The sequence below is a fragment of the Epinephelus lanceolatus genome, chromosome 10 (assembly GCF_041903045.1).
Source record: "Epinephelus lanceolatus isolate andai-2023 chromosome 10, ASM4190304v1, whole genome shotgun sequence".
In the NCBI taxonomy this organism is placed as follows: domain Eukaryota; kingdom Metazoa; phylum Chordata; class Actinopteri; order Perciformes; family Serranidae; genus Epinephelus; species Epinephelus lanceolatus.
Genome location: NC_135743.1, coordinates 32,833,347 through 32,977,525, shown reverse-complemented (window position 1 = coordinate 32,977,525; position 144,179 = coordinate 32,833,347). Strand labels below are relative to the sequence as shown.

The window sequence follows — 144,179 nt, the reverse complement described above, 5'->3', positions numbered from 1 at the left end:
GTGTGCATCCATGCTCACATGTTAATGATGAATATGTGTCTGCCATGTCCTCAGACTCCCCGAGCAGAGGAAGGGACCCTCAGACAGAATACACAACAGGGACAGACACAGCTTATTCCCAGACAATGTCAATAGCTCAAGGGTAAAATCATTTGTCACCGCAGCGAAATCCCTCTAAATGTATACATTTATTATTGTCGCGCTTTAATTGATCGCAGGGCGCCAAGAGAAATACCAAGGGTCTGTAATACTCGCCTATCTCATTTACAAATCACACTTTGCAAAGCTTCAAGGACATGCGGGGCTCCTCTAAGAGAAAAGGGGAAGAAATATCTGTTTCTGGCCCTCAATATCGTCAAGTTACGCATTAATCTGGCTGCCCTATGTTAAGCAGAAAGATGCACTGTAGAGCATGTGGATGAAAGTTTAATAAGTCATAACAATATTTGTAATGCTACATATGTTTCATTAAAATGTTGGTGATAAATGACAGGTTTGTTAAATGAAAATATCAAAGTGGCACCTGAGAAGATGTTAGTTTATGACATGATTATATTAAATATGTTTACTGTACATGTGCAACATATTTATTTTACCTTTACTTTTATTCTATACAGAGATTTTTATGTGTGTCAGTCATATCAATCTCATGTTACTTTCTAGTGATTTATAAGGCTCTCTTCCAGTGAGAGTGGAGGCTTGCCAGTACAAATGGTAAAAAGTGTAGTGAATATGGGATGTAGTTTAGTGAAGAGAACCAGTCACATGCGATTTTACAGTGTTAGTTCTGAACCAACCTGTAAAATAAGTTTCAAACAGATAACAGACACTAGGTGCATGAATTGAAAGTTTCTGACTTTGACAACTCCCAAATTCAATTAAACAAAATTGCACCATTTTTTCAGTTTGGCTGAAGTGAAATATTCGGCATATCAAAAAAGAAAAGACGCAATAAAGGGTGTTTTTTTTTTAATTCAAATTGTCCCTGCTTTTGCTTCATCTGCAGTAGGTAAAGTTTTTATGTCATGCAGAAACTCAGAGGTTTATGCCTCCACTATAATAGAAAGCCCTCAAAAACAGCGGAAAAACAAAAAGAGTGGAGGTGTCAGGGGTGTGCGTAGCTGCAGTCCCAAATTAAGACTTGAATGGGTGCCTTGCTACATCACCTCCCCAACCTGATCTCATAGAAATATGTGAAATGACCACAGCCTTTTAACACAGCATTAAGTGGTGGTGGCACTTGATTTGTTAAGATTACATGCCAGCACCAGCAAAAACAATGCCAATGGAATGTCAATTACTATGTTTTGGAGTTTAAAACACAAGGTCAATGCTGTGAAACAGTCACAGTTCAGTTCGGTTTAGGGAAAAAAACTTGGCTAGGTTTGTTCTGTACGGGACATAAGAACATTGTAATGTGACGTCATTACATCACATAATATCACATAATTATGTGATGCTTTATGATGCAACTATGTAAACTATGTAAGTACATTAAGTTGAAATAACGCAATGTTGACATTTAGTTTCACACAGGACATAAACAGCAGTCTCCTTGGTGAAAGTCGTGTGCTTGTTTGACCCATCCATTACCCAACCTGCTCCCCACATGGACTTTCTCACTCTTTATACTACCTATTGAGGGACACTGTTGAGTAGCACATTGCGTGCACTACCACGTAAGGCAGTGTTAAGAGGTCGTGGTCATTTTATGTATTTCTGTGAGACTAAGCTGCACCTCTATCTCTGTTGCCACCTAATGTAACCCCTGATTATGGAGGGAGGCAGCAATGAAATGCCATGATGTATCAGAGTTTGTGGTGATCAAATAATACCATAATGACTGTTGCAAACCTTGATAACAATGCAGCACACTCTTCTGAAATATTTTACACATAATGGCTTTAAACACTCTCCATCATTGTGTACACAAATAATGACAAAAGCAACTAATATCATACTTAGATTGCAGTAATAACAGAAATAATAACCTTAATGTAAATCAAGTCACTTTGTGATGTATAAACATGCTACAGGGAAATAAAAACAACTAATGTCACAATAAATAATCACTTAGTGTGTTTGACTTTTCATCTCTGGTTCTCACAGTCATCAACACAACTTCCTGCCTTGCATAAGGGCCCCATTGTAGGAGGCTTCCATTAATCCACCCAGCGCTGCAGGGGTTAACTGCTCTAATTTTATATTATCAGACAACTGCACTGCCTTTGCTGTTACTTTATCTGTCCACATAGGAAGCTATCAATTGTAATAGGCCAGTAACAACCCTACACATACCAATGCAAGCACACACACACACACACACACACACACACACACAGATCAGGCACTCTATTCTCACAGGGACCACCCAGGTACAAGAGGTAATTACTTCAACATCTTTGGGTTACAGCAACACTCTTAACCCCCAGCTATACATCATCTTCATAGCTGGCTTATTAAAGCCTGAGCGTCATATGCAACCTCCGGGGCTGAAAAATGAAGCCAACACAGGGGTGCCAAAAACTGCAGTTCCTCTAATGGCCACTTGAGGCTGGCTCTAGAAGGGAGTTAGTCCCCAGAGACCCCTGTGTTAAAATGTCTAACTTTACAGCAGAAATAAACATGTTTACAGCCTGGTACAAAAAATGGTTTTGGTACTGGAGCTAATTTCCCCCCTTATGACAACTGTACGGGCAGTGAATTTTTATATAACACACTTGCTAACATTTTAAATAGGCTTAAAGTTATGTCTGTGAAGTTTCAACACAGAAGTCAGATCCACCCCTTGCTCCTCCACAGCTCCACCCTTTTGTCCAAATATGGTCACTTCTCTTCTTGGCAAAATGCTGAACTCAAGGCTTCAGAATTGAAGGCCACAAACCATTTGGTGATGTCACAGCAGCTACATCCACGGCTTTTACAGTGTATGGTCATTTGGTAATCTCCATCAAATAATATGTTATCCACTTATCTGCATTTTCAGTTCAGGTTGTTCACACAGAAATAAGTGAAATGCACAACCTCTTCAAGACTGCGTTATGCGGTGGTAACAAGTAATGTGTTACAACTACTGACGGCACCACAAAAGCAATGCCAATGGAAAATAAATAAGGATCTTTTGTCATGGTGGACACACAAATGCCCTGGTTCAACAACGTTATGCAGTGGATGGTGGTTAATGTTACAACCCCATAGGTAGTAGAAAGAGCAACAAAGTCCACATAAGGAGGAGGTTGTGGTGTTGGATGGGCCAAACAAACACAGGACTTTTACCCTTTTGTGTCCTGTGTGAAACCAAAACCAATGTTGTCTCATTTAGAGTGTATGTACTTACAAATTTTACCTACTTGAGGCATGAAACATGACAAACTGTATTTACATGATGTTACATACTTACTTCCTAAATCTTAAACATAACCACACGTGTTTTAAACTTCAACCATTCCGGCATGTAATTTTAATTTCAACACATTACGTGCCACCAGTTCATAATGTATTGATAAAAGGTTGTTGTCATTTCACATATTTCTATGAGACCAGGATGTACTGATGATGTATGATTGGCAGACTTGACTTGTAGTGTGTCCCTTCCTTAGCTGTACTTAACAACCAACCTGTCCATGTATTTGGAGTGACTTCAGCTCGCTCTTTTTCCTCTCTCGCATTCCAAGAAATTATTGTCATATCTAAACATCGCTGTAATTATCTCTCCCATTTGGCTGCGCTGGTAATGTCTGTATAAAGCAATAATGTGTCTGACATGCAGCGTCTAGTCCGACATCTGTTCATGAGCCACGCAGCGTTCCCCTCCGATATTCACTTTCTATTGTGATCATTTTCAATTGATTCTTTATGAGTCATTTCAAAGCTAATGGCTTGTGAGTGGCGCGGTGAAGAGAGGACCTTTGGGAGAAGGTACCCAGACTGACAGAGGGATCAGAGATGAGTCGTGTACACAGCGAGACCAAAGGGGGCGACGACAGAACAAAGTGATCAACAATCTGCTAAAATTTGTGCATAAAAGACCACAATCACACAGCTCTCATCCATGATTATATTCTAAAGTGCCAATTATGTCGCGTCAGAAAACTACAGTGAGAGGTTGACACTCTACAATAAAGCAAATAATTTCCAGTTGGAGGAACAGAAAAACGTTAATATGAGGGGTGGAAGATGGGGTGAGGAGGATCTCAGTTAAAGGAAGTAGCTAATAAGGTTTAATGGTGCGTGTCAGGAAGCCACAGTATGCAGGGGAAACACAGCTGGCTTCATTTTGTAAACTATTTGATATACACATCTATCCCGCTCACAATTATCAGCTGCTCTCAGGCCACTGGGGACAGTTTAGAACTCCAATCAGGGACATTTTCTTCCCGCTCTTCAATTGTCATGGAAAAAGCATTAATGTAATTCTGTAAGAGTAGACAGGTCGAGTCGCACCCAGTGCTGCTTTGGAAGCTTGGAAGCAGTCAAGTGTGTGAAATATGATGAAACCTTGCAGCATTAAGGTGATGACACACACCTTAAGGAGACAAAACAACAGGTATCATTGGAAAGCCTTTATTTCCAAACACCTGCATTAAAGGTCCAGCTGAAATGTTTGCGTAAAAGTAATATTCTTGGTGTTTGCTTCAACATGTGCACTTATTTGGTCAAATTTGTAATACACAAAAAGAAGAATGGTTTGATTTGTTTTCTACCAAGATAGTGTCACCTACATTAATGTTCTGTGTGTGAACTTCTGGTTCTGACTAACAATGTCCTGGCAATTTTGATTAAATGGGATTTCATTAGATAAAAATATGTTTGTAATATCACTTCAGTTTCAATGATCAAAAAGGCCTACGGAGGGCAGTAATCTACTTGGTCAGCCATTGTTTGATCCCATTTGTGATTTGATCCCTCTTGATTTGAACCTATTATTAGGTATTAGGTTATTTGCAGCGTATCCTCATACGGTTTGTATAGCATCTCACGGATGATGTAACATAGACCTACTTAACGTAAGGTGAGGCAACTAATGTAGAGCTTTGTAGGTTAGGTTTAGGAAACCACATTGCACCTTAAAAATGAGTCAAAGTTCACTTGGTTTCACTTGTTCTCCATCACTGGTCTCCTGGGGGAAAGTCCTGTGTTTTGTGACCCATCCACCACCCCAGCCTGCCTCATAATTATATGGGATTTTTACAAATTTTGGTGCATTACTTTTCGTAGGTATACATACAAACAGTGCATGAGAACAGCCTGTTGTCACCACAACTGGACCCACAAAATAGAGACTACTAATGCTAGCTAGCTTTCCTCCATTGTGTAATACAAAATTAACACAACAGTGTGAGAGCTGTCAGTGATGCAGCAGGGGTTGAAATAACATGAACAGAAAGTAACCTTTGGTAGGATTCGATGCTAATGTTAGCAAGCTGGGCTAACTGGCTTTCACTTTCTGAGTAGCATACGTCAATCTGTCCGAGCAAGCATGGAGCTCACAGCGTAGCTAACTGCACTCTCTGAGAAGATATTATCACATTTTTGGAAAAATGAAACTTTTCAATGTTTGTTTTTTGGTTTTGGTACAGGGAAGAAACTTAAATCTTCTTCCAGCCTCTCCAGGTAACAAGTATCAGTAATACACATGCTCCAGACACAACGTTTAGCTTGAAATCCACAAGACCAGTCTGAAAATGGAAGAAATCTGAAATGATATGCGCAATATGTCTATGCAGCACAGCTGTGTTGTTGTCGGACCTTTGTCGGAGATAGCTGATGCTACACTATGATTGGCAATTTTCAGTTCCAGGGGTGGGACTTAGCAAAGGGTCAATTGCAGTATAACCAACACCACGTGGGCTTCATGAAAAAGTGGAAAAAACATTTTGCATTAACATTCATATTTACTGAGCTATGACAAGCTCTAGTACGTAACTCACTACAGAAGTTGACAGTACGTCACCTAGCAACGCAGGCTGTCAAATGTCAGTCCACCCAAAGAATTGAAGCTTAGACGCTTTTTCCACAAATGTATCCAAAAGCTGTTTTCATCATTTTTGTGCAATACAAAAATACATACAACAGCTGTATTATCATTAATTACAAAAAAAGTGTATTTGAATGTGACCTTATGAAAAACAATGAACATTATTGATATGTATTCTTCGGGAAATAGACATAATGCTCTATAATACCCCTCAAAAATACACAAAAATAATAGAAATCAGCCATTTGAAGACATGTACCACTCAACTTCTTTTTATTTTAATAAAGAAAAAATATTACATGTACAGATACAGATAAACTGTGTTGTAAAACAATGAAACATCAAGGTTTAAACAGAAGAATATAACATAACATGTTTGGTTAGGCATAACAGACATCACGTCATTGTTTGACAAAATGAGAATGCCCTTACACACAGAATCTTTTTTTAGACCTAAAGGAAGTCTGCACATGTATTTAAAGCATAAAACATAATTGCTTTACATCCAAACTTCTAAACCTTTGTGTTTTTAGCGGTTGAGTGTTCAACTTCCTCACAAGGGTCAAATAATTGTCAGTGTCACCGGCAGATTTAGAGGCTGAAGCACCGGAGGATAAACCACCAGAGGGGACAAAGCTATATTCCCTGGCTGGTAGGATTTACACTGTACTGCAGCGAGGATAAGCCCATCATTAAATCATTATGATTGCAACCCTTGACTCCTGAGGTTTTTTCTTTTTTCTTTTCTTCTTTTTTCTGTCTCTCTCTCTTTTTTTCTTACCCACCACAGCGTGTGAAAAGAGTGTCCTGAACTTCAAAAATTGGATGTTGTCTAACAAGCCACTTGCATTTGATGGGCCTAATTTAAACTATTATGTTCTTGTGGTTTCCTGATCCTATTATAAATATTTGAAGGGAAGTATTTATCACTAAGATACTGTATATCAGCACAGATGGATTTCCTGTGCAAGCAAAGGTCAGTGAATTAGATGTATAAACATGTGAGTAGGAAACCCTCTGTGCCTTGATCTGACAGTCATGGCCTTAATGGCAAACAGGGGATATGGCAAAGTTAGCGTAGCATTAAATCCTGTAAGTCATGGTTGGTCTGAACCCTAAAACAGGTAAAGTCTTTTCACCTGGTGATGCTGGAGATTTGTGAAAAGGCACATCATACTGCAATTAATCCCTTGTGTGTTGCATTGAGACTTTCTCTCCCTTCTCTCCCCCACCAGCCTTTAGGCAGCCTAAACAAGCGTTGCGGTGCCACGGCTCGCCACTGGTAACGCCAAGTGTTTATCGCACTGCGCAATGTGCAGGTGACAGTAATTATCAGCAGATGACAGTGGCAGTCCCCAATGTGGACCAGATGGCGATACAAGGCGTCATGCGTGTACAGCTGCGGGGGAGGTCAGTGCGAGGAGGAGGGTAGAAAAGACCAAGATAAAGACGAGGAAAGGAGAAAGTAAAGATACATCAGGGACAAAGCGTGCTCCCTGTGTCGCAGGGTCAAACCACAAAAAGGAAAGCCTCATTTTGAGAAACCTAAAGAGGCTACAGGTGATGGTTGGAGCAGCGTGATGCAGATCACACTGGTTGGTGTAAAATTGCATCCTGTGGATCCTGCACGCCCTGTTGGGGACAAATGCCCTGCACGCCACGTTAGCTCTCAAAACCTGCGCACACAGTGTGTAAACTCTATTCTGGGGGTAAACGCTTGTATATTCGATCACATATGCAAAGCACAGCAGTGACAGTCACGGCCACTCAGGCAGATACGTGATCAAAAACACACAGTGGCAATCACCGTTTAAAGTCAATGGAGGGTGTAAGTCCGTGTAAGGAACATTAACAGTCGCTGATATTATAGTGAAGTCACAGATAACAGGATGTGGATTTGCTGTTGCTTTCTGTGTGGAGTTTATGTGTTTGCCTTCAGCTCTCTGGAGCTTACTCTACAGCCAGGTTGACTCCAAATTTCCATAAATATGAACTTTTGTTTGGTCTATGTTTGTTAGCCTTGTAAGAGACAGGGTGTCTCACTGAGTTTCCTCCTAGTGCATGCTGGGATAGACTCAAGCCACAGGTTGGGAAAATAAAGGAATTATTTTGGAACATTTTAGTCATTTATTAAGACAAAACTTGAACTTTGGTTTGCTGTATTATCATGACTCTTAAACTCACGATGAGAGATAGAACATCAAAAACAAAATGCTGTATTCTACTCTTCAAAGTCACTTTACCAGAGACACACTGACTGAGCCTCACAGGCCACCTGTAGCCAAAAGGTTTCCCCCACAACACCACTGCTCACACCTTAACCTTCTGTCAGACAGTAAAACTAGTCAGCCCTCACAGCAGGAGGCACTAATGATCAAGATATCATCTACTGTGATCTCAGAGGTGAGAAAACTAAAGGTGCACCGTTTTAATCCATGCAGTAAACCCAGAGGTAAACACAGAATCAATCTGTTAAAACAACAATACCACATAAATATTGTGACTCTACGTGTGTAACTCCAAAACCGAATGTATGCCATTACCGCACGTGGAACTGTACACCAAATAAAAAACGTGATACTGTGACTGTATTTTCCATGGGATTAGGTGTCTGGTTAAATGCCACTCGAAAAGCCCCATTAGTTCATTTCCCTCTTGGTTAATTAACATCTGCCCCTGACCTTTCCAACAGATAGGGACAACTTTATCTTGAAAGTCAAGGTTACGAAACTATGTATCAAAGCAGATTGATTACTGATCACTGGACTGAAGGAGAGAGGCTCTGGCTAACTGCTCCAACTCCAGTCACCCAGGTGACGGTCAGCAGAATATGAGGAAACTAATGAGGGAAAATGGAAGACAACACAGAAAGAAAAGCATTGGCAGCCTGTATGCTCTCAATTTAATGATTAAAGTGGAACAGGGGTGGACAGAATATTTAAAACAATAATTCCATATATATTTCCTTAATTATTTAAGCATAATTTTAGTAAAGCCTCAGTAAAGACTTGAGTAAAGAAAAAAACAGTACAGCTTAAATACCCTACCATTATGTTATGACCACTTAGTGTTTAAAATGTAGACTTTTAAAAACATATTTCATATATTCATACATATAAATACAATGCTAAACAACATGCATGGAATATATTTTTGTTTTTATTAAAATCAGAGTGCTAGGAGCAAAGCTAGACACTAAAATCTTCAGTATCAGGACTTCACACTTTTATACACCTATGTATTGGCATCACATTTAAATCCTTTTTTTGTAGCGTATGCCACAGTATGTAAGGGCATTATCATCTAGCAAAATGGGCAAATCATGGGGAAACACTGGTTGCACCCTAGGGTGCTCTTGGTCCTGTAGAATGGACTTGTACTCCTCTGCCATTATACAGCCATTACGATACAGACGAGCACTCATCAGACCTAATGAACACCAGTTGATCATTTGGTTACATATCCGCTTCTATGCTAAATAGGTAGAGACAGAAAAGTTGAGAGAGCTTTGTGTCCGGTGACGCTGGTCAGATTGTTTTGTAACTATTAAGATATTACTGTTCTGTTGTAAAACTTGCTGTTTGGTAGAGCATATTTTGAGTCATTGTTAAACTTAACTCAACCTGACTGAGCTATCCCTACCATTCGGTTTAGATATGTTATGCTAAAAAAATAATCCACTAGATGTCGCTGTGTCTTTCAATACTATTCCCTTTAAGTTCACATCCTACAATTTGAGTGATCGTACTGAACAGAATCATGTAACCTAGCACAAAAAATAAAAGTCTAATCAGGGTCAAATAATTTGATGAAAACAAGCCCTACCCATAGATTCATTTGTTGTCTTATGGTAAAGCTAATAAAGCCATGCTAATGCAACTAAAAGTGACTATTTGTATACTATATATTTATACTAATATATTTTAGATATTTTTTTTAAATGAAATTAAAAAAGGGATAACTATTCACTGTTGATAATACCATATATTAAATGTTATTCCATTATTTGATGAAAAGAATTACATCAGTGTAATTTTTCACCTTTTCTGAGATGTTGTAATGGTAAATATCTAGAATACATATATGGGAATAATACTGGTACTGGTAATACTACTAATTCCATGGTAACAAATTGATATTTGGTGATATACTAATATATTACAAGCATAATAACAGTACATAATATATCATTCTGATTTTTCTTTCAGTTTTACATATACCATGAACTGACCTCTCAAATGTTTTGTAGATGCCTGTATTTAACAAAATTACAGGGGCCTGTTAAAAAACAAAACACTGATTTTTGTTATCTTTGCCCCAAGGAAATAAAATATGCAAAGAAAACAAATTTACATTGTATTGTGATTAGTGAGGACATTAAAGGGAGGGGCACTCCACTGATTTTATATGCAAAGATGAGCTTACAAAAAAGGAAAAAAAAGCAATCAAGCTTGTGAAAACAGCTGTACAGTATATTATCTTCTGTGGCAGTAGATAATGATGAAGTCATCACATGACTTGTTATTCCATGGGGGTTACCCCTGCTGTTAGCCTTTTAGCCACATCACTGGATTAACCTAAATCATCTCTGTTTGCAGATTCTAACAAACTGTGTATAGACTCTGTTAAATTACCTGTCAGTGTTAATACTGGATTTTATTTATTGTAGTTATGCCAGCAGATGCCAGTGATGGTGGCTCTGAAACAGTTTTGCTCTTGGTTTGTTGACACTTCCTTTTGTTCTTTTCAAGTTAGAGATGCTGTCGCTGTCAGAAAATCCTGATATTTCAGACTCTGAGTTACAACTAGTAGGCTGATGTAAACATTTAAAACTATATAAAGTGAAACAATATAAAATGTAAGGCATAGTGTTTTTGGCATTAAAAATCTCATTCTTTGCAGCGCTGATTTTGTCCATTTTGGTTTTAATCTTTCTTTTGCAAGTCCCACAACTCTATGGAAGTGAAATGCATAATTTATAGAATGCCCCTTTAATGTTGGTAATGTCAAAGTGATCTTTTTAAGGTAATAGACACACCTCTATTAGTATTCAGCTTTATATGGCTCAATATGTTGCTGTTTTTTTAATTTAAGTCAAGGTCCACTTACTAGCTATTTCAGGAGCTTTCAACCATATCTCATGGTCTTCATCAGTGAAGGAAATTTGCTCAGTTGTCATGGTGATGCTGTGTTTTTTTGTCACATTTTTACTCTAAATTCATTGCGTTATCATGTGGTGTTTCCGTTATTTTGTCCAGCCCTTACACACTTCCTCGGGAAGCCTCACAACTTTTCACCCCTCTCCCTCTGTCTCTCTCTGACCTGGAATAGCCCTCCCCTCCACACGCTCAACATAAGAATAAACAGTGATGTATGAAGCACGCCATGTCTCCATTATCCATACAAGTCACTTTTAAAGCAGGACTCTGATCCCTATTCATTACGTCAAAGTGTGTAAGAGACGTTTCTATTACCACACCAGATGTCCAAATCAGCCATGTTGTTTCAGCGCTTACTGTGCCCAGCCTCCCCCGTCCCACCGTTTATTTACGTAGGGGAGCTCTGGCGGCCGGGGGGGAGTCCTGGCTAATTGTGAGCAGCTGTAATATCACAGGGCCATCATTAAGAGGGCAACGGCTTTGCACACAGATTCATAATCCAGCCTGAAATGGAATAGCAGCAACGTCCGCCGACCGCTACTGAATTACCAGATTGTTAGTGTGGCCTAATTTTTACACTTTGTTTATGAAAGACTAAACCGCTCAACATGATTAGCACCCACAACTGTGTGATATTCTTCCAGAGAGGTGGTCGTGGGCTGGAGGAGGCCCAAACTCCACCAACAGAGGGATGCTCATACTATGGACTGAAGTAGTACGGACTGTGTGTGCAGTGCTTAGTTGTGATGCAGCCTCCAACAGGTGGTTGAAATCTGAATATAAAACTCAACTCAACTCAACTTAGCTCAATCTAATTTAGTCATTTCTTGTCCAAAATCAAGAAATTATACCTTTAAGGGACAGTTCACCCACAAATTACAAATGTATATTTGTGATTTGTAGTGCTATTTATCAGTCTAGATTGTTTTAGAGTAAGTTGGGTGGTGTTAAGGATATCGGCCTTAGAAATGTCTGATTTCTCTCCAGTATAATGGAACTAGATTGCACTTGGCTCAAGGTGTTCAAAACAACAACAAAAAACAAACATTTAAAACATTTAAAAAACTCAATAGCAATGTCTCTGTCTAGAAATCAGGACCTGGTTACTCAAGATAATCCACAGACCTTGGTGTGGGCTGTTTCATTTAGGAACTGTTTTCTTTCTACCAAACTACACCCACCAACCGTATCAACATGCAGAGGGAAGCCTGCATCTACTGCTAGCTTACCTGGCACCACTTAGCTAGCTAACGTTATAGTACAGTTGAGGAGGACGACACATGTTATGCTGTCACTGTGGCAAATCTTGGTGTTTTGGCAGCATACTGGTGGCTGGCCGCTGAGGACAGCGCAGTCACTAGTCTCGCCACCAGACAATCAGAGATCTCCGCCTTCTGATAGTCTGGGGACACTCCTTTCTAAAGTGTGTTTAACACACCGGAGAAAACGGCCGGCAACAAAGCAACGCCTCTTGCATTTTTGAAAAGGACACGCCCTCCCGGAAATGTGCGCTCCTCCTTTTCTCGTCCGCAAGGGCACAAACACACAGAGAGCTTGAAAATGGATGCCGAGAGATTTAACTCCGTTTTATCAGACGTGTGCTCAGTCCACAAGATTGTGGCAATGAAAGACTTACAGCGACTTTGTTTAAAACTTTTAATGCAGTCGGACTATGTTTACGAGAGAGTTCAGCGAGCCACCAAAAGACCGTCCTGCAGATTTACTATTGGTTCTGCAATGTAGGGAGTTTTTTTTAAACTCTGAAATTGTATCTGCCCATCTAAACACAAAATCAGGGAGAAAGACGTCAGTCTTTAGTTAAGCAAAGCGTCTAAAGACTGACTTGTGAGTCTACGCAGTCACTGTCACCAAAGGATGATGGTTTCACCCATCGAAGGACAGTAACTTACTCCAGGTAAGGGAGTTTTACTGAACTGGTTTAATGAGACATGTTAAGACATTTCAATTATTCTTATAGTTGTCTTTTATTGGTTATTTTAAGTAATGAATATTTTAATCGCACCCTCAGCTGTGTGGTTTTTTTTTTGCTCACCCCTGATTTTTATAACAACCTGTGTAGCCTTGTTAGGAGTCCTAGGGCTCCTTTAACCCTAGGTGGCGTTAATGTTACCTTCATTTTTTAACATCTTTCATGTTTATATTTTAGTTTTTAATCCGAGCTATTGATTTTTATTGGGACGGCCACATCACAAGCACAAGCCTCTCGTCCATGATTAGATGCATGCCTCCTTCTCCATGGTGATAAGAATGGTGAGTATAGTTAGGTAGAAGGAAAATAATTCCTACATGAAACTACTCACAACAAGGTCTGTGGATTTTCTTAAGTAACAAGGTCGTGATTTCTGGAAAGAGACATCGCTGTTGAGTTTTTCAAATGTATTTTGATGTTGCTTTGAGGACCACAAGCTGAGTGCCATTTAGTTCCATTGTATCGAAGAGAGGGCAGACATCTCTAAAGCTGATATCTCCAACACTCTGCAACTCACACCAAAACAATTTAGATTAATAAACAGCGCTCCAGGTAAGAGGAAACATATGCATTTTTGATTTTGAGTTGAACTGTCCCTTTAAGACTGAATCAAAAACAGCTATTTATATAATTTACCTGTGATCTGTGGATAAAACTTAATTGTAAAACTATAAGATATCTAGAGCTGATGATGTACACTACAGGAGCATGAAGACACTAGAATAACCTGGAAACCCCCACCTTGGTTCAATCCCTGGAATTCCAGCTGTTTATAGAACAAACCTGAAAATAGAATGATGAAATATAGACAAATAATGTCACAATAGCTTTCGATTCATTTACTAATGGTGTTTACATGAGCATTGGCAGAGTGCTTTGGGTGCCCTTTTTGTCATATCTCCTTGTTGACATTTGAATTTGTCAGTGCATGTCGAGACTCCAAAATGTTTTCATAATCTGGTTTTATTATAAGCAACACTGGCCAATGTTGAAAAATGAAGTCAAAAAGACAACAACGTGGCCACCGCGGCCATCCGCTCGGCAGACCGGACCGAAGTGGACCACACACAGTGTTTCAGTAAAGCTTTGCATAAAGGAGATATTAGAATACAAGCAAACTGCAAACAAGCCCCCTCCAGCTACTCAGCATGCTTTCTTTGCGTGTTTCCATTTTTATAAACAACAACGTCATTGCAAACTCTTCTTTTGAATATGGGCTTTTTGGTATTGCATGCAGACAAAAACAAACTTTGGTTTGCAGAACATCTAGACTCTCACATCCTGCATTTCAAAATGTGATTTGTGAATGCTGTCTGTGTTTGTGTGTGTGTGAGACAGAAAACAGGGGAAAAAAGAGACGGAGACATAAAAGGTTTCGATTTCAAACTGTAATTGTTTAGAGGGACCTATTTTAATATGTTTTGTAACTGATAAAATCTCCAAAAATGTAACTGGTGAAAATTTTATTTCTAGAATCATTCTCTCTTCATTATTCCGACACTGACAAATGACCCCTGAGTCAGGTTTATATTGAGGAATCACCTCACTTTTCCACTAACACTTAAGATATCTGCTTCTTGTCTGTTTATGCTGAAGGTTTATGCAGCCAGACAAACAGGGTTATTTCAAGAGGGGCCCTTCTCCATTTTCATGAGAGCATATGCAGATTATCATCTCTATCAGCGTCCTGATCCCAAATCAGCCCCTCATTACCGGAGCTTAGCTAAGAAGATACAGCATCAATATTAGATGACAATGATGGGAAAAGGTGCAGGGCCACTCATAAGCCTATAGGCTGCCACCCTCCCTCCCTCCTCACGGCACATTGTTCACGGCAGGGCCATGAGATCCACGCAACATGAGAAGGTATGAGTCAACACAGGTGACCTGTACAATCTGTACATTTATTGCAGTAATTGTGGTATTTTCTTGAAATTAAAGTATTGTGGCCTTGGTAAAATATAGTAAAAGTCAACACTGAATTGAAGCACTGAGGCATGCTTGGACTCGATGTTTAACCAAACTTTTAATCTTTTTATGAGTGTTTTAGTCGTCCAAAGCTAACAACATGTGAGACAAAGGAACCAAATCTTCAAATCATATATTATCCACCTTGACTTTCACCCTGTGATGACTGTGCAGTATAAGAACGCCGGACTTCCCCCAAACTGAGAAAAAAAGTGAACGAGGCAGCAATTACAGTACGTTTCCTCCAATTAGTCTTATATCAACACATTTTTGAAATTGGAAATTGGGTCAGATTTTGCTATATTTTCTTTGTTAACACCAGTCTAATGGCTAATCTCCACATTGCTTGCAGCTAATTGCTAAGTGCTGGCCACCATGGCTGATAAAAACTCAAACTTAATAGAAAATGTAGCAAGACTAAAACAGGATTTACACTTCTGCGTCAAATCGAAGGTATACTTACGGCATAGCCTATGCCATAACCAATGCTGTAGCCTGACGTGCACTTTCCCAGAAATGTAACTACACGCCACAGCGATGCAGACCTCTTGTCTATTTTTGTAAGCTGAAACCATTTCCCTCAGTTGAAATGAAACTTTATTTAGTTTTATATCACAGCTAAGAAACAATACATTGTGAAGACAATAAAGCCCCCACAAAATAGCATTTTAAGTCTTGTGTGTAATTTATCCTGGCTTCATATGAGCAGAGGAAATCTCTGCTAGTTGCTAGGTTCATTTATACAGTGTAAAATGCCATAGGCCTTTGCTTATAATGTTAGCATGTTGTATGTATTTGGAAAATGTGTCAAGTATAAGACAGGTTTGGGAGTTGCAATGGAACCGAATTTATAATGTTACCTTTGTTAAATGTTGCTGTTGTCCCTGGCTTTATATGAGTAAAGGAAAAGTCCATTAGTTGCTAATCTAATCAATACAGTGTAAAATGCAATAGGCTTGTGCTATCATTAGCATGTTGTATTTGTGGGAAAATGTGTCCAGCAAAAGACAAGTGTTTGTCTGTGAATGCTGTGACTTATATTGAAGCCAATGTGTGTACTTGTGTTTGGTTTTGTCACTATTAAGCCATGTTTAATGTGTGTTTTGGGTGTGTTTTGAATCAACTAAACTTTACAATACTTAAGAGAAATCCCACTGCCAACTAGTGTTCTGGAGGTGTAACTGCAGGGCAACACAGACACAACACAGCACAAGTATAAATGCTCACACGGCACACAGCACACACCACGTATGTAGGTTATGGTGTAGGCTCTGCATAAAGCTGACACACAAGTATAAAACTGCCTCAAAAGAGCCACGCTAGCAGCACTGTGAGGCTGTAAGGAAGAATGGGTTGATTATTGCATCTTTTACTTTCATTTCAGTCCCTCAAAAACAGTATTAATAAAAGATAAACTGATTGCCTTTCAATGTTTAATGGAAGCCTTAAGTGTCAGGTACTTTCCGTAAGCTTATTAAGCTAATTCTCTTCAAAACATATGCACTGTCACATACATATTGTGCATTTCTGACAACCATTCCTATTGTAGGATTGATAGCTACAGACTAATTATTTTAGTGGAGAAAAAAAACGGAAGAAATCTTAAAAATGAATTTCAAAAGGTTAATTTCATTGGAATTTTTCAGTGTATATGCAACAACCTCAAACATCTCCTGCATCGAGAAAAAAAAAATCATTCCTATAGGTACATATTTTTTATCTTTACATAACACTAAAAAGAACAATACTTGTGACAATCAACCCTGAGAAGAATGTGACAAACATCCCCAACTGGGATGTTTTGCTTGGGAGTAAACTAACAACCACATGTTGTAGCCTAGCTGAGAAATAAACTATCTAATCTATAGCTCTCCCTTCATACTTTTTGTTTGTTATAGTTGTTTTATTATAAACCCATTGTGTAAAAGTCTAGAGAAGAAAAACACAAGGGCTGTATATTTACATATTGACATGGCGAAACACTTAAAGTCAATGTGAAGTGTCTTACTCCTGAAATAACTCTTTGGATGACCTCTGACCCCAATTCTGAAAATTCTAACACCAACATTTTTTAACAGCACCCTCTAAGGAAGTGACAACCAACCCCGTTCTCCCCTACCTAGGCACAGCAGTGATTTCAACTGAATGCTAAGTATGGCAACATGCTTACAATGACAGTGCTAAAATGCTGGTGTTTAGCAGGTAAAATGGTGACCATGTTCACCATCCTCAGCTAGCCTGTTAGCATGCTAATATTTACTAATCTGCACTAAACAGAAAGTACAGATGGGGCAGATGGAAATGTGATTAGTTTTGCACCACAGTATACAATATTGGACAAATCAGTTGTTGACCTGAAGATGATGTGAAGGTAAAAGTCATTACAGGATGTCCTTTGGAGGACATGAGTTTCTATAGAAACTGTCATGGTATTTCATCCAATAGTCGTCAAGATATTTCACCCAAAATATTTATGTCACACAAGTATGAACCTCATATAACTGAGGGTAAACTAACTTTTTACCTGTATTTTAATATTTACAATGTAAAATATGTAATGTACTTTTATCAGCTATATTAGATCGTGTTCATTGCTGTGGTTGTTTGCCTAAACTGACCGTCAGTGTTTTGTTTCATCACTGTGTTACCAGTTGCAGTATACACCTTCCTGCAGGCTTTTCAGTGGCAGTGAATGATCTTTAGCATGACTTTGAAATGAATGTGGCTCTTGTCTCTTCTTTTTTCATCAGAGTAGTTACGCCTCTGTCTGTGTATTCACAATGCAGCTACAAAGTGCTCCTGCTGGGTTCTCCAGAGGCAGATCAAGGTCAGGCCAGGAGTTGCAGGGGCAGTGGGACAGTGTACTATGAGGGTGTATGTGTGTGCGTGTATGTGTGTTGGGACTGGGGGAGGTAGACGGTGAGAGGGACGCCTCAGGACCCTGACAGCTCCGGTTGCCTGAGCCATGATCGCCGGGGTGGAGGAGGCTAGCCACAGATCGATCGTCGTGGAGCTGGATCCCTGCGATGGGGGGCGATTGGATGCAGCGCGCTGGGACTGAATGACATAAGCCCAGACGTCTAAGTGTCCCATTAGCAAGACAGCCGCCCATGTCCTGGTGCTCTCCTCTCCCCCCCTCGCCGATGCTGGCATCATATGGAAAACGGCTCAGGTGTTCCCCTCAATTGCTTGAGGACGACTGCAACACAGAGGGCAGAAGCTGACACCGGGCCAGCTACAACTCTCTGCATGTGGCACTTCTGATCCTCCATATGTAACCAAAGCAATTATATCTTTATGGCCTTCATAAATCAGCGGAGGAAGCGGCAACCCAGAGTGCATGTGCGTACGCGTGTGTGTTTACATACATGTGCATCTTCGTATTTGTGTGTTTGCATATGTTTACAGCTAAACGGAGCAGGGGACACCCAAGCCACGTGTGCCCTTTCTCCACATTCAGCTCACACGATGACACACTGCGGTCAGATTGTTGCGGACCATTCCTAAACACATAAGAAATGATGACAAAACAAGGGGGCCACACACAGAGAGGCTGCTGTGACACACTGCCTGCTGGGCCCAAACACAGAGGCAGAGCCAAGCTTAACTAGGCTCTGGTGAAGGAACGGCCCGCATGTTTTATTACTCTTCCACCCTCTGCAAATGAGCATATTTACATGCCCTCAAAATGTGCTTCAGGGCTAGGATATCCTGCCCACAGTGTCCATCAAACTTTCTGGCATCCCCTGATTATAACATAGTCACCAATACGGCGTCAAGCAGGGGATTTGTAACTAGCAATATAATCTGTCAAAGCCATAAAAAGCTGTCTGTCTTCATGAAAATAGATCTTTTGCTGAGGAGGAGCCTGTTAAAATGAGTAAAAATAATACTTTCAAAATGGCAAAAAGTGAATTCAAGGGGCTCCAAATGCACTTAAGATATTGTCTGGGTGCTTTGATGCTATTCATTTTATATTAAAAGCCACTGGGTCTCAGGATCAACCTTTTTTGAGGAGAATGCTGAACCTCTGTCATCTTCTAAATTACCTCATAAAACTAACACACATTCACACTTTATTTTTCAAAACTGTTCAACAAAAGGTGTAGCTCTCAACATGGCCAAATGATCAACTTTAGGGGCCTCAAGGTCAAGGTCAAGGTCAAATTTATTTATATAGCACATTTAAAACAACCGAGGTTTGCCAAAGTGCTGTACAATCTAGAAAGCACTAAAGTATTAAAATACAACTATAGAAATAGAAAAATACAGTATTAGAGCACACAGTACATATAAATATTAAGAGTAACAATAGAAAACAAAATAAAGTGCACAATAGGCACAAAATTCGATAAAAACAGTCCATACATCGGCAATGTTCGGCTCAACATGCGTCAAATGCTAACGAGAAAAGATGGGTCTTCAGCAACGACTTAAATATCTCAAGAGTCTGGGCAGATCTAATATACAGTGGTAAGCTGTTCCACAATTTTGGGGCAGCCACCGCGAAGGCTCGGTCGCCTTTAGTTTTGAGCCTAGATATCGGGACATCTAGAAGCAACTCAGGGAAACATACTACTGCAGGGGCTTTTATTAACCCCCCACCTACCACCTGCGGGGTGCACTGTCTCCTCCAAGAACAGTGCAAACGGCAGACCACACGTTCTATCTTCATCATATGCCCAGACACGCACAGATCAAACAGTACGTCTATGCTGGAGCTCTGTACTAGGTTTAGAAATACATACTGTGTATCACAATGTAAACTGAGATAAGACAATAAAGCTCTCAAAATGATATTTTGACACAGGGCCCTTTTACAGAATAGGGCCTCAGTATTAGCTAACACACCAGGCTGCTCTCATGCACTGTTTGTATGTTTACCTGCAAAAAGTAATGCACCACAATTCACCCATGTGATTATGACCCAGTAATTTGTGTATATCCCATGTAATCTGGAAGGTTGCGATCACATGACCAGTCCACTTTATCAGAGTTTGACTTAATAATACATGAAATAAAGAATGCTGTCACTTCCATGCAGGTATGTCTGTGCACTGCATGGGAAGTACATGCTACAATTAGAAAGAAGTATTATAAAAACTGGAAGTGCATGTAAGGATTAGGTTGGGTCTGGTGGACGAGTCAAACAATACAGGTGACCAGTGTTCACGTCTCGTGTGAAACTAAGTGAACATTGAATTATTTTAAGGTACGTAGTGACCATTTTACTCCACAGGCGGGATGATTTTACTTTACTTTCCTAAACTTAACCTCTGTAACTTTGCGTTAAGTTTACAACGTCAAGATAATTTGTTAGGTATCAGACAAAGACAAAGAGGATATGTTGAACATGCAGGACCAGTACTACTGAAGATGACACTACTATTACCAGCCAGCACCAAACCCATGTGAATAGCAATGTGTGTTTTGTATGTATGTAAATTAGATTGTGTGATCCCTGTGTGAGATTGACCCTAATGTAGATAAGTCTCAAGTTTTACTGACTTTTAATTTGTATTATTGTTAAGGTCAATGCTTAACTACCTAGGAGCAGTGCTAGGTCCGTCCCAATACTCAGACTTCCCCTCAAAATTGGCCCTAGCCCTTGTTTTTTTCGCGTTCCCACGAAGGGCTAGGGTGTCCCAAACTTTAGGGAAGTGCTTCTCAGCCCTTAAAATCCCCACTTAATTTGAAGGGCTGTGCGATGCACACTTACGAACCCATCTCAACTGAGGGTAAGATTGAATTTCCCAGGATGCATTGCTAAACTATCCAGCCAGGCGAGTTTTCCAGGAAGATGGCAGCCTCCATGAGAAAGCCATCGCACAATTGTAGTACTATTTTTGCAAATAAGCATGCAAAAATTCCAAAATATGTCGGAATTATTATCTGTAAGCATTTAGTTAGAATATGAATGCTTGAAAATCGCTAATTCACAATGTAGCCGACATGAATATCTACAGAGCTCTCCATGCAAGAAGCCTACGTCGACAATATGCGTGACGTAGGTGAACACGTCTGTTACACTACCCCTTCGTCGTTGAGGGGAATCTATCTGGCGAGTGCACTTGAAACCAAGGGGTAAGGTTAAGGGAAGAGAATTGGGATTGGCAGTTTTCAGGATATGTACCTACCCCTTCACACAAAAATGTGTTTGTATAAAAACACTTGGAGCAGGGATGTAGCTTTAAAAAAAATTTAAAACAGAAAGACCGTTGTAAAACTCAGAGTTAGAAGTCCTCTTTAGGTTATATAGATTTTTTTTAATTTAAGCAGCACCCATGGGCCCCTTTTCCTTCCCTTCCTAAATCCAAATGACATGATGTGTACCTGGGTCATGTAGGGCCCCTGGGGGGGGTCTGGGGTCCCACAGTAGTTGGCTGCTCTACCCAGCTGGTAACTCAGGCTTGCTTATCAACCTGGACGATTGAGGCTGTGTGGTACTAGTGACTCATACAGCCAGACAGGCTACCACACTAATCTTGCAACATGATAATGTCAGTGAAAAATAATGCACGCATGCAGCCACAGACGTCTTTGATTTCTTTTGTTAACAGAGATGTGAGTTCCACAATTGATGGAGTGGAGAATGAATCAGTACAGGAAATGCTCTCTTGCTAAGCCCTGCGTGTGGCCAAGAGAGACGGCCATAAACAAAGCTCCTCTTTGTGACTCCTCTTCACTCTCTAGTGCTCTCTCTCTCTTTCTCTCTCCTTCTCTCATCTAATACCCAACTGTTGGTCTGATCCTAACAAGTCTCTCTCTTATCTTCAAAGTCTGACTAACTTCAACGAATTGCATTAAAATCACTTCATGTATTTCTTAAAAAGCCACTTTCAAAGTCCAGTGTCACACAGCATTGGAAGAGGAACCATGTGCCAGGACAGAAATTTGAGGGAACAAAGTGAAAATAAATACTGTCTGCATCTGAATTATGTAAATAATAAATACGCCACGGAGCATGAACTCCAAAACCTCTGAGCAACTGCAAACACCAAAATAGTCTCAGGGAGCTCTGATCTTGGGAGCAGATGTTCAGGAAGTGACTCTTTTAGTCTTTTGGAGGTCCGCAGATGACTGTGAAGACAAATTCTTTTTGGAAGGCTGCCATGCTTACTGTATGAAACGAGATATTAATAAATTTTAGGATAAGAGGAGCTAGTTCTGCAAGGGCGTAGGTTTCGTTTTAACATTCAGGGGGACACATGAAATGGCCAGTTGGGGTGTCCTCTTTTAGAACACATCCAAACCTAAAGCAAAACATACTGTTTTTCCACACCTGAATTTCACATAGAAAAGTCAGTCCATTATTTCTGAGAGGCTTTGGAGGACAGGCAGTTTAAAGACATTCAATATTTCTTGGGTGAAAATTAATATTTGAATATTCATGCATCAATATTCACACACTAAAACTATAAACCTCTAAAACATATATTAAACATCCTGCATTGATGTTGGTACTCCTTAAAATCAAAGGCAGGAGAAAGACAGAGATGGGCCGGGAGGTGGAGAGATAACACTGCCTCGGTCCTCTTCCCACCGTGCTTGCCTAATGCATTCTCCCTCTCACTCACTGTAATTGCAATGCAATGATGTCAGCATGACAGGTGAGACTGAACGCGAGACAGCGTTGAATAAGCTGCCGCCACAGTATCAAGAGCACAAAAACGTATCTGAGACACTCTATGGGGTGTCAATTTAATCATGCTTAAACCAGGTATCACCTTCCTCCATGATTCCACCATTGACAAAGAATCCCACGTACTGCGTTGCACTGAGCGGAGCTACGGCCTCCTGCTTGATAAGGTATCTGTGACTGACACGCTCGCTGACACACACATACACACACAACACTTTGCAGTAAGCATCTGAGGGACATGGAGGATGTGGCTGAGCTTTACGTCACCCCAAACCAGCACATAAAAAATATTTCTGAACGCTGTTTCAAGCACCAAATTTAACAAAATAATACAACTGAGTGATAAAGCATGAAAAGAATTCGGTCCGAAGTATTAAGTAACTGCTATGACTCACAGATGTAATCTTGGATGTGCTTTGTGCTCCACCCACCCTACCTGTAAAGTCAAACTGAGTCATAGCATTGACACCCCCCCACCCCACACTGGCCCCTCAACCCCCATAGACAGTCTGCGGGCAAACAAGAAATAATTCATACGGCTTCCCACACAGGAGTGGGTGTCCTGTATCAGCCTGTGCGCTCCGCTGCTTGTCTGTTATCACCTGCAATTGAGGTAATCCACAAGACTATTATACTGCAGCTTATTGCACAGGAGAATATAGCTACCTGCTGCACCAGGAGCAGCACCTCCTCCACCACAAGAACCCCCCACCTCCTCCGTCACAGCCAAATCATACCTGTGGAGAGTTAACACCTACCAGACCGACAAACTCTCAGCACAAGTTTGCACCTATACTGTGGCTGTATCTAGCTAAACTAAAAGTTGTGTTACATTCATGTTCCATGCTTGTTATAAAAAGATTTTATCGCATAGAACGGGTAGGCAACCTGTTGCTCCAGAGCCACATATGGCTCTCTAACCCCTCTGCAGTGGCTCCCTATGTCTTTGACAAAAAGTTATATATATTTTTTATTGTTGTAAGCCTTGAGTGATTCTTACATTCTCAAGTGTAAAAGTTTTTAGTGTAACTTAATGTGCGTCATGTTCCCTATCACCTTCTCCATTAAATTTTGCTGAAGCTCAGTAGCAGTGGTTTGTCTCATGATCTCCCTAGCTAAGCTATCTATGGATTCCTGATCAAAAAAAGTCTTGGAGGACAATAGAGATTTTTACAGTGCGTGGACAGTGTATTTGCTGTTACTGCCAAACCTACAGAGTTAAAGCACCTAACAATCATAGCCCACTGCAGAGTAGCCACCATGTGGTAAAACATATTAATAAATGGTCATTTAGACCTATATGCTGATGGGCGACTATAGACGGTTACCTCCATTAATGGACTCAAATATGTTTTGCGGCTCCAGGCGGATTATTTAAGAGCGTTTTTGGCCCCAAATGGCTCTTTTGACAGTAAAGGCTGCTGACCACAGGCGAAGAAAATTGTTCTCTTTGAAAAGTAAATGTTACATGATGGTTGTGAAAGAAGTATCCATCCATCCATTTTCTAACCGCTTATCCTCTTGGGGGTCGCAGGGTGGCTGGAGCCTATCCCAGCTGACATTGGGCTGACATGTAGAGACAGACAACCATTCACACTCACATTCACACCTACGGACAATTTAGAGTCACCAGTTAACCTATCCCCAATCTGCATGTCTTTGGACTGTGGGAGGAAGCCGGAGTACCTGGAGAAAACCCATGCTGACACGGGGAGAACATGCAAACTCCACACAGAAGGGCTCCCACACCTGGGATCGAACCAGGAACCCTCTTGACAGTCCAGACCACAAGACCACCGTGCCGCCCTACTAAAGTACAGCTATTAAAATAATAGCAGCAAAATGTACATAGAGTAGGCTAAAAGTATAAGGTTGCATAAAATAGAGATACTCCGGTATAGGGCAAGCACATTAAAATGCCCGGTCTATTTAGGCTAAGCTTACTGTCTTAATATATGTATACATCACACAGTTTATCTTACTGAAAACAAGAGTTGTACAAAACTAAATTTGTATTAGTTTTTTTTTCTTTTTAATATTTTTTTTTCGTATTCTAAGCAATATAATAAAATTGTAAAGTCAGAAACATACACAGAATTCTGTATAGCCAAATCTTGTTTTTTCTAATCCCCATCACAGGAATTGTCATATTAACCTCAATCTGCATCTCGTGACCCCCTGTGGGAGCCCGGACCCCCCAGGTTGGGAACCACTACCTTATTTTATTAATACTCCATCATTAGTAAAAGTTCTGAATTCATAATTTACTTTAACAGATTTACAAAGTTACTATCAGCAAAATGTACTCACAAGGCAGCAGGTCATCTTCTTTCAGAGGGTTACATAATTTTATTATAATATTAATATTGAGTTAGCATTTTAATATTGCTGCTAGTTCACATGATGTTGATCGGTTTAATCGATCACAATAAAAGTATGCCTTTGTCACTAGTTATTAAATAAATGTAATGCAGTGGAAATTACACAGGTGGCTGTGGAATTTGAGGTAGATATATAAGAAAATACAAAATTAAAAGCTCAAGTAAAGTACAGGTACCTTAGAATATTTTAGAGTATACCATGAATGTATTTAGGTACTTTCTACAACTGCACGGTTGCCTTTACCAATCTAGAGTCAGCAAAATATGCTTAACTTATGGACAATTTCTAAATGCATGAGCTACAAGGCAATGAGCAACATGTTTTAGATAAAAATATGGATTTGCTTTCTTCTTTGATCAAAATGTTTCTTGCACTGCACTGGCAAACTTCTTTGAATCAAATATGTCTTTACTGTACATCCAATTATCAGCTGACAATAATACAATATGATCGGCTGCAGAGAAAAAGGCCCCTAAATTTATTTTGTGCCTGGAGAGAAAAAGCAATTGACATGCTCTCACTCTACAATAAAACAGTATTTGGGGGGTTTAATAATTCAGCATACTAAGTTGCAAACTCACACAAATATCCATGCTCCCACAGCCTCTCATGTTGCCACGGGGCCAGAGAGTGCATTGTACAGGGAATTGTCAACATTCCCATGATGAGCCTGCAGGCCCTGTGGTCCGAGGAGGTGTCGAGATGAGGTGGGGGCCAAAATTGATTGTAAATGCTGAATTATTCAACCGAGCCCTCCGCCATTTGAGTGAGTTTCTTCGGTTACGTTGAGAAGAGCTTTCATAGCAAAACAGGAGAAGATTATCTTCCACAGGCCCCCGTGGAGGCCCTGAACGCCTCTCATTAATGAGACAAAGCATCTACAGCCCAGGCACACGGATACAGACACACTGACACAAATTTACACACACACACACAGAAATTCTGACACACACGCAGACACACATGCCAAAGTGCTGCTGACATCGATATCTCATAGCTGTACACAAATGCTGGCTAACTTCCAAATCATACAGAGCCACTGAACAGGATTAAAAAGGGGGAAAAATTAAATGAGCTGCTAAATTATCCCATTTTTGAGTTGTTTTTGAGCATTACAAGTCTCTCAACACTAATCCCTTGAAATACATAAAAAGCTCATCAAAGTGTTGCTACTTTGATATACTCCATTCATTCAAGTGTAACTGAGAAGCCCTTCGCTCACTTGAACAGCAGATAAATTTTCAAAGAACAAAAAGAAAAAAGAAAGAAAGGGAGAAAAAAGGCGAGTGGGAGATGCCAGCTAATCCTTCGCCTTAAGCTTTTAAAATATCCTCGAAAAAATGTCCTTGTAATGTCTGTATTTACATATTTACAAGATTCCCAGGGCGCTCTCTGCATCTTTATAGATAAAAAGACGTAAAAAGAGATATCATGAACCCAACCTGTCAGTTCAAGGGCAACATTTGTTCTTCTTGTTTAAATATGGCTTCAATCTGCCGTCAATCACAGCACGCGCTTCATTACAAATAAAATGAGCAGGGGCTCAATAAAAGTAATTAAATGTAAATGCTTCTGCTTTACAGTGTTGTGGACCTGTTAATACAATTCAGCCTGACTCCAATTACAGAAAATCCCAATGACCTCATGGCCCATAATAAATCTATCTGATCACATTAAACAGGGACAGGGAGCGAGTGAGGCATTCACTGTAATGCACTCAGCATGGACAAAATGAGAGGGCTCGGGATGCCAGAGATATGAGCGCAGAACCGCAGGAAACTCTAGCTTGGCGTTGCAGGCCCTTTGGCCCGGGCTATCATTAAATGACTCGTTGAAATTTTAATTCTCTGATCACATTAAGTGCTGCGGGAAGACAACAAACTCTGCGGCGCAGATCTTGGCGGTGTCATCTCTTAGCGAAGAGGGATATAAAGGTTCTTTGGTATTAGGATGCTCGTTGCTTTTTCAGTGCTGGTGTCCTTATTAAGGCTTGGGTTACACCTTTGCATGAGATGATGGGTGTGTGTGTGACAGCTCGTTTCACCACCCGGACATCCTCACTGTCCCACGCATCTCTTAGCAGCATGAAATCAAACAGGTGACAGGTCACCACATGGAGGTGCACACACGAGTGTATCGCAATACATCTGAGGACCATCATTACATTTGTTCTCTAACCTAAGGTCTGAATCAAACCCTCAGGACTACATGCCTTAATGCTTATAAAACACTTAAATTAACACTGAACCAAAGTCTTTAACTTTCACCCCATACAGGCCTAAAATCTGTTTCCTACAGTGTGGTAAACGAACAAGGTGCCTTATCTGTTTTTATTCAAAAGAAGTAATGCTGAAAGTCATGTGGAAAATCTGTCATTTTTGTTTTTTCTTCAATCTAAGGTCTAGTCTCTCGTCACTTAATGAAGTTATAATAACTAAGGTTCACAAAGAAAACCCTAATTCAGTCACCTGTACAGACCTATACAAGTATGTTTAACCCCTTCCTTTCCTGTTTGTCTCTGTTTGTCTCTGTTCTCATGACCGTCCTCTCCAAACCCTGTTCTTCTTCTTCTCTCTCCCCAGTAGGATGGCACAGTACCTCACCTTTACCTTACAACACGAAGATCCTGCATGTTAACCCCAGGGCAGGATGATGAAGCAGGAGGCTGATCGAGATGTGCCCCCACCCTGAGTCTCAACCCCCAGACTCCCAGATGCTCCAGCCACACCCAGAGACTCTATAAAGTAATGGACATAGATACCATGAAGACACCCATTGGTTTGTGGAGTACCGTTTTGAAGCCTCGAGTTCTGCATTTTGGCCGTTGTTATTTTGTTTTTTTAGAGCCAGAGGTGACCATATTTGGACAGTAGGATGGAGCTGTGGAGGAGTGAGGGGTGGATATGACTCATAGACTGTGGAAACACCTCACAGACAGCCTGTCAAGTGTGTAAACTCTTAAATATACGTAACTTAAAGCCTTTATAAAATATAAAAGGGTGAGTATAAAAATTCACCCCCCGAACAGTTGTCATGAATGCTGAATTTAGTTATACCAAAAGAGTTTTTTTTGGTACCAGGCTGTAAACATGTTTATTTCTGCTGTTAAAGTGGGCATTGTACCATGGGTGTCTATAGGGATTGATTGTTTTCTGGAGCCAGCCTCAAGTGGCCATTCAAAGAACTGCAGTTTTTGGCACGTCCACATTGGCACCATTTTCCAGCCCACACCACATCTCTGTTTGGCCCTGCCGGCCACAGCAAGCAACTGTTTTCAGTGAAAAAGCTCTGATGAACCCATAGTACACTACTAGAGGAGTAAGGATCCATTGATCTGGAACGATACATCGATTCAATTATCAATGATCCAGTATCATTGATGCAGAGCCAAAACATTGATCAATATCGTCATCTTTAGGGTACGCTCTTATTTTAAAAGTCTGTGTCACTGTCAAACAGGGCAGGTAGATAGCAAGTAGCCAAGAGAAAGACAATGAGGATAACATCATTTACTTGGGAATAAATCATCGGAGAAAATACAGGTCAACAAACAAAGCACATGCCAGATATAAACAATGCCATTATGAGATAAAACATGACATAACATGACCTGCCTGGAGGGGCATCTCACCCTGCTAACTTCTCACTACAACATTAGCTGCTCTGTTCCAACAATGTCAACAAAACATGCATACAGCCTGAAATTCAAAGGTGCTGTTCTGCAGTGACCAATGGTGAGAAGGAAAAATAATAACATTACCTGTTAAGCTATGAGTAGAGGACAAAATGTCAGTTAGCCACTTAGATAAGCTTATAATAGGTGACCTGAATCACCTGTTAGCCTCGGTTTCACTACAGGCAGATTCACTCGCTACAGGGTGAGGAAATAAAACCTGAACAGCCAATCAGAGTGATCTCTCTCACCAACAAGCTCTGCCGCCGATTCAACATGCTCAGTTGGCCGAAAAGCCGCCGACGCCAAAGTGCCGATGGTGCTGGACGCACCACAAAAACTAGGGCGACAGATGTTCACCAACGGCCTGACTTTGGTCGACGGCTGACCGTCAGCTTGGTGTGTCAGGGCCTTTAAATGGCATCAAAGTTCCACAGTTAAAATAGCTGATTAAAAGACTAAGAGACACAGTAATATCCTAAGTTCAAAAGTGTTTCTTCATCTTTCTATCTCTGTGATGACATGTGGTCCCTCTAAACATAGCTATTTAAGAACACACACACACATTTGCTCAGTGGATTTGAAGATAATTACACAACAATTACCCGCAAAACAGCATGACACAGTTAGAGGCAGCCATAGAGATATTTTAGGAGGAATATATTTAGTATTTTTTTCTTAACACAGTTGTGACTTCCTAAACTATTCAAACAGCATACTCTAAACAAGAAATCAAACACCTCTTTTTATTCACACTAATAAACGCAATACATGGGATTACTAGTTCAGGTCATGCAGATACACAGCCCTTTTAACGTCCACTCTGACATCAGGTCATGCATTATGGAAATTGGTTTGTGTGTGTTTGACAAGGTCAATTTTCTGTCAATATTTTTTATGTTTTATCATTCAAGGTTTTGCTGTAGTTCTCTATACCCACATCATAAAGGGAAGCTAAAATCACTGCATCAGACCAGTTAAATAAAAAGGGAAGGTACACTCCTCATTGTCCCCATATTCTGCTGACAACAAATAATGCTCAGCGATGGCTGCCAAATCAAACATAAACAAATGAAGACCTCTTTACCCTCTGGCAACCCGATGAAAGCGAGACCCACTGAGGCCTGAAGTTTTGGATACTTGGTTTGTAGGAAGAGTTTTTTCTCGGCCTAATTGATACTAGTTTTATCCTGTTTCAACCCTCTGGGAAGCCAAAGGTGATGTTTTCATAGGGAGATCATGTAAATAAAGGCTACACAAGGAGAGGACCCCTACCAGCAGAGCATCATGGGAAGGGGCTACAGGCAGAGCCCACACAAGACGCCGATCATGACACCAAAAGGTTAAACATGGACATCATGCTTGTGCTAGATTTCCCTCTGACCCTCTGACTACAGTTTGATTAGAGAAAGCATGTTTTGGAAATGTGCAATGCTGGTTCCTTAAACTAATAACAGTGTTGTTGCTTTTGAGGGAGATAAAATGAGTGACACAGATTGTGTGTTGGGGACATCATGAATTATGTAAAAATGACTTTCCTCCATTAAAAAGAGATGATGTTATGGGTGTGTTGTGAGAGGCGAGGGCTGCAGCAGCACACAGGTTGTTTCAATGGCTGAGCAACAACTGAACAAAATACTGACTACAGACTGCCACCAGGTAGAAGCTTCTGTTACAGCACATGGTGCTTGAGGTTTGCAAGTGTACACTTTATTTCCTTTATGCAGGACCTCTGTCTCTGGACTGTGCATGAAGTGTTACAGTACAAACAACCCAAGGATCTTACTATTTAATCTAAAGACATTATAAGGACCACAGCAGAAACAGACAGTGATATCATAAGATCTGTTTTTTTTAAATATTTGTTTATACTGATTTAACTATTTTCACACATTGAGAGAAGCAATACTAGGAGTCTCAAGCCATCCTAGCAGCTCTAAATGAGTGCACTTAGGGCACTGCAGTGCTTTAGGCTAAATGCTAACTTCAGTTCACAAATATTCTTTTTGCATCACATTTAGCATGTGTATGCAGGATTTTTACATGTGAGAAGACCTGCTTTCCCCATAGCCAACAGACTAGAGCCTAGTAGACTGCTCTGCTGTAAACTAATAAACCTTGTTGTTTTTTCTTTTTTTTCTGGTGTGTCACATTCGAGAACACCCGCACACTGTTTGCACTTGCAGAGTATTTGCAAGTGCAAACAGTGTGCGGGTGTTCTCCTTTTTGATTCATTGTTTGCCCCACCTACGCACCTGTTTAAGTGTGCACAGGACTTTTTTGACTGGTGTGTCACATTCAACATCATGAATGGGCCAGAAAACAGGTTAGTAAATAGTAGAAAACAGCATGGGGGCAAGTGAAAATGCTATTGTAGTTAGGATACTTAGGATAGTTTTTTTACTCTAAAAATTTGTTGCTAACTTAATTTTGAACAGTGTTTGAATGTTGCTTGGACAGAGACAGACAGTATTTTATGGCAGGGACTAAAATTTGTGTGCCCTTCCATGTATTATATTTTTATCATTGCCAATCACAGCAAATTAGAGCTGGAGCCAATAATAACCCGTGACTACTACATAGTCATTCATCCTGGGAGTGAATGCCAATTGTAACCTGTAACCAAGTACAAAAACTAGATGTTAATGGGGTTTTTTTTTGTCTGTGGTAAAAGGTCTAAAGATAGTGCCAACATGCTTATGTTTCGCATTTTACCATGGTCAGCGTCATAGTTTAGCTGTTAGCATGCTTGAAGTTAGGCTAAAGCTGATGGGAATTAAAAACCACATGGTGGCCCTGCATAAACAATGGAACCATATTTTTTGAAAATATTTAAATGTTTTCATGACCAACAGTTATCCTGACAGTTAACTAAAAATAAAATTGAACAAAAATATGCTGCGATCTAATAAGCCCAAAGTGAGATACTTTTTGACTGCTGTAACAATGTGACTGCTTTTTTCTGCAGGAATAGTGGGAGTCTTTCCTTCTCTAAAGAACTTAAATTCTGTTTATTTGACATAGTTTTACATAGAAAATGACTGTTTAAACAAATTTATGCTCAACAACAAAGTTAGGTTGACCTTCGGTAGTTGAAATGCCATCTCAACTCACAACTTAAACTCGTGAACAAATGCTAAAACCACAGACAAACAATTACTCTGATGCATAGCATTGACAAGGCGACTATTCTGTGAAAGCTACCTCATGGTGGTACTCAAAGACTGAAGTTAAGTTAGGGGATCACCCAAGTCAGTCCTCAGGGGACCATGAATGTCTGTACAAAAGTCATGGCTGTCAAAAGTTGCTGAGATATTCCAGTTTGGACCCAAGTAGTGAACCAAACAACAGGCTGACTTTGCCATCCAGAGTACTATGATCATGTGAGTAAAAAAATGCATGTGCCTAGATTTGGTTACCACAGTAAATCGTACAGTAACTGTGTGGTATATATTTTTAAAGTTCACTTATTTTGTACCCACAGCTGGGCACAGATACTTTTTGATACAGTTCTTTTGGTTGTTTTTGTAAAAGGTGACAGAAATCTGAAGCTAAATCTTGCAGTGCTTTTGACCTCTCAGTGGTATTATCTGATTACACTGCTGGCAGCCAAACAATACTACACCACAGAGGAGCCAGGACAGGAGCTAGACATACTGTACACACATTCACTAAGCTCAGCTGGTGAATGCCTTTCTTCTCTGTGAAATGCAGCATGTCCAGAGAAACACAAACTGAGAGAGCCAGCCCTTTGTGGAAATAGATATGAAAATACAGACTCAAGAAACAGACAAACTACAATGACAAGGCTGCAAATGGAAAAAAGTAAATTGTTGATTTATATTTTTTATTGATACAGAACAGTCCACATTTTAATCAGGAGTAGGGACTACACAAAAGTACTGGGGAGGAGGGGTTGGGAAAGGGAGGGTATTGTAAAAATATTTTTGCTGAAGGGAGGGTAATCTGACTATTTTGGGAGAGTAGGTGAGGGTCTTTTTTTCCTTTCCCTATATTCATGCTTTAATGAGATTACTGATATAGTCTAGCTGTACGCAGGAACATGGCCAAAATGATCTGTCCTGCAGGACCATTTTCAGTCCATGGGCAATTTGACTTTATTGTCCGCTCTTCCACAGTTAACAAAACTGCAACCAAACACACTTAAAGCTTTCTTAATATATTTCACTTTGCACTTAAAACCAGATTAGCTCATGCATGAAACAAGAGTTTACTGGTAGTGTAGCAGTTAGTAGCTGCTGCTTGAAACAAAGAAGAATATTTGGTGAATATCGTGTGTCACTTGTTCGCCATATGGCAACTGGTGATTTAATTTGTAATGTCTGTATTGGTTATGCACATTCTGAAAATTCACTTTTTATTAAGATATTACGTGTTTAAATCAGAATACATTTCATAATTTTTTTATACTTTTCCTCCTTTAGAGATGTTTCATTAAAGGAGTTTCACCAACTTAATATTTTATTTTTATTATGTCATACTGTTGTAAAATAATAGTGGGAAGCTTTTGGATTTTTTTGCTTAAGTCAAGGGGAAGGTCCAATGAAAATATTAATATCACAGAGGAGTGTCTTGCTTTTTTAATACAGGTCACATAAGCTTCAACACACCAGCTACCCAAATAATTTGTATACAGTCCCTTAATATTGCCTATTCACTATTAACACTAGTGGCCTCACAGTTCTTTCATTTACTCAGTGGTATTGACATAATGTAGCTATTTTAAGCAAACAGGACAAAAATTATTGCTTTTATAAAACTATAAATATTTGTATCCTCATTTTTTTATTTAGCCTTTATTATTTTCCACTTCATAACCTGTCATATCTGTTATAAAGAGATGGCATGCCCCTGGGGAAAAAAAAGAAAGTGCTTTCTGCCTTTTTGCCTTTTCGAGATTGAGCTAATCGTCACAAAGTTGGCAGCTGAATAGAGCCAGTGAGTTTAATCTGACCACAATGACATGTTTGATTGGTCAGAGCTGGGGTGGGTGGGTGGCGGGTGGGTAGCCCTCTCCTGTGGCAGTGGAGAACAAACATAAATCTTCTTCAACAATCTATTTTCCATCATACTTATTCACAGGGGACATCTCAAAGTGGTCTTTACCCTTTCTGTCAATGGCTGCCCTCATCCATCAATTTCATAGAGAATTATACCCCAGATCGATGTAGTTCACGACCACTGAGCATTTGTCGAGGGGTGGTGGAGGTGGTGGTGGGGCTGCGGGGGAGGTGGGGTGGGGTGGGGAGGGTGGTCGGGTGTATGCGCCTGCTGCTTGTTCTCAGAGCCCTGATAGCTACTTTTGGTTGGCCACCCGCTGCAGTTGAGAATGAGAAATGAAGCAAAGAGGCCGAGCAAACACAGACACACTCACAGATAAATGGACTGAATGAATGAATGAATGAATGGAGCCATTCTCACAAAAAATGTTTTCATTTTGCTCCGATTTTGTGCGCAGGAATTTATTTTTAATTAGACGGAAACACTTTGGTTGCCATTATTCCACTATGAGCAAATTAAAATGCAATGTGAAATTATACATACTCACTGCAGCCCATACACCAGCAGGCACAGGCCACAAGGCTTTTAGTTTGGCAAATGGCATATTTGTTAACATGGAACAAAAGATCAGGAAAAAAAGCCGTCTAAGTCCTTCAGTGCACAGCCTCTTAAACTTCACCCGTGTCCTTGTTATCCGCTGTTGTCAAAAGCTATTATTCAAACAAAAAAAAAGAAGTTCAATTTAAGGAGAAGGACACACTAATAATGGGTGTGAGGGACAAGGCCCCGTCTAGCCATTATGGAATATGTAGCAATACCATTACACACCCTCTGACAAAGATATTCAGGCTGGATAATGGAGCTATGAAGAGCTGTAGCACAATGCATAATTGCTCCTTCTGAAACATTGATGAATTAAATTAGGGGGTGGGTGGGATCAAATTCATAAATCAAATTACAGTACCTTTGCTTCTGCATGCTTAAACAGTCGAGGACTCTTTAGAAGTCGCTTTTAAATTGCAGGGGGCCTAAAGTAAATGAAGTAGGCATAATTATGTGTATCTTCTCACTCCAGCATTGTCTTCAATGAATTTTTAACAAAGGCGACCATTAGCTACAAACTAATACCAGTTAAGCCTCAGCAAAACTGAATTATTAAATCTGTCAGCCAATATCCTATTACAGGCTACTTATGAATAGTTGATTTTATTTTGTATAATTGACAAGGCTTATCGTACAGTGGGGCCTTCCGTGGCAGCTTGGGTTTTGAGATGCGGCGATATGTATAAGCCTGCGGTACAAAAGGCCGGCTCACGTCAGGTTCATTTAATCCGGTTGGTTGGTTTCCTTACAGGTGGGATCTTATGACCTGTCATAACCGCCTTATGGAGTGGTGGAATATCAGAGCATTACAGTACAGCCTGTGCATATGCCTGCTGACAGGTTGAGTGAGTTTTATCATGATATACATAGAAAAAAAAGATGACTAAAGACACTGTGTGTGAAGCAGAATGTGTTAAAAAATATTCAAATTCAGTCTTGTGTTATAGTCTCACAAACTTAATGTTGGCAGAAGATAACTATAAAGTAAAATAATCAAAATGAATAAGCTTGCACAAATAAGTAGCCCTATTTTTCTTCCTTACATTCCATTCCTAATATGCAAATCCCTCTCCTACACACACACTCGCACATACACACACTTAAGACATTAAGTCCTCAACCTGGACCAGGCTTGTGAGGGATATTGGCATGTACACGAGATTGATGAAAATTACTTCCAGAGCATTTATTTCTTCTAATACCACTGAAAGAAGAGTGTGCACTCAGGAGATATTTGATCTGAATTAGGGAAACTGATGAAGCAATTGATTAATTGGAATTTAAGCCATCAGTCACCGGAGCCATCAGCAGCATCATTTACATTCCAAACAATCAGCTGAAGGCCCGATAGGACACTAAGTATTAATACGCAGGAGTCAATGTGATACTGCCACGTCGCCACCAACCCTTATTGACAAGCACAATGACAGTTTTAATCCCCACCTGATCAAATTGCATATATTTTGGGATTCCCATACAAATTCAATATATCTTATGAATTTTTAATCTGGTAGGAGGAGCAGGGACTTTAAGCAATACAGATTTATCTTTTTCCTTTCTTTAAGGTGAAACACACTAAAGACAGGAGGGGACAGCAAGATACATGATTAATTACTGCCCTCCATCTTTTGTTTTGTTGTTGCCAGATATAGTGTGACATGCACGTTTTTTTTTCATATGTTCCATGCCATGCAGTCGTCTAAGTGCCCCACAGACCTGCCAGATAAGAAGTATAGGCTACCTGTCATGCTCCAGTTGTGTTCATTTGAATTGACATTAAGCTGGATGTTATTTGCCACTATTAAAGGGGCAAAAAGTGAAATTGTTTCACCGCTAGGTTCGCTGTTGTGCACTGCCTGTAGACCAAAACAAAGTGTGTCATGAGCCACTCCTCCCTCTACCTCTGCTCTCCACCCCCCCACTCGCCTCGTCTAAACTTAGTTTAGCAGTTAGCGTTGTCTTTCACTCACTCTCGGTCTCTGCTGTGTTTAGCTATTCCCCTGCCTACTTCAATGATCATGGTACCTGTAATAAATGTAATATACTTGCTGAGATGGAGGTGAGGCTCAGTGACTAGAGGAGATGGTAGAAGCGCTCCATAGCTGTAAGTTACTCCAATAGCCGGTGGCAGCCGACTCGGCTGGAGCCATCACTGGATCCCGGCTAGTGCTAACACCGGGAGCTAACGTTAACATTCCTACTCTTCTCCGTGAGTGAGAGCGATGTTTTAGCCTGGCTACATTTTACAATGCTAATTGCAAATGTTAGCTGGGCTGCTGGGCTACTCACCTAACACAACCGAAACGCCTGACCCATTGCTGGGACCGAGCCGCTAATAACTCAAGCTCTGGACATTAACCCATGCTACGATTGTAACATTAAATTTAATTGAATCGACATAGCGACATGTGCCTAACGTTACTGTAACACTAATTAAAACAGACATTTGACTTTATGTTGTACCTGTCCAGGAGAAGAAGAGCTAGCTCTGAGTCAGATTGTAGTCCCTTTAGCTCTCGCAGTGCTTTCCACCTTGGAAATGCAAGGCCAATGTTAATCCGGGTTCTGTCCCTTTCTTTATCCGACAACTTCCTCGCCAACGACCGTTGTTTCTTTAGAGGTAATGTCAGATTCTGGTCGTCTTCAGGCGAACGTTTCGTTCCGCTCTCTACCATTTCACTTTGAAAATACACGCTGCCATTGCTCACTGGCTGTAGCCTTTTATAGGGAGGGAGGGCCAAGGGCTCCGAGAGGAGGAGGGGGGGGTTCACATGAACGTACATGAACGCGCAGCCGGACCGGCTTGTAAACAAGGGGCTGGAGATCAACACAGAGAGAAGGTGTGTGAGGTCATGCTATACTCCAGATGAAATTACACCTCTAGTTCTTCACATAACGATTTTTTAATTCCTTCAATCTAGAAATGATGAATTTCCGCTTATTGCCCATAAAGCAATGGTGATTTTAAACAACATTTTTCTAGGTAGGTTTGATCATGATTGCATTTGTACTACAACTAACACTTGGGAATCACTGTTCTGTGATATGCCACTCAATTATCTTGTAAAGAAAATGTGTCACTGAATGCACGCAATACTGAAATGCATAATTCAAAGTTCACACTTTACACAAAAGAAAAATAAGGAAATGTAACATACTTTGGAGGATGTAAAATCTAATTTGGCTCACTGTTGATCACAGTTGCTGGCCTCTGATCCAACCCAAGTGCAAGAAAAATGTTCATATTGTACGTTTCTCTGTTTGTGTCTCTTCTCTGTATGTTTTCAATACATCATATTTGTGTTATGTAGCGGTTACAATGCAACTCCACATTTCAATGTGTTTCAATGGTGCTTGGTTAATGTGGGGTCAGGTTTAGGCACAGGCACCACTTGGTTTAGGGTTGGGAAATGATCATGTCTTGGCTTAAAATAGCCAGTTTTGAAGGCACAATCCCAGCTGGAAGCACAGCAATGACTGTAAAAAACAATCACTTTTCATATCACTATTCAGGCAGGACATCCAGCAATGTCTCTGCAAAAAACAATAGCATTTTGTGACACTATTCTGATGGAAAAACAGCAATGGATTGCTTAGAAACACCCAGGTTTGGGGTCTAAATAGCCACTGGAAACACCCGGTCTCATTATGGAGACACCGACGAAGAAAGCCGTCCTTTAACGTCGGCATGATGCGCGGCTGGTCACTGTTATAGTTTAATGGCACCCGGCGGTGTCAGAGGGCAACGCAGCGGGACAAAAACGAAAGTTAAGGTGGCAAAAGTCCAAGCAGGGCGGGCGGAAGGGTAAATTTCCTGAGAAAACAGAAGTGTATTTTGAAAGACAATGTACTGTATGTAATGGGCAGAACTACAAGGTACCATGCACATCGTATCTAGAAGTGGAAAGTCCACAACCTAATGCCGATATGTGACGAGGTCGGAGTGAGAGTTTGTTGGGAAACACAGCAGTGGAAACACCCATTTTGGTGGCTAAAAAGCCACTGGAAACAAAGCTAAAGCCAGGCTAAAACACAAGTAGTTTTGTTGTTTGTTGGTCCGGAACAGTGGTCTCAAGCTTGGCAGCCATCTCACCTAAGTGTCATGCCATCCACCATTCCCTCCTCCCTCCAAAGACATAGTCAGCTAATATATTATGTCACTTAAGAAACACTGATATATGTATGAAACACACAAATGTAATGTATTTGTGGCTTGTAGAAAGGTACAACGTCAACATTCTTCTGGCAGCTGGGCTGTATGATCACTAAGAGACCTTTCCCAGCAGCATTTGATGCATTGGGAGTGACATACAGGTGGTGGGTAATTTGAACATCCACCCTAACAAGCTCAAAATGTTCCCAATATAACATTATGATACTGTAAATACACATAAACAGCTTTGAAAACTGATACTTCCCGGAGGTGGGCCTGTAACAAAATATCTGACAATAAAACAACAAAGTCTTGTAACAGGAAATTCTTTGCATAAAAATAGAGACACCGTAAAGGAAACAAGCAACAACAAAAAAGAAGAAAAAATAACAGCATCAAGAAATGTCAGGATCTACTATGAGTCAGACTGTGAGTCGTGTGATGCTGCGACTCATAAAAGGACATCCAAAACCTTTAGCTTAGTTCCTACAGACTACAAATAGTTTTTGTTCTCATGCTCTGGCACAAATTCACAGACGCAAACATGAATTACATGCCGGGCTATATGATTCACAGAAGGCACTGATTGTTCTTTCAAAGTGCCCATTACAGAGGCCTATCATTGCAACATCAAGCCCTCCTTCCCATTGACAGTGCTGACGTTTTCCCACTTGGCCTGAGCCCCCTACTGACAGCAACGCCAGTAATGCTCCCTCCCTCCTTCCCTCTCTCTCTGTCTCTGTGCTGCTGCTCTCACAATGTTAGATTTTGCTGAAGAAGTTAGTCATTAGTTGAAACAGCAGAGTGTTGTAATGAAATCTGCCGGCCACATCAATAGTGTTTACTGTTGCCAGTTTGCTTTGGTGCTTTTGCTTTTTTTTTTTTTTTCAAATTTATTTGTTTGGTGTGCAGCAGTGCAGCATCACTGTAATGATGTTTGCCCCTGCTGATGTGTGAGGGCGAGCGACTTGGCCCCATGTAATATCTGCCTGCACATGGATCACATATCTAACATTAAATAAGCTGTTCATCATGTACCCTGCAGGTTAATCATTTATCTACACCTCATTGGATCACACTGATGGATTATTCTTAATAAAAGCACCTTCTTCTAGTTGCCACATGCTTGGCTGACTGGGAGAAGTGCTCTCCTCCAGCTAGGTTCTCTCCCCCCAACTTAAAGCTCTAATTAAGTAGCCAGGGTGCTAAGTTACAGAGAAACAGCTAGCAGGAACCACAGGAGACAGGCTGCAGTGCTACAGCAGCGGCAGCAGCAGGCCCACTCACTGCGATCGTTTCCTCAGACGGGTGTCAAAACACCCCCGGTCTGCCTCCCATCAAGTCCCCTGCGCAGAAATAGGAAGTGAGCCTCTGAAAGGAAAGATTAAAGTTTTCTGGAAGTACTGTTGGCAGCTGCACATGCCCTAAAGATAAACTTTATCCGGCCGCATGTGCAAAACTTTGCTGAAGCCATTTGTCATCTTCGAAAGTAATACATTTCCAAGTGGCTTGGATTTTAGACAAGAACATGAGACTGGCCACCGCAGTGTGGTCTGCTAGTGGGCCACTGTTCTGATGCTAAGGGAGAAATCTAAATCATACCAAACTTGTGCAAAGAAAAAAAAATGCACCTCCATACATTTGCTATGTGTTCCTTTATACAAAACATTCACTCTTATCATGTGAAATATTTGACCTTGAAAGCTCGAAAGCTCAAATTGCTTTATAATTCCATCGGTTCCACTTGTGGGCAAGTTTCATTCACAAAAATGCCGGTGTTTCAATGACATGTCATCAACGCAGAAATTTAAAGGTTTGACATGAAGTTAGATCAAACATCTTGTAAAGTCAATGACTGGGGCATGACAGTCAGAGATGGATACATGTTCACCCTGACAGCTGCCTGCATAAAAACACTGAAGCAGCTGTTGAGAGAGCAGGAGTAGAAAGAGTACTAGAATACTGTACTCATGTAAAAGTGCTCTTACTTAAAAAAAAAATCACTTGAGTAAAAGTACAAGTACCCCAAGTAACCCTAACCCTTAAATAAAATCAAAAGGTAGTTAAGTTACAGTAAAATGTACTCTAAGTAAATGTTAGATTCCTTATAGGGAGGTCCCACTATACCCAGTTCACTGAGTCTCACTCCCACTGCGCTCCTCAAATTTAAAAAGAACAACAATTAAAAAAAAGCCATTTCGGTGCAACATGATCTCATCCCTACTCCCCATATTACGATGCTCCAGCATTACAAAAATGACGCAGGAGGAAGCCCTTTGTATTGTATCATGACGCAGAAGGGGTCAGCAGTAAGAAGGGGTTTGGGAAAGATCGCTCATGTTGCTAAAAACACCTGACTTTGACTTCCACAAATGCTGCAACTGATGTAGTTGTTTGTTGGTCTCAAACACTGGTCTCCTGGGTCGAAGTCCTGTGTTTGTTGGACCCATCTCCACCCTCCAAGTGGACTCTCGTGCTTTTTAAACGACATCCATTCCTCTGACTGTCTAATAATGAGGTGGATGGGTTGACATTGGAGTTGATGGAAAGTCAGGTGTGTCTCACACAGACACTAAAGTGTGCCCAAGCTGCATGTTTTGACACCCTGGAAGTGAGACCAGGCTGCACTGAGGGGAAAAGTTTGTCACTAAACACGGAAGTCACCGTCAGAGGATCCACCTTGAGCATGTTAGCATTTAGCATGTTAGCCATACAAGCATGCACCTGATGGGTGTATTTGGTTTACTCTCTTAGCATGCTTGCCAGGTGGTGGATTAAGGGAGCATTTAATCAAGTTAAGTAACTTCACCAATGTACAATACTGCTAACCATAAGCTATGAGAACTGTACTGTTCACTAGCCATGGCCTGGGTGCGGCCTCTGTTCTCAGCCAGTGAAGGTAAACATTTACAACGCATATCATTTCTGGAGTGTAGCTGAGTGACGAGTGTCAACTGAGTTTGGTTCTCCTGTGGCCGCAAAAACACCAGCAGCTTCTTCTCTGCTACAGTGGCTGTAGATGATTTTTTGTTGATTTTTTAAAAATACTCAAAAAAGTACAAGTTCCTAGAAAAATGTCAATTACAGTAACAAGAGCAACCTCCACCAATGCAAAACAAAGCAATAAAATCAAAAAATCAACACACTCAGAATTTGAGCCTCGTAGCAAACTGTCAAACCATGATGATGATGATGACTGCGAACACAACATTAAGGTTTTTTTTAAATATTATTTGGTTTCATGTTTAAACTCCCACCTCATTCAGATTAAGGCATAATAATTCTCAAGTCAAATGACAGTTTTTCCCGTTGTGGCGACAAGGACTCATACAACAACAGGTCTGGACCACTGGTATATTTACTTCGTACTTGAGAGAAAATATTAAATACAAGAAAGCTGATTAATGCCACAGATTCTCTTAAATCACCCAGTGAGCCACAAATCTTTATACCAGTGGGTCTTACACGAGGCCCACAGTCTCTGTGTGTATGTGTAGAGTTTCAATATATGTTTCCAAATGAGCAGTCACAATAAATTGCTATTCATACCCACTTAGCCCTCCCCAGCACACACACACATGTGAACATACATATACACACCCTGCCAATCTCAGCCCTTGTGCCAGCTAGCCATCTGGTCAGAACATGATCATCATATGCAATCTGCCCACCCAGGCTGGCACTGATTCACCAGACCAACACTCCAATTACCCTCATCATGCCAACAGTACAGCAGAAAAGCAAACAGCACACACACCCCACAATGGGACCCACCTGTGCAGGGGTGGAACGATTGCCAGATAGTCTTGTAAAGAGAGGTCAGTGTGTCATAGAAATTGAAATACTCAGCTCTGCAATTAGACGCATTTACAAACATAGTACGAGACTCAATTAGCCTTTATATTGTGGAGAGGAGAACTCCGATTATATGTTGCAAGGTTGGATTCATCTCACTTCAAATCATCTGTCTGCATCATCACAATGGATCAGGGCTATAAGGTTGTGACCTTTGAAAGATCAATAAGCAAACATAGTCAATGCCCACCCAGGAAGCATATGTGGTTGCTGATGCAAACATAAATGCAGAGAAAGCACATTTAAAGCCATCCAAGTATCTGATGCTTTTGCCGAAGTTTGCTGCGAATTTAAGAGCAGAAGTTTTTAAATGATGGATTTTTCCTCATCAGTGAAACCTGACCACTAATGTCTGTGGCCCCTATCAGCTGATAAGCCCACTGGCTCAACATTGATCTATCTCTCAGCCCATCTCCCTTTTCTTAATTTTAATTTTCCCATTCCTAACCCATGCTAATTCATCCCCTCTGCTGTATGATCCATGGACCAGAGGCCTCGGCAGCGCAGAGTGCCAGGAAGGGTCACTGTTAATTATATCCATTTAATACCCACTTATGTCTGCAGCGACGTCTTCCTCCTGGGGTCACGCAGACTTCGCCCTGCACTTTATCCAATAATCTCACAGAATATAGGCTCGGATATTCCAAAAGATCAATGTCATTAACAAGAAGGCACAGAACGCATTTGATTATGGATGTAATTAGTACAGGCTTGAGGGGACTTGCTCCTATGCACAAAGAGGCAAAATCCATTTAGTATCAAAATTGCCTTAAAAATGGACACCACTTTGAGATCATTTTTGCAACTGATGACCACCATAATGCAGTTAGTATCACTAATGACAGGGAATTAGGGCTCATATACATAATACTTATGTCTAACTTTGACAGATAGAAAAGAGCATTAAGTGTGGCTGAAAGCGAGTCATGTTCCAAGTTGTGGTGAGAGGGTTCAATTTACCGTCGCCAGTCGCAGTTGGTGATGTTGGATTGGGTGTTCGTCTCTTCTATGCCAATTTACCTGTGGAAAAAAAAAGGCAGTCCTACTGGGCAAGTGTCTCTGAGGACCTGTGAAAGGTGACACTGTGGATGCTGCATTAAGAGGATGAGCTTTTAATAATTCTGTCACAGGGCCGGGGAATATCAGGCTGGGATCACTTTACAGCCCAGCTGAACTGAACATCCAGGCTCATTAAAACTCTGTCCCCTGCTGACTTTATCTCTGCGTCATCAGATCGCTCTTCCCTCCTCCGTTTCTTTCTTCTTCTTCTTTGTTTTTTGTCTCCAGCATGGTCTCAGTCAGATTTTTGACATCACAGACACACCTAGAGGCGTTGCTGTCCATCAGCGATGCACTGGTGTCAAGCAACTAGGTCAGCCATGTCTCAAATGAACGATAACTTAGTGGTAATATACAATTTAGAAACCCCTGAATTCAGTCGGAATTGCCCATCATGCAGCAGCCAGCCTTTGGAATACCTGCTGTAGACATCAAGTTAAAGATTACTTTCAGTCTGCGGTTTTTCTGCTAATGTAGGTAGAGCAGCAACACATACCTCTTGACTGAGAACAATCTTGGCCTCCAGTGGAAACCTGTTGCGAGGGATGTGAAAGGGAACAGACAAAATGACAGGACTGAGGAGAGTTTCTGTGGCTTGTATTGGATTGCATTGCCCTGAAATTCAAGCCTGTGTGGTAACAGGGTACAGCCACTTAAGATGGCAAGATAGCCACGATGATGGACAGTTTGATTTTTTATATAATATCATCTACGGGTTACACTTTGCGGTGAGGAGAGAGGGGAGACAGAGTTTAAGTGTAAAACATTCTATAAAATGGTTTAATGGAAAATAAACACTCCCTTGGGATGATGTTACATTTTTTCTCCTACTTTAATTTAACACCAGAGGCTAAGGTAACTAATAATCTCTCACTGGCACACATGGTTCAGATGTCTGGTCTCGTAATGTATAAATTTATAGGCACCGACAACTGATAACACGTAGCCCGTGTACATGTGTACTTTGCATGTTAACAAAACCTCCCATACACCATCAAACATCTCATGACACTCAATTATAGGTCTGTATACGTCTTGTAGATTACAGGACCTTTGCAAGTGATGGAAAAAAAAAGAAGGGGGGGAAGCCTGCTGCATAACGTCTAGCTGATTTCACTTTATAGTAGACTACTAAACCGCCGTAAATGCACACATGTTAAAATCCCTCTCTGTTTTCCATCAAGCTGCTGTGTAGTGGCTATGTTAAATGTAGGTGGTAAGCTCATATATCTAATTATACAATAGCCAAACATTTTTTGTTAATGAAATGGAAGGAGCGTAATTGAAAACTTCAGCATAATTATTGCTTGGTGAGTGGCTGGCTTTCGGAAAATTGCACGTGTAGGAAGAGGTCTCAGCAGGGGTACCCAGGACTTATGAATCGAGCCATTTCAAAAAATCCTTACAGAGCGGCACGTGTACACACATACACGTCCTCACACATTTATATCATTATTATCATTGTTAAAACAGAAAAAAACAGCAACATTAAGCAAGGGGATTATACAAAATTCATGTATCCCTTCTGGATAAGTGTGCCTCATTTACTTTAAAGGGCATTACACATTCTAATGATTACATTTAAGATCTTAAAGCTAAAAGTTTTATTCTATTTTTTTCTATAAGCAGGGTACGTAATGCCTTAAAAAAGGTAAGGATATGGATAAATTGGGACATCACCTCATAGGTCCTTGTGCAGAGAAACCAGAGCAGCCAAGACACATAAAGCCAGGTTAGAATGGCTTGGCAGCCGCGCTAACAATGTTTGTCACAACTGCCCTCTTTCCATCCCAAGCTCAAATGAGAGAAGTCAGAGAAATATGGGATTACCATGAGTTATTTATGACGCTGAAACCCAAGAGCCCCTCTTTATGAAATCATCTCTGCTGATTGGGTCGCCCTTTCGCCGCGCAGCATCTGATATAATTTCAAATGGTTTAACATCAAAGTCGCTTGTGTAAAGTATGAGTAGTTTTGCACACGTTCAATCAAAATACAGATCTTTATCGGCATCATGCTGATTGACATGAGCGGACTGTTGTGAAACAGATACTGCGGCTGTCATAGTCATTATGGATTTTTCTGTTTAAAGATACAGCTCGGGGAGGAAAAAAGCATATGGCCTTTTACGCTGAAATGTTTTCTAGCCAGCATAAGTGTAGTGGATTCAGAAACCTGGCTCTGATGGACTCGGGGGGAAAAAGGACAACCTTTTCAACTGTTAGCTTTAATACTTCTAAAATCAAAGTGTCAGTGATAAAATCAGATTTTACTGATAAAAAAATATCTACAGTATATTAGCCGACATTTACGCCACGTGACAGGATGGAGTTTCAAATCTGTAGCGATAGAATGGCAGTCCTATTGTAGCAGTTGTATATACTCAATAACCAGGTTCGAAAACCTACACCAAGAAGAGAACTACTCACGGATACAATCAATGGCAGTCCATAGTTAATGAACTTTCTGACCTTTAGGAAAATGTACACTGCTTAACCAGATTCTGCGTATTTAATAATTCAGTTAGAGAGTAAGAGAGCTGAATAGAGGAGCATCTCTCACCCAATATAGTCAGGGATATCATTTTGTCCAGAGACAAGGGTTGACGTTATATTGCTGTGGCCAACAGAGGGAAAAAAACTCATTATGGAGACATCCATTTGTTGGGGTTTTAATAAAAAAGACAGAATGAATCTTAGGCACTGGACTAATGGGAAAATCTATGCAGAAAACTAAACTCCCAAATGAGGGTCCTGGACATTTGAAGTCATTAGTGTGGAGATTGTGGTCAGTAAAGTGAATTTACATATATGGACATTGCTTTGAAGAAAGTCTGCAGGAAGGCGGAGAGCGGAGAGGAGATACTACAGTAGCTTGATCTGCCATTGAGATCTTCTGAATGGGAGATCATAGGTGCATTATTGATGAGTCTCAGTTTGAGTTTCAGCTCCAGAGGAAATGATAAGGTGTAATGCAATGGTCTACGGTGATCATGGACAGCTTTGTCCTACATACTGTATTGCAGGCTCCTAAGGTGGCAACCTGCTGCCACACCATATCTCTTTGCATCACCTTTTATGTACTTAGACTATGGTGAGAATAGTCAGTGTATTTGGTTGGTATATGATGCCCAATAGCTACAATCATTCCCAGGTCTGCTACCTGTCGCATATGGGTCTCTCACAAAGAGAAAGAAGGAGAAGTTATTTCCCAGTAGACTTAAATGACTAATTTAGAACATATGGCATTTATCCAGTATCTGGTAAGAGGTACTAAAATCAACCTCTTGAAGACAGCCCGTCCCATGCATGCTAACTCTTTAGCATTCAGTAAGTTTAGCAGTTTTAGTGAAGGTAAATGAGAAATAGGTAACGGATAACATTTATTTTTTTGTACACTAGATTTGACAGTGTTAACACATATTCTTTATTAATATGTTCCATTTTCTTTATAATATTAATTTACATGAATTTGAAAGTCGTCATTGTTTTGTTTAAAGGAATACTTTAGTCCCTAAATAACCATTTTGATATCAATTACTCACCACATATTGAGTTGAACTCATGAAGTAAACTTTGTTTTCCTTGAATCTGTTATTTCGTTTGGGTTATTTTGTGACTTTCTTGTTTTAAAGGGTTAGTTTGGATTCACCAAAGTCACATAGTAACACAAACAAACTACCAATCCAGGCAGTGGTAGACCAGCCACTTCCATGTTCAGCAAGGTAAAATTATTGTTTTTGCCAATGGAGTCTGGCTTTGAAGAGAGCATAGATATATTTCACTTTAGTTCAGTCCCCCGTCAGAAAAGGCTGTCTGTTTAAGAAATACTGAGCATACAACTGAATAAATGAGACTTGGATGATACTGCACAAGTTTGTAAAAGGGTGTTTTGATATAGTTTTGCTGTTGTTAAAAATGGTCGCCGTTGACTTCATTTCACAAAAAATGCTTTGTTCACTGGAGGCATGCGAAAAAAAAACGTTTAATTTAACATAACACAAGGTGAGTTGTTCATATAGGCTACAAATGGTCATTTGAAGTTGGAGTATTCCTTTGATGTTTCATCCATCCATTTTCTAACTGTTACTCTTTTCATGTAAATTGGCATTTATAACTTTTTTTGTCGAAGAGTTTACTACTTAAACTTTCTCGACTAAAATTTCAAATATAGGTCTGCATTCAGTTTTGCTTGCTCGTGCATTGTTGATTTAATTTGAAATGCCTGTCTCTGAGGTAAAAAGATTTCATTTTTGAAATGACTGCGACAAAAACAGTTGCACGTCTTCATAGAGCTGAAACTGTTAGTTGCTTGCAGTTACTTGTCTTGCTGCATGCTAAAGTGTTAGCATGGATACACATAAGGTTTCTGAGACAGCCTCTCACAAACTGGGCAAAGCAACCAACTAACCGGAGTTGTCTGAGTGAAAATCCTGTAATGCACAGTGTATATGAAATGAATAGAATGAGCAATGCCAGAGAGGAAAAAGGGGAAAAAAATCTGCCTCCTTAGCCAACTTGATTGTTATTGCACAGTGCTTACGGTGTTTTCTGGGCCTGCACATGTAATCAATACCCCCAGGCAATTTTAAGCGTGATCAGTTTGGATGGATTATTGCTTGGCAGGAAGGCTTTTACATTGATCCTCTCATCATGTCAATCACTGACAGTGACAACTCTGAACTCTTCAAATTCCATACATCAGCAAGTGCTGTTCACAATCTGGCTGCATCAAAAACAGTGAGTCAAGAGGGTGTTGTGGGATCTGCTGAGGCTGGGCTTCTTATATTTTAATGCACACTGTAATGTATTTCAAGGCCCAGTGTGACTTCAGTGTGGCACATCATTCATTCTCCTGTATAGTTCTCTATTGCTTAAAGCAGCCACAACCAGGGCCAATAGATTTTTTTTTACAGAGGAAAAAAGGATGCAACACTACCCATTACCCAAAGTGTATGGCCATCACATTTGAAATGAGGGACATAACACTCTCTATTTACTCTTATAATCTGTAATAGCACATATTATAATAGCATGTAATACTTTTGTTCAACTCCCAGTAATACGGTTACACCAGAAAATGGTCAAAAAGACACTGACATGTATCAAAACTGTGAAAAATGTTAAGCAAACATCTGAAAATTCAACATGTGGTGATGAAATCTCTCAAATGTGAATCCAGAGATTAGCATTAAACTGAGTTGTTAAAATAATAACAGCTGCATGTTAAGCTGCAAATGTTAGCATTTGATTTCAGTGCAAACACAACATGAACCCACTCTGCCATATTTGTCAAGTGCTACTGCTGGAGTAGTTTTGCAAGCCCTGCCTTTATTTGTTCCTGCAGCTACTAGCAGGAGCTGACATCTCATCTAATGAAGAGCAGATAGCAGAGACTGGTTCAAATCAGTGTTGGGAAACTGGGGCTGGCTGGTGAAACACAGAGTGAGTTGTAATATCCTCAATTTCTCCCAGCTGGAGCAGGCTAGAAGCATGTAACCGATAGTGTCCGCATGCATATTTTACACTACAGCTCAGGTGTAAAGTTTCAGCACTTGCAAGGAGCTGAACAGATTTGACAAAGTTAGACTGTAGGATACGTTGGAAATGAGCATATATAGAGTGAAACTGCAAGTTTATGGCCAAAACTTGACTGATAATAATATCTTTTTGCTACATTTTTGCCACAGTCTATTTCACATTATGTGGGTAAATTCAGTGCCAGACCAAACACATTTGGCACCCTAGGCAAGCTTCTCCTAACTCCCCTCCCCAAATATATATATACGTATATATATATATATATATATATATATCTACAAAATAAAAGAATATAAAATTTGCAATATATATATATATATATATTGCAAATTTTGTATTCTTTTATTTTGTACATGCCCTTTTTTGGGGTTTTCATTTTCTCTTACTTTGATGCTATCCACATTCACTAGTACCCACAATACCCATCAATGCTCTAGCATGTTCTGACTGTGATGATCCAACAAGTTCTCATCCCAAGTCGTCACATATCACAGAGTAGTCAGTGGCCTTTCACGTCTATATATTACACGTTAGGTATCCTCCTGTTTGGTTGTTAATGTTGCAGGACCCTGATACCAGTGTCGTGATGGGGGGTCGGCGCCCCCTTCTAGGTGGTGCACTAGGCGGCAGCCTATAAGAGGATCTGCCACTGGGTGAGTTACTCTATTCACCAATTCTTTTCTTCATTTCAGAGGAACTCTGCATTGCTTTTGTAACCCTAACCCTAACCCTAACCTGTGCCGCAACACATGCTAAGACCCATGCCGCAGACAATATGTCAGGCATATGTAAGAATATGTAAATGCTTAATTTCCACTCACCGCCAACATTTTCTTCATGTTTTTTGGTTGCTTTCTGTCTACATATTCAGCATGGCTGGTTGGACTGAGAAAACTGCCAGAAAAAAAGCAGTCCATGTCAGTTGTTGCTTTTGTAAAATGTGAACCTGATCTACCCTGCCAAAAAAACAGTACTTGTTTTGGGAGGTCGATGGACCTTCAGCTGTGCACCTTGCAGTCACTTTCCATTTCTCTCATATGGAAAAAGTTACTGGAAACCGCTGCACATATATGCGATCACAGCCTCAATCAGGCCTGCTGAGGACACATTGTAGCCTATATTCAAATCTGTCTCAACGTGCTCTGTTTTCTGTATTTCGGAAATGAGACATTACATCAAAGTTGGTGCATGTTTGACATGGCTTCACGAAAAGACGGAGGCTTGGGGGGAAAAAAAGTCAAAAGAGTGGATCACGATATACATAACAACACTGCAATTACTGGCAACCCTATAGGCCCATACACCAATAACACAGTTAAACCAGCCGATTAAAGCTGAAATAAGTCAATATTTACCATTGCATAACTCAATTGCAAAACTCCATTTTCTCATAATGGCCTCTGATAATGAGGAAGCTCTCCATGGTCATGTGACTGAAGTGGAGCCTAATCATTGGACTGTTACAGTAAGTCATGACAGTTTATTGGCATGGAATTCCATAATGGTGCGGATCAATAGCAACCCAGGAGGCTTTCCTCTCAGCCGGATTTGACACATTTGAATAAGTGCCGCTGAGGGGGAGCAGGCTTATGTTGAGAGGACTCAATCCCTCAGCGAGCAACAACATGTTAACCAGAGTGATATTCATCTGCCGAGGAATAATCCCAAGACGAAACAAACTGCCACAGCAGGTACACCTAATAAGAACCATCAAAACTTTGCTGCTTTAGGACAGGGGTGATCATCAGACGCTATGAAAACAATCCGAACAAATGACGCCCATACGTTCAGAGAATAAAAGATACAATCAGGCTCGTGCCCTTCTCACCCCTCCTCCTTTGAGATCCCTGTGTTGGGAATAGAATAATATAAGGCTTGAGGCAGCAGGTTGTGAGATAAAAGGCCACATCACAATGATGATCTCTATCGATCGGCAACCTTGGGCACACAGAGGAGGTCCGGCATTTGTCACGTCGAAGCTGAACCCAATAGCTGATCCACGCCGCTCTCTGATGAATTGGCCCTGTTCGCCAAGTTTGTTTAATTGATGACGTGTTCCCTTTCAGGTGGACCACCACTATGTTCCACGCATTCATTGATTTTCCAAAACACCCCCACCTTTTCTCCAAGCTTTTTTAAAGGTGCCCTGACTGCAAAAAACACCCCCACCCTCGACTAGACCTCGGCGACATGGCAACAGGAGTGTCCTTCAACCTGCCTCTGACCAGCCACTTAAGAGTTTCAGAGATGGATATACAGTGCCTCTTTGTTAGTATAGAGGCCTACTAGGTGTATCAACTTAAAAGTATTATGAGAAGTGAGCAAAAGTCAAGTCTCTGCTCACATTCCTCAAAGACATGGAGCAGTTAGCTGAAAGTTGTACGAAAATACGCACATTTACACACACACAAAGGCACACAAAACTGTTTAATTTCCATCTCAGATGTACATGAATGTTGAAACTGTCACAGCACTAATGTCCATTAGAACTGTGGTTTTGTGAGTTAAATTAATAGTGATGTTTCCCCCAACTTTCTATATCCTTCTCACTCTCTATGTGACGAGTGGCGTTAAATGTAGGTTATAATAACCACCGACTACTGTTGGATTCTTCCAGTAGAGTGCATTAAAAAGAATTCTGATGTGAACTAGTAACCACAGGCATCTTCTTTGGTGAGCAATACCCAACTGTTGATCCCTCTCTGCACCAAACTGTTAATGTTCTGAAATGCTCACCGGGGCTATAGTGCGCCACGCTTCAGCAACTCTCAACAATCCATACAGGAAAGAATTTGAATTTGTAAACCACACAATCCTATTCCAGGGGATCTGGAGTGCGTAACTTTGTCATCTTGAGAGCCTGCATGAAAACTAACACTTGCTGGAGCAGCCAAGCAACCAGTCAAGCGCTAGGTAGGCAGCTTTTGGCCATCAAAGGGAAATTCCAGCCTAATGGGGTTTCAGAGTTTCCAGTGTATCCCTCTGCTATCCGCTGAGAACACGATTACCTGAGGAGCGTTATCACACACACACATACACACACATGCAAACACTCGCACACACCTTTCACACTCTCTTAACTTTGGAGTTTGTACTTCAGGTGGATGTGCACATGCCTTAGACAGGCAAAAGTAAGCATGGGAGTAACTGAGGAATAAGCATGCAGCTCATTATAAGGCTTTGATTTTAAACAAATATAAAGGAAAGCAAGCGAAGCACTCCGGCAAGCTATGGATTGACTCAAGAGCTGAGACATGGAGGTAAAAAAAACACAAGAAGAGGAGCACCAACAAAGGTGGAGAAATTGTGCAAAAAAAGGCATACTTTTGGATTTAAAGCACCTATCTCAGATCCCAGAGCCTTGAGAATGGGATTGGATTACTGTCGGTTAGATTTACTCCTGTGGCTCTTCGCCACTACATCATCGTAGGGCCCCCTGCCTCTGGATCAATGGGGATATTTACTGCGCCTGTTTCAGGGAGACTTTCACAGTAGGCAGGGCATTAAACAAACAGCCGACAGCCCCGTCCCAATGATGGCCTGTCTGTTCACACTGTGCCATGCCCCAAATGTCACACATATTCACTTCAAACAGGTAGCACACAAACACGAGTGAAGTGCAGATAAAACAAAAAAAGGCCAGGCAATTTGCTCGGAGTGCTGAACAAAGAGAAAAGCTGCCACATTTCAAGAAAAAGGAAAAAAAAAATATCCAAGATAGATGGAAAGGCATGTTATGTTTACTTTTAGATAATTAGCCTTGTAACCCACTCTAAAATTATACTCGTTAAAATCCTCTTAAATGGACACACCTCAAATAATCCCTTGTCTGCGTTCCCCTGAATGCTCATAAACATTGTTTTGAACAGTAAAATGAAATTGCACTTCACGTGTTAGACATTCCATGGTAATGTATTGCTTAATGGAAAAAAAAATGTTGGTAAGATGTGTTGTTATGGAAATAACAATCCAACAGCGTCATATTAGTAACCTCATTTAACCTCATGTTGGCATCATAATTGAAATCACTTGAGGTAAAACAGCCCTCCTTCACAGAGTATTTCTATGAAGCTGTAGCAACAGCCTATTGAATTATATTATAAATTTGGGAAGAATCGCCATTATGGTGTCAAACAACAGTCTTTACATGCATGTCTACTGGCTGCCTGCAAAATCATTTGTTAAATGCGAGCGCATGAGTCCAAGAATGGGTGGAATGTATTTTGCTCCTACCCAAATATGAGCAAAATAAGTGCCTTCATAGAGAAAAACAGTCAGTATGAAATTTCTTCATTACTTGACAATTCCACTGACTAAGCCTGCGTGATCAGCTGACAGTGCAGTGTCAAACAATGGGCTCACAAACGGCAGCACGCATTACCGCATCAGCCCCGAAGAGCTCCCGAGGGCAAACTTAACTCCCGTTCATCAACATGAAAAGTAATATGTGTGTGAAAGTCGAGCGAAAAATAACAGAAAAATAAACACTTATGGCTCGGTGGTGAAAGCTGATGTAAGGTGGACTTTGATGGACCAATCATCACTTCAGCTGCAGTGGATAATGTGCCGGCTGGGCTTCGCAATAAGAGCCATGCTGTACATAGCCCTAAAAAGGCAGATTTCTCCTCATATATATTTGCTGTATGTCATTTTGCTGCTTTAAGGTGTCCAGTGTGGCTCAGGTAATTATCATGCCAAATATCTGAGCTGCTCAGAAACACCTGGTAGAAACTATGCAGGATGGGTGAACATTAAGGAAACACTGAAATCACATCTTCAGATTTGTTGCTTTGGAGCAGCTTTAATTATTTTATTTTTGCCTCCAAGAATGATTTACTGCTGTGCTCTACAGACTGACATGAAAATGAGTTTAAGTCATGGTAATCTTACTTTACATAGTGAGGAATTCAGGATCAAGGCCATAGTCAAGTGGATCACATGTGCCAGCCCACAGATAAGCATTAAAAACTCTTTTGTTCTCAGTGATTAAAGTTATCATTAACTTTCATCTTGCACCTGATGTTGCTGGGATATTTTTTCTTTTATCTCTACGAATATTTGGTGTAATTCTGTTTTGTCTCTTTTTTTTATGTTTGAGAAAGTGAGAACATGGGTATTTGCGTGGGAGTGTGAGAATGTGTGTGTGTGCACACATGTGGACCATGTGTCAAACTGCACCGGGAGGGCTGAGTGCTGGGAGGAGGCCACCACTGCTTTACCGTTCACAAACACACACACACACACACACACACACACACACACACACAGATGATGATTTCACCGAATCCCACACAGCATACGCCACAACCCAGACGCAGCACTGTCACACATGTGTACGCTGCCACAGCAGCACAGGAAGGCATCTCAGTTATGAAGTGAAACGCTGTGGTACGCTGCAGGACAAACACAGATTGTCCCGCATGCTAACATGTGATTTCTTAATCTACTATGGCATTACACAACAGCCATGGCAAGTTAAAGGTTATTATTGTTTCATCAGGGATTTTATATAAGCTCAGTGGAACACTTTTTCCACGTGGTCATTAATTATTTGCATTATTGTAATATGAAAATCATGATCCAGACTATGATTGTCCTCACACCAAATATACACAATATTGGGAGGTTGGGTTAATTTATGTGATTGTTGTAGATTTAATAAACAAAAGCAGCTTTTACTTGGATTAACCTCATCAGTGTAATTCAGGTAAACAGTTCTTATTTTTTATAATAAATTATCTTGCAATACTTTTGTGTCTGATTGAGAATGCTGTCATATTTCTTATGGTTTTAATTACATGTATAGATCAGGATGTAAGGGAAGGCCAACAAATCATCAGCTCCAGTTGTGTGTGTGTGTGTTTTTTTAACTAATGTATATAAACATGAGCACACACACACACACACACACACACACACACAGACACATGTACATACTCCATACACATACAGAAAAATGAATACGGCCATTTTTTGTGGCAAATAAAAAAGAAAATGCATAGCAATAAAAAAAAAGGCAGAAAATGAAATTATATTTATGGAATGATTTTTGATGAGTCTTTTTAAGGTACTTTTGGCCTAAGCCACTATAACATATCTGGGATCTGGGTTTTTAAAAGTGAAAATAACAACCATAATTTTGGAGCATTCAGAAAGAAAACTAGTTGATTTTTAAAATTAACTGCAAATTTTTAATCAATTCTAAATATAAATGTAATAATGCAAAAGATAGATAGGATAGTAGGAATAATTTTTGTTTGCTCCAAAGTCAGTGAAGACGCTGTGGTTGTCAGTTCAGCCCACACTGCAAAACAAGATCTCCTGCCTCAATCTTCTCAGCTCCACTGAAAAAACATTACGCATGTACATGAAAAAAAATGAGAAATTTAAATAACAAAATAATGATAATAAAGACTCTTTGTAATTGATTTGATCTTATGAATCTGGTAATTCAGTTTTAATTTATGGAAATAAAAGGGTGACAGTGAAAGGGAAGACGTGATGCAGATAAGGAAACCATTCAAACACACACCTGTTCTCTTTTTTTTATTCAAGAAGGTTTTGATTGAGTGATGAGTTTGCACTCTGACGAGTAGCACAGATGCAATAACAGAGAACCGACTCTGCAAATTGTAGGAGTGGTACGCTGGAAACAATGAAAACAGCACGTGATAGATAGCTCAGTCAAAAGGTTAACGGTAACTCACAGACAAAACGTCTTGTTTTTAAAAAGTGCATTCACAAACATGACAAATACTCTCAACTCATGATGTCTATTTTTATGTGATACAAAATATGCATACCTGTTTTAGATTTGTCTGTATTTCTATACATAGATATTTCTTCAAAAGGATCACTTCTTTTTTCTTTTTACAAAGGTTAAAAGCAGGGTTGTGGTCATAGCAGCTTCGGATACCTCTAGCCTCTTTACAATGTAACGAGATACACATAGTCTCAACGGATATCCAAATAAAACCTACCATTTTCTCTGTTGTTCAACTCAAATGACGTACTGTCTTTATTGAAAGAGATATTCATCAGTGAAGCCTGCAGTTTAGAAAAGAAATGGATCAATAAAATGCTTGGGCCATTAAATATATTTTTGTATACCCGCTTTTTTGTCAATATCATAAATACTAAAGACACAGGACAATATTATAAGACAATGCTGGGAGACTAAATGTAAAGATTAAAATAGTTCAAACATTATTTTTTTCAAGTTTTCTAGTTCATGAGAAAAAAAAAATACCAGGCGAGCACAGAAACACTATACTTCAGTCTTTTCTTCAGTCTGTCCGTGACCCTTTTATATTCAAAAGAGCCATCATAAACACGGTTGCCACACAAAGGCCAGACTGTCTTTAAACAAATCTCTTTTCAGTTTCAGTCCTGTCCAGATAAGATGCTTGCCCATCATAAATGAGGCAGGATCCTGGTTTTCAAAGGAAGTCATAAAAGCAGTCAAACATACTCATAAAAACCAATAAGTACCATGCAAATCTTGCAAGACGACATATTCTCAAACAAGAGACAAAGTATTCTTCGTATAGGCGAAATATCAAGTGAGGAGGGAATGGGTGAAAGGCAAAGACCTCTAATCAATACTAAATACTATATTTCCAAAACCAAACAAAAAATATTTAATCTGTACATAATATAGTACGCATGAGTTCAGACTGGATCAGCAGTTTCTCTCCTTGTTAGACTCTTAGTCTTTGCCAAACGCCTACCTTGGAATAATACAGAAAAGTCTTTTTAATTGATCCCAATCTCTTTGTTCTCCTCCATAAATCTGGAGAAGGGGCGGTTGGCCCCGACCTCCAGACCAGCCTTCTCCATACCCGTCATGGGAGGGCTGCTGCCGGTGTGAACACGGTCCAGTCCTCCCGGCATGGGTCCCAGTGAAGTGATTGCTGCACCGCCGAGGCTGACGGGCAGCTGGGTGATGCCTCCATTCTGGATCACAGAGATCTCATTGTTTTTCATGGCCAGCCCGTTGGTGATGGCTGCTGCATACTGGTTCCAGAAGCCCGGGTCGACATTCATGGCCCGAGCCGCCAGATCCTTCTGGAACATCTCGCTGAACTTCATGGCATCCCCGCCCAGCAGGGCCATGGGATTCTCCACAGACAGCCGCCGACCCCTTCGGGCTGGAGCGTTGTTCCACATGTGTGTTCCCATGTGTACCTAAAATTAGCAAGAAAATAAAAAGAGACATCATGAGTGCGTCATCCTGAGATGCAAAACCTACATCCAAAGCAAATACGACGTACAAATAAACATTTTATGGATGGGAATCAAAGGGAAAAGGCCAAAATTCGATGTTGATAAAACAAGCATACATTTCTGAAATTACACTGGGGTACATTTAAATTTTATGTTAGAGTGCACTCTGTTAGGGTAAGGCAGCAGCTGAGTGTTATTTCTAACTTTAATACAATACCTTAAAAAATATCAATATTCGATTCCATTTTTAATGCAGTGGGAAAATTTGAAAAGGAGGGCATAAAAGATCTACTTTTATGTTAAAAGAGAAATATAACAAGCTTATAACATGACAAGGACAACTTTTATTTTCTTGGTTGGCAGCAGAGGACTGCAGAACTATAGTAAAAATTAACAATAAGAGAGAGCAAGAAAGCACAGCTGGTACTGGTGTATTGATACTGTGGAAAATGAGTATTGAAACTGTTTCAAATATTGAGAATCGATATGTGTAGATAAACTGATATATCTTTGACATTAACGGCTAGATTTTAACCTGCAGGCCAGAACCAGGAGAGACAAGAAAAGTGGTAGCAAGAGGGGGGCACAGAGTACCCAAAGGTCTTCAGCCAGAATCGATTCTAGAGTGTTGCATACATGGCATGCATCTTTAAAAACCACAATGACCCCATTTTTGTAAAAATACTAATTGATGCTGTGATAAACTGGCTCGTACCTTCAGGTTGCCCTTAGTGGTGAAAGCCCTTCCACAAATAGAACAGGCAAAAGGCTTTTCCCCGGTGTGTGTGCGCTCATGGATTTGCAGAGCACTGGCTGAGGAAAAATTCTTCCCACACGAGTGGCAGTTGTGTTGCTTAGGGGTGCGTCGTGGAGGCGGGGGAGCCAGCATGGGATTGATGCTGGGGCTCATGGTGGTCTGGGGTGCTGCAGCAGGAACCTGGATGCCCACGGGCAGGTGAGAGCTGTCGCTCAGAGACACCGACTTGCCGTGGCCATTCATTTCCATTTTGATCATGTTTGATGCAGTGCTGGCCAAATTAGGAGTGCTCAGCCCTGAAAAAGAAGAGGTGAAATTAACATCAGAATACTGAAAAATTAAAACTGCACAGGGTTATTCAGCAAACTGAGAGCATAATATGGTTCAAGGTAGCTGCTGGAATCTGTCACACTTGAAAACGTTCAAATCACACTTTCCTGTCTTTATTCATTTAATCATTTATAAAATGTGTGAATAGTATTTGTAATTATATTTGCCCCTTCTCTGGCTTTTGATATGTCATATCTAATCACATCATATTTTTCCTCATATTTATCACTAACATTATACTCAGAAGATATTATCATTATGAGTACATTATATTTAATAATAACCACACATCAAATCTGTACAGATATTTAATTCACTTCATATAATGCAAAACGTTTTAGTTGATTTTGCACATACACACCTCGATCTCTGTTTAGAAACAGCATGCTGAAGTGGCTCTCCTCCTTGATAAAGTGCCTGCCAGGTTGAGTGGCAGTCAGGTCAAGGGCCCCGGTGCCTTCAGTTGCAGAAAGCGGAGATGGGGTCTCTGATTTTTCCGACTTCACTGTTGCCAAGCCAGATGCATTGTTCTCCTGGCTCTCGTCTGCTGTCATGGCACTGCTGTTGTTATTATTGTTGAATGTAGCTGGGGACTTGGATCGCTGGCTCTCAGAATGGCTGTGAGCTGGGGACAAATGCTGCATAGAGCCAGAGGACTCAGACAAAGCCGGGCTCCCCATGCTTTGACCTTCAGCATCCCCCGCTGCAGACAGGGAGTCAGCGGCAAAGCAATCAGTCTCTCCTCCAAAGCTGATGCCATTCTGCATGGGCTTTTGACCAAATGAACGGGTCATGTTGGCAGTGGAGTCTATCATCTTCATCTGGTTCTCCATTGCAGCAATGCTGGAGATGATGGAAGTTGGTGGGGAGCTCCCAGGTGAATAAGGTTTACATGGGTCTACTTCTCCCTCCTTCAAGTCAGTGTCATCTTCCATAGCTTGCTCCATTTCATCCAGAAGGTCATCATCATAATTACTCATCGCGTCTAAGCTCTTCTCGTCAAAGGAGAGGTCAGTGTCCATCTCCTGCAGGCTCTCAGGGACCGGGGTGTTGGGGATCTGCCCTCCCATGTGCATACGGATGTGTTGCTGCAGCACGACGGCATTGGTGAACTTCTTCTGACATATAGGGCAGGAGTGCTGGACCCGAAGCGGGGGTTTGGATCTATGGACACCAAAGTGTGTTTTCAGGTTTCCCTTGGTGGTGAATGCCCGCCCACATATCTTGCATTTAAAAGGCCTCTCGCCAGTGTGGATACGGTAGTGCATCTTGAGAGCACTCTGGCAGCTCAGAACACGATGACAGATCACACACTGGTTTGGATCAGTCATCTTCTTGTCAATGTTCTCGACAAGCTGCTGCAACTTTGATGTCTCTGAGGTTTGCATAGAGTCTAGGAGGCCCCCAAATGGAAACTTGGCCTTGAACTGGTCTGAGAGCATGGGAAGGACAGGATGGGAGACAGGGTTTGAGACAGAGCTCGGGCTAGTGATGGGTTCAGTGACCTGGCCACTGCTGGACGATGTGGTTGAGGTGACGGTAGACGAAAGGACCACTTGAGTTAGTGTAGTTGTGGTGGTGGTGTTCTCTCCTGGCCTAGTGGAACAGCTTGGGGGCAGGAGAACACCTTCAGGTTTCAAGAGAGGAGGTGCATCACTCCCTAGACTGGGTTTTGGGGAGGGTGAAGTAGTGGTCATGCCAGAGTCAATAACAATATTAGGGGACAAAGATGCACACTCGCTTGATGGTGGAGACGGCCTCTGAGGTGACCTGTTAAGCGGTGTGAGGCTTGGAGACTCGCCAAAACCACCCATCATACTCGGCAGCGTGGGAGGCAGCTGGAGCCCGACTGAGGTGGGAACTGTGGGGAGGACAGGTTTGCTGTCTAGCCATGTGGTTACAGGTTTTTCTGGGGGCAATGACATTCCATATGGAATGCCCGAGCTTGTGGGCACATTGTCCAGGTACTCTGGCACAGGGTAGGGATTCATCTGAATATGTGGGTATTTCTCTTTGTGCCTCTGGAAGTGGACTTTCAGATTTCCCTTGGTAGAGAAACGGTTGCCACATATGTTGCATTTGTAGGGCCTCTCTCCAGTGTGTGAACGCAGGTGGATTTGTAGGGCGCTGTCACTGCCAAACACCTTGGCACAGAAGCGACACTTATGCTTGAAGAAGGGGTCCTCGGAGCTGGGCTTAGTGTCAAACACAGAGACATTCGGGGGCTTCCCCTTGCGGTGCTTCATCAGAGCAGAGAGGGGGTCGAGTGCATTGGCTGTGGCTGCTATGCTTGCCAGTGGGTTCGGGAAGATAACGCTGCTGGATGAGCTGTGAGGTATCAGCGGTAAACTGGAGGCAGAGCTCAGGAGGCCGCTGTGGCTGAGCGAGGGAGGGGTGGTGGAGTTCCTGGGAAGAGCTGAGCTACTGCTGATGCCACCACCTCCTGTTACACTACTACTAGTGCTAATATTGTTGTTTGTGACTGAGGATGAGCAGGAGGGAAGTAGAGATGACAATCCAGTACCACTGGGCGAGGGAAACACCGAGTTATTTGAGGATGTGTTGGGTATTGAAGGGTTAGACTGCTGACTGCTACTTTGTGGTGTTTGCGAGAGAGGCCCTTCTATCGCTGAGGTCAGGGGTGAAGGGCCTTGACCGCTGAGAGTGGCTGGCAACCTAACAGGCAGCTGATGGACAGGGGGAGTGATGAAGTTGTGTAGTTGAAGCTGACTTGCGACAGGAGGGGCACAGGAGGATACAGGCCCCTGGTTTCCAGCAGCATTGCTGTGAAGGTGGTTTAGAGCAGGCTGTGAGGCAGACTGTCTGTTCATCAGAGCCACCTGACTGCGTATTTGTTCTATCAGCTGCAGCTGGTGTATCTGCTGTTGCTGTAGGGCCATCAGCTGGTCCAGGATCATGGGAATAGCCATGGTGGAAACCCCACTGCCCGCTGCCGCCCTTACGCTCTGTGAAAACTGAGCAACTGCAACCCGGGTACCATGCAGGGTCTCCAAGGTAACATTGGTGCTTGGCATGGCGTAGCTTGTCACAGTGGAAGGGACGACATCATTGAGCTGAGGTAGGGAGCCGTCTGGCTCAGGGGATGTCACATCTCTCTCTTCAGGATCCATATTTTTTTCTGGTGAAAGCTCTAGCTCCATCTGCTCATCCTCCTTTTCTAGGACATTGACCCCATTTAAGGTTGCTGTCTCTGGGATGTCATCCCCCTCACCAGCAGGACTGTGGTTGCCCTCCCTGGGGTCCTCGCTGTCAGCCTGCTCGCTAGGGCAGCTGGGTACAGGGGAGAGCTCTGTGGGGTACTCTTGGGAGGGGTTAGGTGTGTTCTCATTGTCATTCACTATGAGCACCAGGGGGTTTTTGGTGCAACTCTTTAAATGTTCACAGAAGTCTGACCACTTGAAGAACTCAGCGCAACACTTCTCACATACATGCGTCTCTTCGCTGCCGCTGCGGCTCTCGTTCCCACTGTCGGCATCATCCAGCACTTCACCTCGGGCTAAAGGGAGGGGAGGGGGTCAGGGGAGTGAAGGGGGGTTGGAAAAGAGGGAGGAGGGAGTAAAAGAAAAAAGAAGAATTAATGAATAAATAATCAATAAAGAATCCACACATATTTTGCAGTGCAGTGCTGCAAAGATTTAACCTTTGATTTTTTTTTCTCTCTTTTAACATAACCAAAATCAATAATCTTTTTATTTTTTTGCTCTGAACAAATTGCCCTAGTTCACCAATTCTCGAGACCCAGGTTTGTGCATTCACACCCTCTCCATAGAGCCAGCTAATAATTTTCTTTGTGCAATCCATCAAATTATGAGGGCCTATCAATTGTGGATACTGCCGCTTAATGAAATTCCATAGAACCTATTGATTTCCAATATTTCATACAATTCACAGCTGCCTCATCTGTTGGGTACAAATCAGGACTTTGATGGCCCCATTAGGATTCCCCTCTGCTATCAAGCCCAGTCATTTCCATTCCACCTGAATTTCAAATGCCTGGGCCTTTTCATTTAGCGCTGCAAAGGTAATGCTTGAGTCCTGAATCTAAGTGGAGTGGAGGCCTCACAGTGGAGAAATCTTTTCTAATGACGTCAGAAAAAGTGTGTTGTCAAAAAGTACAAGCAGAGATCAGTTGAATCTATAGCAATTATATTCTCCCTGCACTATTCATCATTAAATTTGACGATTTGAAATGTGTGCAACTAAAATATACATACATTTCATTCAAAATGTTTTGAAATACGAAAGATTACCTCTCAGTTAAGAGTCCTTACTTGTTCTACTTTTCTTTTTCTTTCTCTGTCTGTCTCTCCCTCTCTCCCTCTCCCATGCTCTCTGAAATAAGACTCAACAAATTACATGCTAGTGCCATAGCAGCAAAGTCTCTGATTAGTTACACATGTTTAATCACAGTTGTAGGAAGCCACTTCCTCTTCCACATGCAACCATCAAGAGTCAAACAAGCCGACGCAAGCTCCGAGCATGGACCCAATTCACACCTGATCAAAACCATGTAAAAATGGCCTCCCTTGTATGTTTATTTTTTGTGCTCCAGCACAGTTATACTGTGTATCGTGTGTGTGTATGTGTGTGTGTGTGGGTGTGTGTGTGTGTGTGTGTTGTTCGTGTGTGTGTGTTGTTCGTGGCCGCATACACATTTCCCTTTCATTACGAGTGGGAAGTGTGCTCAATCACTGCCACAGCACCCTGCGCATACTTTATTTCACAGTCCCCTGTTCAGTTTACACTCAAAGACCCAGCATAGATCTGGTAATATAACTATCTACCTACACATTATACTATTGTTTATTCACTTTACATTATGAAAATATATTAGGACACTTTCATAGGCATTATTGCAAGTAAAAGTAGTTTATTACACGAAAAGATGGTCACTCTGTAAAGCTGTAAATCAGGGTTGCGTTAATAGGTGAGTGATAATTCTTTAAAAAGGGGCTCATAACTACGAAAAGAGCAAAAAGATGGGTTAGTAATCATGTGTAAAGCATGTGACTGTATATCTAAACACAGACACACACAAGCACATGAAACATTCCTGAATAAAGTAAGTAATTGATTACATTTATGCAAATTTTCTTCCACTAATCATACAAGTGCAACTCATCCAACAGGCCACTGGCCCGAACTACGAATGTTAAGAGATAACAGACGTGTCCAGTGTGACATTACCTCTAAAAAATCCTAAAAAAAAACCCTGCACATTACAGACAGCATATGTTTACTCAACATTAAAGGTCTTCCTACGCTTTGCAAGTGAGTAATCCTGAGATCCACACAGTGCTTACGGTCATTTCAAAGGTTAAAACAGAGCGAGCCATGGTGAGGCAGATATGAAGCATTTGTGCCAATTACAGTGAGTCATTAATAAAGAAATTCATCACTCCTCCTGTAATTTCTGGCCAAGGGGGGCATGAGCTATCCAGGTCTGGTGTCTGTAACTTAATTAATTATCAACAGAAAGGCTTTGGACAGACTCTGTGTTCTCATCCTCACTGGGGGCAGGGCTGACAAAACAAGATATTATTTTACTCTTTCATGTAAAGTGCCAGGTTAAATAAGAAATAAAAAGCGATAAAGCAACTTAGGAAAATTAAAATTTAAAATCCTGCACCTTTTCATTTCGGGTTGTGCATTATTTCTACTTTGCAATATCAACATCACCTCCCTTGTTCCTTCCTTGATTCTACACTCACACGACAGCAAACAAGCAAACTTAATATAAAAATTCCACTAAAACAAAAATATTTAATGTATATTTTTAAAATTTCCATCTTATAGCACATTATTTACCACAAGTGAAAAGGAGCAAGTGGCTGGAAACGTCAGGGACACGTGACAGCAGGCTAAAAATCTCCTTAGCCCAGCAGCGGACAGCAGAACTCATTTCCATAATTGGGGGTTGAAAGGTCAACGCAAATGAGTAGGCATTGTGTTGAGCTGATTAGTTATTAGAATGGTATTACTGTCAATCTCTTTTATTCATTCATACAATTACAAGTAGGGGCCTTTGTATGCCTCTGACCCCACACACACACACACACACACACACACACTGACACATTTTTTCACACACACACACACACACACACACACACACACACACGTAGACAGACAAAGACCATACACAAATTTTGTGTATATGTATCGGGATAAACACCGAAAAAATGGCACACACACACACACACACATACACATACACGCTTTTAGAGAATAAATTACTATAGTGTGTATAAGTGTGTTTGCACAGGCCTCCCTTCTCAAATTCGCCCTGTGAGGAAATATTTTTCTGACTTTAAAATCCACAAGTTATTTTTCCTGAATTATAATTTGTAAATTCCTGCTTTTATTTGAAAGTGTCCTTCCCACTTGGCATTTTCAGTTTTGTTGCAACATTCATTGTAAGCACAGTCAAAAGAATATTGTGAAGAATATTACGGCCTTAATCGTTCACACTTTCAAATATGAGCACACTGCTACTTTAAAAACATTTAAAAACCATTCAGGGATGCAGATGTGGGATTTTGCTGCAGTTTCTGGCAGTTTTAACATTGCTACAACTACTCTATGTTACAATACAGGCCACACTGGTGTGTCACTTGATAATTGTTGTGCTTTTTTTTTTTGGAAATATTATAACACTGTACATGCCAGCGAGCTCAAAATAATACCATTTGCATTCACAATCACCATTCTGTGCTGAAACAGTGGGGTGCCATCGTGTTGTGCAGCTGTGTAAAGGCGACATTGCAAGACAGTGAATATGTGTGTGTGTGTGTGTGTGTGTGTGCGTGTGTTTGTGTGATGGAGGGTGGGGGTGTATTGATTTTCCTATAGGATGAAAAAGGAAAGGATGCACAAAAAAACCCCATCCGAGTCTTCATTTACACAGATGCAAATATTAAGCTGAACGCACTCAATGGGCTGATTGTAAACGTTGAATCTGTGTGTCCGCTATCTTGCTCAGCAATCTTTGGCATGCTAACTGAAACCGCTAATCTGACATATTATATCAGATGAGGTATTCATGCTTTCCACCGATTCTGTGAAAGCCACAGAGCCAAGCACTGAGCGAAGCATTGAGCAATTACAAATTCGCCCATTCTTAACAATTTCCAGATTCACTTAATGAACACACACACAGACAATGACACTGGTAACATTTACTGTGTGTTAAGGTAAAATCACTGGTATCTCGGTTTAACAAGGAGTCATTTCACCCTACATTTAAACTATCTTCATCCTACACCCTCTTCGTCAAACTGTGAGATTTTTCATTTACATTAATACTGACAGTAAGAGCAGTAACCTTCCCAAAAGGGCCTGCACTTACAGCCTTACAAGAACCGCCCCTCCTTCTGCCTCCTTTAAAATGCATTCTTCTCGAGCATCTGGGGATAGCTTAGGACCCTTAAAGAGAGATGCATCACTGTAGGTCCTGCCCAAGTTGGAAGGGGAAGGGGAAAAAAAGAGGCCTGCTGGCTTCAACAATGTTGGAATTCTTTGATCACACTTCCACCACTCCATTCTCTATGAAATGAATTATTTACGCCATTGTTTTTTAAATTAAATTTGATTTACAGACAACTTTGTTGACTGTGAACATAGCTGCATTTTTGTTTGGTAATTTATCTGTCAGCACAGGATTATTCAGACCATCAGTCACTCTGACTTTTGGGTGTGCACTATTTTAAAAATACTTAATTTGTTTAACAACTCTAATTTGATCTATTAATATTTGCATGTGTTTTTAAATCAGCAGATCCTTTCAAAAATAATATTTTTTGGCACCGTGTGGCCATAAACCCATAAATCATCTCCTTGAATGATCCCATGCATCCTCAGACCTGCAGAGGCTCGAGCGTCCTCAGCACAGCTCTCTGTGCGTGAGTGTGTGTGCGCGTCCGTGTCTGTGTGTCTGTGTGTCATCGGCCTGGTCAGCCCTACTGCAGAGTGGTACAGTCATATCTGCGCTAACAGAGAGGCCTTTGTCATTGCCTGCAGATGTGGAGCAGCCAAAACATTAACGATTTGTTTGTGTAAGCATTTGCAATACAGTATTCAATGACGGCACTCTGTCCAGATGACTGTGTCGCCCGTCAAGATGGCTGTCTGTCTCTGGATGTGGATTTTCAGAAGAGCTTGAGATGAGGAGGAGGCTTTAGGATCTGATGGACGCTCATCCTCAGCAGGCCGAAGACATATTTAAAAATCTGTCTTTTTACACTTTGGTATTTGCTTGATGGTTACATTTTAATTTTCAAGTTAAAAAAAACAATTCCACCTTTTTTACACCCTGAACACAACATCACGAAGAAACTGCACTAACTCAGCCGTCAAACTGCTCATACACGACTCCACTTTCTGAACAATCCAGTGCTAAAATCGCCTAACCAAACACAAACCAAATCACCCTCAGAAAGAACACTAATGACCACATGTACCTTTTCATCTGATGGCTTGTTAGCTCTCTCTTAAATCCGCCAAAATCTGCTGTTTTGTCTAACGTTAAAGAGTCCTGTCAAGTTCTTCCTCTCAATCAGGATATTACTTGTTTATGTGTGTTTTCGGTGCTGAGTAGTAATTAGGACGCAGCCATATCTGAGTGCCTTCTTGAAGACATCTTTGGCACAACTATGTGGGTGGTCCAGAGGCCTGCACCCAATGGTGAGAGGGGATTAAAACAAAAGCAAAACAGAGCCCCACTGCAGGGGAACCATGTTGTCACTGTCAGTGGGGATTTCCTCACTTTATTACATATTTTTTGCACCTCATAGCTACATACAGTCCTGCCTAAAACATAATGCTGTAGAGAAAGAGAAACGGTCTATGTGTGACTGTGAGTTTAGTAAAGATTTTGACTCTAAATCAAAAAATGTCTGTGAATAAAGCATCAAAAACAAAAACTGAAACCACATTTGTGGCTGTCCACCTGTTCACTGAAAGCATAACCAACATATCTTTCCTAACGCGTCTCCTATGAAGTGTAAAGTATCAGTTTTATAAACAATATTTATAAATGTACTTTTCTTTGTCGAAACTGATGCTACATATCTCCGTCCATATCTGGGGAGATTTCTTCGACATAGGTGGAAGCACAAGTGTGCTCATATGCCATCATGTACACCCCCCCACACACATTCTGCATGCACACCTTCAAAGACACTGGATGCAGAGGAGGCGGTGGCGAGATGAAAAGCCTGTCGCTGTTCACACTTTCTAGGACACAAGTAAGCTGTGTTGCCAAGGTCAACGGCACACATGTTCTAATTGTACAAGGAGCTTGACATCTAGCGGCAGGACCTGGCTGGCCGGGGCTAGACAAAGGTTAAGTCAGCAAGCTTTATAAAAGCACTCCTAAGCAGAGCCCCCCCCCCCCCCCCCCCCCTCCTCTCCCCATATTAACACACACACACACACACACACACACACACACACACACACAACCCCCCATGCCCCCAGGGGGCAAGTGTCCGGAAGGCCTGAGGGGGAGATGATATGCCAGACAAGGGCTTGTTGGCACATGATTTCAGTTTTTCATCTTTTTAGGGATGCAGCACATTAAAGAGGACCTCAGTGAGCTGCAGTGGACAGCAGAGGAAGAGAAATACACACACACACACACACACACACATACAAAGATCACATCAAATTGAATATGTGGAAAATAATATAAACACGAGGACAAGACAAACCTAAGCTCCCTAATCTTTTGGTTATTTTCTTGTTTTATGTCCATTTCATGAAATGTACTTCGGACAGAGTGTGTGTCCTTGAGCACAATTTGAACACCACTTGAATGCTTGACTTTCTCTCTCCCCCGCCAGCCCCAACATATATGGATTTTAAGTCCGAATCAAGCAGCGACTGACGATTGGAACTTTTGAATTCCTTCGACATTATATGCAATGATTTGTCAAGGCCAGCGATCAATAGTGTCGTCAGGAGCTGCAGCATGGCGATAGGCAGCAGAGAATCTGATCATGCTGCAATGATACACCGACAGTCTGACATTTGTAGCTCGTCTATAAGGTAGCTTTGGATGAGACATGGTATTATTAGGTTTATCTAAGTGTGTATGGGCGCAGTGTGCTCTGCCAAAGGCTTGGAATTGTTTCGCTGCAACGTCTGTCCTGAAAACAAGCGAGCCAGTATAGTGCTCCAACGAGGACAGGCAAGAACATTCCACGGCCACTTCCAGTCTTAAGCACAATGGTGTAGATGCTATAGGTTACCCATAGCAAAGTGTGTGTGTGTGTGTGTGTTATTGTAAAGTCACACATGGGTGTAGGAAGATGGGTGTTAAAATGTAAAAAAGAGTGTATGTATTTGTCCTATTCTACACTTGTTTCATCTGTTTGTGGATCCGTCTTTAGACTGTTGTCTGTATCACAAATTGCAGTGATGATTTTTAAATAAAATTCTACCTGAATCCAAACAATCCAATTTTTTTTACAAGAGGAAAAGGAAGCTCCCTTTTCATTCCACGATCCTACAGGAGAGCAACCTGATGGACATTTTGTGTCTCTGACAAAAATCTGGGGAAAGGTTATCTCAATGTTAGAATAGTGTTTGTGTTCAAAAGTGAATCGGCCTGAAATCACGAAAATCCACAGAGTGAATGGGACAAAAGAGCCAAGAGTCATCGGTGTGATTCCCCCCTCTCACCAACATTTCCCCATGCAAAGAGAGCTGCTCCCCTGAGATTACATCACGCTTTTCTATTGTAAAGAAGCCCTGCAAAGTGTGTGGTGTGTGTGAGAGAGAGTGTGAGTGTGTGTGTTGGCCAACATGAGTCTAGATAGTGAGGTATAAATAATAGCAGTGATTTGTTGGGGGCACCCAGCTTTATGGACACCCCAAAAGAAATACATCTTGTACTGTAAACAGCGAGAAAATGAATGATTTAAATAGTAAAAAACTACATTGTTATTGGTGTTTGATCAATTTAAATAAAATTCTAAATTAAATAGTATTATTCCTCATAAATAAAATATGATTTTTGTACACATTTATCACAATATGCCTTTATAAAATACAGCAAATAAAAACACTACAATTTAAAAGAGATGTGAATTAAAAACAAGCATGTATAATATGATTTTTGCACCATAAAGTAAAAGCAATAATATTCCTGCAGTTGCCCCTGTTGTTCCTACAATTCCTGCAGCATTACGCCTTGCTCAAGATGTGACTTTAGCTCTGTAATGATGGTTTTATTGCGCAAAAGGTTGAGTACAGAATAAAAGATGAATGAGCCCCCTTTTCCCCCCACATGGCGAGGACGAGCCCTGTCAACCGATCTTGTCGACATTGTGAGCAAAAGGGAACAAATCAAGTGTGCTAAATTTATGTGAGGGGGGTAAACAAAAACATTTCCATAACAAAACAAGGCTTCGACCTGCAACAGAATCCGCAGTTTGTCCCTCGGAGAGCCAGACAGGCGCAGAGGGACAAAAGACACTGCTGCAAAATTACATTTAAAAATAAAATTAAGTTGTTTTTATTTCTTTTTTACAAAATGAAAAATATAAAATGTTGCATCCGCGGAATTAGGAATTTTAAAGCTGTAATGTGGAATATTTTTTAACTTCTCAAAAATGTGTGTGTATGCACGTTTGCGCGTGCATTTTAATGCGCGCGCATGCACATTCAAAATCAACTATAAGATTTCAAAGACGAATTTAAAAAAATAAATGCTCCGATTTTTTTTTGGACATATGGTTCTAAATTAAATCTGTTTTGAAACAGGTCTTTCAAAAAGGCCTCCAGCTCACAGTATGGATGCTGTAAAGTGTTATAAATGAATATATGCATTAGTTACATTAATCTTAAAAGTCACCTCCCAGCCAGCAGCCGATGGTGTGATGCAGCCTGGGCGAGCTGCAGGTTAAACTGATGTGTGGGAATAAAACAAACACACAACTTCTCAAACGTGAATCGTACATTTCGATGTCCTTTGGAGAGAGTTCTGACTGTTTAACTGTATCATAGTGGGTTTATTACAAATTGTTTGCGTCTGTATTTAAGAAATAAATCGCATCTGCAACCCGACATTAACCCAAATAAATCCAAGCGACTTTTCATTTGAAGTAGGACTTATAGTAGTTACAATGCCCCTTAAAGAGAGTGGAGTGGGGAAACAGCAGTGGTGTAAAGCAGAGCTGTGAGGGAGGAAGTTGTCTGTTTGAAAGAAGAGACCTCAGCTGATCAGATCCACTCACCGTGCTCGGAGATCACCCCGGCTATTGCGGGATCCTCGTCCGACTTGAGGTGCTGCGGCTTGGCTTGCTTGCGTCGGGACATGCTGCTGGCGTCAGTGCTGGCGGTGCTGCTGCTTTTGCGCTCCGTGATGTCTCTGCGTTTTGCAGATACATCAGCGAAGAGCGAATGAATCAACACACAAAAAAAGTTCGCAAATAGTCTGGTAGCGGAGAGAGGGGGGAGAAGAGAAGAGAAAAAAAAATCTGAAATTAGCCGGTGTTGCTGCCGCCGCTGCTGTTGCTGTGCGTTGGATTGCGCATGTCGGTATAATAATTACGATAGTGAATAATGCCTCGCGATTAATGGCACCGTGTGAAGGTGGGGAGGATTGGCTGAAGTCCAGCGGACGCGCATTGGATATGGTAATGAGGGACGGACTAAGCAATTAGCCGCTTCACTCTCAGACTTTATCCGTCTCTTTTCTCTTTACTATCCAGCCTCCCCCAACAACACAACACAACACACCAAATCTCTTGTTATGCCCGGCTCACGGGGGGGTCTTCAACGCCAAGCTCCTTTTCCCCCCTCCTTTCACGAAGCGCACTGACTCACAAGTGCTGAGGATTCACCGCCGCGTTTCTTCTCCGAGTATCTCTCATCTTCATCACCGTGACCTTTATGATCCCACGTTTACCTCACAACTTCAGAGAGCAGTCTTCTCATAAAGTCTGTCTCGAGATCTTGGCTCAGTTCTCGTGCTTTCTCTCTCTCGGTAACTTTTTTTTTTTGTTTGCTGAAGCTGAACACGCACCTCCTTCTGAATTGGACCCAAGTGAAGCGATGTTTACAGTCTCTGAGATGGCTTTAAAGTTTGCTCTTGATGGACACGTTTCCGGTAAAGTAGCTGCGGTTTGACTTGGACATCGATAACCGGAAAGTGGACGGGACGAGTAAAGTTCTTGACAATAGCAATAAATTGTTACCAGGGTTTTTTTTTTCTTCTTTTTCTTCTAATGGCGCAGCTCTGCTCTCCAAACTTTGACGCGCGTCTTCCGAGAAAGCGGTGCCACGATCTGCAACAGTCCCCCTCTCAGTCACAACACCACCGTCAATGTGCTCAAAAACTCATTGATCCCGCAAAAGAGAAGTCAGTGTTTCTGATCGCGGTGAGGTTTCCCCCTCGTCCTCCTCCTCTCGCCGTGTTTTAGCTCCCGGGTTGCGCTTTCGCTCACGGTGCGCTCTCCAAAAAGTGGCTTTTCTGGATATCTGGCGGCCAAACACTCAAACACAGCTTGTTTTCCAAATTAAATCATCACTCAGTGTCTTCCCCTTTTGCTCGGCTCGCGGGCTCATATCGAAGCCAACTTTGAAGTTATCTTCTGGCAGACCACTCGCGCTATCGGTCTCTCGTTGTTGGGCATGGCTCCGTGTGTGTAGGGGACTGCGCTGTGTGTGAGAGTTAACCCCCAAGCAGAGGTTCAGCCCATTGCTTTCAGCCACCACTAGGATGTACCACCACGTTGCTGTTCAATGGATCGTCCTCAGACTCCAGTGTGAACACCCAGATTTGACCTCCCATCATATAATATCTCACAGCTCTTACCAGCCGCCGCCTGTAAGGGATAGCCTGTCATATTAATCTCGCACTGTATTTTTTTTATTTATAATGAGAGCGGCGAGTATGTGGCTCCACGGTAGGCTTTCCATCACAACTTCCTCCCTTTATGTTAACTTTATTTCCACTTTATTGTCATTTTACGCACGGTGGCAACCGCTGGAAATGTGGTTTGAGACAGTAATCACATCTTAGTGAGCTACTGTAAAAAATATATATTATTCTATAGTGTCCTGTAAGACTGTCCTATTTAAATCACCATATAAACACAATATAATATATATTTGTACACTTAATAAAATTGTTTATTCCTCCCTCGCTTTTTGCGTAAAATTAAAAGACGTGGAAAAGAGACACGGTGTGCATTGACGCCAGCTCTTTGTGGTGCTGAATAAACACATTAACCCTTTCCTCTGCACATTTCTATTTGCATTAAAACCTCTGGATGCATGGGGTCACATTAATGGGGAAGGGATTGAAAGGATTAAGACGTGTGAGGCCGGCTGGCATGTAAATAAGACCAGAATTCTTGCATATTCTTTTAGTAATAAACACGATTTATGAACTTATCCTTTTCAGTTAATTATGCGTATTTTTAAATTACATAATTGTAGCTTGTGTTATTATAAATTGTTAAAGATGATGCTGAACATGTTACACCACTGCTGTCATGTTTCTTTTGCTGTTCCAACGCACAAAACGTGTGTTTCTAAATAAATTGGAAGCCATTTTACTGTAACGATGGATCCTGGGCTTTTTTCAGTCAGGGGGGAGATCAGTTAGAGCCCCCCCCCCCCCGCTCTTCCTTCCCCCCTCCCTCCCCCGCTTGTCTGTTTGACTTGTCTATTCCCCTGTGTGCACCTCATATGAGAGACAAATCTGTTGACAACAAGGTCGTCCTGTGAGCAAACTTTCTTTTTTTCCCCTCCTTCTTCCTCTCCTTCTCTTCTCCATCATCCCCTTAGAAGTTATGTCCAAAAGGCGGTTATTATCTGGTATTAATAGATGCAGCCCCAGGAAGACAAAATCAGCTATTGATAATTGCAAGGAGTATACGGCAGCTACTGTATCGATCGGCGTGTCCTCCACTCCCCTGGTACTGAGAGATAAGGAGACACACTCTTTAGAGCAATATAATTTCTTTTGACCTATCTGCTTGCTACAGACTTATGATGAATAGCCAGAGTGGCTGAAGTCCTTTATCACCAAAGTTACCCCCTTGATATAATATTGATTCTTTATAACTAGCTCGCCACACAAAAATCAAACTGTCCACTTGGCCATCATCATCATCAATATCATCACAAAGGCGGAGGAATGAAGATCCCCGCGCCTCTAAAGGCGAGCCTTTACAATCTCCTCTGTAGGCCTAATCTTTATTTTGCTGATGATGAAAGGAGAGGGGAAACGAGGCAAGGTGCCATTTAAGACGAGGTGCCATTTAATCCGGTATAGACTACACACACACACACACACACACACATAGAGAGAGAGACAGAGGGAGGGAGAGAGGATGATCCAGAGTGATCAGGTTTGCCAAACAGCTTGGACTTCTGGGAAAGTAATTAATTTGGTGTGATTTTTTTTGGGATTGACAGAAAGATTTTGTGTGATTTTAGGCTGCACAAAAGCTGCAATCCCATAATATTCTAACACTGACATGACAGTGGATTAAAGAAAAAAAAGTCCACCCTCCAGTGGAACTATTAAAACGACTATGACTTTGGAGAGGCTTCATAAAACTAAATAAAAATCTCTTTAATTGACTGCAGTGGCAATATAAAAATGCACGTTTGTTTTATTATACAGCTCACACCGGATGCGCCCCAGAGGTATCTTTTAACCTTAAAGGACGGGGCTGTTTTGCTGCATAGCTGGAGCCCCATAGAGGCTATTTCAACGGGGCCACTCTCTCTATTCACCGAGAGAGGGGAGAGCGCTGCTGGTGGAAGGGGAGTGGGGTGGGGGGGCCGAGGGATGGAGGGAGGCGGGAGGGGAGGGTGGGAGAGGAGGCAGAGGAGAAACGTGTAATCACCCAAACAACCATTTTTACCCATTTCACCCCCTCTGGATCTGTGTCGCAAGGTAAGAAAAAGGCTACTTGGCTTCTTTACCGGCCCTCTCTGCATCATGAAGTGCAGCGGCTGACTTGTGTAAGAACTCCTCTCCTTTCCTCTCCTCTCACTCTGCAGCCTGCCGTCAGCTTTTCTGTCTTTCACTGCGGATACCGTGGAGGGAGGCCGGACGGCGAAGAAGACACCAAGAGGTAAATGACGCTCGCAGTTTGAATTTAAATTTTATTATTTATTTTGGTCGCTGTGCGTCACTGTAAAATGAGCAGAGTGTGAAGTTCTCCGTCACATATCTTTAAATAACCTGCTGTGTTGTGTACGCTGTTTGGATCGTAAAGAGTGTGATTAGACCGCTGGAGTAGCGCAGTCTGAAAAACTGCGTCCCGTGCGTCAGTGTCCAATCAGACGTCTTTGCGCCGCCGCAACTGGTGCCAAGACGCATTTACACACACACACCGCAGGCTAATGTAGCAGCCTATGGCAGCCTATGGCATACTGCTGGGGCTTCTATCTGCACCAATCAGAGGCGACTTGTAACTTTTTTTTTCCTGCTATTGGATGATCATAATAACAGTATCCCCGAGGACAAGTCACTACACATACCTGAAATATTTCTGTAAGATTATAACTCATTATTGGGTCTATAATGACTTTAATATTATTATTGTTAATATAGATATTAACATTGCTTTATATTCTATGATTGTATGATGCTCACACACTGTCTGTTGTATCTATATTGCATTTAATGAAGCTGATACTTTTTTATGGTTTTATTACAATATCCCTAAAGACTAATAAGCCAAATTAATTTTATAGAGATCTTTTAATGGATTTAATGTCTTACGCATCACCTTTATAGTTATACAGTATTCCTACAGATATTATATTGTGTCAGCAGCACTTGATGGGGAGTTTGAAATATTCACATTTATTTTATTCTGTGCTTATCGATCCTTTTATACCTATAATTATTAATGATATTATTTTATTGAACTTGAGGTTTTGAACCTTTATGGTTACTGTAGCATGTGTTACTTGTTGGACAGTCTTACGGATAAAGTGACTTTTTTCATTTTGTAGTACATTATTATTATTATAGCACTTCTATAATATTCTGATGGTGACTTTGGGGTTGTAGCTTTATAGAATAAACCATTATTTTATTATTTCAAATACGATACAATAGTGGTTTTATGAAGATTGTGACATATTTACGTCTTATATTAAGGGGTGTTTTCATCATAGTGTTGGTAAAACTATTCAGGTGGAGCCACTCAAAGAGTGTGTGTTGTATTCTTAGACACTGAGCGAAACTATAGCAGCTGGTTGTCAGACTGACATGATATAAGAGTGGGTTTTTTCTTTCCTGACATGTTTTCTAGCTTTGCTCCGCACCACACATCCATCAGTTGGATATGTAAAACACACACACACACACACACATACGTGCACACACAATTTGATACATAATTGTGGACATCATGCATAAGTAATGACTGTTGTAGCCAGGGCTCTACTAAGTGGCAACTGGCTGTGATCCTGCACTGAAAGTGGAGTGTTTTACTCTCACATTTATCACAGAGTCAGAGATTAGGAGGCATCTGAATCCGTGTGATCCGTGAACTGTTTTTACATCAGTGAACTCGACCATACATTTTCAGTTATCATATCATGACCTGCTTATCTTGCTTCCAGTGAGGCAGGCTGAGATAAAATGTGACAGGCGGCTCGTACCTGAGATGAGTAAAATGTGATCTGACTGGTCCAATCAGGCCTAATTGAAATGAATTGAATCAACCCATTTCTTCCACTACTGTAATTAAATTAGTAGCTGGGGTGTAATTGGACATCGAGTTGGCACTCGAGAAGGAGATGACAAAATGCTCATTGCTGCCACCGAAGGACTATGTGTCAAATTCAGTGTGAAAGGCAACGCACCAAATGCTGGCTGACACGTTGACAAGTCTGGTGCTTCACGAGAAGAGCCCACAAACAAAACCCTCCGATTATCTGCCAGACTGAAACACTGCCTCATATTGAGGGAAATATGTTGAGATCTGCATGAGTGTGATTAAACTTGATGTGCAGTGAGTGTGGAAATAAACACATTTACTGTATATACAGTGCATCAAAAGTTAGACTCTAATTATTGCTATTATAGTCCAGAACACTGTTCTTCCTGGGTTCCTAAAACACCTCTAATACTGAAAATGTTATAGCAGTAGCAGCTCTTAAATAAAAAATGACCCTCTTAATCTAGGGCATAAATGTAATAAATAAATAATTAACTGATAAAAGACATTTTAAAGGCAAATCAAATAAGATTCGGCGAGCAACAGCCAGCTGATATCTGATTCTTAATAAAACCCTGATACTTGCTGACCAGTCTCTGCCCTAACCCTCCTAGATACAGCTATATGTAAGAGCAGTGTTACATTTTGATGTCTGAATTGGAGGCCCTGTATCAAATATCTCACATATCAGTTTGGCCTTCACAGGAAGGGAAGAGGTTTTACTGCTCCAAGGCCTTGGTCATCTGTGGCTGTAATGCCATTTCCAAGAACAATGAGCAGAACGGGGCTAAAGTCGCACTGATGACACTTAATCTCATTGGAATTCCTTGTCAGGTTTGACCTTGGAAAGATATTAGCCACTCGACAAGTGACTGTGTGGGTGTGTGTGGGTGGGGAGAGGTGCCTGTGTGTCTCTGTCTGTGCGACTGCAAGTTGTACATGTGTGTGTATGTCTCTGTGTGTGCTTTCTGGAGTAAACACAGGTGGAATTTGCTCTAGAGAGGTTTTAGATTTATAACTGTACCGTTGGTGTCGGTGGGCGCATGATGATCTCTTTTGTGAGTGTAACTGTGACTTAGAGAATTGTTCCTGTATTTGCATGGTGGTCCAGCACTTCTGATGTGTTGCTGGAGGAGGAGGGGGGTCGGAGGGGAACTATGCATGTGCATGAGAGCAGCTAGCAGCCAGACCAGTGGACTGCAGGGATCTGTGGCCCGGTGATATGTGTGCCACATAGTCTGTTCAATAGAGGCCTTTGAATATTTAAACAGCATCAGTTACTTCATACTGTCATTGTTTTGGCACCATTTGCCTTGCTTAATCCTGGTAAGAGCATATCTACACTGTCTTACTGACAGTGTAGAGGTGTGTGTGTAGGTGTGTGTGTGCGTCAAGAGAGGGGGCATTGATAGATACGTTTGCATCGTGATTCAAAGCTAGTGAAAGTTAGCATACTGATAAATGTAAGCAGCTACCGTTGCATGTCCTTTGTAGTGATTAGACTGCCATTAGAAGTGTGTGTGTGTGTGTGTGTGTGTGTGTGTGTGTGTGTGTGTGTGTGTGTTGCATTAAAGCAGGGGAGGGCATAAGAGCGCGCCTGTATGAGCATGTGAGTGTGCTTGACGCCATCTAAAATGAGAGAGAAGACAGGAAACAAAAGGACAGGACAATAATGTTCGGCATTCCCAAGGTTCCTCCGATATTTAAAGCCAGCCAAGTTTAAACGAATGCAACCACTCGCTAAGGTCAGAAATGTGTGTTTCTGCATTTGCTCCTGAAATGACTGCTTCCTTTCAGTCAACACTATCTTTCAGAGCATCAGTTTGATCTCGCTGTTCCCACTACAAAGGTGCATACAATACAAACAAGGTGACGTCGATTGCAAAAAGGCCTATGAGCTTCAAGAGCAGCAATTAGAGTTAAACTGATACCTTTAGTCAGGTATCTAAAGCTGAGGTGGTGTAAAAACGGTGCGGTTTTGCCCCTAAATGAAACAAAAAAAGGCCAGTTCTGACTTCTGCTGCCAAATTAGTGATAAAATAGTTGACGAGGTTGATCACAATCGTGTTTTGAATGCCTGGGATTCCTGTTTTTGACTCAAAGAGCAAAAAAAAGTGGAAGGAAATGTGTTGCAGTGTTTGAGTGACACGAGGAACTAGCATGATAAGAGCATATGAAATATAATCACATTATGATAAGAAAAGAAAACAGATTTTTAAAGAATTAAAAGAATATGGAGCATAAGACAGTTTTCACATTTTCATAGACACCTATCTGTCTGCGTGAGAATGCACCATCACACAGCTGCTGCTTTTGAGACTGGACTGCTACTATGTGAAACACTGTTGCATTCACTCATTCTCTCTGCACTGTTTGCTGTTCACATAAGAATTTGCACTATCAACATAACATAACACAACTGCTGCTGCTGAACCTGATTTGCTTTACATCTTGTTACACTGCTCACTCACATGCAAATTTTCTTTTTCATGCATGTAGTTGCATTCTCTTACATCACATATCTCAGTCCTTTTTCCTATTACAATGTGCAGAACTGTTAGATAAACGTGTCACTTACTTTTTCGTACGTACTATATTTTATATATGTCAATCCATTTTATCCTAAATATCATCTTATCTCATGTTCTTTAATTCTATCTTTATTTACCAAACTTTATCTTTGTTTTTTAATTTTATTCTGTTATTATATAATGTTTATTTTTTCCTTTATTTTAACATTATTCTATCTTTCTGTATCTCATTTTATTCCTATTTTTTAATTTTCTTTCTATTTATTTTATTTCTCTTTTTCTCTTATTCTATTTTTATCTTATCCTTATTGTGACTATTGCTTTTATTGCTCAGCTGACCTGTTCTCTTGTCTTATACATTCCAGTGTACCATTGACCCTGTGTTAGCCTATCAGTGACTAATAAAGCAAAATTGAAACTAAAATGCCTGCACAAAATAAGGCTGAAAACCCAGAAAAGTTATCGTCAGAACAATATTACTTATATAAGTGACAAGCTTTCCTAGATGAAGCAAAAAAGCTCTTGTTTGCTGTGGGGGACAGTTAGCTGCTTTACATTCCTCCATTTACAGTACTGGATGCACCGGCATGTCTACAGCCCTTCAGCCTTTCTCTTTCTCTCTCTGTCTCTGTCTCCACGGAGAAATATTTGCGCAGTGAACCCTCCTCTGTATAGTTTCTGTGCTATTCCCCTCTTTGTCCCTACACTGACTTATTTATGGTAACCCGCTAATGAGCTATACGGTCTTTTGTAGTGAGAGACAGCATGTGTAAACATTTGGATTTTTTCCCTCAAGTACACGGCAAGATCCACCAAATTAAAAGGCACATAGTGAAATGAAATCACGGAGCAACCTAACACCTGATCAAATACAAGGTTACCCATGCAGTGTTTTGTGTTTTGCCGTGTTAATGCCCTATGTTGCTATCAGTCTGGCGTGTGTTTTGGAGGACTGCCAGCCAGTGGAGGAAGAGCACCTATTTTGTGGAGAGGTAATTGCTACACAGTAGCCTCTGATTGCCAGGATCTTTCACTGGGAACGGCCCCGGCTCCCTTTTCACTTGCACCGACAGCCTGATTACAAATCATCTTATTGATTTGATGAGTGCAAGATGTTTGCTAATAACTGTTCTCATACCATCTGTTAATCTTTGTTGTGATTAAAGAGGTAATCCCAATACCCATTATTCCCAATGACAAGAGCGGGGATCGTTCTCTTACACAAGCTTTAGCCCCTCACAGGCCAGAGGGGGGAGACTTGAGGGGGTGCAGTACCAAGGATATCAGTGATCTCCGAATGCAATTGAGAAATCTGCTCCACCTTCTACATAACAAACGCGATACAAAAAAAAAAAAAAAAAAAGAATTACACCCCTCGCTAAAAATCCATTACCCCGTGTAATCACGCAAAATGATTTTTCTTAAATATGATAATAAATCACAGGCTGGATCAATAGCCTGCGGACCAACTGCTATGCCCTGATAACGTATCAATCAATATTTAGTATTTAGATTTTAATTAATACCTCAGTGGGTCTTGGAGCCTGTTAACACTGAGAGAAATATAATCTGTGATAAAAATGGGCCCAAGTAAAGAAACTGATAAAAGCAAGCGTGGTCCTTGTTTGCATTCCACAGTTGTTCCTCATATCTGTCATTGATCAGTCAATTGCTTAGTTGTGATTAAGGACCCTTCAAAATCACGCTTGGTGTGTGTGTGTGTGTGTGTGTTTGGGTGTGTGCACGTTTTGGTGTGTGTGCAATGCATAGGGGAGGTATGGATGTGTGTGTTTACATGGCAACGTGCTCATCGATCATGCTTTGTAGGGATGAGCTATGCTTCAGGAGCACCTGCTGCAAACGGCGCAAACAGAGGATCACACAGTAACATCATGTGTTACAAAGAAAGCAAACAAAGCTTTGGAATATGTCTTTATTTTTTATTTTTTAGGTTTGTTTTGCAGTGTAGCACAACATTTTCTTCATCCTGAATGTAATCCTAATCTCAACACTCCTGCATTGTGACAGGCTTCTTGCATACACTGTTGCTTGGCTATAATAGGGTGATTCTCTGAACTGCTCCCAGCATACTGTAAAGACCTGCAATTAATTGGCCGCTGTGCTACTCTGACAGAAACACTTAGGCAAATAGTTTCAGAGTGATGCATTTAAGTCATTGCATCCCGAATATGCACGCAATGGCCCCCTCTGTAACCTTTTCTTAAGGTTTTACGTGTTAAACACAGGACTGCCAACTGCTTTTCAATTGGATTGACTCTTGTGGCATTTGTAATTGGAATCCTTTTCCTTTATAAAGAGATTAAAATAGATAAATATAGAAACAGACAGGCAGAGTTTGACCGTGAGGAGCTGCATGGCTAACACAAGATTAATAAGACACATAGATAAACAGGATTCTGTGGTAATCCTCCTTCGAACTAGTGCGTTTGACTTGTAATCTGTTGACTTCCATCTTTCCACCGTGCCAGTCCATCTTAAATAAACAAAGGTGTTCATAGAAATTAAACAAACATTATAATTTGATTATATTAATGATTAATAGGATTCGTCAAACAGTTCCAGTCAAAAGTCTGAATACCATATCAGCAAGGTATGTTAAACTGTAAGTAACCATAATGTAAGTAAGTATACATGAAGCAAAGAGAAATTGAGTCACTTTTCCATTATTTCCAAACTCCAGGAAACCTCATCCCACTATCACCTGTGTGTTTTCTGCATTAGCATTATGTTGGACCACACACGCTATCTTAAAAGGAGGATGAGTGGACTGTGCAGGCTGTTGGCTGAAGGCCGCGGTGGGTCCCTGGTCTCTGGAAAGTCAAGCTGTGATGTGAGCTAACAGGACATGTGCATGTTGCTCAGGGTTACGACTGAACTTAAGTGTCCCAAGGCTGTCTGCTGTCAGACCTGGGTCAACAGGATATTAGGCCACAGCGAGTGCTGGCCCAAGTGGTTGGTGTTTCTTTTGAGCTGATCCCTGGCACACACACATCCAGTAGCAGCGGTAGCATTGGCACAGAACAGGAAGACACACACGTAAACATACGGTGGAGGTCAGTTGAGGCAGCTTGGGTGTCAGATGGGGTTGTACTTGGTGTTTGCCACACCTTTGCCCCAGTGACCTATATCTGATAAGTTATCACATTATTTAAATGAAAACATATTTTTGGAGAGTGTATTAGATGTAGCCTAGTTGATGCTCCAGCCACCAACAATACAGGGCAGATATAATTACATTAAAAATGTCAGTAAATCCTCCAAAATCCCTCAACCAACATCATAATCTTGATTAAAAATATGGTGAAGAGACAAGGGGTGGAACATTTTCCCACTCACTACAGTACACAACCATCAAATTGGAGTTATCAGTGTTGCTGGCACATCAGCTTAGCTCTGTGGTAAAGCTCACACACCATGAGACTGGACCGGATTGGCCAATCCCTATTAATCCCTTCTTACTGTTAGGTGGACAAGGTGCCAAGGGGGCCCGATGCAGGGCTGGCATGGGGTGTGTGTGTTAGCAGAGTGAGTCAGCTGCTGCCGGCATTACTGTAATTGAATTAGTGTTTGTGTGGTCGCACGCACTTCGAACACTGCAGGTGAGGGCATGTATTGCTGTGCATTAGCTTTGATAATCTTGTTGTCCGGGCTGCATGTAAAAGCATTCTAACATTCACAAATTAATGACTGTATTTTCATTAAATTACATTATTATTTTGAGACATTAGTAGCTCTGCTGAATGAGAATTTGTTTGTGCACAGTTTACATTGTGTGCTACAGGGTCAGGTTTTGATGGGAATTCAGCTGCAGTGCTATATGCAGCAAATGAAAACAACGGAGCTACAACATACTTTGAGTGTTTTGGCAATGGCAAAAGATAAAAGGTGTGAAAGCTAGAATGAGAAAAAAAAATCAACGTTTTTATTCCTTTGAGATAAAGAGAGGTAGAAAGTCAGCAACAAACTACTTTTCATGAAAAGCAGCAGGATTTATGGCCTTAATTTTGAGGAGCACCAGCATTAGCAATACCTTTGGTGTTAAATTGAGGCTACTAGTTGTCTTGGCTACAGGGTGTAATTTACTTCTATCGTTTTTACTTAAAGCTATGCTAATTAACGTTTTAATATTGAAAATGTAAAATGTAAATTAGGCGATCATCTGACTCTGCAGCTCCCCTCAGCTTTACAGAGCTTTATCTTGTTTTAGGTTAGCGTATTTCTGACCCTCATCACGACACGTTGATTAAATCTGACTTCTGTCGTCGACATCATTCGCAGCAGCAGGCAGTTGTTTCAAAACAAAAAAGCAAGGACAACCTCGCTGTAAGCCTACATGACCTGTAGCACCAAAAGTTAGACAGACAACAGTAGCAGCTAGCTAGTGAATGTAGTGCAGCGTTGGTGGAGACTAAAACAGAGCTAAAAGGAGATTGACTTATGTATTTACATGCGCTAAATTGACAATAATGTAAGTTAATGTTGTTCTGCATCTGCTGGATAACAGCCCACAGGAACAGCGCTGTTGATGCCCATTTAACATAGTGGCCAAATGTGGAATTACAGCTTCCAGGTCTGTCACGTGATGCCATGGAGCCCAAATAGGCCTCCAGGGTGTGCACTGGGCTGTGAAGCCAATTTCCTAGTGGTCAAACAGTGGTACTGCAATTACCTTGGTCTGTCACGTAATGCTATTGGGCCCAAAAAAACCTTTTCCCCATAGACTTACACTGGGAAAGAGGCGTCTATAAATCAGTGAATAATTTTCTTTCTGAAGTGTCACAACCCCCGCAATATGACTTATTCCGTCAAGATTTAATCCATTCGGTCTGATAGAACATGGAAAGTCTACTAAAGCTGCAAGATTAAACTATTTTAACCCATTCATGCTAGTGGAGCGCTAAACTGGAAGTGGGCCACTCCGCAACACTCGGCCATGCATGGGCCCAATGATATGGAAGCAGTGCCAATAATCTGCATAATTTCCTACCATGGAAATAGAGCAGTCTGGACTGAATGTGCCACTGTACAGCTTCCATAGGAATGAGTGGAGCCCTGCCACCAGTGCTGTATCTAGGTCTCGTTATACATCTGTTAGTCCAAAAAAACTTTTACCCATAGACTTACATCGTGAAAGAGATCAGTGGATAATTATTTTTGAGCAGCACGACCCCTACAAAATGAATCACTTCACTATCGGAATTTGATCCATTTGGTTCAATGACATTTAAAAAGTCTAAAAGAGCTGCACGATTATATCATTGTTATCCCTATTTGAGTTATCGGAGGGCTAAATTGGAAGTTTGCCATTTGGCAGCAGAAGTTAGCTGTTTAGCCACTGTAAGTTTCTTGTGTGCTTGCTCTGTGGACCCCACAATGCAGAAGATCCAGGTAATTTCATACCACAGAAATCACACTTTTTTGGCTTCATGCACCTGCCTGCCTCCAATGCTGTATCCAATTCTATTTATACCTCCATGGCTGGATGAGGCAAGTGTTTGCTAACATTACTAGCATGTTAACTTGTGTGCAGCATGTTGCGTTTCCCTTACGTAGCCAAAAAATGAATTCAAACTGGTTAATGTATCCGATTTTTATTTTGGTAAGGATGTAGTCATGGTTTAAATGTTATACATGGTACTTAAAGCTTAAAGCTAAAGTTGTTAGCAAAGTGAACTGTGAGAGTCATAGCATGAATGACTAACATTGCAGCTACTGTCTTGTCTTGCTAACTATTGCGACACCATGGGGAGAAATTTGTTGAACTGGTGTCATGCATTTATTCTTATCAGGGCAGAAAAGGGAAAATTGTTGTCAAACTCCCACATTTTCCTAATTTTCCTGCATTTTAATGATAAAAACTAGAAAAATGTAACTATTATATTGTTACATAAATGAATAATTTTACAGTTTTGCAGTAAAATATTACAAATAAAAGCAATAAAAAAGCATGGCATGGAAAAACAATGAAACAGGAGAAGACTGAAACAAAGTTGAAAGAGAGAATGAAGATGGTGGGTGGAGAAGGATGACGGACAGTTGTGGAGACAGGGTTGTTAGTTTATGTAGGCTGTGGGCTGAGTCGACTGGAAAATTTTGATCACTTTAATTTACTATATCCAGCGTTGCTTCTCTCCCTGTCCAGCACTTTTATCAAGCCCTGTGAGCCCGTATTGATTTTTTTATTTTCTGCCCAGGATAAGAAGACAGAGAGTTAGGGAGCTCTGGTGAATGGAGAACTTTCCTCAGATTGCTGCTATTCTCCAGCTTATTGCATCCTGTCGTTTGTAGTTTCAGATGATGTCCAGTACGCCACGGCTGCTCCAGCCAATAAACAAGGTGACTAACAATGGAAGAGAGCCAGGAATGAAGAGAGGGAGACAGGCTAACCACCACACCACACACAGATAGAAACAAGGGGGGGAGAGAGGACATTTTATAGAAGTTGCCTTTGTTTTACGGCTACGTTGACACTTTTTTTGAAAAAGTATGTGCTTTAGTGTTGCTTAAGAGCTGTTTTTACTTGTTTGTATTGAATAAATAAAACATTTCGTATTGTTTTAAGCTTATCAAAAGATGCGTTGAGGGACAAACCTTACTAAACTGATTTTTTTTAATTCTTCAAATACATTTAATGTCAATTTAATCATAAAGTAATATGAGGAAAGGATCTTCTGAGGGAAATCATAAAGCATGCTAACACGACTCTGAATTGTTTAAAAATGTGTTTGTGTTTCTGATGAATTGTAGGTAAAACTGTTTTATCCAACTTTTTATTTACAAGATATCCAACAGGGCTTTGGTGTTTTCCCTCCCTTTTATCCAGCGTTCAATTTTAAATCAAGATGTCATTTGAGATGAAAATAAGCAGGTGTTTGTCTGTGAACAATGCAGCAGAGTGCAGTGCATTATTTGCTTTCACCCTGTGCCACAATATGCTTTCATAGAGAGTTACCATGTTGGAAGTGAGATAGTTATTCTGGGACTGAGGGCAAGAATACTATTTACCATTTTTGTATATTCTTGTTACTGGTTCATGTGTGTCTCCCTGAGCAAAATTAATTATCACCTTTGCCCCAAAGAAAATGCAATTAAAAAGTAGAGGTAATGGTTTTTTCTTCAAAATGAAATGGGACGATGGTTTTGTCCCCAATTCATTGGCTTTTTGATGATGTGTGTATCGGACAAATTTATTCCATAAATCTTTTTATTTCTTCATTTTTAGGTCTTTTTTTTTTCTTCTTGTTGGCGTGTATTTGTATTTCCGAATGTTGGGATAAGAGGATGAGTGTGTGATTGTGTGTGTGTGTGTGTGTGTGTTTGAGAAAGAGGGGGTTGGGGGTGTGGGAGAGAGACAGAGAGAGATTAGTGACAGTCTGATAAAAGATGTCTCCAAAACCCTAATTAAAATTGAATACCCCCGCAAATGCAAAGCAACATGCAATCTCCAGGTATTTCATTTAGAGCAACTATCTCAGTGCGAGGCTGTTTTTTATGTCTTTCTTCATTGCACACAAATAGCTATCCCCCTTTCGTTTTATTTTTTCACACTTCCACATCTGCCACTGTCTTTGTCAAACCTCACGTCTGCCCTTCTCTCCCTCCCTTGATGTCAGACACAATGACAAAATAAAATCAAACTGAGTAACCCCGTAGTGTGTCCCTTTTTTTTCTCCAAAACACTTCCAAGGTTCAGCTCATTAAACTGCAGAAAAAAATAAGGGCTTCTGACGCAACAGTGAGCACAGCGTCAAGCTCGTAGTATTTTTATAACACAGACATGCTCAACTATTAAGAACAAACTTAACTTTATTTTTTTCCAACAAATGCTGACATTGGTAATACCTCAGTATAGGCTGTGTTCTTGGAATGAGCTCCATGACTTTGTTGCAGCACCACATATTTTTTTGTCCACACTGATAAAGAGTCAATTCATCACTAAAATGATCAAACAGTTCAAATAGAAGATTTAAACTTATAATGAAACTGTTAGCTATTTCTGTATCCATGTACATCCTCTCTCATTATAACTGGTGTTTATTCTGGTAAACTTCTAAGCTTCTTGTCATTCCTCATGCCGGATGCTGAACTAAAAGTGCATGTTCACAGTTTCTAATTCCTCGTCGTCTTGTTACATCATTAAAAGCGGGGCTCATCCTCCGTCCTTGGTCTTCAAATATCTCCTGCAGCTTTGTGAGTAAAACGAGAAGAGTGATTGCACTGTACAGCGGAAAACCGTGTTTGAGAGCTGACCTGTGTTGTGGCTGCAGTAGCACTTTCACTTCCTACTGTCTGGACTCAGACTGCCCGGCCATGTGATCTCACTTCAGAGGAATCCATACACACACACACACACACACACACGCAAACACACACACACACACACACGCACACACACGCACTAGTCACTGTCATCAGCAACTGGTGGCCTACAGTTTACCTGCCAGTTTACACATGAATCAACTCAGGCGCTGAGGTCTGGAAACATACTGGATTGATATTACTATATGATATCAGCTCGCCATTTCATTCAAGTACAAACATAAGCTTTAAATTTGGTATTTTTTGCTTGTTTTTTATTATTTTTTGCACATTTTTCCTTTCGCAATTTTACTTCTAATGTGTTAAGTGAAGGTTTAAATTGGGCTTTTTCTTTCGCTTAACAGGCAAAAATATTCCTATTTTTTAAATTATTATACGTGTTCTCTAATGCACAACTAGTGGACCAAATTCGTAGGTTAATTAAATCATTTGATAGAAAAAAGTTGAATTCCAGCACACTGTTACCACTGAGTTCATTACAGATACATTTTGGTCATGGACATTCATCAGGCAAATTCGTCAAATTCACAAAATGAAACAGTAATATCTGCTACATTACGAGTCATGGGCTGCAACAGTCAATCAAAAGGAGACGCAAACCACATGGCTAGGACAGTTAACAGTAATTAATAAAAACATATGTTGAAATCCATAGAATACAAATGAAAGTAGACACTGAAATAAAAATGACATGAGCATTGAAAAATATGCTTCTCTTATCAACAGTAGAGGTTCAAACAGGACAGAAGAGGCAGGCCTAACAATAACCAGACTGCGTCTCATCCCATACTATACTTTGTCATGAAAAAACAATGAATATTTGCTCAAAAATTGTAAAAATAAAACAGCTGTCGACAGTTGTGGGGCAAAAAAGGAGAAAAGGCCAGCTGTCGAAAACCCCCATACTGGCTGAACATTACTCAAAGCTCACACCTATAATCATTTTTACATGGCTGCCTGCAGAAAATGCAAAGGAAATTGCTCTGGCTTAAGCTACCGTTTAGTCATAAGGATATGGTCAGTTTGGTGCCCTGCCAAAGCCATGCCCCTGAGTCATTTTACTGTATGTATTTTTTGTCATCCATTCCCAGAACACCAGTTGAATCATACAGCAAATAAATAATCCCCAGCGCAGAGAGTTTAAAGAGGTGAGCAATAAACATGTGTCTCAAGCATGCGTTTGCTTTCCCTGGACTGCACAGAAGTGTTTTCGAAGCTCCCCTCTCTCCATCTAGACAGTTATTAACTTTGCAGATGATATCTTGTCATGTTAACTATTGATTCCCGTCATCGTTAGAGTGTGTAATAATGAGGACCGTTGGCGCGACAGTTTTGTTATATCTGCAGAGAAGTGACAGGCCCATGTGTTAAAGACATGTTTACTTCACTCGGGGATCAATAAATGCTGTGAGCCAGCATGAGAAAGCATAGGCCCTTACCAGTGTTATCGATGCACAATGTATCACATTATGAAATATATGTAGGAGGAAGCTGCCCACGAGATTAAGGAGTCCTCACAGATCAATGAAGAGCATGAGCATTAATATAGTGTCTGCTACTTCCCTCCCCTGGACACCCCAGGTTATTTTTGCTCTCAGGCTGAACACTGATACACATAGACGTGCTTTCACGTGAACTGGGAGAATTAGATTTGCCTGTTGGTGTTACAATCCAATATCTATCATTGAAAGGATTCTTTTCACTCCTACTGTATAGCCAAAGGTCTCTCATTTTGGGCTTGGCAGGCAGAGGCCGCCATGACAGTGACAATTGGGTTACTTTTGAGATTTTAAACTTATTAACATGTTAGAAAAATTTACTTCGCATTTATGGTGACACTGTGTGCTCACATGTGTGTGTGTGTGTGTGTGTGTGTGTGTGTGTGTGTGTGACAGCAACCTTGACCTTGAGACTGGTGGTGGAAAAGACTGTGTGCTTGCTTCATGTGGTCAGGAAATGGTGATTTCACTGTTTAATCCCATGCTGAAATTTAGCTGTCTTCACTTCATACAGCGCCTTATTTTAACATTTGCTTGAGCTTCTATTATCCCTATTATCCCCCCCCCAATAAAAAATATATATAAACCTCCTTTTTTTTTACCTTTACTGTAATTGGGTGCAAATGCTGGAAAATTCTTCATTATTACTATTCCGCCTTGTTTTCAGCACTCTTTTCCTTTAGTTAAACATCTAAACAGTCAGCTCAGTTAGGACATATGGCTACTACTTTTATCATTCATAAATGTCATACTTTCAGAAATAATTTCAGGGAAAAATTCCCCATTCAAATGAATGGACAGAATTTTTAAAATTGAAAAAATTGCATGCATTTCAAACTCCTATGTACTTATCAATTTGTACAGCTAGAAACTACATTCAAACTTTAAAATGTTCCACATCGTTCATACATTATGGGTGTTATTCAACTTTTTAAGCCAGGAATAAAGTGTAGCATGAGCTTTTCAAAAACTTTAATAATACTGCACATCATTTACACATTATTGGCATTATTCGATTTTTCAGTGGCATTCATAGTGATTAAACACATTCCCACTTTTTCAGTTGTTCCTTCACCTTCTTCTTACACATTTAAACCAGTAATTCAGTTGAGCATCAGCTTTTCAAAATCTAGCATTCACACTGCATTTTTTTCAGAAGCGGTCTTGTCTAGTTTAACTTAAAATTACTCTTTTGCTCTGCATCATAAGCAAGACGTTCAAACTACTGGTTATCATTTCGACCACATCCAGTTGACCTCATATATAAACTGAACTCCTAAACCTCATTTCCCACGATGCACGTCAGGCCTTTATGAGCTTCTCATCTGAATATATCCCCACTGTGGAGGGCAACAGAGGCGTGCTGTCATCGAGCTGACCCTTGAAGTGGCCAGATGAAGGGCAGGGAGGAGGAGGGGTGGAAGGGTGGAAGGAAAACTTGGGCCAAGGTCAAGAAAGCTAATTTGTTTCCTGCGTCCCCTGCCGTCCCTCAGAGGCGGACCACACACTGCCCATGCAAGAGGGGCTTTAATGTGGTTAAGGGTGCATAGCATGGGGCTGAGCTCATTAGCTACTGGCTCCTATATCATGTAGGATGCAAAAATCTTATTGTTTCTGACTGTTTTCTTGTACTGAGTATTGATAAAACAAATCTAGTGTTGTATTAATATCATATATGCAAAAACAAAATCATTTTATTGGGGCCCTTTAAAACATGTTTTACAGAAAGCAGAGACACATAGAATATGTTTTTGTTATTGTTTTTAATTGACATCATACATTTTTACATAAATATAAAATTACAGCACACTAATGTTGAAAACATGTTTAAATATACAGTGGAAGTATTTAGATGCGTTACATAAGTAAAAGCCATAATATTGCTATGTTGTACTCCATTACAAGTAAAAGTAAAAGCTTTGCATTCAAAATATGAAATCTTAAATAATTCCCTGGACTGTGTGGGCGTGGTTTGAACAGATTAGATAGACAACGACCAAACAGCCCACAAAATGTTGTTGCTAAATCCTGATTGGTGCACAGAAGTACATAATATCACATTTTTCTAACAGAGCCCTGCACACTTGAGACTAGTAAAAAGAGCACAGAGAAAAAATATAGAAATTCAGAAATGTGTCAGATTATTAATTGTGTTTTTATACAACTAATTTGAAACAATAAATAGGTTTCGTGAAAAAGTAATGCCAAGCAAATTGGATTCTGACGGAAATGAAGGAAATGTTTCTAATAAGTAAATTAGTCCTGCAATACAGTATTTACTTGTCATGACTAAAGCATTTTTTTCTATTACCTTTTTATAATCATTTAACCAAAATCACAATGTTTCCCTTGGTGGCACTTGTTGTTCTAAACCTAAGACAGGAGTCTGGACACAACCCCGAGGCTCTGGTGTCAAGGTCCTGCACTTTGTACACCATCCATCCCCCCAACCACGTCCTCCCGAGTCCTACACAGTAAAAAAAACATGTATACTTTTGTTGCCTGCCAGAAAGTCTCTGAACATAATCCAGGCAGTGATTATGTTGCTGTGACAGCATAATTAAGAAAGCAGTATAGTAATGTCCAAAAAATCAAATGAAAAATAAAGCATGTTTAGTGACATCATTATTTGACATCATTATTAGTTTGCGCATGTACACATTCAGAATTTCCTTTAAAACTTTAAGTTCAAAGTGTTTAGGAAGCAGTTTGATAAATAATATTCAACATTCTTTTATAGACGCAAAACACCAGATAAAACCAAAAATATCAGGCTTGATAGCACATAATATTGCAAGTACAGACAGTAATACAAAGTGGCACAGGAACAAAAGCACAACATTCACAGGAACTGACAGTGGCAAACAACATGTCCAGCAGTTGTTGTCAAAAGCGTGTTTTAAAAGGTGTTTAAAAAAGTTTCTTGACACAAAGGAGACTGGCTGCAATCCTTAGCTTCTCAGACACAGCACTCCAGAGTCAAAGGGCACTGCAGCAGGACGCTCTGTCACCCATAGTGTTTAGGTTGTAGCAGGGTTGGTAGAGAATGGGTTGGCTAATGTGTCATCTAAATGTATATTACTGACATCAACCTCTGTTTTTTTTAGTATAACAATATGGAATTTTGCGCCATTTTCCAGATTTTGAGTCAGTATTAGGGTTGGCCACCTCCTGCCATACGTCAAACGCTTACTGGATTATATGACATGAAACACTGTTTTGGCAGCTCAGTGCCGGCTCCTTTTAACAGTCAAAGTGAAAGAGGAAATGAATGTATTTGCCACCTCAAGGGCACACATGGTACCTCTGTCGAACCTGTAAAGCAGTGGTTAATCACTGTCTGCATAAAGCCATAGCCTTCAGTGAGGAAAAGCCATCAGCCACGGAGAGAAAGAGCTTAAATTACCAAGCTCTCAGGTTTGACAAAGGCCAGACCCTGTAATTCATGGCTCATAAGTGTGTATATAACATTTATTTATTGATGAGTAGTTAAATATTGGCAAATGCGAGATTTTATATTATTTGTATTATTATTTGGCTTTTAAAAACAGCGTAGATATAATCAGAGATAAGTTTGCCAAGTTTGTGATGGATGAATATATAGATTAATGGACTCAAAGTTACCAAAGAGATCAGTTTTTTTTTCCTTTTTAATTAGCACCTGTGAGCTGTTTCCCATTAACACTGTGCACATTAAAAATCCCTCTGCTTTTTCTAATTAAGTAAAGTGGAAACAGATTAGATGGCTTCTTTGAACAAAGGTCAGTGATTGCACTTTGTCTCGCTCCTCTGTTTGTTTGTTTGGCCGGCACCAGGAGAGAGCCTGCCACTTCTTCCCAGAATGTCACTTCACAATCACTGTTTGTTTTACGGAACAGCCTTTTCTTACCCTCCATCTTCATCTCCTCTCAATCCTTTTTTTTCTTTTTTTTTTTTTTTGTAGAATGTGATCAATAGATAAAGACGTGCCTCTCACTACTGTCAGCTTTGTCAGTTTTTTTCTTCTTTCTATAAAAGCAAAAGTATATTCTGCTCCACAGGTGGGGAGCAGGGGAAGGAGAGGCTGATGCGATATAGATTTTCTGCTGATATGATTATAAAGCACGTGGAATGTCAGATTAAAGCTGGACTAATGAAAGATAGGCATCAATCAGCAATGTCTCTGGAGAGGCTGCAAGGCATGACATGGTTGTCAAGAAGGAGGAATATGGTGACTCATCCCTCCCTAATCTCCCTTTCCTGGCCAATTGATTGGACTTTCATATCCATTAGCCTGGCTTTCATAGCTGCTGTAATGAATGGGCAGACTACAGACATACTTCGAGACCAAACTTGTCTCTTAGACAGAAAAAAGGAAAGATGACAGAGAAGCTTTGATTCACACAGGTATCCTGAATGGCATTGTAAAGTAATTCACATCAAAAGATTCCCCTATCACTCAACATGCAGACTTACACAAAACCTTGGTGACTGGCCATAATGTGAAAATGTTTGAGATTCAACCCTGTTTCCTGAAAATTTAAGCTCAGATTTTAGTTTTTTCAAATATTTTTTGGCGGAAATATAATTGCTGCCTAGATTATGTTTAGTGGGAACATTTTTTTACCATAAAAAAGGGGAATTCAAATCAATACATGGTTTATTTAGAGGTGGTGAAGGTGCTGTGGAACGGAGAGCATCCACAGACCTACGTGTGGTAAGGTTTTGGCACTTTGGTGAGTGAAAGACAGTTGTTTTGGGTGAAATGGTATAAACTAAACATGCACGTCTCCTACTCCAGTTCACTTTTGATTTAAAAAAAAAAAAATAACCAAGGGCTTTCCTCTAACTTAAACTAAGTGAAGTCAGGAGTTAGATATAATCAAAACACAAAAGAAAAGAAAAGATGATCATGCATTACTTACCACATTGCAAAAGTTTGCCACCTCAATCGTGAACACTTTTCAACATGGCAGACACATTCATTAAAAAATGTCCTACTTATATTGATAATTTTTTTTAAATTGGGCGACATTACATTTATCCCAAAATGTATATGTTGTTGCAAATTAGTAATAAATGTAATTTAAAGGTGACAGAATTGTTAACATTGCCTATCCTACGTTCAGCTCTTACCTGTGGTATTCAGGGAGAACATATATTTTTCTACATATCTTCTAATTATATAAGTTTGAAGTATTTTTAGTTTACTTTTAAATTAATATCCTGATGTAACATGTGCACCAATTTGATTTTTACCAGCTACATCCTGACGGCTGGTATTTGAGTCTGTTTGAGTCTATGTGTGTGTGTGTGTGTGTGTGTGTGTGTTCCGTGGCAAAATGTGGTCTTGGTGACACCAATTGTAGCAGGGCTTACCACAGAAGCCGTTTTATAGCTGTATAGAAATATTATATATCTGTCTCTGGATAGATTTTGTCAATGTGACAATGTGACAACAATTCAAGATGGAGTCGCAAAACTTTACAGGTGTGTAGTTCAGATCACACTGAAGGCTGTGTTTGAAGATGGGCATAGTCCGAGCAAGTGCGCCCACCAAACGCCCCTGGCTGACTTTAAATTGCGGACTGACCCCGTTATAGGATGGGCTGTAGTTTTTAGTGTGTTTTTCGTGCTTAGCGAATGTAGTCATTCACACAAGAAAACTGTTAGAATGTGGCGGTGTAGCATTTGTGTTAATGCAGAAGAAGTGTCACTTAACAAACTTAAAGTCTCAGTTCAATCAGTAATTTATGTCATATATCTGAAATGTGATAAAAAAAAAACAAATAGGAGTTTTTTAAATTATTATTTTGGCCTGTGTGTGCCTGCCTTTTCAACACTGTTGTGAATTCATCTTTCAGATACAGACCGTACAATCACTCTTAAAAGTCCGGTATTAGTAGCGATTCACACTCCAGCATGTAGACCTGCAGTGTGAACCCAGCATGTTTCAGGATATAGACACACTCACTAAATCAGACATTTTGTGAACAATAAACAGCCAACTTTTAAACCCCACTCTAGATTTTTGATGGTGATTCATCTCAGTGGGATTCTTATTGGTACACTGTGGTATGATTATCACCAACACATTCTTTCAGCCTGAATGCCCTCCACAATACTTCTGAAAAAAAAAAAAAAAAATCTGAGTTACGCATGAGAAGAAGCTGACAAAGGGAGCCAGACGGGAAGGAGAGAACGACAGAATTTAATAAAGTTCAACAAGGCAGAAAGGATTGCACAAGCAGTGAATAGCGATTCTGCTTTTTCCTCCTTTACAACTTCTGCCTACTTAAACACTTTTACACCCCCTCCTTTTATCTGTGTCTGCATTCACTGACAGAGGAATAGCTGGACACAGGGGGAGACGCTCATTCCGTTTTTTATTTGAATGTTGACCAAGGATGGCCACCATCTGTGCAAACTGTCTGACTCTATGACTCTGCTGCATCTCCGGCCATAAATATCAGACAGCGCTTCACTCCTCAGATAATACACACATGGCAATTTATCCTCTCTGCTCTGTTTTGCCACTCTTTAGGCATTCACTCTCTTAAGTTGACGCAAACACAAGTAGTCTGTCATTTTAAGCAAACGGTGATTTCTGTCTAACATCATCTCACACCCTCCCGTCCCATTTACTGTGGCATCTGGTGCTTTTGTTTTTCTTATTCCTCGTCATAAAGAAAACCTCTCCAGTCTTTCCAGGAACCCTGCCTACACTTATCTCTTGCTGGTTACTTTTTCCTCCCCCCCGGTCACTGAAAAGCCTTCCACTAAGCTCAAACACACAAGGGGAGTGGTGAAAATGGGGTAGATGACATTGTTTTCAGTGATATGGATGTACGGCTCAAAGACAAAAGTGTTGGTTGAATGTTGTCATGTCAATAAGCCATCAGTCGCGCTGCTAACAATAAGTTAATGATTCCCCAGCAGTAATACATTTATGAATAGGGAAGTGTCTTCTTCAGCCCAGCGGGTGTGCCCATTAAAACAGAGCATGAACAAAATAATTGTGATTTGCAGATAAAATCCACTTTAGAATGGGATTCCGACTGAGGAATTGTTGAAAGAGCTGTAATTTTCCACTAAAACGTGACACACACTCACAGGAGCCCTGCTAATCAACTTGAGTGTGTGTGTGTGTGTGTGTGTGTGTGTGTGTGTGTGTGTTTTGAAGTCTGCATCTTTGTATATACAAATTAAATGATAGCAAATGCATTTACTGAGGTAGTTTCTCTGTTTCAAGCAAAATTTGGACTTTTTTCTTAAATTAATCTTTTTTTTCCCCAAGCCCTCAACACTGACACAACTCATAGTGTGTATGAATTCTTTTTCAGTATCTTGTTATTGATAGATTACTCCCTAAGAGGTGTTTTGTTTTATGTTAAAGCATAAAACTATAGTCTACAGCAACAGCAGCAGCCAATATAGCATTTATATCTTGATATATTTTGACTAATCAAACAAAATACAAAAATGTTGCAATAGAAAAATAAGAAATTAAAAAGAAAGAAACAAATGTTTCCTGTAATCTTTCCACTTTCCTCTGAAATACTTTTGAGGCCACAGACATGCAGACTGTGACAAGGGGTCATAAGTAGACATTGCTTTGTATTACGAAAGGTTGCACATACAAAAAAAAATGGAAGGGAGTTGCTGCAGTAGATGGTGGGTCTAGTAGTCACAGAAATTCATGAGGAAGTCCAATTATTGCATAAAAGTTTTTTGTCTGGGCCGAGTTGCAAAAATTGGTGTATCGGTAAAAATAAAACGCGATGAAATGGGAACAGAACAAGTCATGATGCACATTAAGCGTGTGACTTATTTGTTACTCAAGTTTCTACTCCACAGGAGAGATGAAAAATAGCAGCAGATGAAAACATCAGATCTATGTGGACCAATGAGGAGGCTGTAATCTTCCTCAAATGAGTCAGGCTGTTCTTATTCACGATTTGGACATATAATTAAAAAAAGTAATGCACCACAATTTGTGCATAACACACGTAATCTTAAACCAGTAATTTGTGTATAACCTACATAATTGGGAAGGCTGCGATCATATGGCCAAAGCGCTGAAGTAGTCCACATGAAGGCAGGTTGGGGTGGTGGATAGGTCAAATAACACAGGACTTTGCCCAGGAGGCCGACGTTATGAAATACGTGAAAGCAGTTGAACTTTGAGTTATTATAAGGTACGTCATCAACATGTTTCCGAAACCCAACCTAAATAACTTTACATTAAGTCAACACATGTTCACTCCCAGCTCATCCAATGTCACCGCTTGGTCAGTGGACTTTCATGTTGACATATTACATGCTATCCTGGGTGTGTCTGGTGTTGATCTTCTGAGATGTTGTGCCAGTTTACGCCTGTAACATGCATTATGTCGTCTCAAAATACGCATGCGTTATTCAGGAAATATACAGTTTGTGCTTGTTAGATGCATGCAGTCTCTTTCAAAATAAACTTACAACGATAGTAAAACACTGCATATTCGTGTTTATTTCACTGTGCGACAAACACTCGTGGGTAGGTTTAGAAAAATACATCATAGTTTGGCTCTACATTCATAGGGAAAGTGAAAACCAGCCTTCTGGGTAAAAATATAGTGTTGTTGGGCCCATCCAAGGTCCTTAAATTACGTTGCTGTCCAGGGCGTTTCAAGGTGACACCATCAGGTAGCATTTTAGCGCCAAACGGCTTATCATACTGCAACATATCCTCATAGAACAGTTTTTATGACGTCCTATGAAAAATGCATGCACAACAGTTCATATGACATCCTACAAATCAGTGCCCCTCAAATGTTATGTGCTTAACATACAGTTATGTAATTAAGGTAAAGTTACGGAGATATGGTTTAGACAATTAAAGTTACTTAGGACTCCAGGGGAGTGACCCGTCCACCACCCCAACCTGCCCCCTTGCAAGACTGCTGGGACTGCTACCTTGTTTACACCTGTTAGCAGACTGGTCACGTGATTGCAGCCTTTCGAAATGATATGTACGAAATTGGGTGCATTACTTTCATAGAAAAATCCTTGAATACTTTGCGAGAACAAAGTACGGAAAGTATATATAGTTTGTATATATAAGCCAGGTAATCCTGAGCCAGGATGCTGTGATAATGTGAACTATAGCCTATGCTGCAGGCTGTCCTCCGTCATGTGACGGGAGCAAAAAAGGAAGTCAGGTCATGTAGTATAAAGAGCAACAAAGTCCACATAGGGAGGTGGTCAGGGTGGTTGACAGGTCAAACACATAACTTTGACCCTAGGAGACTGGGGATCGTGGCCCATGTGAAACCAAAAGTCAGCGTTGAGTTATTTTTAATTATGTATGTACATCATGTACGTACGTAGCCTAGGGGCACTAGTTCTTAAGATATCATACGAACTGTTGTATGAGAATACACTGATTAATAACAAGCAACAAAATGACCCAACATATCTCATTGTAGTACTGATAGTACGACAGCAATTACAATAATTTTAGGGACTTTAACTGTATTTTATTAAGAAATTGATAATCAGCCCAGTAAGCAGAAGATGTTGGCATTTCTGCAAACTATGGATATGTTACATTTGTACATTTCATATGTATCATATAATTTTTTCTAAAGCAATGTAGTTCAGATTACATGTAATACATTGTCGTGGCAATGTATTCGCTGCCTGAATTATGTTCAAAGTCAACGTTTCTTTCAGGTACAGAAACACTACATTTATGTACCACGTTGACTTCAAAAGGAGATAGTTGAGGAGGACTGTGGGCAAAGCCTTGACACCAAAATGTCAAGTTTGTGCCAGACTCCGGTCTTAAGTTTAAGCAACAAAGCACTTAATTTTGTGATTACACTTAAATGTCAGTAAGGTAATATAAAGATGAATGCTGTAGTCACTATGACTGAACACTGTATTGCAAAATTGCCTGTTTTGGCGGGTAACAACTAAAATACGTTGTCAGTGACGACTGCAGGCATGTTCAGTATCAAATTTTTTGCGACTTACCAAATACATTAATTAGCAACATATCCTCATTATGCTGATAGAAAACATAACTTCGTCAGCGTTACGTTTCCCTCAAAACTTATTTGCTGTTTCAAATTAGTTGTATAAATGTAATTAGTAGGAGACAGGGCTGGCGAATGGCGTGAGACCTAGGCGAGACAGCTGCCGAGCAGCCAAGCAGCACACCACTGTTCAAAACCAGCCGTGTTTTTTAACGACACTTTGGCACATTCCCAACAGTGTTTGTGGCAACAGCACCTGGGTATTTTTAAGGAGACATTGGTACAATTCCAGTGGTGAGTTGTGGTGCCAGCAATTGGGTATTTTTCAAGGCGACGGCAGCATATTTACAGCGATCGTTACAGTACCTGGTGTTTTAAACCAAAACTTGATCGTTTCCATAACCAAGTGTTTTTTCTGCCTAAATCTAACCCCACAATAACCCAGTGTTTTCACAACATAAACTTAAAAATGAAATGTAAAAGAAAAGAAAGAGTGTAAAGTAAAAGAAGGTTTTATCATATTAGTTACTGAGACATCCAAACGTTACATATGTGTGGTTTGCAGTAATGTACAATACCAGCATTTATTGAGTTTAGTTAGTTAGACAAACCGACCTCATCCAGAGGGAAGGCTGGTGTGATTGAAAGATGTCAATTTGCCAGAACTTTATGCCTCTAAGTGGGCAGCTGAGACTTCGAAATGTGGAGATAGCCATTCCTTAGTGCTTTGGCCAAGTAATAAAATGTCTAGACACCAACTAACATGAATTTCCCTGAAGAATTAGTGTCATCAGTGTGAGGGTCCTGCCCTGTACTCTGGGGTGTAGTTTGAAATACTGTCTTTTAAATCAATGCTCACCTCTCCACTCTTCCTTTAATTGAACTTTGTGGCCTTCTGTCAAGAGCTTTTGTCTAAGAAAACAGCCAAGTCCTTAGCTGTAATGAAGGTAAATCAAACTTTTCAAACTGCTGTCTGTCATGGCACATCTCAGTCGATTTAATTGTGATTGGTTATGTTGGCAACTACAAACTTTGGCATTTGATGTTTGGCTGCTCCTGGCTGAAAGAACATTTTCTCTCTTATGAATGAAAGGCTTTTCTTTTGTACATTTCCTGCCTAATTTATCATTAGCAAGGAAACTTGTAGATTTAGCACTTTAATGCTCAAGTTTTAAGATTGATCTTCAATTTGACTGTGTTTTGCCCAAACTACAGAATTATGCAGGTACAGCACAAAACAAACAACATTTGCATCCACCCTTGAGTCTGGTGACTAATTACTTGTGGAGAATGTTGATGCCTCATAAATGGAAAGGGCTCAAAGTGAACACCAGCTCCCCGAAGAATGGGAAAAATGTTGCTTAATGTAGGAAAGGCATATAAGGTGATTTAGAAATGCTACATTTTATTAACTTTATTTTTCCCCCATTTACTTTCAAGAATTGGCACTTTGGACAGAGGTCTGTGTAAGACGTATCCATCTATCATGCTGGCTGTGTTTCCACAGTAGTGTTATGGACACAGTAAATTAAAGGAGGCGCACATCAGGTACCTGACAGATCGAAGGCATCAACAGCAAACTTATAATCGCAGCTCTGCCGCAGTCGGCGAGTTTTTTACGTCCATACTTCTCATTTACTTCTGCCTCTACACTTTTCCATTCAGTTTTATGTACATCTAAAAAAAGTATGCCCTACTTTATTGGATGTGTATGTCCTACCATTTCCCTGAAAGTACACATTTGTCCAGCATAAATATTCAGTTTTATCAAGTGTACTAAAGAAAGAAATTCGTCAGTTCCTCATTTTCTGAATTCATCACAAGGTATTCCGTTTATTTATGTGTGCTTTCATTTTGTTAAGCATGATTATTGGTACGTCCTATGGAGTATATCCCGTTGTAGTAGTATACTATGATATACTTACTATTCATTTTTATTGATATGTCTTTGCCTTTTTTTCTCCCACTTATTCACTGCTACTTATCTGAAAAACAGCTGATTAATGAATTAATGAATAAACATTTTGTGAGAAAAGAGTAAATGTTGTTAAACCCCAAATTATGTTAAAAAAAAAAAAAAAAGAAAGGAAGTAAAGGGTGGGGTAGATTCTGGCCCGCTGCATGTCAATATTTGCCCTTCCTGTGTGTTACAATAGCGTTTCCCTGCAGTGAAAAGCCTCTTACTCTCTCCACTTTTGTACATTTCCCCCTAAAACCTCAGCTCAGGAATGCCGTGAGGACATCTGTTGTATCCTGTCAGCTTCTGATTGTGATTATTAGGAAGAATTACCGGTGTTAAATCCGATACATATGTCCCTCTCTGACAAGAGATTATGATTCATGTGTTGTGACTGCAGTGTGACACAAGGCCTTTCATTTCCATTGTGTATTGTGAAACATTTTCAAAAAGTATCTAAGGACAGAGATGAGTGTGTTCTGCATAGGTAATGGACATAAAAAGACGTCTGCTGTTTATAAAATTAGCATGTTATGCAACAGCTTAAGCAGAATATTGTTCAGTTTCCTGCTTGAAACAAGAGTGGAGACTGAAAACTCTTGAAGACTTTAAGTGTTTTGAACTAAGGAGATGCATCAGTGAGAGACTTGGAAAAATGCTACTTTTATGTCAGCGCCTGGATCGTCTAAGTGGCATGGCAAACTGCCCTGGTTACCATGGCTATGAGAGGGTTTGAGAGCACATTAATCATGAGGATTTAGGTTTCTTTCTCTCTTTTTTTTCTCAAAAAGACACAGAATCTCTCAGACGTCCTTTATGAAGCTGATTTATGATGTTCAATATCTGTGTGTGCAGATCATGGGAAATGACTCTGAGAGGTAACAGTTTACGAGCGAGGGGAGACAGGAGTGTGACGTCTCAGTCAGCAGACTGTTGTTGAATGTGTTTAAGTAGAAAATAGCAAAGTTAGCAGTGTGAAGGAGAATTTGATGTCATTTAATTATGTCAAACCCCACAGCATTTGGATTATTACACATTTTACTTCATATCAAAGGTTTATGCTGTGAGTGAATATTAATGTGTGAAATGGGCTGCAGGGCTGCAGGTTTTACAGCTTAATGAAGATTAAATGTTTTGAAAAAGCTTTGGCATCAAAAGGTGTATTCATTTGCTACAATGGCCGTATCTGGCACTCAACCAGCCCCTTGTTAATTGTGCAATCTGGAACTACTAGATGATGTCTGATGTGGCTGCACCCAGATTGTCTTGAGTAAATGGAGCTCTTTGTGTCCACACATTTTACCTATGACAGACAGGCCGCTGATAAAAATGAGATCATGCATAAAGAAGTATCACTCTGTGCTACTTTTCAGCGGCCATTTTTTACCTCTTCGTCTTTGGTCAGACACGCCAGATTGATGACGGCGTGACAGAGTGACATTGCATTCTGGGAACCCAGGACTATGGCCATAAATCCATGGCGATTCAGCTTTACAATGGCCTACTGTCTAGCCATCAGAGGGTAGGAGGTTGTTAGTGCATCACCCTAGTGAGCTGCTAGGGTACAACCATTATGCTTTCTTGAGGGGGGGGGGAATTAAGACACCAGGGGAAATAGTCAGGATGGTCATGAATTATGAAAAACTAATAGAATGAAAAAGAGGAAGGGGAGAGAGAAAAACTTCTTTGTTGAGTGGAAATTTCCCACGCTCTTTAGACGTTAAAGCGCTATGATTCTTTTCAAGTAGATCTGTCAAATCAGAGCCTCAGCTGTATTAGAAAGCAAATAAAACACATGAACAAATAAACACTCCAAGTTTCTTATTGACCTTGGAGAACCAGCTGTGTTGTGAGTGCAAAAACTTGCCCCCCTCCCCACCCCCCCATTCTGGTGAGAGTGTGTGTGCGTGTGTGTGTGTGTGTGTGTGTGTGTGTGTGTGTGTGTGTGCGTGCTTACTTCTGTCTGATGTGTGTATGAACAGAATAGAGCTCTTGAGCATAAGTGTGTGTTTTTGTGCACACTGCATGCGTTTGTGTGTGCTTTTGTGTCGGTGTACAAAGAATGGCTGCAGCTGATGTCACCTGATTGGTTAAAAACAAACTTCAGACTTATTGATAATTCCCATAAGTCCCAGCTGACCATTCGCAGTCCTGGGATAGGGGCTCGAAAGGTTGAATGCGTCACTGCCGTTCTGTCACTGGGCTATATGTAGAAAAATAGTCACAATGTCCCATAACAATAAACATTTTGGTGACATATGATTTAAAAATAGCTTTTAAGACACAACAACATTTTTAAGTGAAAATGTTATGGATACTGTGTGGATAATAACTTTTACAGAGGTGGATTTATGCCCATATATTGAGAGTATATGCACAGTGTATACAGTTTGCTAAGATATCCATGTGACACTGAAATAATATTATAAACAGTGTTTATGTTAAACTGTACTACAAAAGTTGTTTTAAGAGTTGTTTTAGCCTCTTAACTGTTCATGAGTGATGGTGTGTAGAAATAAGCTGTTCTTATGTCTGGTTGTTTTAACATTAATTTTACATTAATCAGATATAGGTCAATTTACCCAGACTAAAAAAAAAACGAACATATTTCCGTACTTACCTCTAGCACAGTGGTTCCCAAGGGGTCACACAATAAATTTAAGGGGTCGTGAGACAATTAACAGTACAGGAAAGCAGGGGAAAAATATTGCTGTACTTTTTTTTATCTTTTTTTGTCCAATTTTTTTTATGTGTGCGTATTACCTCTTCAAGCCTCTAAAATTTACGAAAATAATTTCATTTACTTGTTGGCCTGGGTGTAGATTTCAGGGGAGATGCGGGGGACATGTCCTTCTCGGTAATTAGAACATGTGAATTTGTCGACCTCAATAAAAACATGAAAGTAGCAAAAAATAAAAAAATACAAAATATACATTTCCACCATAAATTAATGGAAAAAGGTGTAGTGTTTGGTCATTAAAATTTCACCAAAATGCAGGAAACTAAGTATTTGAATTAAACATTTTCTGGCAGAGAATCCCAAACCCCCTGTTTCATATGTGCCCCCCCCCGCATTAAAAAGAAACCTACGCTAAATTATTTTTAAGTAATTCCAGAGTTGACATGTGTTGGATTATCCAGAGTAACAAACATGTATTGTAAGGAAAGTTTTTAAATACGAGCACCACATTGGTTTCATTCATCTCCATTGTATTTGGGGTATCTGCAGACTACACCCCTGTAAATAGGCATTTGGGTGAACCAACCCCTTAAAACACACAAATAAAACAGACCTAGTCGTGTAAAAGCAATAAATTCCACCTATGCTTATAGCTAACCAATATTGTTCCCCCTCTTGAATACATGTGCACAGAGACTCTTGGTGATTTTGGCTCAGTAATGGTTGCCATTCTTTCAACTTCCAAGCAAACCTAAAGCCTCTCTCTCTCTTCCCTCCCCAAGCAAGCTGGAGCTGGAAGCAGCTCTACAGTATGTCCTCCTCCTGTGTGATCAAGCCTGCAGCACTTGTCATCTCCCTGGTGGCAGTTTAGATTCTCCAATTTTTAGGTTAATTAATCAAAAATGATTTCTTTTCTCATTAGCCATGCAGTTGGTTTGCAATCTGCAAAATCGATGTTTTACAGATGTTTCCTTGGGTTTTGTTTTTCGAGACGGCGCTGATTTTTATTGGGTATAGATTTAAGAGGGTGCTGAGGGATTGTGAGTTAACTCAGCCACACACAATCACACACACACACACACACGCAGCCACAGACACACTAAATGCATATTATACATAGTCACAAGCTCAAATAAACACCAACATAAATACAGTATACAAAACAGACACAAACACACAAACTTGGCTCTGTTTAACTTACTTTCAGTACCTGGAATCTCAGTGCGAATGCTGCGTCGAATGTAATCTGTTCATCTAAGTGATACGGACAGCAGCTCTGCTCTCTTTCTCCATTTTGGTTCGCCTATATCGAGTTGATCGTTGCCAAACCCAGGGGGTTGAGCCACACACACACTCTCTCTGGGTAGCACTCTTTAATCACGTAACAGCTTCTGGTTCTAGTTCCTGTTGGTTGTAAACAAATGTAATGTTGCATTTCCTGCAGTCTAGACATAACAACAAACCTGGCAGAACCAGAGAGGGGAGCGACTGCGGTTGCTAAGGAGTGTCAGCACCAAACCAGGGCTGGAGGTATAGAGGAAGTAACATTCAAACTGGTTCAGCTCAGGTGTTGGGCATCTTCTTTGGTTTCATTTTGAGCTTTGCATCACTGAGGAGTTTCACAAACCCTAGGTAGAAGTTAGGTAAGTGTGTTTTTTGGTTGAAAATTTGTCCAGATTGTATTTACTTGTCTTGTCCTGTTAAAGATGCATTTATGTGTTTCCTTAAGTAAACAAATATAATTAAAACTGTTGAAGCGTTGAGATTTTTAGCGTTTTTTTTTTTTTCTTATTTCATGTCTTTTTCTATAAATGAATTCCTTCGTGTAAACTTTTTGGACCCTGGAATGTGCCCTTAAAGCCATCTGCTGCACAGTTGTTGTGCTCTGTGTAGTATATGGTTGTATGTGTGTGTATGTGTGTTTGTGCCTGCATTTGTATTTGTGTACACTAGTCCCCACCCACCGTTCCGCTCAACTACACAGGAAAAAGAAGATGAAGCAGAGGAGCAAAGGAGCCCAAACAGAAATTATTATTGATTTAATCACATAATCAGCCGCAAACACTTCAGGCCAAGATAGCAAATCCATAATAGCCTCCCCACATAACCACCCTTACAAATTTACCATCAAAGCCCTCAGCGCACACACTGCAAACACAGGAACCAGGGGTCACCTTCAGTGGCTGGCAAAATATTGACGTTCCTAATGCTTCTATATGTTTTTGAGTTAAGCGTTATCAATCACCGATAAGGGCCTGATGTCTCTAAAACATAACTCCTATGGCAGAGGGATTACAGCATCGCTTTTCTTGTCATAATCTAAGCATATCTTTTCAGACAAAGGGAGAGGATGGTAAAATCAATGTTGTCAGAGGCAGACATTTCCCACTGTGGCTGGTCCAGTCGGTCTTTAGATGAGATACAGGAGCATTGCTCTAACCTTTGAGACATCAAGATTTATCTTTGTGAAAATACTCCTGTTCCTGTTTCAAGTAAAATTTGAAATTAATTACATTTTAATTAACATTTTTTTCTTTTTAAATCTCTTCAAACTTCCCACTTACCACAGCTCTAAACTTTAAAAGGATTTGCCTTCATGTGTACTCCTATTTTTGTTGTACTCCAACAATGAAGCATTCATTAAAGCACAATAATAAACTGGGTATTGAATGAATTCATTTGCCGAAGTCAGCAACAAATAATTAAAATTAAAAAGCGTCCTTTGAATCAATAAAGACAATGAATTAATTTGAAATTAACAGCCATAGCTCTATTTTCATGAAATACAGATAAAGACACTTCAGAATCATCCCTCTTTCTTACTTTCATTTCCAAAAAGTCATTTAGAGCACCTGAAGAGTGCGTTCTGTTACCTTGAGAGCAGCTGCAAGGCCTCTGTGTCTATAAAAATGTGGGACTGGGGGGCACTGAATCACTGTGCATCTGTATAGCACTCTGACATGATCCTCATATTTGCCAATTTTCCAGCACCTTGAATGGATTGGTTGTATGAACAGACAACCTTTTCAACTAATCATGTACAATGTCCATGGCAAGATGATTGTGGTGATTAAAAGGCTTTTACGAATATGAATATTTCCACAACAAGGTTGCTGATATATTATATTAGTGTTTCTTACTGATAGTAAAACTTCCCACTAAAAGCCAGACCAATTACATCCCTTTAAAGATACAGTACTAAAGACTTTAAAGAAATCAGACCCTGTTTTTTCTTTTTTGTTTTACTAAATTTACTGTCAGCATTTGTTCAGTAATATCCACCCAGTGTATTTTCATATTGTAATTACCTGTCTATATATTAGTTTTTATGGTAGGTGGTGGGGTCTGCCACTCCTGCACTAGAATCAAATTACCTACCTTTGTATAAGGGAGTCAAAGGAAACAGCATGCAGCATGCAATTAAACTGTGGTAAGAATTTTCTTTTAGAATGACCCACTCCTGTTCAGGATATTCTAAAGTACCAACAATTTTGAAGTAAGGTTTTTGCACATCCAACTGTCTCAGATGCAGGTGCGTTGGAACATGACACTTGAGTCTTTGAACAGAAAATCCCGCACACTGCTCTTGTTCAGCTTCACCATTTATTGATTGTTGAACACTCTTGATGAAGGTCTAGGAGGACCAAAATGTTAGTTATCAATAAATGGTGAAGCTGAGCAAGAGCAGTGTGCAGGATTTTCTGCTCAAAGACTTAAACCAAAAAGTAAATTTTTTTTTTCTTTCTGTTATATTCTCAATATGTTTTGTCAACAGTATGTAGCAGTAGTCAAGAAGGAACCCGCATCATATCAGGAGTAAACAACACAACTGGCTGAAATCTGATATTTAATAAAAGCCCAATACCATCCTCAAATATTTGCCTAACTCTACTGTTCAACACAAGGAAAAAAGATGATTTGCCTAATTTTGGGCGGCTGTAGAACAATTGGATTCAGATTTTAACACTCTCTTAACATCCATCTCTCCAGCGATCTATCCATTCAGTTGCCTATCCTTGTCCATCTAGCCTGGGGCTATGGAAGCCTAATTGTTTACCAAAGGGTTGCGGCTCATTTGCTCCTGGAGATTGGGCCTAATTAACACTAACTTGTCTGAACACCGAGGAGCGCTGTCCACTCCACTTTAATCTAATCTGTACTCTTTCAAAAAATAATGAGATCATTTACACCTCATTAACGAGCAATGTAATGTCTGGGCATTAATCATAATGATTGCTTATCATTTCACTTTGCAATATTATCTCCTCTAATGAAACTGTTCACACAACTGCCAAGAGGGCCTTAATTGGTCGTGTGAAATCACAGAGCACCCGGCAGCTTGCCGCAACGTGTGTGAAGTTCTAATTTGCATGGGTGGGGGGAGGGAATTTGGGGGGTGGGCACAAGGGGATGGCATCACTTAGGATCACACATGCGAATACACACACATTCACACGTACACGCAATAATAACACATGAAAATGTGTTATCGCACTGTACTGTATGCAGACAGAAATGTACAAATTGAAATTCCCCTACTGCCCTAGGATCAAGGTAATGCTTTTATTAAGTTGTATTACTTTTTCCAAAAAAACAAAACAGACTATGGCTGTTTAGGAAATGTTCTAAGTCTTTTTTAAAACATTAAGTTTTAAATGCTCCTGATGTCTGCTGTTCCTCTCTTTGGCAAAAGATCCATGCCAGTGGTGGATGTGATTATCCAGGTGACATGGCACACAGACTGATCCCAGCTTTGTGCCACCACCGTGAAACCAAGACATGAAAAACACCCATCCAATATTCCAGTTTTTGCAATGTAACCTCTTATAGCCTACTGTATATCCACCCAGCTGGTCATCCCCGCACTCCTGCCTCCTGGAGGAAGGCTAAACAGCACTAATAGCAGTTAAAATATACCATCCCACTCCAGTGTGCGGACCACCTAAAGAGGCCACGCTTGACTGGAGGGAGGAGAGCACTGAGGCTGCTCCGTGCCCCGGCTCCCCAGGCTTAGGAGGGCTTAGGTGCGGATGTCATTTGCTCTTTCTCCCTGGTCAGAGTGGCTAGCTGCTAATTGTGGCCCCTGGTCTGTGAGTTGAGCTTGTGTAGCTGAGGAGAAAAGGCTTGCCCAAATTGAAATCTGAGTAGCGTGTCTGAGAGTCGGGGTAACTTCCACTCCATCATGGATGCATTTTTAAGACACAGTCATAATTCCTTCTGGGCTAATTTCATCATCCAAAGAAACATTATTTTGTCTGTTTGCTGTACCAAACTCTATCATCCTTTCTTCTTATTTCATTCCATTACACTGTTCATTGGATCATCCTTGCAGGTAGCCAGGACCGCAATCGGCAAGTCCAAGAGTGAAACTAAGGCTACATCCACTGATATGTTATCATTTTAAAACAACATTTTGAAATGAAGAAGATCTCTGTAAGCTGTTTTAGCACCACCCATACTAACACAGCTGAAAGTACACTGGGCCTGTGCTGGTGGGGACAGGAGGCCTCGACCAACAAAGTGGATCTGTTAGTGGAAGTAACACTTAAGTATAAGGTGATCCATAAGTTGGGAGCCATTGCAAAGCAAATACAGTGTGCCAATTTGCATCAGCATTTTCAGAAGTCTCTGTTTAAGGGGTTAAAAAACACAGCAATGTGGACACCAGGTGTAAACGTAGCAAAAGTTATGTGTTTTAAAATGAAAACATATCAGTGTGGATGTAGCCCAAAAGTCAAGGCCAAGTTTAAAAAAACTGAGTCTCATTCCAAGCAGTTGGGGGTTAGGTGCCTTGCTTAAGGATACCTTGGTAGTGTGGAGGAGGTAAACTGGCACTTCATCAGCTACATAGGCACTTTGAGTTGATGTGTAATGAAAGGTGCTTTGCAAATAAAATCACCATTGCCACTGCCATAACCAGGCTGCACTCCCAACTTGGTCCGAGCCTCCCATTCCCAAGCCAAGTTCCCACAAACTACTGCTACCACTGCTGCCCCAAACTCTAAGGTCATTATAGGATAATTTGTAATGCTGAGGATTGGACCAGGTAGACATTTAGCTGGCTGTGTCAGGATCCAGAAGTGTCTGAGACCAAGGCAAGTCTGAGTCCAAATACACAGGAGACCAAGAAAAGTCTAAGGTGTCAGAAAAGTGGTCCATAGATTACTCTCAAGTACCGCAGCTCTGCCTCTTAGTATACTCCTCTCCCACTATCAAACCTCCCCATCATTTCCCCTCATCTCAGTGTGAATCTAACTGTCAGCTCCTCTCCGGCTTATTAAAGGCCCTGGTTAACATCCACTGTTTGGTGGAGTCAAACGCCTGCGCTGCCATAACCACGTGCTGATATGATTTATTCTCTCCCCCGAGGACCCATCTAATGAACAGAGATGTATGCTCAGCAGCCGTGTACATGTAACCTCCGTGTGCTCAGAGGACGGCCGTGCTGTAATATGATAAGTGCCTTGTCGATAGGCTGTATGATATGCTAATCATACTAAAACACGGTGCCTCAGGCTCTCCCCTTGTTTATTTATGAAGGCTTGACCTGAGGGAGAGCAGTAATCGGCTTTTCTCTGAACTCTCTAACCCTGGGAGCCAAGGGAACCGCCAATCACACACATCTGAGTCCTATAATTCCCCCACCTCTATCCCTCTGTTCCCCCTCAACCCGAGCTGAAATGGCAGATTTATGCAAACAGCACTGTGTGTGCATTTTCCTGCCCGCATTTGTCCGGGGCACATGTCAAGCACTCAAATCATTAAACTAATTATTAATTGGGACTGACGTAAACAAGTTGTCAGCAGCCTGCCGACTTGACTGCGTTCTCTGCTCAGCAAATATAACACATTAAACTGGTGCGGTGCATGTGTTACTAACCTATCATTTAGACATCAAAATTTACGACTTTCTCAGATGCAAACCCAGTGCAGGAAAGCAGCCATACACATAGTTTTTGTATAAAGTAGTATTAGCAGAATATAAATAGCAACTACGGTGCACCTCTTTCGAAATCTGGGATGATCTTAGGAACTTACAGTCAGTATAGACTTTAGACAGAATGGACAAACCAAACACTGGCTCTAGATAGAACCATTCCTGTTTCCATGTTGTCATGTTGGCCACCATAGTTCTCCTACTGTACATGCTTGGCACATGGGAGAAGTTGCAGTTGGTTGCAGCCTGCATTCTCCAAGATGCCACTAAATCCTAGACACTCGACATTTAAGTAACACATCTTGAGCTACACATGGAAATAACATAGCTTGTAAACTGTTCTGAGTATAATATTAACCCCCAAACACATGTTTGCATGTTTATGTGTTTTTTCCTGCTCAATTTTCATTACCAAAAAACAGCATTTTCAGCACTTGTCATTATCTTTCAATAGTCATAGAGTTCCCGCAACAGGACCATTACAAAGTCTCCTTACCACGCCACCTTTGCTTTATACACAACAGCAACATTTTTCATAGCATGCCAGTGTTACGGAAGCAAAGAGACATGACGGATGTGACATGTAACGCAGCAGCGTCGGCCTCTAATATGACATACCTTTACCATTCCTGTTTTATTGCAGTTAATTTCGTTCTTTGCTCGGAGGGTAAGGAGCTCCCAGATGTCATTGTCTCCCCAATTTGCAGACATTGTTTGACTGTTGTTCTTTTTCTTTGAGTTAGCTGCTAACTGCTTTCAGCTGCTTTTTAAATCTCCCAGTGGCTTGTTGCATACATAACATATCATCAGAACGTCACACCCATCCTGTCCTTGGTCGCATCCTGCCTGCTGTCCCTTTTACAATTTGACGCTGTTACTACCTTTACTGCCAGCTTAAAGGCAAGACAAACTCTTACTTTTTGTAAAGACCAACAAGGGGAAATACAGCATGAAATTCCCACCTTCGCCAGGAAAGTAAAAGGGGCTAATGTAGCCTGTTATATTTAATGTGATATATGCATAATATACAATAGGCTACTTTAACTGCTCACTGACTGTAACCTTCAGTGGGCATAGGGTACTGTGTAAGCTAACATAAAAAAGGTAATACTTTTGTCTGTGTTAATTTATACATTAGCATCAGTGGTACTAACCATAAAGTAAAATATAACACTATCTGCTACCCAGTGCTTATATGGAGAGTATATGCAGGTAATACGGGGTATACCCAGCACCTTTTCTGGCTGTTTACAATATTCGCAACTATCAGCCAAAAAGCCGTGAGATTATATAGGAAAGTATATCCATGAAATGTGTTCACCAGTAACCTGTCAATCTACCTAGTAGTAAACCCATTTCATCAACTACCTCTACACCACTGCTGCTACCTGCATATCATAAAAAAAGATACTCTTCCACACTTAATATTTCTAAAGACTCTTCAGAACCTATTTACAGAATTATTTTTTATGACATCTGAAACTGACACCTTGAAACAAATAGGAATTCAAGGGACTTGTCTGAATGAATAATAAAGTGTCTAATATGGTTCAAGATATCTTAAGATCCACCAAGTCCACGGAGGGGTCAGTCTTAAAACATTAATGTTCACACAGGGCAAAGGCAATGTCATTGTCCCTTATCTTCAGTGTTTCTTGCCTTTGACTTTTACTCATTGTGTCTTGCGAAAGATTGGCTTGTCATGAGTACAGCTGTCCAGCCACTGCAAACATAAGGCTGTGCAAATATTCCGAGGAAGCACAGAGGCGGGTCAGAATGGCGAGCAGATGTATAGTACAGGGTGTATATCACTCACTGTGGTGATACTTAACTTTTACAGTTTGTGTAGCTGTCACAGCAAACTACATTTGCCTTTCAATTAAACCTCACTTCAGCTAAATGCCATTCTATGGTATATATTTTAATTTTTTCATAGTAGTAGCATATTATTTCATACAGTCTAAGTCTGAAAGTATTAAAAAAAAGTGCAAATGTGTCTCAGGGTGGGGCGTAAATCAGAGCTCGGGCCTTGCATCTGTGAGCTAGGAAACAAAGGTTTGTTTGTGTGCCTCAATCACTCTTGCTCATGAAAGCAGACACTTGCTTGAAAAAAAAATCCTTCTCTCTCTCTCTTTTTTTTTTTTTTTCAGGGAAACACTCTAAACCAACATCCTGGGTATAAATTTGCAAAATGCAATACAGGCCTGATTGTGTGTTGAGTGGATGTGGGGTGCATACGAATAGACCCTGTACCCCTTCCTCTCTCCTCCTCCAAATAGTACTACTCATTCCCTCCACCTCCCCCGACCCCTCTCTGTTGTCATGCAGCCAAGTAAGCAACGTGGAAAAAAAGCCTCTGTAGTTTTTGTTGTTTTTCATGGTTACAGTAGTGAATTCTGAGCTCTTGTCTCCAGTTTAACCTGACAGTGTAAAGCAAGTGGAGCTGAAAAATAATTACAGGGAAGGATACCATAATTTTCCCACCATTTACGTGTTAATGTTTTCTCAGTAAAATTGTTAAGTTGAATGGATGCTGATGCTCAGGCACCAAAATCTGTGTAAACGCAGTAGAAATAAAAATCATTCTTAGCTGCAACCTGAAATGTAATTTTTATACCAAGACTTACGTGACAGTGATATCATTTTTAAAAGGTTAATACAAATAATACAATCTCAGACCCTTCAGTGATCTCATAGTATAATAAAAATCTACTTTTCTGGCTCAAAACTTCAAACTCAACTTTGTCATCTTTGGCATTTGTAAGACAGGAGCAAGTCCCCTGTGCATGGCAGTCTACAGTATCAGAGAGAAGGCTGAGGCAGCGAGAGTCTGAAAAGGGAGGCTGGGAACAAGTGAAGCCTTGGCACTGACACCAGGTCAGCTCGAAGCCCCCTCACAGCCCAGCCCTCAGCACCAGGTGTTCCCTGCATTCAAATGATACTCTTATTCATAGACTGCCCCAACTGGAGTATTAAAACTCAAAATTTGCAACTGAATGCTGATATAATCCTGGAAATATATGTCTCCATTAAAAAGTAGCCCATTTGAAGGAACAAGGCGGTCTTTGTGTGAGGCTTTATGTATATTTATCAAGGCGCTAAAAGGGAACCAGGGGTGGGGGTTAAGGAGAAGGGGACGGGGGGTAGGAGGGCAGACTTTCCAACTGTTTACATGTTAATTTCAAACTTAACAGCCCTTGTCCTGGAACTATTTAAACGGCAAATGCAAATCAATTTTTTTTCTCTCCTTTTGTTATCGTCGTTTTTGCAAACACTTGACTGTTGATGGAAAAATGCAAATTAATGTGTGTATGGAAAGTTTTGTGCCCAAATTATACAGCTGGATTTGAGTGACAGGTTGCATTTTGTTGAAACGATGCCACCTGTTTCACTAAGGGCAACTGAACACCATCTTCTGGTTTGACTACAACAGGTGTCAATTACAGTAATGACTTCTACCTGGCAGCTTTTTTGCAAGCTGGAGGGTATGTTTCAAAAAATATTTCTCGCAGGAGAAGATACGCAGAGGTAGAAGTAATGTTTTTAGTTGAATTAAACCTCGGTAGGAAAGGATATGAAATGTAGCTAATGCAGAATGTTGAATTGCCAGTATAGGAGAGGAAGCTAACTGTAGGTGAGCTTGTTACAACCCAGTATGTGTCTAGGGGTAAGGGAAGCAACATAAAACCAAACAATGAAAGTAAAGTGAATAAGGCAAGCTGCTGTTTATTCATACACAAAATAAATAAACAATACAAGCTACGCTTTTGTAAGCAGCAGGCTCTGCAACACAACCCGAAAATCGGGCTTCACAAAAGGAGCCTTGGCGGTGAATTACATTTAAGTCTAACGAACTCAGGGAAGGGCGGTGGGTGACGGCAAACCATAAAACAATTAAAACTCTGACCTGTCACCAACAAAATAAACACCCCAACTAACTAACTGTGGTGGAAGGCCACCCAGAATAACAAAACTAAAACATAGGCTATCTGTCTGTCTGCTCTATCACTTACCTGTCAAACAAAACAACACTCAAACCGACACCCGTAAAGCTAGTGTACCATACAACGAACAATCTACGTGTGTGTGTACAAAGGATATGTGGCTAGGCTACAAAGCTAAATCCTAAAGCCCACAGATTTCCAGATACAACAACAACAAACAGATTACAGCAGCTGAAAACACAAACGGAGGGAGGCGGACTGCTCAGGTTAAATCACAGCCGCCATTACGCTTGACTTCGTGCAGCTTTTAAAGGTTCAGACGAGGGGCTGGTGAAGCGGTGATTGGCCGGAAACCGATGACGACAGCGAAGGGGCCGGCCGACCAGCAAGCGGGGGAACACTGAATAGCAGCAGAGGAGAGCGGGCTGGAGGCGTGGTCCGCTGGGGATTCCCTCCAGAAGAGAAGACAATTAGACACACACATAAATGATTGACAAGTGCTGGCCGAATAATTCCCACAATGACGTGCACAGCACATTAAACACAGAAAATAAATGTACTAAAGTCCGTAGACCGTAACAGAGCTAAATTGGTGTTTTCCTGAACCTTTAGTCATTTTCTCCTTCTTCTTTGACACCTTGTTCATATTCAAGAAGACAATGTCACAATGCCAATGTAAAGCAAAGCTAAATTTAAAAGTGGTAATTTTTTATCAGACATATCCAAAGGTTTATTTCAAGCCTCTAGAATTTACACAGATTCACACTGGCTAGCTGGTTGTCTTTCTGCGTTGTTCTTTGACATTTGACTTTTGACTACGGAGACTACAGAATGGTTAGTCTTTGTAATTTGTTGAAGAATTTAGAGTGTTTCTCAACAAATTATGTTCATATTAAATGATTCTGCACCTCGTGATTTGCATCCAGTGGTTACCTACCGAAAATGTAATGCATGTGTGGTGCATTGAACTGTGATAATTCTAAGTTTTGATTTTTAAACTTTGTGTATGTTAAGATTTTTTTTAGGTTAATTTAAAGGTCTGGTGTGTAGGATTTAGTGCCATCTAGTGGTGAGGTTACAGATTGCAACCAACTGAAACTTTTCCTGTCTCCCAAACCAGTAACATTTGTATGCCTGTAAACATGAATGGGCCTATCTGGAGCCAGTGTTTGGTTTGTCTGTTCTGGGCTAGCCTACTGCAGAACAAAGTGGCAGACTCTATGAAAGAGGACTTGCTCAGTATGTAGATATAAACGGCGATAGATAGATAGATAGATGGAAAGATACTAGATAGATAGATAGATAGATAGATAGATAGATAGATAGATAGTGTAGCATTAGAGAAATATTTGTGAAGTTTCAAGAGATGCTTCCACAAGCTAAACAATGAGACTTTTTTGCCTGTTGCTTTGTTGATAGTGAGTCCTTTCCAAATGTCACTAAATATATTCAATATTCAATATAGCAATGTCATCAAAGCCTAAAGAACACAGAGAGAGATTGATATGAAATGTGGTCAGCTAAACTGACATGGCAACTGGTCAAGAGTCCACAGAGAAGGAATGTGGCCAGTGAATTGTAACAATAACCCCCCACCACCATGAGTGAGGAGTAAGTTTTACGGTTGGAGTACTGCGGCTTAACTGCACCTTTGTTCAGACAAGTTTTGGGTGTTTGGCTCATTATGTTTACATTTTGCTAATTGTTGTTGTTGTTTTTTTAAGAAGGATTTGATTGAATAAAAAATGTCATCACTTTAGCACTATCCTTCAAGGGCTTTTTATGCCCGTGTCAATAAGTGATAAAACATCTTTTCAGTAGCAGTGCATATTTTTGGCCTTCCTCCTCACTTGATTTTTTTCTTATTTTTGAGATGCAGGAAAAGACAAGGTCTCTTGGAGTGAATAGGACACCAATTAATTATACAATCACTGTCAGAGATTCAAACCTTGTGATGTGAGTTAAATGTAAGCCAGAGTGCAATACTCTCATGGTAAAGCAATTTGTATGAAGGGTAAATACACTCCCCTTTGATTAAGAGGAGTCTGAGTGTTTCTTTGCCACTGCCATTTAGATTCAAATAGTAAAAAGAGCGGCAACACTTGTGAGTAGCTACCAAAGAACAAGTGAGGAACAAATCAGAAGCTACTTGATAATTAATGAATTGTTAAAAAGTTCTTGAACATCTCAGAATTGAGAAGTATATATTATGGGAAGCAGTGTTGGGTAAGGGTTACTTTAAAAGTAATCAAAGTATATTACTGCATTACTTTTTAAAAACATAACCAGTTACTTTACTGCATTACTCCCTGAGTAAAGTAACTCAATTACTTTAAAAGTACTTCCAATGTTACTCCCTGAGAAAAGTAATTCAAGCAATTTTAAAGTACTTTTGAGTATTCTACATTTCCTATTGGGCAATGGACCACTGGGCGCTAAGCCTACATTTTTTGTCTCCAAAATTAAAGTTATGGACCACTTGCCCTTCACTGAGATCCAATTCTCCCATCACAGCCGTCACTTTGACCAGTAGAAACACACAACAATCTGCTGCCGTAGACAACTGTATGACAACAACACCCGAGCGTTTTTAATATTTCCTCTAGGGATGTTACCACACAGAGTAAAAGGGGGAAATGATGGCGTGAAACGGCAGAGGCACTTTGTCAACCCACTGAGTTAACGTTACTGTCATTAGCATCAAGCTAGCAAACAATGGTACATCCTCACGGTCGGACATAAAGTAATAACATTAACAAATAGCGGCGGGGCTTTTACTCACCACAACTGCAGAGGCTCCCAGCTTCATTTGAAACAGACTACATTATAGACGGTCTGTTATTTATTAATCCCTCTGTGTGTTTATATATTTACTTTTTATCCGCTCCATTGTCTTTGTAAACATATCTCACCGTCATTTCAAACTCAACACTTGTTTCAAATTAAAAGCCCCTTATAATCTCGGCTGAGAGAATCCCTCCATTTTCTAAATAGGTTTTTATTCTGAAACATTTGTCAGAACTTCCTGTGGAAGATACAGTAGCTTTATAGTTTACATATGGCACTTCAAATGTAGCTCCTGCCATCTGCTGACGCTTTTAGGTGACTACAACAACATGTCGGCTGGCACATGAACAGACACAGTTCTGGCAGTGACTCAAATAATAGTCAAAGTAATAAAAATAGGACAAGAATAACCCGATGACATCACACACGCCGTGAAAGACGACTGGGGATAATTGGTGAGTACCAGCGTGTAGTGTGTACCAGGCATAATGCAAGTCCTGAGTCTGAAATATGTCTGTCAGGAAGTCCTACTCCACCTATATTTAGACTCCACCATAGACAACGGCAGCATTTCTCCGATCACATAGCGAGCCACAAACTCCGTGGCTTCTTTCAGACTCAGGTTTAACGTTATCTCCGTTATTAGAACCAAACGACAGCCGTTGCTGTTTCGGAGCTGAAGGACCAGCGTTCTAAAAGTAACGGAAGTAACTGATGTCTTGTTTGAAAATGTACTTAAGTATTTGATTACTCAAACAGCAAACTAACGCGTTGGGTTACTCGTTACTGCAAAAACTAATCAAAGTACTCTAACGCATTACTTTGTAACGCGTTATACCCAACTCTGATGGGTAGTTACTCGAGACATCCGGACAGAGAAAAACTGTAAATGAATCATCAGATAACGATATGTTCAAAGATATCTGCTAGACTGTTTACTGACCATTTTCTTCATGACTAGTTCCTGATTAAGCATTATTCATTCACTGACCGACACGAAACTATTATTCATTCATCCTTTCATTTTCCGTAACATTTATCCTCTTGGGGGTCGCTGGAGCCTATCACAGCTGACACTGGGTTAGAGGCAGGGTACACCCTGGACAAGTTGCCAGACTATTGCAGGGCTGACACATAGAGACAGACAACCATTCACCCTCCCATTTACACCTATGGCCAATTTAGAGTCACCAGTTAACCTAACCAGCATGTCTTTGGACTGTGGGAGGAAGCCGGAGTACCCACAAAATGCACAAAACTATTAACACCTCCTAAATTACTCATTATTTTATCATGAGTTACTCTTTTTGTGTACCCCTAAGTAAAGTGGTACATCATGCTGTCCCTGATTGGTTCATGATTACCATTACTTACTCTTCATCCTCAATACAAATAGTTTTTTTTTTAACTGAGGAATTAGTTCCTTGTTAGAAAACCAGTGATACATGAGAAGCTGTGGATCCATCCGTCAGTTGTCCTTCCTTAATTTCACCAACTTAATTTCAGACAATCACCAGAAAAAAAAAATGTTAGCAATGTATGTTTCTGCAAGCTACAAATATGTTACATTTGCACATTATTACGTAGCAGCTATGTTGAAACGTTACATTTTAACAATGCTGTGGTTAGGGGGTGCTTCATATTAGGCACAAAAAAAACATTGTTTTGGTTGGACCAGATTCTGTTTTAGGTTTTGGGGGCACAGACCCTGCTGGAAAAGCAGAAATGTCGTAAAAAAGAGCTGCTTTTCGTGCCACTATCCCCACTTTAAAAAGTGATAGGTCACTGAATAACACTTAAATCTGAAGGCTAAAAAGCAGCTAGAAAAAGAGCCATGGGTTGCAAAAAATACCCAAGTTTAGGGGCTAAAAAGCTGCAGGAAACACATTGATGGGTTGCAAAAAAATCCTATGTCTGGGGGCTAAAAAGCCACCAGAAAAAGAGCAATGGTTTAGTATAAAAATGCCCAAGTTTGGGGGCTAAGAAGCTGTTGGTAAAAGAGCCACTGGTTGCTAAAAACACCCACTTTTGGGAGATAAAAAGCCATCGGAAAAAGAACCATGAGTTGCTAAAAAACACCAATGTTTCGAGGCTAAAAAGCCACTGGAAAAAAAAGCCATGGGTTGCTAAAGAACACCCATGTTTGGAGGCCTAAAGCCACCAGACAAAAAAAACATGGGTTGCTAAAAAATACCCAATTTAGGGGGCCACAGGATACACAGTGATGGGTTGCAAAAAAAAAAAAACAAAGAAAAAAGAAACATGTTTAGGGGCTAAAAACAGTGGTCTGCAGCTTGGCAGGCATCTTGCTCGTCCACCATCCCTTTCACTTCCCGATGATAATGTCGGCTCATGTAGTACGTCATTTTAGGAACGTTTATATGATGCCTATGAAACATGCAGATGTAACGTATCTGTGGTTTGCAGAAATATTATTCCCACCATCTTCTCCTGCCGACTGGGCTGTTTCTAAAGCTGCATCACCTCCACCACCTTTCACATGAAGCTTTATCTGGTGCACATTTTTAAATTGTGAGAACAATTTAGAAAGACTTGCAACTGAAACCAGACTAAAAACAGCAAGAGGAAACATGAGGCCTCAGCACCATCTTGGGACATAAACGCTGCCCCCAGCAACAGTTCTGCTTCTTAGCTCCACTAACAGTTATGCAAAGTCGCTAAAGGGGGCACACTAAGATATAATATTTACTAATTTACTGTTACAGTCAGTCAAAGGGAAGATTTGTTAGTTGTAGATCAGAAGCGTTGCATAATATGTTGAGTTAACTAGCTAGCACCTAGTGTTCCTGTGTTAGCTCACATTAGGCTCGGTAAATGCTCATTTTAGAGATAGCAGCAGAGCTGATTACAGCCACAGACCACAGACATGCTATTCTTTTTATTGGATGGCTAATATGCCACTTAAAACCTTAAGCCAATAAGAAGTCTCTGTTGTCAAATGGTAAACACCCTTTACTCCCAACACTTACTTTGACAATAAACTCATCCATTGAGAAAGTTTGATTGCTCAGTACTGTGTGTTTGGAAAATTAGGTTTTCAAGTTAGTTAGCACATGAATGACAGAAATAATAAACTTTAACATGCGCATATCTGATTAAAACGCACAGTTGATGGTGGCTGGTTTTGTTGGTCGCTCCACACAAACCCTGCATAAATCAGTCATCACTGCTGCCTCTTTCTTTCTGTCTGATTATGATGCTAATATCATCACTCTAAACAAAGAAACAATCCCAATGACAGAAATGAGAGACATAACGCTTTCGTTTACAAAAGAGGGAAAGTATAGAGGTATTATGCGGGCTACAAGACTGTGTGGCAGAGGGTGTTGCCTACAGAGAGGTTGCATCGGCCTGCTAACGTGATCACCTGAATTATGCACAATCCATTGTGTTCAAATATCATAAATTGATGCGTGAACATCCCACCCCCCTCCAACATGGGCTGAAATTATTATTTATGTGGCTGCAGAGCTGCATAGAGACAATTAGTCATATTCGTATGCTGAAATTAATTGAGAGAGATGCGGGGGATAAAGAGAGAGAACAAAGACAGCTTTTTGTCACTTCTTTCTATCTGACAGGGATAATTAGATATATGAAATTGAAATTCCTCACCGGGGGGTCCTGTTGACAACACTATTTTCTGTTTCGTTCCTCTCCCCTTTTCTTTTGTGTTCCTGTTTATGCTAATTTGGACCCAGTGTTTTTCCCTGACCGCTAAAAGCAGCTTCTGATTCAATTCACTGCACAGCAAAGAGCAGCCCGCCAGCCTATTCAAGCTTCCCTTACCTGTGACACCAGGATTTCATGAGGGAATTAAATATTTCTCATTATGATCAGTAGAATTTAGCCTTTTTGCATCCACGTGTGCAAATAAACTAAAGCTTAGTAGTTCAAGTATTTTTTTTATAAAACAAACATTTGATTTCAAAATGCCCTTTTCAGAAGTCTATTTAAATATGTAATTTTATTTATTTATTTTGCAAATGACACTTATTTTATGTTGTATTTTATGTCACAATATTATTTATTTATCTATTACCTGTCATCTGCCACCAAACAGGCTCCTGGCTCCGTCTAGCTCAATAGTTAGCTCCTGTTGGTTACAGAAACCATAGAAAATAGTTACTGCAAAGAAATTACAGTGATAGTCTTTGGTAACCGCTGCCCATTCTCATTCCAAAGTCATCGGAAATGCAACTGGACCAAACCTTTTGCGATGTTATGTTACCCCCCCAGTTGGTGGGTGGGCACCTGTCACAGCAGTATAACACATGGCCGGGTGACATTGGTTCATAGCATGGCCAGCTGGCACTGGTTGGGTTGGTATGATATGTTGTTGGACAGCATTAGGTTGCAACGCTGCCAATATTGAGGTAATAAAAGAGCTGAAAAGTCCCTATAGGGTGGGCAGAAGAGATAGTGGATGGGTCAAACAAACCTCAGACTTTTACTCAGGAGGCCAGTGTTCGCTTCCCGCATGAATGTAGAACCAAACCATGATGTTTTTCTATCAACCTAATCACAGCAGATGCAAAAGGATCTCTAGCGGGTAATATGCAGCCGTGACATACCAGCAATATGTGACAATTTGTGACAATGTTTTAAGTACTTTGTGCTGTATATCAGTCTTTCCTTTCCTTGTACCCACTGCTGACAGAATTGCATAGTGAAAGTGAGGCTTATATGAAACCTATAATGCTGGTGGTGTCATTATTCTATAACCATCCCATGGTGTAATCAACATTTACTTCATAATGATAAGTTAAAGAAAAAAAGTGTCTTTTTCCATGGTAACATATAAGACACTATAATTTGTGATTATTAATTCTATTGTCTTTTATGTATTTTTTCAATCCTGACTCCTTTGGGCTTCCATACTTCATTCATGTGCATTTAAAGCTATTCAATCATTTGTCGTTGGTGACTGCTTTGTGTCGTGTGAACCACCCTCTCAGTATCAAAGAGGAACATCTGATAAAAGAACATTGTGGTTTGAGTGGAATTATGGGTTATGTCACCTTTTACCACAAAACTAGACGGGGCTTCTCATAGTTTTCCTCTTACATGAGAAGCAGCCGCTGTCATGTTTCTCACAGCTGAGAAAGACAAAGTGGCACACTGCATGACATCAGCAGAGCCATATAAATATATTCAGCTCATATCATGTCGAGACACTAGGGTGAGAGCTAGAAATGGTAAACAAAAACAAAAAAAAAAAAAAAAAAAAAAAGAGTGAAAGAGAAAATGGTTCTTCCATGGCAGGTTTATCTTTACATGTGAAACACCAAAAAGCCTTCAATGCCATTTCCTGAAAATCATTAAAAGAGCAGCTGTCATATCTATGATTTTGCATTGCTTTGCCGGTGTGAATTAAGTATTTTTGGGTAAAGAAATTAAAACAAGAAAAAGTGCTTTCAGATTGCTGTTTTGAATCATCCTGGTTTTCCAAATGTCACTTTCTATTGAAACTAATGGGCTTTGATTTTCAAAATGACTGAAATTAGAGTAATTTTTTCTCTCTACTGAGTGACAGCTTTTCCTCTCTCTGTAGGACCCCAATTTCCACACCTAAAACAAACAAACAAAAAAACAGTCCTGGGTGAAGATATTGGCCTGGGATTAGGGATTGTCCAAAACTGGGAAAACAAAAGCAAGAAAGAAAAGAGGGGGAAAAAGTGAAGATGGAGCGTGGTTGTTAGGAGGGGAAGGAAGGCAGGATGGAGATATGAATTGAACCGGAAAGAGCCTTGTGTCTAATGCTTGCCACATTTGCTCTTGAATGAAGGTCTAATTACCCATCGGTATTTGGTGCCAGCGTTCCCAGGTCCCAGCAGCCCCTGGGCCCGTGCAGGCACTGAGCGTCCAGAGCCAGCTGCCTCCCAAACATTTGCAGGTATACAGGCTGGGCTAATAGTCCTACCACAAGGGAGCCAGATGAAAGAGCAGGAAACTGCTGCCAGAAGCCCTGAAAGGATTTATGTAAAGACAGGACAGAGATGTAGGAACGTAGCTCTGGCTCAACCCACCTAAACTTAAGGTACCTACCTGTGTATGTGCTTAATAGTGTACCGCATTTAATCTCAGAGATAAATCTTAATTACCTGAATCCCAGGTTTAAATTACAGAAAATAGTATCAAGATGATGGAAGTTAGAGGTCTGTTGGGGTGAATGCTTTTAGGAAGTTCTTATCTTACCATATATCTATGCTAATATTTTTGCTTTATGTTCTTATTTTTTATTTTTTGTTACTTATGACAGAGAGAAAGAAAGTTGTATACTGTGTAGTTTTAATCACATCTGGGGGCTTAAAAAAAAAAAAAAAAAAAAAAAAATGAGGCCCTAGTATAGGTCAAGCTGCCAAAACAGTTGATCCTACATTTCCCACAATGCACCTCAATATTGTCTTTCTTTACACAGCCCCACCCAACCTAGTCTCATGCCCAACTCATCAAATACAGGCCCCCAGGAAGTGCACCAGCCTTTGAAGCCGATTTTTGTTGTAGCCAAACAGCCACTAGTGCCAAAGCCGTGCCTATTATCAGGGTGATTTCACACAGTGGAAATTGTTTTTTTTGTTGTTTTTTTTTTGGCTTCACGCCCTATTGAGCAACTTTCGTAGGAATGAAAGGGGTCCTGCCTTTAACGCTGTATCCAGGTCTCTGAATACATCCATGGTCAAATACCACAGTCAAATGGTGGAGTTTCGCTGGCTCTCCTGGGCTGTTGCTGGAACTACAGGTCGTGCTTCCGCATTTTTGTATTGCCCACAACCATGCCACATTCATGGACACAAAGAGTAGAAGCAGACTTGTTCCTCTCTTCCCATTTCTCTTTCTCTCTGTCTTAAACTCAGACCAAAATCCAATTAAACGGTAAAACCAGGCACTGCTGACTAAATATAAATCAAGATTATGTTACTGTCCTTGTATTTCTTGCCTAAAATGTTGTCAGACACATATTTTAGTGCCCTGTTTAGCTGTAATAGCAAGAGTTTGTGAACAGGAAGTGGGCGCCATATACAGTGAAAACACAGGGCGGAAAACTCTGAGATCAAATAGTGAAACTAAGCAGTGCTGATCAAACAGAAACCAAGATTCCGTTACTGCGTTGCCTATTTCTTGCCTCAGATATTTTTGGAAACATGTTTTAGTGTTTAACTGTTTTACTATATCATTTGTTGCCAGCTGCTACCTTTGTGTCAAACAGACAAGTTTGTATTACGTCACCCCAAAGTTGTTAATTGGTCTGGTGTTGCACAGTGCATTCTAATAGTTGTAGGTTTTCTACCTCTTGAAAAAAAAAAGCGAATGCCGCAGCCCTTTTTCTCTGTTTTCTCTGATCATGTAGCACCAGTTACAAAAGGATTTTTGTCTTTCTATTGTACAGCCTAGTGAAATATTTCTTTAAGCAGTGACATTTGTTGAAGCTCTGCGGAACTAGAAACAAGAAAGTCTGCATACGGTGGGCACGACAGAGGGTGGATTGGTCAAACAAGCTCTGGACTTTACCTGGAGCCTGGTGTTCATCTCCTGTGTGAAACCAAGTTACTTGAGTTGTTTTAAACTATGGTGTTTTTTTTAAAAAACCTAACCATGTGCTTTTGTTGCCTAAACCTAAGAAGTAAACCTAAAAACCTATGTTGTAAGTTTATTTTGAAAAGACCGTATAACATGCAGAATCTGTACATTTCCTGTGAAAAAGGAAAGTTTATTTTGAAAAGAGATGCTTTATGTTATGAGCGTAGTGAGTTGACATGTGTCACAGTTTGACGTGATGAGCCACTTTATAAGAGTCGGTATTTGATGAGTTGGGAGTGAGAAAGTGTCACCCCTCCCGACCAAATGCCCGCTTTTTTCAAAACCCACATCTCTAGTTTGTAACACATGTATTAATAATTTTAGTTCTGTAGCCGACGCCACGATAAGGACACCATCAGTTATTTTTTCAAACTTTGGAAATCCCCTTCCAGAGCCACAGAAGACATTATACAGATGTTTTGTGTAAACTGAACTTAAGGTGTAAAACAAGCGGAGTGCCCCTTTAAGATGAAAACATTACATTGTGTGTGTTTACAAGCATCGTACTGTAATGTCTTCTGTCAGAGGACTGAGTGGCTAAAATATAAATTCAGCCCACGTGTTTGCATGTGTTCGTGTGCATAGTTCGTGAGTGTTCACTTCTCTGTTATTTATAAATATAAACACACTGCCAGGTCAGCAGTGTAATGTCTATGTAAGTAGAGGGAAAGTGAGTAATCGGCTATCTGTGTGGGATGTGATTTCCATGACAGAGCCTGGCAGGGTGGGACGGGAACATCACCAGTCGTGACGACTCCAGATCCATCCTGAGGAACAGGAATTCCCACAAGCTGGATAAACAGGCAGTTTGGTGGGGGAACGGGGTGCTTGATAGTCTCCCTTCTCATCTTTGAACATGGACATTGTCAGGACTTATCTTACCATAGAAATTCACTGTCCTTCAGAGTGAATGGGTGGACACATCCACACGATTGGATGTTGCAGGCTTGATGTAGCTGTAGTATTGCTTCCTCCACCAGCATGTGATTGGAATATCAAAACTGAAATATTTGCCTTTTGGACAGTACTGAGGATTTACTTCTCATGCTTTCTGTCAAATTGAAGGTGAAAGTTTGCTGATGATTCCTTTAATTTAACAGTCTATTTTAATCTAACTACACTGCATGTATTCACAGTACAGACTAATGAGTGATATCTCTTGGACAGCAAGATAACCATAGAGAGGACTGGAGGATGGAGGAATCAGCGAGGAGGGAGGACGGGTGGGGCCAGACTTTTTATGGCCTCCAGCATTACTTCAGCTTGTTTTCTTAGACGGGATGTGTCACTATTTGATGGCTCAGGAAGGACAGAAATAATACAGCAGTGGCTATGAGAGAACAATGTCTAACTGCGGTCGTCCAGAGAATGCGAACTGTGTTTATCCTAATGGATTCAGACAGAAGCATTGATGGACATGGGGGCTAACCTGAACAACCACACATTTGAATTTTTGTTTCCTTTAGGGTTTTTCTGAATGTTTTTGTTTCACTGCAGGGTGTAAGTCTCTGTGCCTGGCGCAAATGTCTCTGACTATATATTTCTTTCAGCATTAGAATATCCAGTGTGTGTACTTTTGCGGCGATCTCTCACCGAGTTCACATATACACACCGGCATTTGTGTTTTCACATGTAATTACTGTGAATCAACTCTTTGTGCACGGTTCAAGTCATAAAACAAGAGAGAAAGAACATCGTTATGCTAGTGGGGCACCTCGCTAAAACGCTCCAGTGACAGAAAATGAAAAGCTGTAATTCCTCCTGTGAAGTGAAGTCTGACTTGTTGGAGTAAAGCACTTCCTATCCTTTTGTTCAGATCTCAAAGGGAATTATAGGGGAGAGAGTTAGATATGGCTGTTAATAAGACCAGCGAGCCCTGACCAGATGAACGTCTAAGTGATTTAGACCATGACAGTTGTATTAAACTAATAAACCCAGATTACTTTAACTTGGATAATCATATTTCGGACCCGGAGAGAACATGTAAAATTGCATTTTCTCCTGCTTAGAAGTGTAACCATTGTTACTGTATGTTTCCAAGGGTGTAGGTTTTGTTTTAACCTTGAAAGGGACACATAAAACCGGGGGTAGGGTGGTCCCCTGCCAGAAATTTTCAAGCATCAAACGTAATTTCCTGCATTCTGGTGAATTTTATGCACCAATTTATGGTGTAAATGTCTTTAATTTTGCTGAAATAAAAGTGTTTTCATTGGGAGGGGGGATCACATGTTCTAAATACTGAGTGGAAAGTGTCCCCTATGTCCCGCCTAAAATCTACACCTATGTTGCATACAACTGTTGAGCTAATTTCAAAGAAAGGGAGCCATGTTGTTTTCCTTCTCACAAAATAGTACAAATCTACATCATACTTGAAAACAAAAGTTCGTCTCATCCCATCAGGATGCACCCCTCCCTGCTCCTCCCTACTCCTACATATGTTTTTTTTCCCCGAAGTTATCGGTTGATGAAGGGAGCACATTTTTTTTTTCAGAATTGATGCCATCAGCTCTCATATTGATAAGCAAAGAGGAAGCACAGAGTTGGGTGAGGAAGAGGGTGTGCTGAGTGGAGGGGGGGGTGCATAGAGATCAATGGGCTAATAAAACAAATCGATGGAATGAAACCACAGAAAAAAGTGAAGTCATTAATTTGCAGAGACAGGATGATCCCACCAACCACATGCATTGATTAGAAATGAGGTCTGTGGAGAACCTTCAGGGGGTATCATATTAGTGGAGGGAAACAATGGCCCGGGTGGGGGGAGGTCGCTTTCCTCTGAGGGCTTTGCTGCTGTACTGATGCAGGAGAATAGGTTAACCGGTGGATCAATGGCCTCTTCAGCATAACTCCAAGACGACAGCGGCTCTGTGTTTGCTCTCCGATGCACTGTCAACACAATATCTGCAGGTGTGATGTTTTCTCTCTGCTTATGAGCATAGTCTCATTGATTGCCCCCCCTTTTTTCCAACCAAGTGTACTCAAGCATGATTATGATATTGAATACATCATAGAGTACAAAGAGGTCTGCAAATAAGGTCAGAGGTGAGGGCTAATGTTCCATTTTTATCAATATAATTATTGTTAATCATGATTTGTAATCAATAATATTGGGCTTATATACACTGAGGCCTATTAGACAGTAGTGCAAGGGTGTTGGCAGTGGAAGCATAATGTGCAATTTGGAAAATGACTGCTTTAATATGGAAGGTAGGAGCACGCAAGTACAGACTTAATGCTGGACCTCTGTTTGAACCGAGCTGCGTGTCCCCTGAAAAAGCTTTTCCCTCACATCTCTGTGGTGCACAGTGTACAGTACAATCTGCTCACAAGAGCTGAACTTTGTTGTCTTATTTACATCAGCATATTCAGCCTCATCACCGCCCAGTTTTGATCCCAAAAGCTGACAATCTGCAAAGTTCTCCATCGGTCAGGGTTCATCCGATCTGCAGACACAGCATAGCTTTTCTGCAGCCATTTTGGGGGGCGGAGGGGGGGAGAAAAGCAGGTGATGTGAGATTGACGACTTAAATACTTCATCAATCAATGCTGCAGCCAATGTGTTGTTTGGTGATTGGTGGAGAATTCAGGCAATCCATCTTTCCTACCGGCAACTGGCATTCAGGATTCTCCTCAGGTTCTCCATGTAATGCCTTTATTTCTTTATTTCCAGGGTTAACCTATGCTGCAGATATTTGTGTGTGTGTATGTATGTGTTGGGGTGGGGGGTCCACTCTAACCCTTCACCTGTTATTAGAGTCTGTTTGATGCTTATGCTGCAGCAGAATGCACTACACACACACACACACACACACACGTCAAATCACTATCAGTCCTCCTACACAATGTAAATCATGCCACAGAAATATGAAGACATTAGTATAATTACTGTAATTAAATGTAAATGAGATTATAAGTACGAAGACTGGCGGTTTATGTCAGGCGCTGTACAGCACTGTATTTTACCTTGTGTGATGCCTGGTTGGTTTTGGCGGGAAATCTGCTGGATTGTTTTGATGATTTTTAATGCAAAATGGAGAGACTGAGTAATGTGACTAAACCCTTGTTTTCAAGATGGATGTGAGAACTGTCCAAGTGGATTTATGATTTTGCTTTACAGCACAAAGGGCAAAGTAGGAGACGTCCCTCCAATGCAACATTCCTGTGGAAGGTGGCGGAGGAGTAAAGCCAACTAAGGAGGGTTTGCTACTGCTTTGCTCTCCACCATAATCTCTTTATGTATAGTAATGGGCCCAATGTATCAAACTTAAAGGATAAGTCTGGTGTACCCTATTTTTTTATCATTAACAACATTTTTGAAAAGACCAAAACCAACAATGTGGTAGTCCATCTAATCATATTTTACTGTGGCATTCAGGCGCAAGTGTACTGATTCCTACCTAAGATGTAAATCTTTTAAAGGGGTATACAAGTATATAGGTTATATATACATGTATATATGTATATAGTTTTTTTTTTTTTTTTTTTCAATTATTACTCAAACAGGAGTAAAGACGGAGTTTGTTTGGGACTACTTTCTGCTGTGCATTAATACATATTTGCTGGCATTTACGGTGGCATGGTGATGTATGTGGAACTGACATTAAATAAGTAAATCAAAATGAACTACAGCGTGTTTGTTCATGGTATAAAATGCCATGCTTTTTTTCCCCCCCCAAGAGTGTTTCGCTGAGTCCCGCCCTACTGTGCTGTGATTGGCTAGTACTCATGATGTCAACATGTTTCAATCTGAGGTGGTTAGGGTTTGGGTAAGAGGGCATGGTTAGAGTTAGTACAAGCCAATTACAGCACAGGAGAGCGGGAACAGGTGGAAAACCTTTGGGAAAAAAAACATTACATGTCACCCAGCTGACAGTGTGGCGCACTGATATGTTTTAGGACGACAGTGGAGCTCTGCGGCACAGAGGAATGCCAAGCTTCAGCTACCTGTTAGCAGGATCAATTCATACTTTTGGTTTTATTATGGTTGTTAGCAATAAGGAAAATACAGCATTTTGTTTGCCTTATTTCCTTAATTTCACCATTTATGGTATTGTTTAAAAATGAAAATTGGATATTGAATATCCTGTTACAGGAATGCAAAACACCCATTCTACACTTCAACACTGCAAACACTGCACATGTATCCACTGTTTGTGGATCGGCTCAGATGAAATCCCTTTAGATTACAGTTGCATTGATAACTTTGATTACATATTGGCTTCATTGATTAGGGGCTTTTATGTAAGATTTTGACCAGCTGGTGTTTTTCAGCATTGATGTAATGACACATACAAGACTGAATGCTGCTTAGAGACTTTATTCTGATGTAATAATAGAAAAATATTTTTTTTCTGGCATAGTTAAATTCAAATATACACACAAAATTTATCCCAAAAATATTCCAATGGCTATCAAAATTTTACGGAATATGCATTACTTTTCATTCATATCGCTCCACATAAACCAGGTGTATCGCACACTGTTACTGCAAACATTACAATTTCTCTCCATCCTCATCTCACTGTCTCCACCTTCATGTGGTTATAGTAATACTGAAGCCCACGGGATTTACTTAATTAAAATACATCCTTTTTGTGTTCCCCTCGGAGTTCAGTGATAGAATAACTATGCAATGGGGTTAGCTCCTTGAGGAGTTAGCCAATGTTGTGTCAGGCAGCCACTCACAGCTAAATCAACAAAACCCTGCAAAGAGGGAAGGAGAGAGGGAGAAACAGTGAGGGAGAGACATATGAGGGGGAAAAAAGGTTGGGGTGAGGGTGGGGGATCCCACATCGTGTAAACCCTTAGCTTTTCACACTGAGCAGCGTTTTCATGCTAAGCTCCGAGCTTGAACTGAAATCCTCTCACTTATCCTCAAATCCAAGATGAAATACTGTCAGATGTAGTGTGATCCAGGGGAATTTGGTGGGAGACTGACAGGCAGGGCAGAGAGACGTATGAGTGACTGATACTAAGCGTGTGTGTGCTTGTGCTTGTGCGAGTGGAGGAGGAGGAGCAGGGAGAGAGTGGGAGATACTGCGAGGGGAGGAGATTTAATACAATGATTTGTCAGAGGCCGAGTGAGTGACTCATGTTGGTTTGATGACTGGTAACCAAAGACATGGTGGAGAATCCGCAGACACTACACCGTACTGTCCTTTGCATTTCACACATTACAGTTTATACTCTCTTAAATCTTATGAACTTCAAAAGCTTAACGTTGGGCCTCTGTGTATGTAAAAGCAGATCAATAATTTCTTCTTTTAAATGCATCTCTGCATTTAATTCCGAGGAAAAGTACTGTACATAGCAACAATTTGCATGTACACTTTTAGGGGCTGTGTGTGTTCTGTAGTCCGATGTTTTAAGTGGGGTGTTGGGGGTGATATTTAGAGGGTGTGTACGTCCCTCATCTCTGAATAGCTCCAAGGCACAGGCAGGAAATGGAGTCCTGGCATTTTGTTTTGCATCAGTGCTCCTCTTTATTAGAGAGGAACAGAATCGGCATAGAATAATAATTGGAAAATTGTAAGCTTGCTTTCATTATAATTAGCGAGATCACAGGATGCAATAATCCAATTATTTTACTTAAAAGCAAGTTTCCTCATCCGTCTGCAATGTGTTGCAGGATGTGTAACCTCATCCTGCACGGACATACCAGCGAAACGGCAAACTCTGTCTCTCCCCCTCTTACATGTAAACACCAGCATGCTTGAGTATGCTCAGACAGCTGAACATACACTGACATATGAATGCCATTTAGGGGGGCCACCAGACGTGCACATAAACACACACGTGCACACACACCTCAACAACATACAAATAATTGAATAAGATTTGCTGGTACATTAAGTTTAATGTGTTTGACATTCGGGCGGGAGGATATGGAAGGTATGAAGTGGAGTAGCCGCGCCACGTCTTTCTTCAATCAGGGCACTGCAGGGCTTCATTTTACAACCCCGATGCAAACCGAGGGCCCGTCAAAGCTAATTAGCGCTGTTGCAAATGGATGCAGGTCATGGCTCTCAGCGGATTGGTCCGCAGAGGGGTCACCAAAGGTCAAACCTCCAGTATGGAATGATATAAACAATCATCTATAGACCACAAACCAATCAATCCCTTTTAACACTATCCACTTCCTGGTTGGCTGCTCTCAGAGGTCAGGGGTCAATGTGCAAAAAGACAACTGAGCCAGTGGGTTTGAGAGTGGGACACACATACTACTGATTATATATTTATGGTTTAGCAAGAGATGCACCAGTGAAATATCAAAGGTATTTAAATAAAACTTTTATCTGTGAAAGAGGATTTCTCTCTTTCTGTGCCGGCTTATTTTATTACTGTTGCCACCTTGCACAATAAAACATCAGAACCTTGAAAGGCAACTGGTTTCCCGTTCATCAGTGCATTCTATACCAAATAACAATAAATTAGACAAAAGATGTAATTATCTGCAAACATTTTCCTTTTAAGAAACCATACATGACCGTGTGTGTTTCCTGCACACTGAATAAAGCCACTTCAACATCAACCAGAAGTTCTGCAATTAGCTGAGAGGAGAGAAAGAACAGAAAGACTGAGAGAAAAGGGGGGAGAGGAGGACAAGGAGGAGGAGGAGGAGGGGAGAGAAAGATGGAAACCAACGCTTGAGGAATTGAATTACCAGAGCCTTTTCTCATTATCATTTAGCCGTCTTTTATGGCCCACCAGTAAGAGATGATGTTCCCATGACCCCGCACAATACACAGACATATTATTCAATCCTGCCGCGATGAAATTCCTGCAAATAAAACCTTTGTGCTGGGCAACAGCTAATTATTTGACAAATTGGCCCCCTTCTGGCTCAGGTTACAGTGTGGAGTGGCCATGTTTTGCTCCCCCCACCCCCCACCCCCCCACCTACCTCCCATCCACCCACCCACCCGCACCACCAGCACTCACCCACTACTCTCCCCCAGCCCCAGTGCAAAGAGGGGCCACTTTGAGAAAATCCCAGAGGGCCTCATTCTTTTCAGGAGATTATATATTTCAGCCCCCCTCCCTTCCTCCTCTTCCCAACCATCTATCCATCCAAAATCAGGGGAGCGTGGTGTGTGTGTATGTGTGTGTGTGTAAACAGGGGGTGTCTGTGTGTCAGTGACAGCAGTCATTTCATAGTTTAAAGGGTGTTCTCAAGCAGAAATATTTAATCTTCCCACGAAAATAAAGTTCGATGGTGGAAGACTGGTACAAAAAAAGAGAGACGAAAGGAGAAGGAGAGCACGATCTAAAAAAAAAAAAAACACACCATGTCCAATATGTGTTGTGTTACTCTGTATTTATACTACTTTGAAGAACTACTGTACCTATGCATCTCTTGTATTTTTCCGTAATACCAAATTAGAGAGTGGGGAACATTAACGGATTAAAGTTTTGGGTGGGCATGCCTTTGGCATTGATTCAGTCCACTAATAACAAGAGTTTGTCATTAGTGTTCGGACATGGACCACCAAGATAAATGCCAACACATGTTTAAATTATCTGGAGAGTAATGGCGTTTTCCTTCAGCCCTTTCCCTCCCCATAAAGATCCCTTGTTGACTCGACTACGGAGGCATTTTGAGTTATCAGCACAGGTTTAATCTGTTGCTTATTTTGCACCCATGCACATGCCATAATTCAGGACGGAATTTGTGTTAAAAGAGGTTAAAACTAAACAATTAATTGAAATAAGCAGGGGAAGGCAACTCCATTTGGGAGCCATGAAATTTAACTAATGCTCTTATGTGGCCTCTGAGTGGACTGAAATGAAAATAAGTGCAGAAAAAAAGTTAATAAAATTATTTATATCAAAAATATCAAAAACTGTGATCCTAAATTCTGTTTATATATTTTTAGACTATAGAGAATTGACTTTTGGATGTACTGTATGTGTAATTTGGTGTGGGTTTTTTTTTCAGTTGTAGTTGTCCTGATACTGGCCTCACTGGTTACCAATTACGTAAAGATTGTAAGATTAATTTATTTGTTTTTAAAGCACAGCAAAGACAGGCACCTGGTCACATCTCTGAACTGCTAATCCTGTGGTTCACCTCCCAACTTCTCAGATCTGGTGATGCTCACCCTCAAACCAAAGGCGATTGAGCAATTTTAATCGTTGACCCAAAATTGTGGAATAGTTCGCCACTAACAATTAGATCTTACCCCTCCACTGACACCTTTAAAACCTGTCTGTAGGCCCATCTCTTTTCCTAAACATTTTAATTATCACTTCACATGCATGACCATGACCACACTGTTTTTTTTATGTTTTAATGAATTAATCAAGCTATTAAATGCTTTTATTAATTTACTCATATTCTCTTTTTATTTGATTGTGTCCCTGTTCCATTGTAACTCTTTGTACAACATTTTAGTCAGCATTCACTGTTTTTAAATGTGCTCTATATATAGACCTGACTTAACTTAGTATTTGTGAAACACAGTATTTACTTTAAATTATTAAGATTAATTATTGCATTTTTAAACATTTACATATTGTTATTTTTGGCTCTGACTCTGACTGTAAATGTACTAAAACTGAAACTAAAAGTAACTGATTATTATTATATTCCTGGCACCGAATGCTTGTAAAACCACAACACTTTTGCCTCCACCCTAACAGAACTAAAACAGGGAACCGTTGCTGCCATTTTAGGTATTTATACTGCTTCTGTTACTGTTGGAAATTACCGTGGATGAATATTACTAAATGGGGAATTGATATAATATAACAAGTGAAAATGGAAGTTGAATTTGATTTACAGTTGAGGAAATGTGCCGTGACAGTAATGTGTACCATGCACAGCATATCATCTCACAACTGAAACAGCAGACATACAGTGGATGTTAGTGGTGTGAAAACCGCAATATATATGGCATAAAAATATTTTGTCGTTGCATAGAATCAACCCAAAAAATGTTTTTAATGCTTAACATTTTGTGCTCTGATTGTGGCACTTACAGCATCCCAACACACATATGAGCATATTCCAACTCATTTTAACATCAAGTGAAGGCCTGTCTGATGGCCCTCTGCAGGTTTACAATATTCTACCAGCCATTAAACACCAGTTTGGACAAACTGGGACACCACAGAGCAGAGAACTAAAAGTTTCCTCCTTAAAAACCTAACAACGCCCCACCTTCCCATTCTCATTCTCCACCTTCTGTGTGTCTGCAGCCGTCAAATGCTTGCTGGGCTCCGGGTGCATGTCTGGGATGCCCGACTACTGTGTTCACCTGGCATGAACCCAAGTGAGCGGAGCCTGGAGTATTCATTGCTCAACCTGGGTGAAGGTCATAGAGTCCAGCCCTTCCCTGCTCCGCTCCCCAATGAGCAAACATATGGTCATGGAGCACCTTGAACATGTTTGGGTGACCAGAACTACTTGGCCCAAGCTGCCACAGCGAAAGAGACAGAGGCGCTGAAGGAGGTTTAGGCTCACCTTGCTAAAGCAGAACAAGGATAAGGAAGGAAGTGCGAGGCTGCCAACAACAGTGAACATCACTCACTAGTTGCTCACACGCAGGAAAACCCATGTGAAGTCCCCCAACTAGATATAGCTGTGAAAAGCTACAGACCTTCTAGGCTGCCTCTTGTCCTCTCTTGTTTCTGTTGATATAAATGCGTGTAATCATAAGGTACAATATCATCACCCCGTTGTTCAAACAGCCAAGCCTCGTCTAATCGCTTCCACGTTTCCTCAGTGTTAAGCTCATTAGTGGGTGACCTAAAGGCATGAAGGAAAAGACAAAAAAAAAAATCTTTGGATAATGGATGCTTGCTGTTTTGAGACAGTAAAAATAAACAGGTCTGCGGCTTTGATAATGAATATGCTGTAAACATCAGCCCAGAGTGTGAGTTTATCCCAAATGTCCAGCGAATAACCCCACGTGTGTGTGCGTGTGTGCATTCTCATACAGTATGTGTACATGCATGGCTGTGCATGTGTCATTGCATTTGTGTGTTTGTCTTTGGGCGAGCTGAGGGTAGAGGGTGGAGGGTGGGGGTGGGGGGTGGGGGGGGGGGGGGGCGGGGGGGGGTGGGTATAGAAGATGATGACTCGCTGTTAGACTTTGTGAATGGGATGTGAGAGTGTCTCTGGTGTCTGAGTGTCTGGCCCAGGTGGCGACTGGAAGGCCGACTTCATTAGCCTTAAAGAGGAAACAAAGGAAGATGCATCGTAAAAAAGTGCCATCCCTCATCTGCGAGGCCACCGCCTGACACATTAGGAATCTGTATGCTCAATTAACCACTGGCAGGCTCATTTTTCCTCTCCCTCTCTCTCCCACTCTTTCTCTCTCCCTCGCTCTTGATCAAGCTACAACGATCACACTGGACTGAAGCTAACACACAGCAGGTTTATGAAGTTACAACATGTTTTGATTTGCAGGGAGGGGACACACAAACTTGAGGAGCTTTTTATGTGTGGCATTTATTTAAAAAAAAAAACCTAATTATCCAGCCTCAGTTTTTTTGCAGATGATTTAACAATTTGTCACTTCCTTGATTAAACGAAGCAAAGCTTGCTGATTGCACTGAAAATGCTTGCGAAACCTTTCCCTATAAATTCCACCACTGTCTCGTTTGCAGGAGGAAGAGGATGCCCAGGAGGACAGGAAATCGCATGCAAAACACACATTACTCCTGAAGTCCAATTTGCACGTGAGTTCTAATATTAGAGCTTCTGTTTAACTAAAGTCTGGTAGGTAATTTACGCAGGAATTTTTACATGACAAATTACAAACATGGCAGATTCACACAAGAGTAAAATGACTAAAACATTTCACTTTCTTTCTAACTCCACACCGCCCAGATTTTTTTTGACGTCACTTCTCCTCTTGGAGCCACAAACGCTTCATTCAGCTTTTATTCACATACAGTGTACTACTCCCAAACACCTGTGTACAGACGCTGATGTGTGAAATTGACTTCCTTTTAATGAGAGCTGATATAAAGCATCATTAAGCAAATGTGTCATACACATAAAAGTGTTGCAAAACATCATCTTACAGTCTTGACCCTGGCCTTCCCCTTTCATTGATGTGCACACAAGCACACACACACACACACACACACACACACAAATCTAAGACATTTCCTCTCTTGAACTGCTGGTTGGCAACCTGAGGATCCTTATCTTCTCATGAACCTCCTGTGAAAAATGACAGTAAGGACCTGGCTGAGGTGGGGTTTGGGTGGTGTGGAAGGAGGGAGGGGGGTCACTGTGATACGCATCAGCCTTTGATTAACGAGGTGAGCGAGACACTCTTTAAAATCACAGGGGTCACGGCTTAGGAGGCCTCCATCCAACACTTCGCCACACTTCACGGGGCCAACTTCTTTTTAATATTGGACCCACCCCCTTTCCCTCTCTCTCCTCTGTCCCCCATCTCTCTCTCCCTCCTCCCCCCTCCCCCATGCCTCGCTTTTGAGGTCTATCAGAGAGATGAAAAATGGCACGCAGCTGGCCGAGCACTTCCTTCCCCTTGTCGGGGTCAACAGTTCACTATGCTGATGGAGACCCTCACACCTTCATAATGAGAGCTCCCCTGCACTCACACAGGTCACTTTGCTGCATCGCTGGACGGCCATCACTCCTACCTTTGCCTGGTTTTCTATCGTTACATCCCTCCGTCACTGCATAAGTCATCCACCATTTTGCTGATGACTGACAGCACTTTTAGTTTTTCTTTTAGCTAGCCTGCACCAGCAGAAGTGAAACAGTTAAATGACTCATGAGAAACGCCCTGTGTTAAAGAATCTTACAAATGAAACCATTTAGGTTTTACGTATAGGACAGTATCCAAAACACACAGCATTTTGAGCATGATCATGACTTTTAAATAAATTGTGAACATTACTCATATTGTATGTGCTTTTGTATTGGGGTTTTAAGTGACTGTTGTCTTCCAAAACACAACCACATAGGGAGTTTTTACAAGCAGAACTTCTGACCCATATATACATTTTTTGTTAGACAGCGACTTGTAGTGGTCGTAGTAATTATTATGGGAGCAAAGGAGGAAGTAAGGTGATGTAATATAAAGAGCAAGAAAGGGAAGCAAGCTGGGAGGGGGAGGGGGAGGGACAGGTTAAACATGCTTCAGACTTTCATCCAGGAGACCAGTGTTCATGTCCTGTGTAAAACCAGAAGTCAATTTAGAGTAACTTGAACAACCAAATGCAGAATGTGGGTGTGTGTGACATAAGTAATTTCACGTGATGCATGTCACGTGACGTTACCTTACCAACAAATGTAGTTCTTTTAAACCAAACCATTGTGGGGTTTTTTCTAAACCTAACCAAGCAGTTTTGGCGCAACTGCGACCCAAAGTGGTTTAAAACTGTGACCATTAATGGTCATAATGAGCTATTCTATTGTCCACAGATAGGTGCGCTAGTTTAGAAAACACACCTGTAGGTTGTATTGAAAGGTATGAACATACGACTTATGTGGTCATATACGTTTGGGGGCTTGTTGGTTTTTAAAAAGTGATATTTTGAGTGTTTTGGGCTGTCAACCTCAGCTGGGGTCAAACCACTTAAGCTGGGTTAAAAAGCAACACAGCCTCCAGTGGCTGCTAATGGGACTTATAGACCTTTGATCTCTCTGAAATGTTAATGACTAAAATAAAACCTTTACTACATAAAGTCATTATTAGACAAATATATCTATATCTCCCTTTATAAATAATTAATCTTACTCTGAAATAAATGTTTTGATGTCTGCTTTATTGGCAGCGCAGAGCAGAATGGAGTGACAGCAGAGGCCAGACTGGTCAGATTCAGAGCAAGCTCAAAAAGAGGTGCTAATCATAATGCTGAGGTAGCCTTGTTGAGCTGCTAATTACCTCCATTATGAAGATGCAGAGTGCCTGATCAGAGGCGCCTCGGTGTATACGTGTGTGTTGGTGTCTGTGTGTGTATACACGTGTGTGTGTACTGGTCTGTGCCGATTAAGAGGAGGATTAGCCGTCCATCCTGAGGAGGAGGGAGGCGACCAGGGGGTACGAGGAGAGAAAGAAGGGGGGAGGGAAGTGGGGGTGATGGTGGTGGTGGTGGTGGTGGGAGGAGAGGGGGGTGTCCCCCTCCTGGAGACGAGCCCTGACCTTCTCATTTCATCCTCATTAGTATCTCATGTCAACAGAGCAGCCACTCCTTAATCATCTGCTATCATCCCAGGCCTGCACACACACACACACACACACACACACACGCACACACACACACACACACACACACACACACAAATAAAGGCACAGATAAACACAAACTTGCATACAGGCTACTTTTACAGACATACCCTGCATATTCATCCATGAAAAAAATATATATCATAATAATTTTGCATAAAGAATAAGTGATGTGCTCCATATTAATAAAACTGTTCCTGAACAATAATCAGAGAAACTTGTCCCTGCAGCTAAAGTAAAATTTTAGTTTGAAACATGCCATCTCAGCCCTATTGAGTGAAATGTTACCAAAAAAACTCAACAGTTTCTCCTTTTTATTAATTACCAAACACTAGACACCAAATCTAATAACATATTTGTTGGTGTTGGCTTATGGGATGGTGTGGTGGACAGCAGCACGGCGGCGTGGCAGAGGGTGGGCTCGTCTGTCTGTGTCGGCCTCGGTGCCACGGAGGCCCCAGCAGGGTCGGGGGGAGCGGGGGCTCAGGGTGCCAGCACAAATGAGCTCCATTCATTTCCCCACTTCGGCATATGGTGGCCCATTGTCCTCGGCCACAGAGGCAGAAGTGATGCAATTTGTTGGCATGTCCTGTCATTTCACAAACTGCCCATCCCACTGAGGCTCTGGCCAGCAGAAGACAGGCAAGGGCAGCTTGTTGTTTGGCCTGATCCGCACCATAACATGAAACGGTAGCAACAGATCACATGCCACCATACGTTATAAAGCCATATGTTGTAAATATTTTGATGAACAGAAGAAGAAAGTCAGAAACAACAGGATCAATCAGGGTAAATCTTCCATGAGATTATAATATACAGTATCTGTGTCAATCCCTGTTGTTTTCAGGTTATAACAAGTGCTTATCCTTATTTACAGAATGAGACTTAGCCTGATCTAGACATTAAGACATGATAGCCTCCTTATTTGCTTCATAGTAAGACATCAGCTTTGGCAAAACAACACATACTTAAATACAACAGAACACTGCAGTTAAAAATAAAATCAAAACCAGCGTAGAAAAAATAAACAGTGAAACCACAGAGTTATGAGTGAGAGTGAACTGGGCAGCTCACCCCAGCCTGTTCCTGGTTTCACTATGCCAAGCATGAAGCTACTGTCTGACAGGAGAGGGAAGGAGTCTTGTTTAACTTCCTGAAAAGCAAACTTTTGACATGAGGTGCACAATATATACCAGTGCAGCAGCAGAAAGAAAGAAGTGTCTAGACATGACTGCATTTAGGTCAGACAGAGGAAAACATATGATCACACAGTCACGCACAAAATGATGGTAGTATATGGTGTTGACAGGCGTTTGGCTCACCGGGTCAAAAGTCACTGAACCCATTCCACACTGACGTGTGTGTGTGTGTGTGTGTGCTGCATCCCTGCTTCGCGGCTTGGTTTCACTCAATACTGGTCGTGTCAGTTGGAGGTTTGGTGTTCATTGTCCGCACAGCGTGCAACCACACCCCGCTCTCTCTCGCGTGCACGCTTTCTCGGTGTGTGACGGGAACGTGGGCTCTCCACCGAGCTCCCAAGAAGAAATCAACAGAGGGGAGCACCTTCAGACAGAAGTCAACTTCACTTCAGCCACTCTGAAGATTGATGACGTTGGTGCTCGTTTCAGTGGGTGTAAGAAACAAGTGGCCCTCGGAGACTCATTACACCTCAGCAAGATTTGGACAATGGAGTGACACTGCTCCTGATTACCAGATTCATCATTTGTATTGGTCTGGGTGGCTCTTTCACGAATGTCAGCCTCAGAACTGAACCAAAATTAGTCATGTCCTGCACTGTAAAAAAACTGAAGGAAGAAAGATTCTGGCAAAATGACGTAATGCACTTTTGTTTATTTGTCACACGTAAGACATGAACAACCAGTCAGATAATCCATCTTCGTCCCCCACACAAACATTTAACCAGGCTAGCTGTGGTCCATCTAATACCCCAATCATATATCCCTGACCTCAATCCTGGTCACACTTTTCTCCCCACCTCCCCCCTTGTTCTTCCAGCCACCATGCTGTGGTAACTGAGATCCCTCTCCAGCCCTATCCTTAACCCCATTTGTACCCTCCACCCCCGCATACCCCCAAGCCTGTCAAGGACCGGCTTCCCATGTCCATCACCGGGTGATGGATGAGGTGGAAGGTCATCACCCCACTCTCCAGAGTTCACTGATCCTATCAGCCATGCAGACATCTCCAAATCATAGTGGGGGACGTTACTGAAATTATACATTTAGGGAGAGCAACCTGAAACAGGGGTGTGCTGCTTTGCTAAATTTGCTTTAGGGAGATGTCATTGACAATAAGTCATACTTCTGCTGTCAAGCATTTCTGACACTATTTTCCAAGGAAACCATGCAGGAGGGACATTTTAAAGCACTGGTTAAGCTCATGTGTGAAGAAGAGTACTCCACAGATTATGCATCGCACTCCTATAATGAAGCAAGAATCAAAATGACTGCTTTTAAAAAAGGATCAAAATTGACCCACCAGAAGTAGAGACATTGTCATTTTTATTCCATGCATTCTTCCTCCTTTTCAAAATGATCTGCCTACATTACCCACAGTGCAACTTGGCTTCTGACTGTTCGGTCAAAGCAGGCCTCCAGGAAGTGCACTGGACTTTAAGGCAGATTTGACAGAGTTGCCAAACAGTGTAACTATGACCTCTGGGTCCATCACATGATGCCATGTGGCCCAAAAAGACTTTCCACCTTAGACCTACGTTGGAAACGAGACAGCTGTCAATCCGGGATACATTTTTTTTAACGTCACTATCAACATTAAAATGACTGTTGGGATTTAATCCATTTGGTCTGAAAACATTTTGAAAGTTTAGAAGAGCCACATGATTTATCTCCATTCAAGTTAAACCAGATGTAACTGGCTCAGCAGGCAGAAGATAAATCTCTAGAATGGTTGCTCTACGGGCACGACCTGGTCCACGTACTTTTACACCTGGTATGTCAAACTTTTTTGACTTCACGTGCTGCTTATCAACTTTCATAGGAATGGATGGGGTCCCACCTCCAATGCTGTACCCGGTTTTCTTTATATATATATCCATGGGTCAGAGATTCAGGTGTGTTAAGCTGGTAGTAGTTCCTCTAGCCTCAAGCCACTGGCCTCAAGCAGAGATGGACAGAAAGCTAAAGCTGTCCTGTAAGCTCACCTCTTTCTAACTCAACACCCACAGATTTTTTCGTGACATAATTTGACATCATTTTATCAGACTTCATGCAGCTCCCTCTGGAGCTACCAAAGGCTCATGTATGCAGTAGTTCTCCCTAATAGCCTACTCTGAAGCAGACTTTGATGAATTAAATTGGTGGAGTTCGCCTTTAAGTGTTTACTCATGGGTTTTTAAATTAAATATTTTCTGTTTTATACTTTGGCTGTGCTGGTTTCATGGTGGAAGATTCAAACTCTTGATAGAGATTCTGCAGAGAGTATACAAAATAGCAATGAAACAGGCCACACAAGTAAAGGATTGTTTGTTGTGTTAGAATTTTCTAGTAGAGTGAAGTGGGAAGATTTAGTGCATTTTCCAAACAACAAGACTTCTTATTAAATAGATATCCGACACTCAGTAGAAAAATAGAAATGATTTCCCGAAAGTGATTTTCCGTAAAACGCAATGAAATTTGATTGCACTCTGGTATAAACTAGTGCAGTGTCTCACCCCTGACTGACCTTAAATTGCCTCTTGATGCCGATGGCGCTGTAGGGAAAAACAGTAGTCCTATTGGCTCATTTCACATATGTCCTGGTAAACAAAGCCATAGGATATGGTTGGTGTTTCAATTGCTGAGGAAACCGGAGATGGTGAACTCAGATCCTGGATAAGTCTGTCCCTAGTTTTCCAGCAACAGAGCACATGGCAGCCAAAGGAGGACGGCTTTTCTCTCACTCATATCATTCAGTCAGACTGAGATTGATATACTATAAATACACAAGAAAAATAAACAATACACAATAGTGTCGAGCCTCGTCATTGACAGGGGCATAGATCAATGTTATTTCCCGCTTTTGCAAAAATACCTAATTCCCCTTATTTAATCAAGCGTCTCCTTGCTCGGGCCCCTCCAGCTGATTTATGACACCTGCTGTCTTTATGAGTACCTGTTTCATTTTCTTGTCTCTGCTCTGACACCTAAAGTGATAGGAATTTTATGCTTTTGATAACAATATGAGTTTCACTTTGGCCCGGAATTCATGGCCCTGTCAGCGGCCAATAAATAACAGCAGCACGGTGAAAACATTCACAAGCTTCCACAACAAAGCATCCACCCAATGGGATTTATCTCAGGATGGAAGCAGAGAGGATGGAGCTATGGATAGAAAAAAGAGAGAGATGGGCAGCGCAGGAGGTGACGTCTATCGGAGAAACGTAGGATCATAGTAAAAGGTCATGTCAGCGAGAGTGGAAGTGCAAAATGTTTTCCAGTGTCGTCTCGTCAGGATTCATAATTGGTGTGCTGTCATATGAGCATTTTGATAATGTCACATGAACATAAATGCCATGCTGTGACACACTGTTCTTCTTCTATCATAAGTATTTACAGCAGGGGAGCTCAAACATTTTCACGTCACGGACCCTCGATTAAAAAAATCATTACAGGTCATGGACCTCCATTTGACTTTATCCCAAGGCTGCAGCAGTGTGGAGATCTTGGTTGTTGTTGGGTTTAGTTAGAAATTATCTTCAGTCATTTGGTTTCACTCTTTAAGGTTGAAATCCTGGAAATTTTGATTTGATTTTTAATTTCATTTTGGCAAAAGAAATTCAATGTAGGTCTTTTAAATTACCTCTAAATATGAGACTGTCCTCCAAATGACAGCATTGGTTATTTCAGCAAGCACCTTCAATTTAAGTGTCAAAGCTCTCTAGCGGCCATATGATGGGAGCAAAGAAGGATGTCAGGTGACCAGGGCTGCCAACTTTTCGATTTAGCATGAGTGCTTTGGTAGCCATGTGTTTACAGTGCATACCACATTACCACAATGTCCCAGGTTTGATTCCATCCCTTGGACTTTTGTTGCATGTTATACCCCTCTCTCTCCTCCTATTTCCACTCTGTCTTTACATTACTTTCGATTTTATATGGGTCATAATCAGGAAAAATTTGATAAGAAATCCATTGTGCTTCTCTGCAAACCTATTATAGAAAATGTTTTATCAACTTGGTATATAACGTGAGAAATTATTATAATAATGTAACTAATGTAATTTGAGTCTTTCATTGTGTTTTTGACCTCTCCAAGCACCACTTTAACAACATGAATAGATGCGCATCAAAATCCTAGTGATGGCCAGGTTTTTCCAAAGGAGGACTCACTTGAATGTAGTCTTTTGCGGTGCTGCTGTTGTGCTGTGTTCCTCTGTCCTCTTTCTGTCTCTGTGTTGCCAATGTCCTCTTTTCCAAGCTGCAACGCTATCAGTCATAAATTCATTTTTTTATTGCGTGATGGAATAGCGCAGAAAAAAAAGGAAGCATGAGTCTCATGGTTAATGTGGAAAGTCTGGTATACACTGTGCGATTTCCTGTCCCAGACAAAAGATGACCGATGTAAAAGAAACATGGTGATATCTTTGATCGTGGCTCCAAAACATCCGTCC

The 144,179-nt window shown here is 40.8% G+C and overlaps 1 protein-coding gene and 1 long non-coding RNA gene across 2 annotated transcripts; one reads left to right on the top strand and one right to left on the bottom strand.

Annotated features, from left to right (window-relative positions):
- Positions 1–56,589: 56,589 nt before the first annotated feature.
- sall3a (spalt-like transcription factor 3a) lies at positions 56,590–72,011 on the bottom strand. Its single transcript, XM_033641139.2, has 4 exons — positions 70,597–72,011; positions 58,698–61,853; positions 57,965–58,302; positions 56,590–57,210 (listed from the first exon to the last, which is right to left on the bottom strand). The coding sequence occupies exons 1-4, from the start codon at positions 70,676–70,678 to the stop codon at positions 56,779–56,781; spliced, it is 4,008 nt and encodes a 1,335-aa protein (XP_033497030.2). The 5' UTR covers positions 70,679–72,011; the 3' UTR covers positions 56,590–56,778.
- Positions 72,012–74,202: 2,191 nt separating this feature from the next.
- On the top strand, positions 74,203–137,254 carry LOC117265470 (uncharacterized). The gene is made up of 3 exons (XR_004502414.2): positions 74,203–74,276; positions 74,384–74,457; positions 135,948–137,254. It is a non-coding gene; the product is annotated as an uncharacterized LOC117265470 (long non-coding RNA).
- The last annotated feature ends 6,925 nt before the right edge of the window (positions 137,255–144,179 follow it).

Bases quoted from the DNA above. Each gene is read 5' to 3' on its own strand.
- sall3a (XM_033641139.2), bottom strand. From the start codon at position 70,678: ATGTCCCGACGCAAGCAAGCCAAGCCGCAGCACCTCAAGTCGGACGAG. The intron at 58,303-58,697 runs GTGTGTATGTGC...CTTCTTTTTCAG, and splicing joins GTTTCTAAACAGAGATCGAG to GGCTGAGCACTCCTAATTTG. The intron at 57,211-57,964 runs GTACGAGCCAGT...TGCTAATTTTAG, and splicing joins CCACTAAGGGCAACCTGAAG to GTACACATGGGAACACACAT.